Raw genomic sequence first — 144,179 nt, forward strand, 5'->3', positions numbered from 1 at the left:
ACTGCTCCCCATGGTTGCTTTGGAGCGTTGTAGAACTGATATCACGTGTTCATGTGATACTTCACCACAGAAATAAATGAGTGGTGAGTAGGTCCCAGTCGGTTTTATGGAATTAGTCCAATGACATGTATGACGTGGAGATGTGACAGAATGGTAGAAAGAAGCAATCGTGTTTGGACGTGCCCATGGCGACATCGAATTTGTTGGTGTACTAAGGCGAACTGCCAACAGTATCTGCAACGACGGCTGTATCACTCACAGTTTTGTGATGACATTGGCTGCGCAGAGATACTGAACTGCAGGGACCAGAGGCTAGTGTCACACCTAGTCAATAACAACTGGTTTCAAACCTGGGAGAAGTGCTGCTTTCAGTGAATGCATGTTCATCTTAACAAGTTTCCGAGGCGAGAATGCGAAGCGAACTGCAAGGAACGGGCATTTAGAGAAGAACACCTCGCGAAAAGTACACTGTTGACAGCTGCTCATAAAGCTACACGTTGTTCAAATGGTTCAAATGGCTCTGAGCACTATGGGACTTAACTGCTGAGGTCATCAGTCCCGTAGAACTTAGAACTACTTAAACCTAGCTAACCTACGGACATCACACACATCCATGCAGAAGGCAAGATTCGAACCTGCAACCGTAGCGGTCTCGCGGTTCCAGACTGTAGCGCCTAAAACCGCACGGCCACTCCGGCCGGCGTTACACGTTGTCATAGCGATGGACAACTCATTATAAGCCGGACAGTAGTTTACTGGTGGCGTGTAGCGTGGTCACAAGAGCGCTATTTTATCTCTTTTCAAACGATGCAAGACGCCGATTGCGACTCCGTACCAACGAGGTATTTAAGAAGCAGTGTACGAAAGGTGTAATCGATATCGCCTGTGGCTGTGTAGTGGTTTGTGTGGGTTTATCGTATGGTGACCTGAAACCACAGAGTATCTGGCATTGCCCGTGTATGTATTTATTGCACTTCTATTAGTCAATCTTCTTCGCCTCTCGTCCCCACCTGTCTCTGCCATCTGCTTCACCCCCATTCCCGGTTCACCGCCTCATGACCTCCTCTCTGTCCATTTGATCCTACCCCTACCGCCTTGCTCTCTCTTACTGCCACAGAATTTTTTTTCAGATAATAAGTAACACGTCTATGGCCACATACGAACTCTGTAAGCCACCGTACTTTGCGCGTTTCGGGGTACCCTTTACCACAAGTCATTTCCATTCCCGTTCCACTCGGAAATAGAGCGAGGAAAAAACGATTGTCTACATGTCTCCGAATGAGCCCGTATTTCTCCTATCCTATCTTCTTCGCTCTTAACGAAACAGATGTTGGCAGGAGTAGAATCACTTCACAGTAACCTTCGAATGTCTGTTCTCTAAATTTTCTGAACAGTGTTACTCAAAAAGAACGTCGCTCTACCTCCAGAGGTTCTTTTGAGTTCCCGAGGTGTGTGTTGTTTGAAGTCACCAGCAACAAATCTAGCAGCCTTCCTCTAAATTACTTCCGTGTCTTCCTTTAATCCGACCTGGTGTGGACCCTGAACACTAGAGAATTGCTCAAGAATAGGTTGCAATGGTGTTCTATATGGGGTCACCTTTACAGATGGACCACACTTTCCCAAAATTCTCTAAATATACTGAAGTCTACCGCTCGCCTTCCCTATCACAGTTCTCACATGGTCATTCCATTTCATTTCATCTCATCTCTCTTTTTAAAGTTACGCTCGGACAATTATAATTAAACGACGTGATTGTGTCAAGCAGAACGCCACTAATGTTGTATCCGAACGTAAAGCTTTTGTTTTTCCTACTCATCCGCATTAATTTATATTATTCTACATTTAGAGCTAGCTGCCGTTTATAACAACAAGTAGCAATTTTTTCTAAGTCATCTTGTATCCTCTTACAGTCACTCAACTTCGGCACCTTTCCGTACACCAGAGCATCGTCAGCAAGCAACAGCAGACTGCTGCCCACCCAGCCCGCCAGTAAATTTACGTAAATAGTAAATAACAGAGGTCCTATCACACTTCACTTGCGATAAGCTTGTCTCTCTTGTCACTGTTTGTGCGTCGTCATCTACGCATCTTTTTCACTCCAAGCCACCACCTCCTTGAAAGGTAGGTGTTTCGTACCACAGTATAACGTTTCTGGTACATCCAGTGGTTCTTCCCAGACAGTAAGTGATAATTGTATGAAATTAGCTGAAAATCAATTCAGCGCTACAGCAGGGTATGTGGGACACACATACATACATACGTTTAGAGGTATGTATAGCTTCTCGGTGACCGTGAGTTCCGCTTTCTTTTACATCTTGATGGTGAACTGTTCTGTGGATACTCCCATCTTTAAAAATGACAACAGGCGTTCCTAACTGGACGAACATTCAAGTACTCTGTTGCGTAGCGGCCTGTGTGCTAAATCACCAGAAGTTAATCATATAGAAAATATCCGCAAGTATTTTGACCCGCAGGTGAAACGCACCACTCAACATTCCAACAATATGGTAGCTCAACGTGTTCTTATCATCAAGGAGTGGCTTAGACTGAGTAAAACAAGATTCTTTTGCAGAATGAACAGTATTGAATTGTATATTAATTCCTACAAAAAATGAGGAAAAAAGTTGTTTTTTTAATGAAGTCAAATAGCACCGTTGCCGGTTTCAAATCGACGATTCAACACGAGAGGACGGTTGACATTCATAATTTCATTTAGAAGGGGTAAACAAAAAGATTACGCTCAAAGGCAGTACAGTCCATAATCGGTATGTCAATCAGGGAAAATTGCCGTTAGCAATAAGCGAATCTTCCCACCGACGCACCCCTTGAAGATACTCGTTTGGTAAACCCTTCAAGGCCTTTTGCAAGGACGGGAAGGCGTCATAAACGCATGGGGGTGAGGTCGGGACTGCAGGGCGGGTGCTCGATTGTCTCCCACTTGAGGTGGCATAACTTCTACATTACGACATTTGCAATATGGGGACGTGGGTTTTGTCAGAAATGCTGTCCCGTGAACATTATTCATTGTCCGATGAAAATTGGAAATTTGTGGTAAGTTCTATGGGACCAAACTACTGAGGTTGTTGGCTTGTTTAGGAAAGGAGACCAGACAGCGAGGTCATCGGTCTCATCGGATTAGGGAAGGACAGGGAAGGATGTCGGCCGTGCCCTTTCGACGGAACCATCCCGGCATTTGCCTGGAGCGATTTAGGAAAATCACGGAAAACCTACATCACGATGGCCGAACGCGGGATTGAACCGTCGTCCTCCCGAATGCGAAAACTACTGAGGTCATCGGTCCCTAGGCTTACACACTACTTAATGTAACTTACACTAAGGACAACAGACACACACACACACCGATGCCCAAGGGAGGACTCGAACCTCCGACGGGGACAGTCGCGCGAACCGTGGCAAGGCGCCCCAGACCACACGGCTACCCCGAGCAACCATTCTCCGATGAACGCCTACCGGTGTCTGTTCTTCGGCAGCAAGAAAATCATAACACCTTGTTCGTCCTGTTTGAACGCATTTAGTGATAACGCCGCTATTGTTGAGGTTTCCGAATTTACCGCACGCACGTCAGAAAGAGGCGAATGCGACTCTAAACCATTGGCTCCATAATGGTGCTTATGCAGTGTCCAAAGAACACAGGCGACCTTAGGGACAGTTTCCGTACATCAAGACAAGGAAAAAGAAAAATAGTAAACATGGGCTCTAAATTATATATCTTATGAACTATTATCACTTGTTCAGTAGAAGATGAACAAGCGCTCATAGCTCTTAAGGTATTCATTTCAGACACCATGTTTACGGGTAGTTTTTTCTTGTTTTGGTGCAAGGAATATGTCCATAAGGCTTTCGGTGTTTTATTTTCCTTATTACGTATGCACAGATCGCTTTCGCACTACGTTTCATATACGCTATACCTATGCTCTCACACAAACTTTTTGATCACATTTACTGCTTACACCGGCACTTCTTGGCGTGATGGTGTTCCATAGAAAGTCAAATTTTTCGGAGTGTGGACCATAGCTTAGTCGTGACATGGTGCGCAGTGAGCGCGTGCAGATGCCGCCCTACCCAGGCAGAGTGCCCGCCTGTGACGTGTGGCCCGCACCGGCAGCACTTCCCTGCGGAAGCAGCAGCGCATCTGGCGTGCAGCCAGTTCTGCGGGGCTCGTGCTGTGTGGAGCAGCTGCTCCTAACTGACCCATCAGCGAAAGCGCCGCTGTTCGATTCCCACTGCGGCCTCCTACATAGTGATGAGCACGTACTCCTTGTGCCGTTCAGTCCAGGGGCGGACGGTGCATGCCTGAACATGCTGCAGTTGCTGCATCCAGCGATTCGAATATCGAAACGTGCGATCGAGTTTACATGGTCCCACCACCAGCGGATAGGAAAGCACCGCGGTTACACACCGAGTGGCGCTAACAGCGGGACCGCGCCTACACATCACGATATCGTCCTGACTTATGATACATCCACGGCTTAGCCAGAAATGAAATTGACAGAAGTGTGAGCTGCAGATGGGCAAGCCTTCATGAAAGAATAACAATTTCGGCATGGATCAGACGAGGCATCAGCCATTCACATTAGTTTACGTTACAGTCAGCACTTTATGGGGCGGAAAGAGTGCAGAATGGTAATTCGTGCATTGGAACACCGAAGCAGGAGCTTCTTTTTATTCACAATTTTTTCGTTATTCACGCTGCGAATAAACAAAGGTAGTGTTCATTATGTTTTGTTTTATGTGGAAGCTCATAGGCAAGAGCACAAACTTCTTTTGTAAAGTGAGTCGTAGAAGGTGGGCGAACAAATCCAGAATTATATGACGAGATTTTTGAAGATGAAGTATTTGCCATTATCCAGCTTTATGGTCATTACCTCCAAGTTACACACAGCATGTGCTACCCTAGGATATACACTACTGGCCATTAAAATTGCAACACCAAGAAGAAATGCAGATGATAAACGGGTATTCATTGGACAAATATATTATACTAGAACTGACATGTGTTTACATTTTCACGGAATTTGGGTGCATAGATCCGGAGAAATCAGTACCCAGAACATCCACCTCTGGCCGTAATAACGGCCTTGATACGCCTGGGCATTGACTCAAACACAGTTTGGATGGCGTGTACAGGTACACCTGCCCATGCAGCTTCAACATGATACCACAGTTCATCAAGAGTAGTGACTGACCCATTGTGACGAGCCAGTTGCTCGGCCACCATTGACCAGACGTTTTCAACTGGTGAGAGATCTGGAGAATATGCTGGCCAGGGTAACAGTCGAACATTTTCTGTATCTAGAAAGGCCCGTACAGGACCTGCGACATGCGGTCGTGCATTATCCTGCTGCAATGTAGAGTTTCGCAGGGATCGAATGAAGGGTAGAGCCACGGGTCGTAACACATCTGGAATGTAACGTCCACTGTTCAAAGTGCGGGCAATACGAACAAGAGGTGACCGAGACGTGTAATCAATGGCACCCCATACCATCACGCCGGGTGATACGCCAGTATGGCGATGACGAATACACGCTTCCAATGTGCGTTCACCGCGATGTCGCTACACACGGATGCGACCATCGTGATGCTGTAAACAGAACCTGGATTCATCCGAAAAAATGACGGGCACCCAGGTTCGTTGTTGAGTACGTCATCGCAGGCGCTCCTGTGTATAATGCAGCGTCAAGGGTAACCGCAGCCATGTCTCCAAGCTGATAGTCCATGCTGCTGCAAACGTCGTCGAACTGTTCGTGCAGATGGTTGTTGTCTTGCAAACGTCCCCATTTGTTGACTAAGGGATCGAGACGTGGTTGCAGGATCCGTTACAGCCATGCGGATAAGATGCCTGTCATCTTGACTGCTAGTGATACGAGGCCTTTGGGATCCAGCAGGGCGTTCCGTATTACCCTCCTGAACCCACCGATTCCATATTCTGCTAACAGTCGTCGGATCTCGACCAACACGAGCTGCAATTTCGCGATAAGGTAAACCGCACTCGCGATAGGTCGGAAACGTGATGGCACTCATTTCTCCTCCTTACACGAGGCAACACAACAACGTTTCACCAGGCAACGCCTGTGCACTGCTGTTTGTGTATGAGAAATGGGTTGGAAACTTTCCCGATGTCAGCAAGTTGTAGGTGTCGCCACCGGCGCCAACCTTGTGTGAATGCCCTGAAAAGCTAATCATTTGCGTATCACAGCATCTTCTTCCTGTCGGTTAAATTTCGCGTCTGTAGCACGTCATCTTCGTGGTGTAGCAATTTTAATGGCCAGTAGTGTATATTTTATCGTCAGCTGAAGAATTGAGTTAAAAAGGTTCAAAACTGCTCTTATCTCGTCGAAAGCGCAAAAGAAATCACATATCGAGAAATTGCATCAATATACAGTCCACTGTACAGCATAAGCCATGATCACGAATATTTCGCGAATTGATATGTTAAGCGTGGTTTACTGTCAGACTATGCGTTGCGAGAGTATCTTTTATTAATGTACACCAAATTTGCCTTTTTTTAATAGAAACATTAAAACAGTAATGGAACTGTACAAGTTCGGCGTTTATTTGTGTGTGCAAGATGCCGAGTAAATTGATGCCTCGCCTGTTTTCACGATGAGTAATACACCAGCAGAACTGAATCATCTGTAAAATAATAAATGTGTCTAATTATGAATGGTAAGTTCTCCTGCACACCTAAAATATCTTCTACGAAATTTTCAATCCCAAATTTTTCTTTGTCTTTCTTTTTCATTTCTTTTATAAAGAAAATGTAAGTAAATACAGCATACTGAGCATTATTTCGTTTTTCTTTTCAATGTACGTAACGTAAAACCTGAAAATAAAATAAGGTTCCCACACAGTGACTCGAATCAACGACCTTCGGATTACCATTCAGAATTCTTTTTCTTTTTTTGTTCTTTCATATGTAACATGGACGAAATAATATGACCTAGTGTTGAATAAACGACTGGGGCCCTCGTTTTTCGCTTTTTCCAGTGGAACCTTCCCGGCACACAAAGGGAGCGGCTAGGACAAAGTGCGCAGGGATCACAACAAAAGGCTTCCCACCATGCCCCATTCCCTCCCCCAGGGGTGAAGGAGAGCGTACGGAACGAAGAGTAATAGACACACAAACCATATAAATGAGACGACGGTTTATGTCCAGACATCACAAGCGACACACATTGGGGTGACTGGAAGGTGAATCCCGTGATGGCGTGACTGGCATGCTTGTTGTCATTGACAATAAGGTACCATGCAGACTGGACGTCAGTGGCAAGATAAGGAGCATACACCGATCTCCAGACGGCACACCCTCAATCACATTTGGTGTCCTGTTCTGCTGAAGAAAGCCATTCATCACCTTCGTTGAAGTTAAGTGCGTTTGCAGTACTACGTTACTGACATAGCTCAGTTGTACGGGGGGAGGGGGGGGGGGAGGGGAATGGGGAAGTAAAACAAGAGCGGTGGGGGCATATGAAAACTGGACAGGGGCTGAGAGAGAGCGTGGAGTAAGGGTCTCCAGCAACAGGCTGATGAGGCTCGTGGAACCATGATGCCAAAGTGTAATCTGACACTTGATGAAAAGGACTACCGCTCTGTCAGGCACATCATACAGGCCTAAACACCTCCCCACCCCCCCTGCAGCGTGAGAGGGTAAGGACTGGGTAACGTAACGTACTAATCCAGTGGCGCTAGTATGTGGCAAGTCATGGGTGGCAGATTAGGGAGTGTGTGTTCCACGTGGAGGATATATGATGCCACGCCTACATTAACATATTGCGTCCGTTGCAAAAGATCGAGGGCTTGTAAACGATGATCAAGGGGCCCATGTCGTAATTGGGACACTAGAACACTATAAGGGCAGCTGGTTTTGTATTACTGTGAGGTAGGGGAGGGAGTGCAAAGGATATGATACACGAACAGGGGTGGCATTCTTTAGAACAAATTCGTTTCTCGGGAAAGACCTCCTAATGAGATTCCGAACACCAGCTACTTCTTCGGAGCGTGAAAATATTTTATTGGCGCCATCTACATGGGGAGAAATAATCATAGTTATAGAAAAGGAAAATCACACCTCACACGGAAAGGTTTAAGTGTTCGTTTTTCCCGCACGCTGTTCAAGAGTGGGACGGTAGAGGAGTGGCTTAAAAGGTGGTTCGATGAACCCTCTGCCAGGCACTTTATTCGGAACTGCAAAGTAATCTTGTAGATGTATGGAATCTACGAGTTTTGATGCTCTACAGAACGCTTACCGTTAACCAAACATTGCACTAGAAAATTGGGGACCACTAAGTCAGATTGACACATAAAATAAGACTCAAAAATACCTTGATTCTTAATAACAACAAATCTACGTGTGCCGTTTAAACTGCACATACCATGATACATACACTGTCGAATCACATTAATGTGATCATCTGTCGAGAGTCGGAAAGTGCAGGAAGAAGCTCAGTGATGTCCTGAAAGGTACCGAAAGTGATGCTGATCCACGGCGACTTAATTTCCGTGGCTAGCTGGGCTTGGCTTCCAGGCCGAGGATTCATGGCGCGAACATCCCGGTCAAGGTGAACCCACAGATTCTCGATGGGAATGTGGCGACCAGGGCCCTACGGTAGACTCACCCTGGTGCGCGTCGAACCACGCACGCACACAGTGAGCTGTGCGACACGTTGCATTGTCCTGCTGGTAGATGCCGTTGCGCGAACGAAACACAAACTTCATGGAGGTGTGGACATGGTTCCCAAGCATATATGTGTCGATCCACTGTCACTTCCAGACTAACGAGACTACCCAAGGAATTCCACGATAACGTCCCCAAACCTTAACGCTACCTCTTCGCTTTCAGACACAGCCATCTTTACGACGCAATATAAAAAGTCAGTCATCTCAATGGGACACCTGTCGCTACAAGGTGGGACTACAGTTGCGGTATTGATGCGCAATTCAAACCTTCATCGCCAATGAACAGCAGTCAGCATAAATGCATATGCATGAAACAAGCGCCTACTGCTGAAGCCCCTCCTCAGCGACGTCCGCTGGAACGGTCGTCAAGGAAACACTGTTGGTAGCCACTTGGTTCATCTGGGCGGTCGGTTGCTCACCAGTTGCACGTCTGTTCGCCCATACAGCTCTCCGCTGCCATCGTTCAACCCTGCCATCTGTACCCCTTGGAGCAACACATTTGCCTAGGCGCCAGTTTGGGATAGTACAGGGTGTCCGAAAAGACTTTCCCTGATTACATAAATTGATGACTCAGGCTAGAAGTAAGATACAAATATGAAACTTGTGTCGAATTGTTTAAAACTATCAAAGTTTGTTTCTGTTTTAGATTCACAGTACGTAAGTAGTGGATGAGGTGCAGTGCCCAAGAAGCCATGGTAACCAATCAGGAGAAGGCACAGTTTGTCCTGTGGTACCATGAAACACGATCACCAACCACAGTGCAGAGACCCTTCCAGACAACATTCGGAAGGAATCCACCTGACGTCAAGAGCATTAAAGCCTGGTATGAGAAGTTCAAGAACACAGGATCCGTTGCTGACCTTCCGCGGTCTGGTCGACCAAGAACCTCAGCAGACAGGGTGGAAGCTGCAAGGCAGTCTTTTCTGTGAAGTCCGATGAAATCGGTGCGCAGGGCCACACGTGAATTACAGATGCCAAAAAGCTCTCTCCATGGTATTTTATACAAACGTTTATTGTTTCGTGCATACAAAGTGCAAATCGTTAAGGCCTTGTTACCCAATGACAGTACACGTCGATATGACTTTGCAGTCGAAATGCTGTCATGTATTGAGGACGATGATGGCTATCTCAGACGAATTGTCTTTTCCGACGAAGCGACGGTTTTTGCAGTGGAGTAGTTAATCGCCATTATGTGCGCATTTGGGGTTCACAAACCCCTGGCGAGGTCATGGAATGCACCAGAGGCAGTCCAAAGGTGAACGTTTGGTGCGCGCTATTGCACGATCGAATTATCGGGCCGTTCTTCTTCGCTGACGCTACCACCACATCTGCAGTGTATCTGGACACGTTGCAACTGTATGCTGTTTCTCAGCTGCTTCAGTATCACCCCAATGTCTTGTTTCAGCAAGACGGTGCACCGCCTCATTGGGGTTTGTACGTCTGTGCCTATCTCGATATGACCTTTCCTGGGCGATGGATTGGTCGTGATGGGCCAACGGTTTGGCCTCCACGCTCTCCTGACATAACCCCATTAGACTTCTTTTTATGGGGTTATGTCAAGGACGAGGTCTACCGAACACGTGTACCATATCTTGAAACCCTGCGGCAACGGATAACCACAGTAGTTGAATCGATCCCTCCAGTGATGTTGGCTAATGTGCGGACGGAAATTGAATACCGCCTAGATGTGCTACGTGATACCAAGGGTGGTCATGTGGAAGTTTACTGATGTGTGAAAAAACTTTGATAGTTTGTAAACAGTTAGACACCAGTTTCATATTTGTATCTTACTCCTAGCCTGAGTTATCAACTTATGTAATCAGGGAAAGACTTTTCGGACACCCTGTACAATTTTCCTATGCATGGTATAATTTAACCCCGGTGGCTGGCGAACTGTTTACAAATTTCGCCATTTCCCTAAAGCTTCTACCCTTGGCCCAGAAGTCAATGATCATGATCTTTCAGACGTCAGATTAATCACTTCGTTTCCGTATTGCGACTACTGCACTGTTTTCCGCGTCCCTCGGACACTCAGTACCTATGCCCCACTGATAGTGCGGCCTGTCACCTGCTGTCTGTGAGTTGTCACTGCATATTCACGTCGAAGATAGGCGGTGGTCACATTAATGTCACTGAACCATGTATAGTTGGTAGTATTTGTGTGGTAGGAGTTCACTTATACAATGCAAAAACGAAGTTGGAAATACCTGTCGAAATATCAGAGAAAATGCGCCTCACGACTCTTAAAAGAGACAACCTGTACTATGCAGGGAGTTTCATAATTAATAGCGAAAATTGATACTGCTAAAATTATATATTATACAGGACGCGTAAAACAAAAATGGGCTGGAAAATATTTATGAGACATGACACGGAACAGATCCCTGCTAATTAACAGGAGAACTGACTATCACAGAAATGCTGGAAACCATGATTTCGATGCATAACAATCGGTTGCTGTCACATTTATATGTGTACACATCTCCCACATGCTCTGTCCCAAGTATTGCCCTATGTCATTACGTTTGAGTAAGAGGAAAATAAGGGATTACTGACCAGTTGAAAGGGACAAAAAATGATGCTCGTGATAAAACACCTCGTGTCATTGTCGAGCGTTAGGCGAAGCACTATTCCCGGAAAACGCGTGCAAAACTTTTTGCTCAAATGGTTCAAATAACTAAGCACTATGGGACTTAACATCTGAAGTCATCAGTCCCCTAGACTTGGAACTACTTAAACCTAACTAACCTACGGACATCACACACAACCATGCCCGAGGCAGGATTCGAACCTGCGACCGTAGTAACAGCGCGGTTCCCGACTTAAGCGCTTACAACAGCTCGGTCACAGCGGACGGCTAACTTTTTGCACATGGTTTTAATATTTGATGTGTGTCTGCAAAACCTCCAGCAAAGTCTGCAATGGAAAACTTCGTGACAAAATGGTGTGAAACGGGCTGTACAGTAAATTAAAAACTAAACTATGTGAAACGACTTCGATCATCATAAAGCATTGCTCGAGCGCGGGAAACGCTTGTAACCAAGCCGGACGAAACGCCGTTTATCTGTGGTACTGGGAATTAAGAGACCAGCATGTCAAAACATTACCAAAAACAACTTGCATGTCTACCTTTGCAATTGCGCGTGAGTTATAGTGTCCAGACGAACTTTCCTGTCCTGAATTGTGCTGTTCGGTTCAGAGTGAAGTGGAATCAGAACTTTTGGATCCTTAGTTCTTTATTTCTTCATATAATGCATGACCAACCTGTAAGGGTATAGATCTCATGGAATATGCGCCCTTATGTGTCAGCAAATCTCCATCACTACTTTGAAGAGCGGTTGCATAATGCCTAGGCTCCTCTCTCTCTCTGAACTATTAATACTAAACAATACGTCCAGGAAATAAAAATGGTGGCTCGTAACCAAACATCTGCATTTATCGCGCAAACGGCGTGATTGCAGGGCCATGGTTAATCGAATGAATTTTCTTCTTTTATCTCATATTTCATTCGTGTAACTTCACCTTGTAAATACAGGACGTTTAGATAAAGTAGCACGTATCATCACAGGAGGCATTATTGGGCAAAATTAAAGCAAAAGTTGCGGTAATGATGTTCGGAAAGTAGTAAGTGTTGGGATGCGGGGCAGTATGTCCTCATATTCCCTTCTGTCTGTTACGGAGAATTACAGCTTAGGCAGCGCCGCATGTGGTTACCACGCATGCTGACACATCCGTCAGTCTTCCTTCGCACTCTTTCAAATACGTCTGGCTCCATTTCGAATGCGTCACATGCATTGGCAACGCGTTGGTCGTGGGTTGGGCATACACTGACGCCTCTAAATCTCCTCACAGTCACAAACCAGACGGATGCAGTGAACGTGGAAACTATGCTACCGTACATCCTCGATCGATTCTTCGCTCTTGTAACGTTGTGCTGAGGTACACTTACACAATCCGTAGAAAACAGAATGCATCATTCACAACCGTTGTCTTTCTGCAAGGGTGAGGTTCCCCAGTTGCGCTAGTACCTCTTCGTGTATGTATCTGTGATTCAAACAAATGCTAATCTGTTTGGTAAAGCCTTTGGCCCTGTGAGTCTATCATCGACAATTCCTGCCCACTTATTGATACAGAACTGATCCTTATGTCTCACCGCGAAGATTGCTCGACGAATTGCATCTGCCCACACGTCCGTATTGTGATGATTTACAATGCAGTATCTTGTTAATCCTTATCCGTAAGTAAAATGCAGGTTGTGAACTCCGGATCTTCAACGGCCAACTTCACAAAATATATTGGTTTCCGGACTATGATTATATGAATTTTCTTCTAGTTTTGACCAATACTACGTCTTGTAGGACTATGTGACACTTTTTTCTAAATACCCTGTACATACTTTGTGTGTGTGTGTGTGTGTGTGTGTGTGTGTGTGTGTGTGAGAGAGAGAGAGAGAGAGAGAGAGAGAGAGAGAGAGAGAGAGAGAGAGAGAGAGAGAAAGATTGATATTTCACAAACAGGATTGAAGAAAGGTGCAGCTAAGATACATACGAATAGACAGCAAACACTGCCGTAAGTTGCAGAGGCCTAACACATACCGTTGAAGCAACAGATTCACTGCGCGGGACTCCAGCACCAAGCAGCACCAGTTCACGACACGATCAGGGGTAATTCTTCATTCGTTATAGGCTGTTGAGCAGTTTATTCCTCCTTTCTAAGTCGCGAGACATTTGCCGATCGAACGCGTATAGGATGCAGTCACCGGGCAACTGACCTCTCATTGTTGAGCATTTCGCACCAAAGATGTAAGAAGCAACTTGTGGTGACAAAGACTCTAGAACAAAAACGATATTTCACAACAACTTCTCTGGATTCTATCCTCTCTAACTTCAGAGTGAGCATGGTATTTATCGAAATACACTGCCTGACAAAAAAGAAAAGAAAAAAAAAAAGGCTGTAAAGCACCCAAAAGTAGATGAGGAAACGAAACTTCACGGGCTGAGAGTGTAATTATCTGATGTTATTCCAGATATTCCAAAAAGTAGTAAGACTCTACTCAGTATGGCAATCCACCCCGTTTGGCTTGAATGTATGTACAGATTCGTTTGGAAAGGGTGTTGTAAAGCTGTTGTATCCCCTCCTGAAGCAAGTTGGTCCGCACCTGTTGTAACTGTTTTTTGATCTTCTAGATAACCGCACTGAAATGGAGAATTGACGTCCGAGTTGGTGCCACCCATGTTCCATCGGGGACACATCTGGCGGTCTTGTTGCTCACGAAAATACCTCGACATCACGCAGACAGTTCGTAGTGCCACGTGCGAACGAGCAGTGTATTCTAAACACGAGGTTTATATGGGCGAACTCTTCACCAGAAAATTTATCCATATTGCTGTGTAGTACTGTTGTCGTACAAATAACAATGCAGAAAAAAAATCCCGAAGACAGAAGCGAGCGGTAATGAATACGTACTCGAAGACGGAAGTACTGTGGTCCTTACAGCTTTCAACAGCAAGCTCGGAGTGTATATGGAATAAGCTTGTTTCGGAAATAGACATACAGTGCATACTGTCGATGCAGTGCTGCCCATAAATTTTCGTTGCTATCCGGAAACAAAGATAATTGGAGGTAAGACGTTAAACGAAGTGCAATTAACACGTAACGCACCACTGGAGCCCTGAGTCCCTTATGCATGGTTACTTCTATACAATCCCTGAACAATTTCCGAAATTTGTCGGTGGAGGTGGGGTTCACACTGTATGTTAGACCCGTTACTTAGTTCACGCAGATCTACCGACCGTATTTTCAACATAACACATGAACTATGGGGATTAAGTCCACATATGTAGAGAGAAAGCTCCCGAATTAAGGTGGCACTGAATGGAGAAACTTTTGCTCTCCTCGTGGATCGTGAGAGGAAGTACTGACAAGAAGAAGAAAAGACATATGGCGCACAAGGAGCAATACATGAAAGCATTTTTCCACGTCCCTACTTTTTGTTGTGAGAGTGCACAGTGTCCCGAAACTGACCGTAGGTGCAGCTATGCGGTAAGTATGATATTGAAGCTAACGGAATGTTTTCTTTTTTTCTTCACGTGCAGAATAACACAGCAAAGCAGCAGCAATGGGAAGATAAAGGGGAAATACAAAGAAGTGGTTGATCCTCATAACACAGGCGAAACGATTTATCATCGTGAACTGATGTTACCTGAGAAGAGGTAAGAAAACGCGTATATTAGCGGTATGTCAGGGAGTAAAAACCATTCTCTGGGATACAGACTATGATTGTAATAGCGACTGGGAAGAGCCACTTGTCTCATTTCCATCTCCACTTAAGTAGCCCCCAGTCCTCCCAGGAAAACAATTTTATCTCTCCAATAGGCACTGGTTTCTGTTGAGACAGCGAAGGAAGCAAGTAACCAAATCGAAAACGTTGGAATGAATACTGAGTGGCTCTCGCCACGCCAAGAGAGAATTCACTTGCCTCAATGACGCTATCTGAGCGAGACGTGACTTCTTAACACAAAAGAGGTGTCGCGAAGCAGGTATTGTACTTTAAATGTAGCTGTGGCTTGTAACTATAGACCACCGAAAGTTAAGAGACCTACACAGACTGAATACAAAAAGATGTTCTCTGCGGAAACCTATTCGCTTCATTTCTTACTCATTCTACATAAAAGTCTAAGACTACATCTTTACTGCACAGCCAGTTAATTGTGTGCAGTGCAATCTACTTCCAGTACTCCTGTTATTTCTTTATTTATTCGCGAAAACTTTCACAAAGCGGAACGAAAGTAACACAAGTAATGAATTAACACAAGTAACACAGACGAGTTTTAAATTAGATCAATGACAGCAAGCATCGTACTCTCTGCTTCAAGTGCAAGAAGCTACTTCGCAAACCTATGATCTGGTCTGGTGGAATAGAGAGATGTGGCGACAAGGTCGGCTTCATCAGAATTTATCTAAGTACGTACTTACCTGTAGTATTACGATGGATGCTTTAAAATACCTACATAACATATACGGCCCAGTCAGATTAATGTGGCCACCACCTTTGTTCCACGTCAAAGTGCAATAGTCGTTGGCAGACGCAGATGGCGGCACTGGCAGTGGAGGGCATTTAAAGAATTCTAATGTGGAAACAGAGCGATTTATGTAGGGTCCAAAAGGGCATGATCATTGGCTTTTGAGCTGAGGTGGAAGCCTTTCCGAAACGGCTAAGTTTATAAACTGTTCTTCTGCCGCCGTGCTTGAAGTATATCGTGCACGGGGAAATAGCACTATCCGAAACTGGCGCGGCGGGAACTGTGGTGAACCACAGGCCATAGATGGCTAAGATGAACGACGGCTGCGAAGATGTGTACGAGCAAATAGACGTGCAACTGTTGAGCAACTGACCACCAACACGAATCGATGTGTTACCAACAGTGTCTCCTCAATGACTGATCTGTGAGCGTTGTTGCATAAGGACCCCCGCTGAAGCGCCTTCTTCATGCACCCATGCTGTTTGCTGTCCACCGGCGACGAAGGCTGCAATTTGCACGCCAGCACCGCAACTGGACGTCCATTGAGAGCCGATGGGTGTACTTTTCGGATGAATCACGTTTTATGCTCCATCCGACTCATAGCCGTTGCCGTGTAGGTATTTTTATGGTTTTAGGGCGCTAAACCGCTACGGTCATAGGTTCCCATTCTGTGGCTAAATCAGCAGCAATGGGAGCTAAACTCAAGGAGGAGGAAACTAAAAACGGAAGGAAATCTTAGAATACTGCTGTTGAACGGAGGTTGTTTTCCCCGAGAAGAGCTTCAAATAACCGATGTCATCTCACTAACACTCATAAATTCAAGGACGCTGAGGATGCTGGGCGTGTGCAGGTAGTGAATAAAGAAGAGAACATGCCGGAACAATCTTTAGCTTTCCTTCCTTTCGTTGGCAACACTTCACTTGAAATAGCAAGAATCCTCCGAAAATTTCAGGTAAAAGTGGCTTTCCGCCCACCATCGAAGATTGCGGACCTTGTGGGATCAGTTAAGGACAACCTGTTACTACGAAAGGCCGGAATTTACAAGGCACCGTGCCAATGTGGTATGGCTTACATAGGTCAAACCACACGCACCGTGAAAGAACGCTGCACTGAACATCAACGTCACACCCGCCTTTTGCAGCCAAGCAAGTCCGCTATTGCTGAACATTGTATTTCTACTGGACATTCAATGGAGAATGAGAAAACAATGATTTTGTCCACAGCAACGTCTTTCTGGGATTCCATTATTAAAGAATCCGTAGAAATACGACTGGTGGGAAATATGTTAAACCGTGACAGCGGCTACCAGCTGGACAGGGCATGGAATCCCATCATCTCCACGTTTTGCTCAAATCGAAGACGACTGAGTGCGTCGACGGCCGCGGCAAACAGCAACGCAGAGGGCGATTGAGTTCCGCCATTCCACCAGCGAGGGCGCTGCCGGCGGGAATTGTGGTTCATCTATCAAGTTTTTGACGCATGTGCAGAATAGCTACAGTACGCTATATATTTCGGAACGGAGGACGTTTTCACCAGTCTGCGACGGCTCACCGGAAGATGACTGGCAGGTGCCCAGTTGAAATATCGTGCGAAGTATTGAACGACGACCGGCTGCAAACCCGAAATTTGTTTGAACAGTCAATTCGCCGGGAAAATTTTAAAATTCACATGGGCGTGTGTCGTCTGCTAAAAGGGATGATATATCAGGCATCAGCCGTAAACGAGTGCGTAGTGGATTAAAATAAGGGCACTGTAGTAAACGGTGTCTCACCGTCCACGATAGAGAGCAGTGGGGACAAATCGGAGGAAGATCACCAATTAAAAGATGTCGATGGCTAAAAAGACAGTGCCCAATCCAGAATCTAGTTAAAATTACCTCCTCCCGACGACGAGGCCGGGAAGAAGAGGTCCAAGCGCAGCGTACAGGTTTTATGTCCCGAAATTTTTTTATCAGGAAGTGCAGACCAATGGGTGTACCATAAAAGAGCAACACGACGATATAAAACGCTCTGTAGATTGACAAAGGGAACTATGTGAACAATGGGTAGAGGAAAAGAGACTGCAGCCTTTGCCGCTATATCGGCTGCCTTGTTTCCGTGGATACCAACATGCCCTGGGATCCTGAGGAATGCCACAGAGATGCACCCCAAAAGAAGCACGTGAAGACAGTCCTGAATTTGGTGGACCAGAGGATGGACGGGATAAAGAGCTTGAAGGTTGAGAAGAGAGCTGAGCGAATCCGAGTATATAATGTACTATATCCGCTTATGGCGACGGATGTATTGGACAGCCTGGAGAACAAAGTAAGGCTCTGCAGTAAAAACCGAACCCTAGTCGGAAAGCCGAAATCTAATAGTGGTGCCGCCAACCATACAGGCACTCCGAACACCAAAGGTGGTCTCTGAGCCATCAGTGTAAATAAATGTGGCATCCTCCATTTGTGCGCATAGAGCTTCAAATTCCCGACAATTAACTATTGGGCGGGAAAGGGGGGCGGGGGGGGGTGGGACTATCCTTGGGAACCTGACAAAGGTCAAGGAGAATGCAGGTCTGGGGCAAAGCCAAGGTGGCACTGTATCCTCATTTGTCAATAAATGATTAGGAAACTGGAAGGAAAGGGAATATAGCAGTTGACAGAAGCGGACCTCAGGTGATAGTAGAGACGAAGGATGGCCTTCATACCCTGAATCCAAGAAGGTGTCAAGGAAAGGACATGGGTCGGATGAGCAGGGATGGAAGACAGGTGAATAGTGTAACGACTCAGAGGGACAGCTCGCCGAATGGACAGCGAAGGTTCAGCAGTCTCGGCGTAAAATCTCTCCCCGGGGCTGGTGTTAAAAGCTCCTGAATCCTTATCACAATCCACAGTGGTGGTCAGAATTTAGATAAAGAAGAATAGACGGCCATGCAGAGGAGTAAACTGTGCTTCCACAGTCCAACCTCAAGAGCACTAAGGCGCGGTATGAACGGAGGAAGACCACTCGGTCCGCTCCCCAAGTTTGATAGAAATCTATGCTGATCCTTCCACGTTTCATATCTTTCAGTTTGCTGTCTGCAATCCCTCAACACCCTCCGTGTTCTGAGAATTCTTCTCTTCTTTCATTTTCTTTATTCCTCCCTTTCTGTTTCTTTTCTCCCTGTGGGACCCATGCTTTCCCACGCCCCAGGTAGACAAGTAGGACATGTATGTACACCCTGGTGAAGGCCACGCCCAGGGAGGGTTGATTACCCAAGCCGGCACCTTCCGAACGTGCCGACTGGTCCCTCCTTCCGTTTCTAGTGAGGTAAAGAGAAGAATCAAAAAAAGGAGAAGGTCAAAGTAAAGACAGAGACTTTCCATTGTAGACATAAAAGAACGGAAAACCACATCTTACATTCACAAGTGTGTATCTCCAGACATGTGCACAAAACAAACACTCAAAAAGAGGGAGACGGGGAAGGGAGAGGGGGAGGGAGAGGGGGAGGGAAGGGAATAGGGGGGGAGGAACGATCAGGGACAAGGAGGGACGTGGAAAGGGAAGGTATATAGCCCAGAAAGGAAGGGGAAATGTACTAGCTCGGGGTCCCGTGTCCGCCATGCACAAAAGAGTTGTGGACCCCTGGAGGAGGCCATGCAAGGTGTCAAACGTCTGAAAGCAGTCAAGGACAGAGTGTAACTGTCTGGGGAATCTTTTCGTGGCATTCCTTGTGGACCATGTCCACCTCTACATGCATTTCGTTTTTTCTCGGCACAATGGCATCTACCAGCAGGACATTGCCACGCGTCACACTTCTAGCAGCGTCCATGAGTGTTTTGAAGAGCACCAGGATGGATTCCCTGTCCTTCCCTGACCATTGAACTCCCCAGACTTAAACCGAATCAACATACTGAGGGACCACTGCAGTCGGGCAATTGGCTTATGGATCTACAACCGACAAACCTATTGCAAATGACCACAGCACTAGCGTTGGCATCGTTCCACATCCCTGTCGTTATCTTCCAGAGCCTCACTGACCGTCTTCGTGCATGTCTTGTAGCTATTGAAGTGTAAATGATAGTTATTCACTGTTTTAACAGCTAGTTACATTAATGTGTCTTGACACTGAAACTGGGAACGCTGCTTGTAGCCCTGCATTAAATGCAAAGAAAGTTATGGGGCACGTGTCTATGAAGCACATCTTGAGCACCAATATGCAGAAGTTTTGAAATGTGGAACTCATGAACATAGTAAGATGCGTAAGATGATAATTTCGGGAAGGCCAAACGTATGAAAAATGCAAATTAATGATTTAAAGGGACAACATACAGGAGGTTATCCTTCATGGATAGATATAAATCATTAGATCAAATCGTTTAACATACCAGATATAATACCATTGTCATGGCACACAGTAATACAGGTTCCAATTTAAAAATAATTCCTGACATCGTGCGGAGGCGTCTTTCACCCGGAACTTCTACACCACAAAGAGAATTCAAAATTATGTTACACGTGAAATATGATCTTACGAGTGAGGGAACCGCTTTTTAAATCGAAACCACAGATGGTTTATGAAAAACGGATACTCGTCCCCTCGTGTTCTGATGAGTTCGAGAGAGAAATGAAGGAATAACAAACGCCACGCAAAGTTCGAATGCAAGATTCAACGCGGAAAGGAACCCTATTTTGCATCACAACTTTAAGCATACGTAAATTCCAACACTGGAAACACAACCCGGATACATGTATCTTGTTTCAGTCTCACCGTGTTCCTGATAGTTGACGGTAGACAGGGTCTACCTCGAAATCTTAAAGATAAGCTACTTCCATCCAGCAAGAGCAGGATCAGCAGATCAAGTCGCAGCGACAACAGAATGGTAAGGACAGACTGGCTGTGGCTGCACCAAACCTCACAAATACACGTGTCTAGCATTCTGAGTGGCCTGCTCTGATCAAAGCTTGCGTGTTTCCCTAATAGGTATCTGGTGATTCTTTTCAGTTGAATTACGTAGGGCGCAGGACTGCGCGCCATAAAACACGCCACGAGAAAGCTTTCGTGTTTCAATTTTTGAAACATTCTTGAGCCGCCTAAATGATCAATTGACGAAACATGCCGTTCTTCTATGGATCTTCTTTATCTCTTCTATTAAGCCAATTTGATACGGAACTAAGACAAAAGTGTAATACTCAATTATCAGTCATACAGGTGTTTTGTAACATTTTTAAATAAGTGTCACAAAGTATTATTTTCCTCCACACCCTCCAGGATATGCACATACCTGTTCTAATGCTTCAGCAGCCTTACCACATAGGCCTATGTCGTACTACAGGGTGTGGCGCTGAAATACGGACAAATTTCAGTTTGAATTTCCTGCAAAATCGTAGTTCCACCGGACGTCACGATTGGCGTTCTTGAAAGCCATAGGCATCTAGTAAACAGTGACAACCTCAAAATGGCTGAGATGTTATCGAAGAGTGCGCAGTACAGCCGAAGAGCCGCGATTACGAACCTATTTGCACCAGGCGTTCGTCCACTGAAATACTTCAATTGTTCGGGTACCCGAGATCAATAGTTCACTATGTTGTGGACAAGTATAATGTTTCGGAGAAGTCTGGGGTTCACACTCTATGTGATGTGTTCAGTGAGGGAGATATCAAGCCACCGAATCTCTTTGAAAAGGGACCAAATGTCACAAAATAAGTTTATCAGCAAAGTTGACGAATGTCGTGAAACTGTGGATGGTAACTGTGGCCTAGGGGGGACATTATATCTTTCAATAGGGTAGTGCACTGGCTCATATGAGCCATTTAGTCCAAAAATGGCTCTCAGATAATGTTGTGGCCCCCGAACAGCCCGGATCTGAACCACCTCGACTAATGTGTTTGGAGTGTAGTCGAAAGAGTTACCAATAAGACGAGGCACCCTAATGTCGCATGTCTACGCGCCACTATCGAAGCAGCATTCGCGAATATGGACAGCACTGTTTCGAAGTGTGCGCGCGATTGTTTCAGGACAAGATTTGAGGCGGTCATTGCGTCTGAAGAGGGTTACATCGAGTAATGTTGCTCTGAAAGATACCCCTACTCATATGCAAAAGGATTTTCATTTGTACTGTGTTTTAATAAATTTGCTGTAAAAGAATATTTTCATTTGACGGAATTGAAGCGCTGCATCCTGTTAGAATGTACTGGGCATGTACAAAGTAACTTAGTGAATCGAAGAACGTCGTGCTTTGTTGCGAGATAGTAAAAGATTTGGCGTTCTGCTACAAGGGAAAACTTGACTTCCAACGTAATACCAACTGCCTCCTTATCGTTACAGTGCAGTCTGAAAGGTAGCATGGAAAATGGCTCTTGGAGATGGGAGAGGGTGGGGAATGGGGGGGGGGGGGGGGCGCAAGAAGGAAGAGTGGCTGGGTGCTTGGTTTTTATATGAGATAGTAACGTAGGGTAGAAAATAATCTGGTTTAGCCCTGAGCGGCGGCCATTTATATAGCCATTCGAACATTGTCTTGCTGCAGTTATATCAACCAATGTTTGAACAATGACCCGGAGCTGGCCCCCAGGCAAATTGTGCGAATCGATTCAGTTCTCTTGCAAAAGATTTTAATTGGGCTGAAGTTAATGTCGAGCTGGTGGCAACATTTTTACGCGCACAGTTCGGATTTTAGTGCAACAATGGCCAACATTAAACAACTTCAGACGGGAGAGAGACTGATGGTTCAAATTTTATACACTGATGTCTCGGGCTTTGGTCTGGGGTAAGTGTTGACTTTTTGAAAAAATTTTGCTACGTTTGGTTTTTACGAGCAAAAAGTACGTTTTTCTGTGTGGCTTTTGAAGAGTGTTAATTCTGTATTTTGAACTTGTACGAATCAATTCAATCTTTGCAGGGCGGTAGATAATGGATAAAGTCAAAGAATATTGTTTTGGTCCACGTATTTTTATCCGTTGTCACCATACGATGCTTTAAGTCAAGCTAAACTTAAGATTCGTCCTTAAATGAACGGAATATAGTAAAATTGCTCAAAGTGAATGAAATAAACCAAAAAAACATTATTATAGTAAAATTGCTCAAAGTGAATGAAATAAACCAAAAAAACATTATTACGATAAATTTGAAAACTCGCTTTGAAAAGTCTAGCTGCATGCCCATGTTACGTCCAAAAAATACATTTTATGAGTTTTTTTTACGCACACCATTTCTGTGCTTTAGACCTGTACGAGTCAGTTCAAAGTTTGTAAGAAGGTAGACGAATACAAGTAATTTATGGTCGTCCTGTTTTGTGAAAGCTTTATCCGTTACCACGATATAAGCAACCTTGTTCCAAAGACAATAAAAATACTATACCGGATTAGTCGTCTCCTAGTCAAAGAAGAAACTGCAACGGTTGCCAGGCTATGGCGGTCTAATGTTAGAATTATGGTGGAGTGGAAGTTGGGAACGAGAATGAAAAGTGTTCGTATCGTAGCACATAAAAAGGCAAATATATCCAGCGCAGAATTAGTGATGTAAAAGAAAGGAACTAGCTTTCCTATTGATCCGGCAGCTTCAAGATATTTAAATCAAAACATCTTATTACACTGGCGCTTGTTTATACGATTTCACCCTACTTCCACAGTGCAGTGAGCTCTCATAGACCCAGTCCCTGTTACATGTACTGTGAGGGGTGTAAGAACAAATAGAAACAAATTTATGAGCATCTAGAGAGAGTGATGTATCTACAATAGGAAGTATCCGACAGTGGGGATCCATATATAACAGGAAGTATCCCAGAATAGGAATGCATCTACAGTAGAAAGTATCGGAGAGTAGGGATGCATCTATAATAGGAAGTATCCCAGAATGGGGATGTGTGCATCCTAAACTTTAATGAGACGATTTGTTACTTTGCATGATATGACAAATGCCAAGATAGATGACACGACAGCCCGTGTCATGTTATACGACATGACATATATCATGTTACTTTACTTGACACGATGCATTATATTACATGACATGGGTACTGCTACTACTAACAACTAAAAATGAGTGAATGCATCAGAATGTTTTGATGTAAGTGTGGTTGAAGCTGCCAGGTAGGTTGAAAAGCTAGATAACTTCTTTTACATTACTAACTTTGTCCTGGACGCAAACGCTTTTTTTTCTGATATGACAGGAGCATTTTTCATTTTGGTAAACACTGTTCCAGAAACGGGACATGTTGGCAACTGTCAGGTCTCATCACCTGCCAGGATTGGGGCAGTACTCACCTCGGTCAAGGATGATGTGGGTCTTAGGAAGCCATGCAAATACAAAATTCCGTATCGCTGTGGGAAGGTTTACGTTAGCACAGTTCAGGACAGGTGTTATAATATAAAATGAAACGAAAGAAATGTGACTTTTCAAAGCTTAATGTTTAAGTGGTGGACGCATCATACATACGATTAAAAAGAAGCAGTAATTTGCTGCAAACCTCAATGCTATGGCGTAAGCTTGTCTTTAGTGCCATATATCTGCTTTTCTCATTGTAACATTATAATTCTCTAAGCTATGGTTTGTAGCTGGAAAGTAATAAACTTAGTGACGCCTGATCGTGTAACTGTGACGGTTGGGGCAAAAAAAAAAAAAAAAATCAGCTTTTGCATGAAGATAATGAGTGTAATCGAACTTCGATAAATTTAGAGACTGCAGGGTTTAATTATGTATGTAGTAATTTGGAAATGGTAACAGGCTAATGGCGTGTGATGGTCACATCATCAGACTGACATCTTCCAACAGGCTTAACACGCTGAAATCATATATACTATTTTTTAATTAGTACAACAGGATATTAATTATTGTTCTACTAAATAAAACATAAAGGAATTTTCAATATGTTAAAATTAATCCATTATCAGATACGGTAATGATTAGTACGTGACCTTCTGGAGGCCATCAGGGGGGGGGGGGGAGAAAGAGGGGGGGAGGGGGGAGGGAGAGGGAGGGAGAGAGAGGGAGAGAGGGGGGGAGAGAGAGAGAGAGGGAGAGAGAGGGAGAGAGGGGGGGAGAGAGAGAGAGAGGGAGAGAGGGGGGGGGAGAGAGGGAGAGAGAGAGAGAGAGAGAGAGAGAGAGAGAGAGAGAGAGAGAGAGAGAGAGAGAAAGCGTTCCAGACGGGTATGGAGACAAGATTTGAAACAAGAATGAGCCGTACATCAGTTTTTAAAACAGTTGTTTCACCAGTCACACAGATCCTACTACATGCAGTAGAGACCTATTCCTTGCAAGGATGAGTACGTGTTTGGCTTTAAAATATGCTGTTATGATTTCCTACTGTGTGTGCGAAGTCGCCGATACACGAGGCTACAACAGCCTCAAAAATCAGGAACAGTGGACCACCATTCAAACGGCATGAAATTTGATGATAGAGTGAAACCCAGGAATGTTTCAGTGTCAGAGACATTGGGGACAATACTTGTAGTGAAGAGCGCAGTTTGTGCAGAAGATCTTTAACTTATTGTTTCCAAGAAATCTTTTATCATCACTCAGTACTAATAATTTCAAATGGTCCCCTTCACTGACTCACCACCCTGGGCCAACAATATTTCGTGTTTACTAAAGTTCCATGTCAGAAGCTCTATGAACTGCGTTTTGTTACAGTTGAGCGTCAATCAGTTCTCGGAAGGTCATATTTCACTCAGTGTCTCAACAACGCTTATGTCATCTGCAAAGAGAACAATTGTTGTGTCGCCTGCCTTGTTCAGTGGCAGCCCATTGATATATACCACTGTGCAAAACTGAAGGACGAAACAGATAAAGTCGCAGAAGATATCAACTAATTAAAGTCCGCGAACGTGTTGTGACAGGTATCCGAGTCGTGCACAGAAAGATGGACCTCACATGGCGTGAGGCCAGTGTGAGTCTGGAGCCAAAAGTAGTTGGCTGGTTGGTTGTGGAAGCGGACCAAACTGGGTGGCCGTCGGCCCCATCGGATGAGGAAAGGAAATGGGCAGTGTCTTTTCAAAGGAACCATTCCGGCGTTTTCCTGAAGCGATTTAGGGAAATTACGGAAAACTTAAATCAGGATGGCGGGACGCCGGTTTTAACCGTCATATGAGCAGCATTCCATAGGATAAGCACTGCTGCCCGAAGAAGAGGAGGTGGTCGACCACAGTCAACTACAGCACCAGCTTACCCTCTACTTTGTCCAACAGATAACAAAGGACCCACGTTAAGTAGCGGGTGCAATTGCAACCACATTTCACAGGACTGCAAGGCACGCCATCTTCCGCTCCACAGTAGCACGGTGACTGCATAGGGGTGGCCTCTTTGTCCGACATGCAGTACGTTGTCCTCTGTTGACACTTGTACATCGGCGCCACTGTTTGAGGTGGTGGCAGGAGCATAGGGACCGAAACAACGAGCAGTGGGATCGCGTGCTCTTCTCGGATGAGAGTAGATTCGTTCTGAGTAGTGATTTTGGAAGTACCCTCCTACAGCTAGATCTGAGAACACGTAATGCACCCATGACCGTTTTAGCGGTCCAGGTATTATGGTTTGGGAAACATATTGTTTCTTCCAGACCGCGTGTTCTGCTCTAAATTTCATTTTTATGCATGACGTGAGTGACTTCATCATACAGCCCACGTGGAGGAGCCCTTTGAACGAGAGGATATTCCACGAATGTACTGGTGTGTCCGTTTCTCCGACTTAAGTCCCGTCGAACACCTATGGCATGGGATCGGGAGCCGTAAAGCAGCACGTCCACATGCATCAACGAGCACTGGGCAGTTGTCAATCGCGTTGGTGAAATACTGGAACACCCTGCCATAACAACTCCTTACCAACCATGTGGTTAGCATGGGAGATCGTTTCAAGGCATGGAGTGTTGTCCGTGGTGATCACACACGCAGTTAAGGATCATCACTAATCGCGGTGACTTCAGTGTAATTATTGCCGTTGAAATAAAAGTGTCAGTCCTGTTTGTCACATTGAATATTTATTTCAAATGTACTGTACCAGTTCTTTCTATGTATGGTCCATGTTTCACAGAACTGTGTAGTTGCCAGTGACACATCATGAGAAAGGTATTTCCTCCTCAAGTTTTGCACATCAGTGTAAAACACCGATGCTAACGGTACATTATTGTCAAAGATCTGGCCAACAAAAATGCAGCAATCTGTGGCTGTTTCCTGGTGATGCTGTGGCGAAAGGGAAGGTGTCGTCGTTCAGTGGGCTGTATGATGGGGTCACTCACGTCATGCATAAAAATGAAATTTAGAGCAGAACACGCGGTCTGGAAGAAACATCGTCTGGAGAATGATTTCGTGGCATTCTCTGGGTGATCGCATCATTCTGGAAGTCACAATGGATCAGCACAAATACACCCCTATAACAGTTCATTTTTCCTCGGCACGATGCCATCTACCAGCAGGCCAATGCAACGTGTGACATAGCTCGCAGTTTAACTGGGCGATTCGAAAAACATCAGTATACGTTTACTGTACTCCCTTGACCACCAGACCAGCCGGATTAAAAGCCAACCGAGAATCTCTGGAGCCACCTCGATCGGGCTGTAACTGCCGTAGATCCTTAACCGAGCTGGCCACGGCGGTGGAATCAGCATGGCTCCACATCCCTGTCGTTACCTTCCACAACCTCACTACGACACGTATTGCACGTCTCGCAGCGGACCGCGCTGCAAAAGGTGGTTATTCAGCCTTTTTACAGGTGGTCACAGTAATGTGGCAAGACACAGCATATTTCCGGAAGTCTTCTCCTGACCCCCAGGAGTCGTAATGGATAACCGTGCAGACACTGGGAAGGACGCCAATAGATCGTCAAAAATTTTCAGTAAATTCTAAACAACACTTTTCAATGTGGTAACGTGTAAGCGCTTACTAGCGCTGCAGAGGAAGTGATCGTTAGAGCGACAGAGACAAGAGAAAACAAATAAAGACCTATCTTAATGGCGTGTATGCTGTTATTTATTTAACCCCATCTTCTAACAGAAACACGAATAAACGTTAATGGAATTGTGTTATATAGCTAAACTCAACGATTTGAGGTCATAACATTAACACTGTAGTGACGAAGTTTATGTAAAGCTGCGTTCGTTTCTAAGCTGATATAGAGCTATAGCCTACTGAACTCTGCTCTTAGAAAGTAAATCACAAAAGTTAATACAAATAACTCTTCGAAGTTATTCATCCCTACGAAAATTCAAATAATTAACACCACTCGAAATCAAATCCAGCAAATTCCGTGGTCGCCTTCACTGCACTGTTAAACTTCGTTTGCACGACAGAGTAATTCTGTGGTAAACGGGAAGGAAGTTTATGGTTTCACCACCTGACAACGACGGTGTCATTACAAACGGAGTACAACTTATAAATGCGAATGAAAATCTGCGTTGTCGTTTAGGAGCAACCATCTGGGCATTTATCTTAAACTGTTTAGGGAAAACGTGTGAAACCCAAATTTGAAATACCGGACGGGGGTTTGAAGCAACGCCCTCCAGAATTTGAGTATAGTACCTTACCACGGTGCTCTGTAGTTTCAACGTATTTTAGTTAGGGTTGTTTTATGAACATTTGCAACCATTGATTTGTCTTTTGTGTTCACGTCTTCATTTTTGCCATCGCTAGTCATTCATCCTGAAATACAGAAGTGTAAAGTCCAACGAACTAGTGATGTTGCCGCACAACTTTACACGGATCAGAGAATGTTGCTTTAGCGTTCAGGACTCTTCACGTGAGTAACTACACTTTTATTACAAAAGAATTATCGTATCAACACAAAATCTATTTGTTCCCTCCAGAATATCAAACCGAACTGCAAAGAGCCTTCTAGACGAATACCACTCACCTTTCCGTAAACGTTGCAGCACAATATCTGTCTCAATCAAGGTAACATATGACATGACGCTTGCCATGGGAACACAAGAGGCGAGTGTCATGTGCTTTTAGACTTCAGCAAAGCCTCCGACACTGTCAATTCGACATTTTACTTGCCAAACGTAGCAGTCTAAATTTCTCGTAAAGTCAAGTGCAGTAACTTCCCTCATATCTGACGCCTCGCCAGCAATTCGTCATGTCCGCCACCATTAAGTCACAATGGAAGCAGGTAGTATCAGTCTTCCCCTACGGTTCGGTGTTAGGTCCTATCCTCTCTTCACTGCACGGCAGTGTTGTATCATCAGTTTTGTCCTCCTGCAAATTCCCCATGTACGCTGATTACTTCTAGTAGCATCAAGGTGCAAAACTAGTAAACCTGAAGAGAGCTATATAGAATCTCCTTACCGATCTGTGTGCACTATCGAAATGGGCACAGATTACAGGGTCAGAGCCCAGCCAATCACAATACCCAAGCGGTACTGCTTGGACATTCTAGGCTCATTAGCCAGAAATATCTGGAATTCCAAACACCAACTTCTCTTCCTCAACAAAGAATCTATGAATAATAACAGATGAAATTCTAAATTGGACAGGCCATGTAACTGCAATTTCCAAGAAGGCATCAACACTCTCCATGCTCTCAAAAACATGAATAACTGTTCCCTCTCGACCTCAGAAAGAAACTCGTACCATCACCTATACTTCAAATTAGTGATTACAGCGATGTTATCCTGTAAGGTCTTTCTCAGAAAAGCTCACTGCTCCTGGAACTAGTTACGGATGCCTATGATCATTGTATCTGTGATCTTCAACTGTTAGGTCATATTTCACTACCATATGCACAGCTATCCTGGTTGGGTGCAGACAAGCCCAGAGATTTGCATACCCTCTCTCTTCTCTACTGTCATATTGAAACTGTGGAACACTTGTCCGATGTAAGAGAGGATCTCATGGTCCTAATCAGACCAAATTAAATAAGCAAATAACCAAAATAATAATAAATATTGCATTGATGTTTATAGAAATTTTTACTACGAAATAGTCCACAAATACGTTTCCTGAAATATTTACTATCTGTTCTGAAACATAGGAACGGTGCGAGAGGAATTATCTTCCACCACCCACCTTTTAGCCAAACGAAGAGAACAGACGCAGGACACACAATGCAACGACTTCAATTTTTGTACAGTAGGCAGAAATCAACGGTTCCCGGCTGTATGAATGTCAGAGGGAGGCACCGACAAATCACGAGACATCTTTGCCTCAGATGCGCAAAGGTCTGGAACATGTGGGGATCCTCGCTTTCGAAGTTTAATCGGAGATTTGACATTCAGCTCTGCATCGCCTGTGATTGGTCGGCCTAATTGGATTATTGCTTACGTCGGGCTTTCAGATGCCGCTGCCTGCAGTCTGCTCCTTCAAAGTGCCGAGAGACTTGAGCTACCCAGGCGAGACAGCGCATTCAAATAGCTTGCTGGGACGCGCTGTCATGGATAACGCAGCAGTGTATGTTTTAACGCTACAAACTACTACAGCCACGTTGGAAATATACTTTGTTCTGTGTGTGATCGTATTTCAACTGTTAGTGTATCGTATTCTCTGAGGTGGAATTTAGCCGACAGCTGCCTTAACGAGCCTAACTAACGGCCTAATGAGGCTGGCCAGTGTACCAGTCCACGGTCGTCATTCCGACGCACGGACCCGATCTAATTGTGGTTCGCCTCCCTGTCTCGTACACTATACGAACATGTCGGAATCTATACACCTATACACCCATACTATAAAAGGTATAATTATAAACTTCACAAATCTACTCCTAAACCACGGGATCGATTTCAGCCCAACTCCGTACGCATATCACTTACTGAATGTAAAGAAGCGCTGTCCATGCGGTGGGCGTTGGGGATAAAAAGGAAAAGTAGTCTACGGCGCGCGAATACCAAGGCTTTATTCATTCAGTATTTGAGAATGAAAGCACTTAGCTACTTGCAATATACTTAAGATATTTTAAACCTTCACGAAACTTCTGCTCGCTAACGAACTCTACGAAATAATGAAAGGAAAAACATTTATCGCTTACTACAATTTCATTGTTCATGCAGTCAAACTGCCACATATTACTTATTATAAGGGAAGAAGTGCTCTGCGATGAGAACGACCAACTACTGGGGTGGGGGTTGAAGTAGAGAGAGACAGGGGAAGGAGGATATGCAGTGACAGAGAGGAGGAGATGGACAGAGGAGGGGGAAGAAAAGGTTGGTTGGTTGGTTTGGGGAAGGAGACCAGACAGCGTGGTCATCGGTCTCATCGGATTAGGGAAGGATGGGGAAGGAAGTCGGCCGTGCCCTTTCAGAGGAACCATCCCGGCATTTGCCCTGAGTGATTTAGGGAAATCACGGAAAACCTAAATCAGGATGGCCGGACGCGGGATTGAACCGTCGTCCTTCCGAATGCGAGTCCAGTGTGTAACCACTGCGCCACCTCGCTCGGTGGAAGAAAAGGAGATGGGCATAGACAGGGAGACCAAGATGGGCAGAGAGAGGGAAAGGAAGGAGATGGACAGAGAGAGGGTACGACGTGATGGACAGGAAGATGGATAGGAAGAGACGGAGAGATGCAGGAGGAGATGGACAGACACATGAGGGGCATATAAAGGTGAGAGGAGGTAAAAGAGGAGGAGGAAGAGGAGGAGGAGGAAGAGGAGGAAGAGGAAGAGGAGGAAGAGGAAGAGGAGGAAGAGGAGGAAGAGGAAGAGGAGGAAGAGGAGGAAGAGGAAGAGGAGGAAGAGGAAGAGGAGGAAGAGGAGGAAGAGGAGGAAGAGGAAGAGGAGGAAGAGGAGGAGGAAGAGGAGGAAGAGGAGGAAGAGGAGGAAGAGGAGGAAGAGGAGGAAGAGGAGGAAGAGGAGGAAGAGGAGGAAGAGGAGGAAGAGGAGGAAGAGGAGGAAGAGGAGGAAGAGGAGGAAGAGGAGGAAGAGGAGGAAGAGGAAGAGGAGGAAGAGGAGGAAGAGGGAGGAAGAGGAGGAAGAGGGAGGAAGAGGAAGAGGAGGAAGAGGAAGAGGAGGAAGAGGAAGAGGAGGAAGAGGAAGAGGAGGAAGAGGAAGAGGAGGAAGAGGAAGAGGAGGAAGAGGAAGAGGAGGAAGAGGAAGAGGAGGAAGAGGAAGAGGAGGAAGAGGAAGAGGAGGAAGAGGAAGAGCAGGAGGAGGAAGAGGAGGAAGAGGAAGAGCAGGAGGAGGAAGAGGAAGAGGAAGAGGAGGAAGAGGAAGAAGAGATGGATTGTTTGGTTGGTTCGTTTAAAAGAGAGGGGAGGGACCAACCTGCTAGGTCATCCGTCCCTCGTTCCGATTAAAATAATTCCACAAGGGAAGGAATAAAATAACCAAGACATATGGAACACGGCTGGACGGAAGGAGAAAACTAGAAGGACGACAGAAGGGCAACAAACACCAAAGTGGACAAAATCGGACAAGAGAAACACAGAGAGACGCAAGACACATGTAGAGGAGATCAAAACAAGAGAGCAGATTACCATGGCTGGCTGACCATGAGAAGCCAGCCACTCTGCAACACATCAAAACCTCCACCCTAAAATCACTAGGGTGGAGGACACAGAGGCAGAAAGGACATGCGCTAAAACTTTGATCAAATGATAAAACCAACCCTCAGGAACAAAACAGAAAAAACGTAAAATAGAGCTGCTGTTGAGGCATTGTCGCCCAACAAAGAAGGTAGGGTGCTGGGAAAGTTAAAAGTCCTCCGCAGAGCGGCTAAAAGTGGGCACCCCAGCAAAAGGTGGACGACTATCTTTTGCGAGCCACAGCTACACAGCACTGGGTACTCACGACAGAGGAGATAACCATGCGTTAGCCACATGTGGCCAATGTGGAACTAGCAGACGTCAACTAATTCTCTGTGAGAGGACCGCATGGAAGACTTCCACACATCCGTTGTCTCCTTGATGACACGCCGTTTGTAGAGATTACTGTTATACCATTTCGTCTCCCCAAGCCGAAAAACCCTGCAGCGTAAGACACAACGCAGGTCAGTTTCGCAGATGCCCATCTCCAGAAGCAGTTTCCATATAGCCTGTTTGGCCAACCTGTAGCTAAGTTCGTTGCCTGGAATTTCGAAGTGTCCTAGGGGTCCAAACCAACACCACTGAACGACAGGACCGTTCCAGGACTTAAATGGACTCCTGAATGGACGCTACCGAAGGATGGAGAAGGTAGCACTGGTCAATAGCTTCTAGGCTGCTCAAAGAGTCCGTACACAGGAGAAATGAGTCGCCAAGGCATGAGTGGAAGTGTTCAAGAGCACGAGATATGGCCGCCGCCGCCTCTGCAGTGAAAACACTGCAGTCATCTGGAAAGGAGTGCTGTTCAATATGTCCATGAACATACGCAAAGCCTATGTGACCATCAGCCATCGAGCCACCAGTGTAAACCACTTCATGGCCCCAGTACATGTCGAGAATCGAGAGGACGTGATAGCGGTGAGCCACAGGGTTAATGGAGTCCTTAGAGCCATGCGAAAGGTTAGCAAGAATATGCGGCATAGTGATGTACGTGAAAGGACCTTGAGTGGAGGTGGCAACGGAAAGGACTCCAGACAGAAGGGACCGGACACCAACAGCAATCCTAAGCCCTGACCTGGGCCGCCGAGACGGGGGATAACCACCGTGGTTGGGTAAAAAAGTCGGTAATTCGGATGCTCAGGAGAACTACGAACGTGTGCAACGTAACTGGCGTGCAATTGTGAACGCCTAACCTTAAATGGAGGGACTCCGTTCCTCCACAAGGACACTGCTCACTTGACTCGTCCTGAAGCTCCTGTCGCTAGACAAACGCCACAGTTGTGAACTGCGTCGAGTAAACACAACGCTGAGGGCGCCGCCGAACCACACACCAGACTCCCATAGTCAAGGCGGGGCTGAACAAGGGCTCTGTAGAGCTGCAGCAGAGTAGAGTGATCTGTACCCCAATTGGTGTTGTTCAGGCAGCGGAGGGCACTAAGGTGGTGCCAGCACTTCCATTTAAACTAACGAAGGTGAGGTAGCCAAGTCAATAGGGCGTCGAAAACCAGTCCTAAGAATCGGTATGTCTCCACTACAGTGAGTGTATCGTCATTAAGGTGAAGTTATCGTTCTGGATAAACTGTGTGACGCCGACAGAAACGCATGACATACGACTTCGCGGATGAACACTAAGTCATGGGCTAGGGCCCATGACTGCTCGTTGCGAATGGCTCCCTGTAGGCGCCGCTCAGCAACACCAGCCCTGAAGGAGCAGTACAAAATGTCGAAGTCATTCGCATAAAGAGAAAGTGAGACCGACGGCCATACAGCTACTGCTAGACGGTTAATAGCCACTAAACATAGAGACGCTGAATACAGATCCCTGCAGAAGGCCATATATAAGAACTATGGGAGGCACCGACTTTAACACGGAAACTACAAAGCGACATGAAATTTTGGAAAAAAATCGGGAGAGGGCCCCGGAGACCCATCTCTTACCAAGTGTCAAGAATATGATGTCGCCAGGTCGTGTCGTATGCTTTACGTAAGTCAAAAAACACGGTAACCATATGTTGGCGTCTGGAAATGCTGTTCAGATGGCAGACTCGAGGGACGCAAGATTTTCAGTGGTATAGCGACCCTGGCGGAATCCGCCCTGGCATGGAGCCAGTAGGTCACGTGACACCAGGACCCATCTTAACCACTGTCACACCTTACGTTCCAGCAGCTTACAAAGAAAGTTGGTGAGGCTGATGGGCCGGTGGCTATCAACATCAAGTGGGTTTTCATCAGGTTTGAGCATCGGAATGGTGGTGCTCTCCCACCATTGCGATAGAAAGACGCCATCGCACCAGATCTGGTTGAACATGAGGAAGAGATGTGGCTTGCGGTCAGACAAGGGATGTTTATTCATCTGACTGTAGATCCGATCCGGCCCAGAAGCTGTGTCGGGGCAATGTGCAAGGGCGCTGAGGAGCTCCCACTCTGTAAATGGTGAGTTATAGGGTTCACTGTGGCGCGTGGTGGTCGAGAGGACTTTCCCTTCCAGGCGCCGTTTGAGAGTGTGAAAGGCTGGGGGTAGTTCTCCAATGCAGAGGCACGAGCACAATGCTCACCTAAGTGCTCGGCAACTGCGCTTGCGTCTGTAGATTATGCGCCACTTATGTTAACGCCAGGGACACCTGTTGGGGTCTGGTACCCAAAAAGACGTCTGATCATCGTCCAGACTTGGGAAGGTGACGTATGGCACCCAATAGTCGACACAGACCTCTCCCAACACTCCTGTTTCCGTCGCTTTACAAGCTGGCGAACGAGGGGCAAAGCCACTTAAAGGCTTCTAGGTGCTCTAGAGAAATGTGCCGCTTATTCCGCTGTAGAGCTCGCCGACGCTCTGTAATTGTCCCACGGATTTCTGGTGACCACCCAGGGTCTGTCTTTCACTGGGGGCACACTAAAATACGAGGGATCGCGTTTTCCGCCGCAGAAACGATTGTTATAGTGACAACATCGATGGCACTATGTGAGGTAGATACAGTGGCGACAGCAGAGGTAAAGGATTCCCTGTCTGCCATTTTTAAAGCCCATGTGGATAGGCGTCCGTGGGCATGACGATGGGGGAGTATCAGGAGGATGCTGAAGTGGTCACTACCACACAGATATATGTTCTCTAGTGGATAGATGGGAGAAGGCCAGGACTGCAAACCGAGAGATCAATGGCCGAATATGTGCCATGTGCCACAGTGAAATGTGTGGGGGCACCTGTATTTAAGAGGCAGAGGTCGAGCTGTGACAGTAAATTTTCGACCTCCCTACCTCGGCCTGTAAGCATGGCGCCACCCCACAAGGGGTTATGGGCGATAAAATCTCCCAAAAGAAAGAAAGGTTTCAGCAGTTGATCGATCAGTGCAGGCAATATGTTCAGGGGTACTGCACCATCAGGAGGAAGATATACATTGCCAAAAGTTATTTCCTGCGTCGTCCTTATCCTGACAGCCACAGCTTCAAGAGGAGTTTCAAGGGGCACAGTTTCTCCACCAGACACTCTATTATAATCGCTATGGTTCCTGTAATACCCATATAGCCGCAGAGGCCAAGGTTCCACATTGTCGCGAACCAGGTTTCCTGGATGGCAATTCAGAAAGCAGGTGTGAAGCTTAACAGTTGCCATAGCTCTGTCAGGTGGTGGAAAAAAGTGTCGCAATTCCCCTGGAGGATTACGTGATCGTGAGACTGGGAAGGCATGAAACATTAGATGAGTCAATCTACGCATCAGTGTCACCTGCTGACACCAAATGAGTACCTGTGCGATCGACATTCATTGTGCCCGAGAGCCCAGCGAGATCTAGGTCCTCAGCGGATGCCGGAATCTCCACCTCATCCTCAGACACAGAGCTAGTCGGTAGTCGTGGCGTGGGTGCCACTGCAATGCCTTGGTTCTTGGGGATCTTTTTCTTTTTATGTTTCTCTCGCTGCTCCTTAGGTTTGTCGGTAGGGAGGGCTACATCGATTCAGTCTCAGGGACACAGGAGGACTATGAAGCTCTATGACCAGCTACCTGTGGTTGCTTCAGCCACAGGTGGGTTTCAGCTTTGCCACTGGTAGGAACCTATGAAGGGAGTGACAAAGGGATCCCTTCCTGGTGAGAGGAGCCAAGGAAGACTTACGCTTCTGCGGCTGAGAAGTGGGGACTGATGTCCTGGATGGTTTGGGGGGGGGGGGCGGTTGCTCCTGAAGTAGGCTGTGCAAGATCAATAGGGAGGGAAGTGCCCCCCCACCACCAAGGGAGCAGGTGGAGTCTGATAGCTCTGAGAGCCAACTGTACATGGCGAAACAGATGATGGTAGAAACGTTTTCGTAGCGGCGGTGTAGGTTGACATCACATGCACAAGATGTAGCATCTCACATCTCTCTGTCTCAATGTAGGTCAGGCTGTCCAGGGTCTTATTCCAATATTTTTGTTTCTTTCTGGAGAATCGTGCAGTCTGGCGAGCAAGGCAGTTGACACAGATTGGAGGCGGGTCACACAGAGTATTGGAATGTGAATGACGTCAACAATCCCGACAGGTGACGCTGGAAGTACAGCGGGAAGACATATGGGCGAACTTTCAGCACTTAAAGCAGCACATTGGGGGAGGGATATATGGCTTGCCGTCACAGCAGTTGACCATCACCTTGAACTTCTCGGGTAATGTGTCGCCCTCGAAGGCCAAAGTGAAGGCACCAGTGGCAACCTGATTATCCCTCGGACCCAGTGGACGCAACAGACGAAATGGACATCTCGCCGCTCTAAATCGGCGCGCAGCTAATCGTCAGACTGCAAAAGAAGTTCTCTCTGAAATATGATACCCTGGCCCATATTGAAGCTCTTATGATGTGTGATAGAAACACCCCTCAGCTTGTCACAGCCGAGTATTGCCTGTGACTGGGCAGAGAATGCTGTTTTGATCAAGACCGACCCTGATCGCATTTTGGAAAAGCCTTCCAGCTCCCCAAACTAGTCCTCTAAACGCTCCACAAAATACCTCAGGTTTCGTTGACAAGAAAGATTCCCCATCAACTCTCGTAAATACAAGCTACTGTGCTGAATAATCTATGCTGACATCCTTAGCTTGGCGTTCCTCCCATGGCATGGCCAGAGAGGGGAACGATTTGGTGTCGTATTTCTTAGCACTGAAGTTAGACCTAGACCACTTAGAGACTGCTAGTGTTTGACCACCAGAAAGAGATGACGTACTACACTTCATGGTGTGGCTGCCATCTGCCCTGACGCCACCCTCTCCGGCAAGTCCCCTCCCCTCCTCCCACTATGGGCGCCACCCACTCACAGCAAAGGCCACCTGGCAGGCTTGCCATTGCTGAGAGTCTCGATGCCCCAGGGTGACAGGCATCTACTCCTTGGCATATGTGGGGAGTTAACGGCGCAAGCATCAACAGAGCTGTCCCTTTGTGGTCAGGGGGCTACAACCAACAGGGTACAAGATGCCCCACCACCGTGCTGTATATCAGGCGCAAACGAGCTAAGAAGTCCATTATCGTCGACAGCACAGAAAGCGATACTGCACAGAGGATGGAGGAAAACGCACCAAGGAGCGTGACCACGCCCAACAGCTGGAGGATGAGTGGAAGTGCGGATGCACGTTGTCGAGGGATGCAGGAGATCTCAGCGCATGATGGACACTATGCCCTATGTAAGGCGCCCTTCCCCAATTGGCTCGCTCTTCGGGAAAATTTTGAAAACTGGAGGTCAAACCCTACAGTGGACCATCACATAAAGGCCGAAACCTGTGAGACTCCTTTCAGTTGCCTCTTACGACAGGCAGGAATACCTCGGGCAGGGGGGGAGGGGCGGGAAGGGGGGAAGGAGATGGACAAAGTGGGGTGGGGGAAGGAGACTGGCAAACAGAAGACTGGAATAAATACATACGCGACTAACACTGGTTACTCAGCTAGTGACAACATAAAACTAATGCACGAAGACCGAAAGCCAGATTCCGGTTCATCGAAGGAAGTGTTTCATTAATCATATGTTCGTTCGATTCTTGCAGTTGTTTTGGACCCTTGTTGGATTAATGGAAAAAAGAGAAAAATCCAACTTTAAGTAGCTAGTTTCATTATGAAATTGTTCGAGAGACTTACCAAGATGCTCAATGACACGCAGTTATAGACGCTGCAAGAAAGGCGTTGTGCTTCACAGACAAGTTTACTGCTAAACCTCCGAGAGCTTACTTCCCAATGGTCAATACACCAACATACGTCTCGGGAAATGACCACTAGGAGAAAATTTTAAGAATTAGTACTCATACGATGGTTTGCCGATAGTCATTATTCCTACACGCCATTCACTAACGGTGCAGGTGGTATACATACTAGTAATGTAAGTACTCCGGTCCCTTAGACCGCCGCACTCCGTAAGTAAACTCTTACCACCCTTACATAATCCTCAGTATTGATAGATGCAGATGTGCATCATTCTTCTGCTGATCGCATTAGTTTACAGCCTCGCTACCTTCTCCGGCAAGGAGCACTTCCCACTAGCCCAAAGGGAGCGGAGCAGTCGCTTGGTAAGTGGCAGAATCAGGGGAAACGTTTTGGAAATGTGAGACGGCCTGTGGTTTGCTACAGCAACGCTGACTGAAACCAGGGAAGGCAGCGGAGTTGTGAAGGGCAGACGTCAGCAGTCGGTCCCTGCGGGTAAGTGCCTTCATCAGGGCGGCGCTGCGTCCCACCTTCAGGGGGCTTCCTGGGGGCAGCTCCGCAGCCGCCTGGCCCGTCGCCTACCACAGCTACCTTTCCGACGGCGTTTCCTTCTGACTCATGTCTGGTATGGCCGGACTCGCTATATTCCAACAAAGTTATTTATCCAGCTCTATGTAACACATGACGCTTATAGAAAACAGCAGGCACGTGTTTCCGTGTGTAGGCCGTCTGTACCGCTACTTGTTAGTAATACTACGACAATTACAACGTGAGACACAGGTTCCATTAGGCAGACCTCACTACAAAACTCGAAATTCCCGGAGTGACGAATGTTATAGGTAATCGAGTTTCCACTAGTGGTATTACACGAAAATATAGTTAGCAACTAAAGAACATGCAGTGAATGCAAGTATGTACTCGTATATATTTGCATGCTAATTTAATCCATTACTTATTTTAGCCAGTTCGCACAACAAAATACAGATAACAGACCAGTATTAGAGTACTGGTTTTATGTAATAGCACCTATTCCAAGATAGGAGTAAGGAGGATCAATCTGGCCATAAATAAAACATTTCGAATACAATCGACTTATTGAGCATAAAAGTATCTCAGTGAATGAAAGTTCAAACATTGCAATTCACTCGCCACGTAACGCCCTTAGATGAAGGATTTCTTATCATCCACACATCTTTTCAAAAAGTTGACAATCCTCCGACTCAGTTAATAAAAGTCTAATTTACTTATTAATATTAACAACAATAATTCCACCACTTGAAGTGGTGAACGAAATAATGCAAAAATCAACTCTTATTACGAAATTAAGTTCAACATCGAGGGCACAACGTAGAATTGCGCTTACTCCGTGAATAGACCTCACGTAACAAATAATACGGATTAATTATAACACAGCGAGGAAGGCCTATACATGGAACGAGAATGAACCAGTCAGCTGGCCTCACACCAGTATGATGCGGCGACAACAAAGAAGACATCTGAATAAATACTCCGTAAGTCAGAAATGCTTCTCAGAATTCGTATATAGCCACTCAGACCACCAGCTTCAAAACCATCAATAGCTCCTTATTTTATTTAGTGCCAACAGAATTGTCAGACCATTACTGCGTTATTGCTGCTTCTTCCGGAACAACATGCCCGGCACGCAGCAACAGGCACCGAAATACATCTGACATGCCGCTAGGCACACATATTACTGTGCACTCCGTCGTGTTTACCACCACAGCCTCGTTCACACTGCTTCACCTGGAAGACAACTTGTTACGAAGCACGTACTGCTCACCGCTCGACACCAACTGCTGTGCTCTTCAGAACACACTTCCCCACATTCGTGCTCCATCCTCCTCCTCCCCCCCCCCCCCCTCCTCCCCCGCCCAATCCCATGGCGATTGGCTGGAGGAAAAACTACACAGAGATCGTGTAACATATACTGACAAACGTACAAAGGAGCACGAGTTAACGGCACATGCCAAAAATTAGACCTCGTCCTCTCAATGGAAGGGCGACTGAAACAGCAGGCACCACTAATTTGAAAGTTTGGATATAGTTTTATTTTTGTTGCGGTCTTCAGTCCGAAGACTAGTTTGGCTCAGCTCTCCACGCTAGACTCTCCTACGTAAGCTTTTTCATCTCAACCTAGAAGTATATTCACTCGACACTGCGTATTTTATTCAATCCTATGTCTCCCACTACAGTTTCCACACCCTCAGGCCACCCAATATAACCATATGATGGTTTCTTCTTGGCTCGAGTAGCGCCCCATATCCTGATTCCGTATTTTAGTACAGTTATGCCGTGAATTTATTTTCTCTCCAATTCGACTAAATACGCCCCTCCACATCAGTTGCCCGTTCTACCCATCTGATCTTCAGCATTCTTCTGTAGCATTTCATCTCAGAGCCACCTATTCTCTTCCCGTGTAAACCGTTTATCGTCTACTTTTCACATCCGAACGAAGTTACACTCCTTAAAAATACCCTCAGAAAAGGCTTTTAGAACTAAAATTCGTATTAGGTGAAACAGTTTTTGTTTTCAGAAACTCATTTCTTATTATTGGCCTTCTGGCCTTCTACATTATCAAGTTTGTTTCACGATTCTGCATCTACTTCTACATAGATTCTCGGCAAGCAAGCCACCCATCATACGGTGCGTGGCGGAGGGTACCTTGTACCAATAAGTCCTGTTCCACTCGCAAATAGATCGAGGGAAAAACGACTATCTATATGCCTCCGTAGGAGCCATAATATCTTTGTGGTCATTACGCGCAGTGTGTTTTGGCGGCAGTAGAATCGTTTGGCAGTCAACTTCAAATGCCGGTTCACTAAATTCTCTCAATAGTGCTTCTCGAAAATAACGTCGCCGTCCCTCCAGGGATTCCCAATGGGATTCACGAACCACCTCCGTAATACGTATTGTTCAAATCCACCGGGAACAAATCTAGCAGCTCGCCTCTGAAATGCTTCGATGTCTCCCTTCAGTCCCACTTTGTACGGATCCCAGATACGCAAGCAGTATTAAAAAACAGATCGCACCAGCATCCTACATGAGGTCTCCTTTACAAGTGAACCACTCTTTCCTAAAATTCTCCCAATAAATGTGAGTCGACCATTTTCCTTCACCACCATAGTTCTCTCGTGTTCATTCCATTCCATATCGCTTTGCAGCGTTACGCCCAGATATTTAAAAGACTTGACTGTGTCAAGCAGGACACTAGTAATATCCGAACATTACAGATTTGTTCTTCCTACTCATTCGCGTTAACTTACATTTTTCCACATTTAGAGTTAGCTGTCATTTATCATACCAACCACAAACTATGTATAAGTCATATCTTCCTACAGTCACTCAACTTTGACACCTTACCGTACGCCACATCATCATCAGCAGACAACCGCAGATTGTTTATGTATACAGATGTTTATGTACGATACTCTCGTATACAAGAACTACAGCGGTCCTGTCACACTCCGAATCCTACAGGGGCTGTAGAGGGGCTTAGTAGATATATTGTAGATTTGACAAGGAATACGTGTCCGGAAATGTAAATTTGGTTATAAAATGAGTATGAAGGTCGGATCATTTTGAAACATCCCACTTCACGCTAGTAGCCAAACTTAGAAAATGGCTCTGTAGTCAGTCCCTGTAGTAATTATGACGTTACACGCTATTTTCGTTTGACTACAATAACGCCCTCGAGAAATTAGAATGTTAACAACTAGTAAGGTGGTGCTCCGCAAACGCGCCACGCTCTCGAATTTGAAGAGGATATTCTTCGTCACCTAGAATAGTAGACAACGACGAGTACTCGAAAGACTCCTCATGCCATAGGAATCTGTTGAGCATACAGGTAAGAGCTCATTGTTTCCAATAAATGCGCATGATTTGAAAGTGACCTAACGTCCAGACTTTTCTTACCACATAATGGTTTGTTTCCGGACATACATTCCACATCAGAACTTTATGTACTAAGACGCCTCTGCAATCCCCAAGAAGCGTGTGATTGTGGAACACCACATACATCATCTCTGGTTCGGCGGTCGCTAGTTGTTTTGTTGCCAGCATAGCAAAACCCTCAAATTACTTTCAGCGCTTTATTTCCTAACCTATTCCTCACCATTGCGGCAGGGTGGGGTCGGTCGTCTTCTTTTTTGTTAACGCTATCGTTCAGTCCACCTACCTCGATAGGCTGCTTGGCGATGTCCCTTCACTCTGTGGTAGCAGATACGTGCTAGGCAGTGTAAAGCAGTGTTGTTGAAACCACCACCTAATACTCACCACCTAGAAGCCGCGTATCTCTAGTTGAAAGTCAGTTCCTGACAGTTCATGATTAAAAATTCGGGCGTTCGGGATCTTCAGTGTACTTGCAGAAAAGCGCTTGAAGTTTGATCAACTCTGCTTTTATATTCATACTGAAACACTAAATGGCTATCAAGTCCGTATTTAATATGGTCAAACGTTATCATTCGAAGTTCAATGTCTGTCTACCGAATATTCACTCGAAAAGCAGCCAGAATTTTGTAAGTCCGTCCCGACTAATTTTCACGTTCTACTGGTCACAGACCCACAGCTACTCGCGAGTTAAACATTCAGTCTTTCATCGGCCTTCTTCGTAAGAGGTGCTCGCCAAAATATTCTGTACAGAGCACGCAACACGACACACTGAGTCGTTGCTACGACCATAAAATTCACACGCTCATATCTCTCAAATTATTTAATTTAGAAACACCAAACTTTCATTAAAATGTTCGTAACTCCAGTCGCTTCAGTCACGATATGGTCGAACCGAAATTAGCTCACTGTTTGCCGAGTATTTTTAAGGAGCGAACCGTAGACCGGCTAGCAAGCGACTCCTCTCGAGGAACTATCCTACATGCCCACTCCTCTCTTCGCGTGGGAACAGCTTAATTCTTACTGGCTGTTGATCTAAACGACCAATCAGAACGTTTCTTCTAGATAATTCTCGCAGCAAATCTTGCTTTATCCAATCACTAATTTGATAGCAATTAATGTCAGCCAAAATTCAAATTATTTTATTTTGTTTAATCAAAATAAACGAAGTGCTAAATATTCTTAAAATAGATAAATAAATTTATTCCGCCTCTAATTTCCATTCTGGCTGCTTTTATACAAAAGCGAGCACACACCAAAGTACGTCACCTGAATCGTGGTTGCGACGTAACTTTCCCACGGTTCGTTTGTACAAGGTTTTACGTAAAATGAAATATTAAATATTAATGTGTGTCCCACATACACTCTCTCAATCATTCTCATGCACTCATACGTCAAAATTTAACCAAATAATAATTTTGACCGATTTTTGTATTACGTAATGCACAGTGAATAAAGTTTTAAAAATCAAATTCTAATTAATTGGTTTTTATGCACTGACAACTTTGGAATAGTTTCAAATGATAATGAAATTCAATCTGTTATTGTTCCTAATTTCGTTTTAAAAAAAGCGTAGGTTTTCAAAAAGGCGTAGGTTTGAGGAGTTTTAGGTAATTATCTTTATCTCCAAAACTATAATATATAAAAATCTAAAATTCTGAGAGCATCATTCCATTAATAACAAAAGGCTGTGTACCAAATTTCAACAAAATCCCGGATAATAACTAATACGGATTATTTAGTTTCGTAGAGGGTATGAATCTTCGCGTCGACCGAACGATACGCTATGCAGTTCTCGCGGCAGGCAGCGTCAGCTGTGCGTGAGCAAAGCGGAAAAAAAAAAAAAGCCATCCTGCAGCCACCCTACTAAACTGCGGCGTGCCTTACTGCAACGAATGTCATCTCGTAATAACTTACTGTGTTACAGCATCACACTGTTTAATCGACTATACACTAATAGCTTAGTAGCTTAGTCTTACTTTTGTTAATATACAACTTGCAATCTCTTTTGAATACGTTATCCATTCCATTTAACCGACATTCCATTGGCGTCTGCGATGGAATTACTACATACACAAACTGCAAAGTTATTGTCGGTTCTCTTTAAACATTAATACCCCTTCCTAATTTGTTCTTGTTTGCACTATTGCTCACTAAGTGCACAGATTCAAAAGCACCGAGTATAGGCGATAACCCTATCTCACTCCTTCCTTAAAAACTACCCCTCTTAGAAATTCCCTGAACTCCTTAAGTGCAGCTCGGGTTCCTCTACAATTCGTGAACAACCTTTCGCTCCCTATATTTTATCCCCGCTACCCTGAAAGTGTCAAGGGGTACATTCCAATCAACAAAGCCAACAGATGTCTCTAAAGCTACAAATGCTGCAAAAGTAAGCTCGCCTTTCTTCAGTGTATCTTCTAAGAAAAATTGCAAGGTCAGTAGAGTCTTGCGTGTTCATACAGTTCTCCTGAACCTAAAATGAAGTTCACTTAGGCCAGCTCCTACCAGTTTTCAGATCCTTTGTAAATAGTTCGCGCCGATATTTAGCAGCTACTACTCATTGAAATGATCGCAATGTAATAATTCTGAATACACTGCCAGCACCATTTGCACTTCTCTTCTTATTTTACCAACCACGACCGGTTTCGGCCCTCATGGCCGTTATCCAGTGGTATTTACACAGTTCCAAGCGAGGAAACACGTCAGAATTTATAAAATGCAGAATAATGTAGCAGAACATATCAGCAACTGCATATGTAATACAGGATGTCAAAACAACTCCTACACACACTTCATACAAGCAACAAACTAAAAAATAATGTAGTGTGAACCAGATTTATATTAAAACATATGTTACATACACTAAATGGTGTTATAAAACAACCTGTCAATAAACATCACAAAAACACTGTAATAACATATATACTGTATGAAGTCGCTTACAGGCTAGAAAATCGACGTATGTCACATGAACCTACATGTCAGGCGTCCTGAGATAACACAAAACAACCGCTGAGAGGTTACAGGAGGTGGCACTTAAATAGGGGAGAGTTAAACTACGAGGAGAGCCTTTAGTGTGTTTGTAGGTAAGCAGGCAAAGGCAAGTGATGAGAAACAAGTTGAATGCTTTAAAAGAACTGAATGTTATTTAAATGACTGATACTTATGAATAATGGGAAGACGATTAAAAAATATTATTCCAAAAAGAGAAATTGTGGGGTCCTCCCCACTCGTCTAGTATAGGATGCTTAAAGTTTGCTGCGCTCTCGGAATGCTATACAATAATTCAAGCAAAATCAAATTAGTAGTTTGAATGACAATACTTAACTTGTATTTACAACAAGTGGTCGCAAGCGATGGGCGACATTTAAATAAATGTCCTTTGCTATACACAATGTCCATGCAAACAATTGATATGGATCACACGTCACTGCTATCGTAGCCTTCCCTGCTAGGCCGTGCTAATACTCCCGAATACTGAGCGGCCTTGGCAAGCAGGAGCGGCGTTTATGATGTTCTCTTGTAGAGGCGGCCCTAATCAGGGCACCATTGGCCGACGTCGTTTCACCGCCTTCTCTTCTCTTGCGTTCTGAATCTTCGTTCAGGCGCTTGTGGTTACGCCAGAAAAGAAAGGACAACAGACGACCTCGAAACCCTATTATGAACGAGAAGTCGATCTAGGAAGCCAACGATGGCAAACAGATCGAAGCAGCAAACAGTTTCTCTGCAGAGAAACATGGTGTTAATGCGGCTAGCAACCATGAGGAACTGAGCAAGGTCTGTGGTTCACAATAAAAGCGTATTGCACAATATCCAATAAAACATTGAAATTTACAACCACGTGCACCAAAATAAGTATGATATTCTTAATGGAAAAAAGAATATCAAAAAGATTGTTGTCCTGGTTCTATCAGAAAGTGTTTGATGTGCTGTAATGTGATTAATTTAGCGGTTCTATGTTTTATTGCATGCCCATACAAATATCTTTCTCTACTTTATGTATAACGGTGCGGTTATTGGCAATATCAGTGACAATATGTCATTTAGATACTATGTGGGAAGCAAATATGTCTGTTTTCTCCGTTCTTCCTTCCTACTTCTGTATGCCCCCTGAATTTAGTTCTGAAGTTTCTTCCTGTCTGACCAACATAAAAGGCTTCGCAATCAATGCAGCTGATTTTATAAATGTCAGCAGTTGTAGATTTCTTTTTTTTTAAGTTTTAATATTGTATAATAATCACACCTGCCAGCAGCTGGGTTCTCTGGGATTTGAATTATTACATCCGTCTTGATGCACCAGGCTATTCAATATGTGTAAAATATTTTGCATACCACTTGCAAATTATGATGGTAAAAGATCTGTTGTACGTTCCTGTTATTGCGTCAGTCATCAACGATAATGTAGGCTTCATGCATTCTTTCATTCATCCTGTTGCAGCTATCCTCTCTTTCAGCATATGGCTACATTCCAAATCATCGACGAACTACCTCGTATGCTCCTGTTTAGGTCTGCCCTTGTGATTCTTTACTTCCACCATCCATTCAAACTGGAGCTTTAAATTACGACTAATGTGCACTGGACCATTGCATCTCTTCCATTCGTATTCTTTCGTTTTAAGTATTATTTCGTTGAGTCCCTTGAAGTATGCATTCGTTGCTTACTTGATTAATTCATCTGATATTTAACAATCTCATGTAACAGCACAAACCGAAGGATTCATATCGTTTCATTTCTCTCTTCACCACTGCCCATGTTTCCTAATAATATTTATCTAATCCCAAGTCATATATTTTTGAATAGTACCCTATTGTGATACAACTGCATAATCGATTATAGAAGTAAATTCAATTGCGACACCTAGCACAAAACTCTGATCCAAACCTAAATTTATGTTACGTGTATTCCACTTTTTCTGACATATTTATAACAACAAACCACTGCTTATTGTGTGCTGATTCCATACATAACATACAACTCTTCTGAACCTGTTTTAGGATTCCTGTAAGAAATACGAGTTTAGAATGTTGAAACCACCTAAATCCATCACTTCATATTTTGTTACCATTTATTGAGGCTCTGTAAGATGTGAAGACCATAACAGGATAATAGTTTTAATGGGAGACACGCTCGTTTGGCTAAGTCGAAAATTGCATCACGCATTTGCAAGGGAAGATGTGGTGCAACAGTAAAATTCAACTGAATGGCCGTTTTGAAAAGTAGCGTTCATTCAAATGATCCTGGGAGCCAAAGGATCGTAACAACTGTAACCCAAACGCATCAGCTTAATTAATATTACTAAAAAGCTAACCATAATACTCGTATTACGTACTCTACAACTGTGAAAATATTACAGACTCGAGAAGACCAGTTTTAGAATCAGCACAAAAAATTCCTTTAAATGACACGCTTTACGCAACAACTCTCAATCGTTTCAAATTTCATAAAAATTGTACTTTTATTTTTTAAGATGACAGAAATGGTTGTGGAAATAATAGCGGCCTGAAGTATGGTTACTACCCCATTCGTATTCATTCAAACTAATTTAGCATACAGAGGGAAACGTATATTAATTAAAAACTAATATAAATTAAAATAGCTCTAGTCTTCAGGCAGTGTAATCCTGTTCTTAAATTAACGTTTATCCTTCGTTTTTGTGACCTCAAATGCCTTAAACCGGTGGGTAAACAGCTCCCTATAAACAAATTTTCGGGAAACGCCAAAAGCTAGTTCAGAGCGACTTGATAAAGCGGTAGGTCGTGGTAGAACTGCACTATTTTGTTATGTGTAGAAACGTATCAGATATTTGTTATTCCTGTCAAATTCTTGTTTACTGTGAGCTCCGGAATCAGAAACTTGGATTTGACAGCAGCTAGTTTCAGTCACAACATATCGTTGATGAAATCCACGAAGTGGATTTCGAGTATCATTGAAGAGGGCACAGTCCTCAGTCCGAAGACTTGTTTGATGCAGCTCTGCTTGCTAATCTGTCCTGTGCAAGTCTCTTCATCAATGCCTAGCTCCTGCCAGCTACATCTATTTCAACTTGGTTGCTGTATTCGTGCCTTGGTCTCTCCTCATTTCTTATCCTTTCACACTTCCCTCCATTACCAAATGATGCGCTCCATTAACCGATCTCTTCTTTCTTCAGTCAAATTGTGCCACAAATTTCTTTTTTCTCCAGTTCGATTCAGTGCCTCCTCAATAATTACGTGATCTACCATCTAATCTTCAACATTCTTCAGTAGCACCACATTTCAAAACCTTTTTTTCTCTTCTTCTCTGAACTGCTTATCGTCCACATTTCATTTCACTAATGCACAAGGATACACTCCGGACAAGTACTCTGAAAAACAGTTCCTAACGCTTAAATTTATATTACACGTTAGCGAATTTCTCTTTTTCAGAAATTCGTTTCGTACTATAGCCACTGTGCATTTTATCTCCGTTCTACCTCGGCCATCATCATTGCTGCCCAAACACCAAAACTCATCTAATCATTTCCTAATCTAATTCCTTATCATCGCTTCATTGTTTTTACTACACGCCATTTTCGTTCGATTAGTTTTACTATCGTAAAATTCTTACAAAGTCTTTTTAGGATGCTGTAGAATCCGTTCAACTTCTGTTCAAAGTCCTAAACTGTCTCTGGCAGGATTACAGTGTTATCGGTAAAGGGGAATTCTTTTATTTCTTCTTCCTCAACTTTAATTTCCTTTCGAAATTTCTTATTTTTTTCCGTTCATCAGTGTACAGATTAAATGAACTTGTGATAGACTACAATCTTTCTCTCTCTCTTTCTCGACTAGTGCTTCTCTTTTTATGGCCTTTGACATAGCTGCAGACTTTTTTCTGTACAGTTTATAAATAAACTTTCGCTCCCTTCGTTTTATCCCCACTTCCTTCAGAATTTCAGTGTGTATTCCAGTAAACAACGTCAAAAACCGTCTCTAAATGTAGGAATGCTATGAAGATAAGTTTGCCTATCAAGACATTTCTTCTAGGGTAAGTCGTAGGACCAATATTGCCCTGGATGTTCCTACATTTCTCCGGAACCAAATGTGATCATCCCCGACGTCGACTTCTACCAGTTTTTTCTTTCATCTATACGTAACTCGTTTCAGTATTTTGCAACTAAGGCCTGTTAAACTGACGCTTCCCTGGCATTCACACTGTCAACACTAGCTTTCTTTGGAACAGGAATTATTGTGCGAAGAAATAAGCATTACAGATTGCAGGTTGAGCATTCCCATTCCGAACTACTGCTGCTTGCAGGCGGAGCCCTAACTCAGTAGAAGTTCTGTACTAGAGTTCACTGAGAACAGCGCTCGTTCGTCCTGTTTCTGCGACCGCAAAATTGGCAGCGAGGGCAACGAGATCTGGAGACCACTCGCGAGTGGCTATACGCCTGCAGGAGGCGAATCGCGGCCCAGCCGTGCCTGAAATTCCATATTCCTCCGCTTCGCTCGGGGTCACTCTTCAGGGGCTTTCTGCTGACTAGTGAGCGCTGGCGCTCACCCTTCTCCGGATTGCCAAGCAGCCTTTATAGCCCATGCAGCAGTTTATGGCTGCATAAAGGAGGCGCGCGTTAGACTCCCAGCAGTCCACTGAAACGTGTCTCTATGTCCTGGAGTAACGTGTGACCAGCCTCTTAACGAAGGAGAACTGAAAAAAAAAACTCCTTATATATGCAGAAATTAAGTGCTGCAAGACAAGAGTTTACTCAGAATCTACGTAGTAGCAACAAAGATCACTTTATGATCGGTAAAAGGAATTAAAGAAATCGACAATTATAAAGGTCTAGAGTATCTTTTACTTTTTATTTATTGTTTATTTAGCCTGGCCAGATTAGGGATAAGGCCCTCACTTACATTTGACCAAGAACAACACATAACAAAGATATTAGAATAATATTAACAGGAATAATACTAATATTAATAATAATAATTATAATAATAATATCTGAATCTAATAATGGAAACAACACTTGACACTAATAATAATAATAATAATAATAATAATAATAATAATAATAATAATAATAATAATAATAATTATTATTATTATTATTATTATGAAAATAATAATTGACACATAATAATAATAATAATAATAATAATAATAATAATAAAGGTAATAATACAAAAGGACATTAAGAATGGTATACACCATTCAGTACATTTGACTACATGTTGTTCAGTATTATAGAAAGGTAAGGGTCAAACAAAGAGGAGAAAATTAAAATGAGAATGACAGTGGCTCTAATTCAAGAACAGAATTTAAATAAAGAACTCTGTCAATATGGGTGAGGATAAAGTTGTGGTGAAGAGGTACTGACTAGAGTGAGCTGCAGGCTAGTATATGCGATAGATGACTATTGGTGTAGAAAGTGGACCATTAACTGTCTTTTGCAGCTTGGAAGGAATTTTGTGGGAAAGACTGTTTCGAAGTCGGGTTCTCGATATGTAACTGATTTAGAGAACGTCGTAGTACTATGTGAGGGTACAGAGAGGATATTACTTTGTTGAAAACTTTTAGTTCTGCTGCGCTGTTCAGATAGTAATGCAAGAGTTGAAGATAACTAAGAAAGAGTGCAATTATTGAAAAGACGATAGAGCAAACATAGTTTATGAGTGTATCTACAATTATCGGCACGAAGCCATGGTTGGTTGGTTGGTTGGTTGGTTGGTTGGTTGTGTCGGGGAAAGAGACCAGACAGCGAGGTCATCGGTCTCATCGGATTAGGGAAGGATGGGGAAGGAAGTCGGCCGTGCCCTTTGAAATGAACCAAAATGAACCATCCCGGCATTTGCCTGGAGCGATTTGGGGAAATCACGGAAAACCTAAATCAGGATGGCCGGACGCGGGATTGAACCGTCGTCCTCCCGAATGCGAGTCCAGTGTCTAACCACTGCACCACCTCGCTCGGTCACGTAGCCATGATAACTGTTCGTAGGCAGAAGTGATATAGTCGAAATGGCGTATGTGACAAATACAGCGCACACAAACATTCTTCGCCAGTTCCAACCTGCGTGAGCTTTCGTACGGAAGTCCTTTGAGAATAGTGTTACCACAGTTCAGTGTGGGGTGTATTAGTGACACAAGAAAATTCTCTCTAAGCTCGAAAGGAAATACTTTTTTTAGTATTTTTGTGGTGAGGGAAGTGATGCTGATACCTTCTTACAGACTGCAATTGTGTGCTCAATCCAATCTAAATGACCTACCCCATAGCTCTCTGCAGAGGAGGAAATGTTTATTTCTGTGCCGTTTAGAATTAAGGGAGGAAGAGATTCTCTGAACTGAGTGGTTGCCAGTCTTTTATGGGCGAGTAAGACTGCTTGCGTTTTAGATGGGTTAAGTTTCAAACCTCTTTTCTACGCCCACTCAGATATGTATATAAGCATTTACATGTTGGACGACTCCACACAAGTTTGTTGGTCTTGCGCTTAGGTATAACTCAACGTCGTCAGCGTATAGAAGACATTTGCAATGGGAGAGAATAGTTGAAATACCATTAACATATAATGAGAAAAATAGTGGGCTCAATACTGATCCTTGTGGGACTCCTGATACTACATCCTTCCATTGTGACCTTGTGGTTTTAATCATGACATGCTCTTAGCGCTACACAAGGTAAGAATGACACTGTTGCACAGAACCTGTTGAAAAATTTTCATTTCTGAATTTAGCAAGTAGAATGTCAAAGTGACCAGTGGCGAAACCTTTGCTAAAATCCAAAAAGCACATACAAAAAATTGCCTTTTTTGACCATAGCTTGTTTCAGTTCGTAGGTCACTTTTATACAAGAGCTCGTCGTGCTACAAGTTTGCCGTAAGTCCGACTGGTATTCGTCTGAAAGGTTATCTGACTTCAAATAATTGGTAAGCTTGATATGGGTTAGGTATTCTAAATGCTTGAATAATGCTTGAATAATGCTCTTATAATGTAAATAGGTGGAAGATTGTTTGGCAGATACCTACTTGGGTAAGGGTTTTACGGGTTCCTGTTTCCAGGATGTTGCGAAGATGCTGGATGTGAGACAATGGTTGAACATGTCCGTTATGTTGGGCAGTAGTGGACGGACGAGGAAACTGATCATTTGCACTATTATATTATCGCTTACTGCAGCTGCCGAAAGAATGCACGCAATGGACTTCTTAGTCGTATTGGGACTTATCGGGTGCAGAAAAAAGTTTTCTGCTTGTGCCCTTGATCGTTCGTCAAATAAAGATGTCGGCGTGGCGAAATAGTGATTTAGGTCCTCTATAGAAACTAGGCGCTTCAAATATGTTGTTTCTTCTGCACGTATGGTAAGTTTCAAACAATTCCGACAGAATGAACAATGAAAATGTCGTCTACTCAAAACACTGATTACAAGCAACGTGACGCAACTGAATTCTTAGTTGCGAGAAAAATGAACAGCGATACAACCACATACGTTTGTGCGCAGTGTATGATTATGACTGGACTGCGACAAAATGGTTCAAATGGCTCTGAGCACTATGGGACTCAACTTCTGAGGTCATCAGTCCCCTAGAACTTAGAACTACTTAAACCTAACTATCCTAAGGACATCACACACACCCATGCCCGAGGCAGGATTCAAACCTGCGACCGTAGCGGTCGCGCGGTTCCAGACTGTAGCGCCTAGAACCGCTCGGCCACCCCGACCGGCACTGGACTGCAGCCCCTCCAGTTAAAACCTACTCTTTTTCCTCAGTTCCTAGTTTCAAATGGACTTATACTTACACATTCAACGACTGATTATTCTCGAAGTCATTAATTTTATGCAATTTTGTCGTATGATATGTTGTAGACCGTAGCTGTTGTTTGGAGACAAATGTTGATAGTGGTAGGACAGCAACCAGCCACAAATTTACTTTGAGTTCCTTTATTCAAAGGAAACCGTTACCGGTTTCGAATCGTTGCGATTCATCATCAGACGGTTTACACGCTTTCTTTTTCTTGAAAGCATGTATATTTCTCATTACCTGGTGAGGTAATCTTAAGGCAAGTAAATTTGTGGCTGGTTGCTGTCCTGACACCATCAACATTAATTTTATAGTATCTGAAATAACCTATTCCGACGGTAACACGTATTCTGTAATATTCGTAGCATTAAACTCTTAAAATGTACCGATATCTTTCTAACATAAATTCTTATATTTTCAGAAGATTAGAAGAAGAAGAAGAAGAAGAAGAAGGAAAAAAAAAAGAAACCTGAAGCTCGTAGAATCTAGGCCAACTGACTGTTTGTGCAGAGAGAGATACTCGTAGGCCCTGAACTGACCTATGATGAAAAAGTAAAAGAACAAAAAGAACATCACGTCTTTCCTTTGTTACATATAGGCTCTCACTGTAGGAAACCGAGGACATTGTCGAATTTCTGTTATCCACCTGCCAAACTAAACTACGTACGTAGTATATCGATAGACGTATAAAAGTGTAACACATACATTGCTTAATACCTTTATTGAATAGTTCAACAGAAAGAACATGAAAAAAAAAAACATTTAATTCAGAGCCTAATAGTATGTACTGTAACTGCCAGAGTTTCCGCACAATAAAATAGGCAGAAAATTTATATTCCGCTAAGAATGCAGCAAAAAAGTTATTTGGTATGTTTTCATATTTCTTAGTTTTCCTGACATTTCTGAATTACCAACTACTTCTAACACTTTAAAATACAAGAGCATCTGTGAAACAGATTATTATGCACATAGTGTTCAAAATTTTGCTAAGAGACGCAGGGACTACATTATTACTTTTATTATAATTTTTGAGTTGCTGAGCTCAATTTTGATATAAAGAAAAAGTAAGCAAAGTGAAAATGTCATACCTACAGGAATAAAGATTAGTTTTAAGTTTCGGGTAGCAATAAAAATCTGTTCAATGGTAGGACTGCTGGAAAACTAAAACTGCTGAACTTTATCTTAGGCCTTTCATTAATTTTTTTTATTATTCTGCTAAAATTAAATATCGGTCTCACTGAGAAATACTTTTTGTACACACTCCAACTTAGCATCTCGTTTTTTTTTCTGCGTTAGGTTTCGAGTCATAAAAAGTCCCACTTAACTCCAGCACACTGATGAAACGATACATAAAAAGGCAAATGTTGAGCGAAAATTCAATTCCAAGCAAACACTTTTAACAAAGAAATCTAATGAATACACCAAAAAGAATCCATTATACAGTGACTTGTGCCACGCTGTAGTGGCAGAAATCTTCCTTTTTCTGGAATCAGAAAATCCAATTTTCAAAGGTTTTCTTGTGAAGTACTGGCATGTCTGTACCTGCAGAGGCAACGTTGCGTGAATATTGTGTGTATTAAACTTACACTGATACATTGCTCAGATCCCGAGAACATATTGGAGAATCTTCCATATGGATTTCTGCTGATGAAGCTAATGACAGCCTTAGCCGTTACATTGAAAACCTGATTATTGGCAAGTTGGACCCAGATCCGCCATCCAGAGCTTATTTAATTTGTTCAAAAAAGCTTCCAAAGACTATCCAGCTAACAAATGCACGCTCAACCAAGAATGGCCTGAAGGTGCAATATCTGGAAGGTTCTTCCGACGTTCAGTAATGCTGCTGCATATGTGGTCGCAAAGATTCAATTTCTTGAAGTATTCCATCCTTTGACGGTGAATGAAACTTGAGTAGCACATGGTATCAACTGTATAACAGAGCAAGCAAGTTTGTGTTAACAGATCATTAGGGATATAAGCCTTCAAAGAACAATTCCCAGATGTCCCCTTACCAGCCGAACTTGTCGTGCCCCGCATGAGCTCCTGGTGGGCAGCAGTGAAGTACTACAATAAATACCTCGCACAAGTCCAAAGGGTATCTGAAAATCTACCGCAGGACGTCGCCGCTGTAACTTCAGGAAAACAATTACTCAAAGATCCTTCCATTCAATAAGACCTGACTTACATTAGAGCCAACACACATTTATAGCGAGAATTATTTTCGAATTAGAATACTGAGGAAGACTATCTACGAGAAAATTTCTTTACCGGTGAAAATTAAAAAAGAAATTAATGAAGTGGGACTTGAGGTGGGAGAAAAAGTATGGTCAAAATGGTGAAGTATTGCAGAAGAACAGCAGCCTCAAGGAACTGTGCGCAGCAGCACACACACTTAGCGGGAAAACCCAACTCCCCAGATCGCAGCATTCCTGTCCAAAACGTGCCGAAGGTGAAGTACGTCCCTGTCACGTTCGTGGATGCAGAGCGTTCTTTTTCGGCATATGGATTAATACTGACAGAGAAGCACCGTAGCTTTTCTCTGAGGGAACCGCAAAAGGTTTGAGTTATTTGACGTGAGGCCAACTATGGTCTGAATGCTTGAAACTACTGGTTTATCTGACATATATTAAATTACATAATACACGTATTTGAGCACTAGTCTATTACGTTTTATACTGTATTTTTATCTCTGAAAAACTTTGAAGATTAATGTTTGCTGTGTTGTGTATCTGTGCTTCTTTCCGTTTTCCTTTATTTTAATTTCTTATGCCAGTACTGTGTATTTTGCCCGCCCGGTTGGCCGTGCGGTCTAACGCACGGCTTTCCGTGAGAGAAGGAGCGCCTGGTGCCTGGCTCGAATCCGCCCGGCGGATTTATGTCGAGGTCCGGTGAACCGACCAGCCTGTGGATAGTTTTTAGGCAGTGTTCCATCTGCCTCAGCGAATGCGGGCTGGTTTCCCTTATTCTGTCTCAGTTACACTATGTCGGCGATAGCTGCGCAAACAAGTCGTCCACGTACGCGTACACCACTATTACTCTACCACGCAAACATAGCGGTTACACTCGTTTGGTGAGAGACGTTCCCTGGGGGGGGGGGGGGGGGGGTCCACCGGGGGCATAATAACCCTGGTTTCGGTGTGGGGCGGCGGAGGAATGAAGTGGACTGCGGTAGTCGTCGTGGGGCTGTGGAACACTGCGGCTGCGGCGGGGACGGAGCCTCTCCGTCGTTTCTAGGTCCCCCGTTAACATACAATACAATACAATACAATACAATACTGTGTATTTTGCATTATGTTTAGTTTTTCTGCATAATGCTTTTTAGGGGCTGTTATGTTTCATATAGCCTAATGAGCTACCAAGCGAGCCTATTTTAGGCGCTTAAAATGCACTTTTTACGACCTAGAAATCCGCGGTCTTGTAAAGAGGCAGTTGGGAAGAACACTGCTGGCCACGGGTAAAGGGCGTTAAAATGTCAGAAAGTGTGAACCGAGCTTCACGATCGGCCACGCTCCGGACGTCCTGTCGCTGCCACTGCTCCTGACGTGTTGAGTCTCGAGGGTGATACCATTCGCGGAGACCGGCGACTCACAAGGCGACTGTTGGCTCTATAGGTGTCGATAAGCATTGAAGTGCGAGTGCTGTGGTCGACTCTTGTATATTAAAACGTATGTCCAAGATGGATTCCACGAATTTTCATTGCATAGCACTGGATTCGAAGAAGAGCTATTTCATCTCCACTAACAGAGTAATTTGTGGCCAATGGAGAGGCTTTTCTGCCACGGATCGCTACAGGTGACGGGACGTGATGAAATGGCACCATCCACACTCATCAAAAAAGGAGGAATTCAAAGCAGCTCCTTCTGCTGCCGAAGTTGCGTTGGCACATTTTTGGATAGTGATTGTATCTTCATAGTGGGTGTGTTGCGAAAAGGATCAAACATTAAATTAGAGGCATATCTGAAGACGCTGCACAAACTAAAGAGCGGTTTCCGACATGTTCCGTCTGACAAGAGTAGAAACGAAACATTTCTTCAACACTAGAATACACGCTTGCACACAAATGTTCGAAACGTGGGACCACATCGCGAAACTGGGCTGGATGTCATTTCCTCGTCCACCCTGTAGTTCAGATCTGGCGCCCTCGGACTTTCATCTGTTTGGACGGGTTAAGGATTCTCTACGCGGGACATGAAGATGAAAGTGCAATTCATGCAGTAAAAACATAGCTATGAGGACAGGACAAGAGCTTTTATTACCAGGGTAAATGCTCTCAAACAACGCTGGCGTAAGGCTATAGAACGCGATGGAGACTGTGTAGAAAAATAGTACACGTAAAAGAAATGATGACTGATGATGTCATCAAATGTTCTGAGAAAAAAAATTATGGAGTATTTTTTATAGAACACCATCGCATTTGCAGTAATGTATCAGTTCCTCCTTGTAACGGGACATCCTCCTCTAGCATTACTTTACCTCAACAATCATTGTCGGTACCAGTATTGTTCTTTTTCCAATTTTGGACAGGTCAGTGTTATTTCAGTTGCTTTTCTGAAAACTTTCATTTAAATTTATACGCATTATGTTATATTTCAAGCTGAAATTTACGAAAAGGAATTACTTTAAAAAATATTTTAGTTTCGATGTTATAATCGACAAGTACCATTCTGACTGCACAGTTAATTTTTTTTTAGAAACATTTTAAATTACGAATTATTTGCACACTTAAAATTTCTATTATTAATTACGTAATCCCGTGTTGTTTGCTGTGTTTATTTCTGCATTCATTTATGAAACCCAAAATCAATAACGTAACGAAAACAGGTAGGACTTCATTTGTTAAGAAAAATTATAAACCCTTTGGAATATTGTTATTTTCGCAGAGTCTGAGGGTCGAAAGCTTTCCTCTGACGTGATCGGACGTATTTTTGTATAATAGGTGCGAACAATGTAATTTCAGCTTTGTTAATTTGAAAAATCAAAATACTGTTTGATATATTAAAATGTGAGAAAATGAGTGAAAATTATATTTACTTAAAAAATTCTGCAAAAAAATTTTCCAATTTATTTAGCTCAAACCAACTGACGACGACCTGATGTAAGTTTTTCAGCTTCAAGTATCAGACCTGTACACAAGAAGAACTGGAGCTATCTCAACATGACAAGCTAAGTAAACTTTAAAGTTTATTGTAATCTTTGCTCGTCTCAAATCTCCATAATCGACTTTGCTTCTTAATTACTTGGACTGGGCATTGTTTAATGTAGAATAGATGGAAGTCCGGCCGTTGTGACCCAGAGGTTCTAGGCGCTTCAGTCCTGAACCGCGCGACTGCTACGGTTGCAGGTTCGAATCCTTCTACATCTACATCTACATTTACATTTATACTGCGCAAGCCACCCAACGGTGTGTGGCGGAGGGCACTTTACGTGCCACTGTCATTACCTCCCTTTCCTGTTCTAGTCGCGTATGGTTCGCGGGAAGAACGACTGTCTGAAAGCCTCCGTGCGCGCTCTAATCTCTCTAATTTTACATTCGTGATCTCCTCGGGAGGTATAAGTAGGGGGAAGCAATATATTCGTTACCTCATCCAGAAACGCACCCTCTCGAAACCTGGCGAGCAATGTACACCGCGATGCAGAGCGCCTCTCTTGCAGAGTCTGCCACTTGAGTTTATTAAACATCTCCGTAACGCTATCACAGTTACCAAATAACCCTGTGACGAAACGCGCCGCTCTTCTTTGGATCTTCTCTATCTCCTCCGTCAAACCGATCTGGTACGGATCCCACACTGATGAGCAATACTCAAGTATAGGTCGAACGAGTGTTTTGTAAGCCACCTCCTTTGTTGATGGACTACATTTTCTAAGCACTCTCCCAATGAATCTCAACCTGGTACCCGCCTTACCAACAATTAATTTTATATGATCATTCCACTTCAAATCGTTCCGCACGCATACTCCCAGATATTTTACAGAAGTAACTGCTACCAGTGTTTGTTCCGCTATCATATAATCGTACAATAATGGATCCTTCTTTCTATGTATTCGCAATACGTTACATTTGTCTATATTAAGGGACAGTTGCCACTCCCTGCACCAAGTACCTATCCGCTGCAGATCTTCCTGCATTTCGCTATAATTTTCTAATGCTGCAACTTCTCTGTATACTACAGCATCATCCGCGAAAAGCCGCATGGAACTTCCGACACTGTCTACTAAGTCATTTATATATATTGTGAAAAGCAATGGACCCGTAACACTCCCCTGTGGCACGCCAGAGGTTACTTTAACGTCTGTAGACGTCTCTCCATTGATAACAACATGCTGTGTTCTGTTTGCTAAAAACTCTTCAATCCAGCCACACAGCTGGTCTGATATTCCATAGGCTCTTACTTTGTTTATCAGGCGACAGTGCGGAACTGTATCGAACGCCTTCCGGAAGTCAAGAAAAATAGCATCTACCTGGGAGCCTGTATCTAATATTTTCTGGGTCTCATGAACAAATAAAGCGAGTTGGGTCTCTCACGATCGCTGTTTCCGGAATCCATGTTGATTCCTACATAGTAGATTCTGGGTTTCCAAAAACGACATGATACGCGAGCAAAAAACATGTTCTAAAATTCTACAAGAGATCGACGTAAGAGATATAGGTCTATAGTTTTGCGCATCTGCTCGACGACCCTTCTTGAAGACTGGGACTATCTGTGCTCTTTTCCAATCATTTGGAACCCTCCGTTCCTCTAGAGACTTGCGGTACACGGCTGTTAGAAGGTGGGCAAGTTCTTTCGCGTACTCTGTGTAGAATCGAATTGGTATCCCATCAGGTCCAGTGGACTTTCCTCTATTGAGTGATTCCAGTTGCTTTTCTATTCCTTGGACACTTATTTCGATGTCAGCCATTTTTTCGTTTGTGTGAGGATTTAGAGAAGGAACTGCAGTGCGGTCTTCCTCTGTGAAACAGCTTTGGAAAAAGGTGTTTAGTATTTCAGCTTTACGCGTGTCATCCTCTGTTTCAATGCAATCATCATCCCGGAGTGTCTGGATATGCTGTTTTGAGCCACTTACTGATTTAACGTAAGACCAGAACCTCCTAGGATTTTCTGTCAAGTCGGTACATAGAATTTTACTTTCGAATTCACTGAACGCTTCACGCATAGCCCTCCTTACGCTAACTTTGACATCGTTTAGCTTCTGTTTGTCTGAGAGGTTTTGGCTGCATTTAAACTTGGAGTGAAGCTCCTTCCTCGGGCATGGATGTGTGTGATGTCCTTAGGTTCGTTAGGTTTAAGTAGTTCTAAGTTCTAGGGGACTGATGACCTCAGATGTTAAGTCCCATAGTACTCAGAGCCATTTGAATACATGGAAGGAGGGGGAGATTACATCCTTCAATTATGTTTATTAAGTAGGTAACAACAAATATCACTCAGGTTATGCAACTAAATGTTTGTTATGAATTCAATCAAACTTTCTCACTTTTTTATGTTAGTCATCATAAATGCTCTATCAGATAAAAGTAAATATTCAGCCATATACTGTATATAGAGTATCTTTGTATGTAGAGATTCTTTCCATACTATTTAAAATTATACAGTTGTGGTTTTTTACTTACTGTTATGTTTATTATTCTTTCGTACGTCCAATTGTTTTCAATTGACCGCAAGTCATAATTATGCATTTCACTGTATGTGACCTTTGTTACCGTACACTGTGTAGGACCTCGCTGTAGGGGTGACTAAGGGATCGTGGGAGCTGCTTACTGTGGTCTTAGAGTTGTGTCACTGGTGGTGGTGGAGAGGGGGGGGGGTGGCAGTCGGTGCAGGGTAACGAGTCCGACTGGGATGTAAAGGAAGCGTGTGTGTGTGTGTGTGTGTGTGTGTGTGTGTGTGTGTGTGTGTGTGTGTGTGTGACGACTATTCTAAAGACATTAAGCAAGGAAAAGAAATGGTTCAAATGGCTCTGAGCACTATGGGACTTAATTTCTGAGGTCATCAGTCCCCTAGAACTTAGAACTACTTAAACCTAACTAACCTAAGGACATCACACACATCCATGCCCGAGGCAGGATTCGAACCTGCGACCGTAGCGGTCACGCGGTTCAAGACTGTAGCGCGTAGAACCGCTCGGCCACCCAGGCCGGCAAAGGAAAAGAAAGAACAGAACATAACATCCCGTATCCTTCCTAAGAAAACATCCTGGAAATCGTCTTACGCGATTTAGGGAAAATCATGGAAAACCTTAATCTGAATGGTCGGACTTGGTCTGAACCTTTCTCCTCCCAAATGCGAGTCCAGTGTGCTGACCAGTGCACCACCTCGATCGGTACATCACACGGCAGAATACCTCTAGAAATTTCTAAATTAATTGGGGATTCAGAAGTACACAACTGTGTAGATCATTACAAATGAATAATTTGGTAGCTGGTCGTCGTATAATTTATGAACGTCACATTGAAACCATTTATCTTGACAGTCACCTTCTAGTACTCGCAGAGGTAATGTTCTAAAAGTAGGCTATGGTGTGATAATGGACAGTTACAAGCTATCGCACTGGAAGGTGCTGAAGCTTGATGCGGGTAGCACGAAACCGTACCTGTGAAACACAGCTGAGAAGTCATAGCCAGTTGAGGAAGCCTTTGAATCTGGATGTGTGCCATATTGTGTTTTTGGATGGAGAAAATTACTGCAGTGACGCTTAGTTCACTTTTTATTAGACATCTGTGTTAGTAATGGACATTATTTAATAAGTACGTCATTATTAACACCTGGGGTTTTCCTCAGCATGCGTTACTGACCGAATATCTTTTTTAAAGCTGGCACACCTTTACGCATCATTGTGTTTTGGCTTCAATCTGTGCTATACATTGGTGTTTGGATATTTGATATCTCAAATTATTTACAGTTTTTTTCATTTATTGTAAGTAAGTGCAGAAATGGATATCGGTGTGTCAAATACTTATCCGTGTGCATTCGTCACGCATTGTAAGTGTAACTGAGGTGTGTCTATTCTTCTCCGCCACTCTTTCGCCAAGTTTGAATTACATTTTGAGATTACCTATACCGTTTGTTCCAAAATGATTTTCACAACTTTGATCACTTGTATTTCAGAAATGGGTGTAGATAGATAGTTGTGGTTTGTGGCATAATGATCGCACATACCTAACATTTTAATAGGCTTTTAATAAGTTCAATGTATGCACTACCTTTAACACTCAGCATATCTAAGCAATTTTCCAGTTCCACCCATGTCCTACCTAGCATGTCCTCATTAACGTGTGCAATTGATTCTCTAATGCGAGCTCGCAGTTCCCGCAGGTCCCAATGTTAGTCCGGTGGACACCATACTTCACAAAAGCCCAAACAAAACAAAAAATGTACTGGGGTTATACCTGAGGACCTCAGGCACCAGTAAATGGGTTCTCCGCTTCTATACATAAATTTATTTGGGTCCACTTCTAATTTTCGACAGAATGTGATGTAGATCGTGAAATATAAGTGGGAGCGTATTTTTAGCCCGCCTTCACTCCCTGGTGTCGACAATTAAGTTTGTAATTCGTTATTTTTTCCAGCGGCGTAAGAGAAAAAAGTTGTGCGACATTGTTGGCTGGGTGATCAGAAAGCGCAGTTTAAGCAACCTAAAGAAAAAAAATTTCTGTATGCTGTGGTCTTCGGTGTACGTAACTGTAATAGATACGTTTAATGGAACATCGTGTCGGTGTTGTGTCATATTCTGAGAAATGCGAGGCAACTGAAGGTCGTCGTGCGATCTCTGAAACTTATAATATTTACATGACTATGATGCCGCCTGTCTATCACGGAATGTTTTGCACCAGCTAGGGCCGCTGATGAGTATAATAATATTCTTGATAGTGGGATGCAAGAGAAATCGAAGTTGATGACTTAAATCAATGATGCATATTCAACTGTAAGAATGGGAAAAACCGACTGGTTAAAAGCGATACAGTTATTTTTGTTCTGAATAATCGGAATTTTTCGGTATTTGTTTGGTATTTTTTTACTGTTTGCTAATAACCGAGAAAAAACTGAAATATCAATTAGCCTTGGCAGCGGTGCTAACTTTTTTGTTTTTAAATAACCCTTTTTCAAAAGAGGAGTAATTTTTATTCATAATATTTCAAATATTGCGTTATTATACAAAATGGGATAAGCGGTCAATGTTGTTATAGTAACAATCCCGACAGAAATGAACAACGGGCACACGGTGTACGAATCGCCACAGCATTTCTCGGACATTAATGTCCTCCTTACCGTGTGTCGTGGCTTAACGTATGGTTGTACGTACAGTGTGCAAGGCTTGCACCCACCTGGTTTAAACAACAGCTTCTTGCTGTCGTAGGCGGACATCCGCTGTATTGCACAATGGTATCAACGCTAGGCTGGAAAATTTATGCGAAGTGTCGTAGAAATGAGCTACAATACTTCATTTGATTTCGAAGATTAAAGATTTGTCTGCCGTTTCTATGAGATAATAAAAGAGGAAGGTAATAATGGTAACAGTAAAAAATTCAAAACATAATAATTCGTAGTATACAATAAAAATAGGAAGTAGTTGATATCTACGTGATATGCCTTTATCTATTTACAACCCTTGAAAATTAACAGGTTAATACGAAAAACAGTTCTCTGATATGAGATTTCACCCTTTAACACTCACTATTCGTAAGGCCCGAATAGTGGTATGATCCCCGATTACGTGATTTTTGAGCAGAGTTTCAAGAAATTTAAATCAGTGGGATAACGTCGGTGATTTTTTGTATTAATCAACCTCTTATTACTTTTCGATAAGAGCGGCGAACGTTGGATGGACTAAGATTTCTTTTAATTAAATATTTAATTTAATATAATATTGGTTCTGTGTGTCTCGAAACTGAGTCGAAATTTTTCAACCTCTGTTCGAATAGGAATAAGAAAGCGAAAATCGGTTGTTTCAGAAACCTGTTATTGTTATCGGTTTTAACAATCACATTAAACTGGCCTGGGAAAAACCGATATAATCAAAAACCTGTTGTTTCAGGGATAACCGGGGACACTCCACTGTGAGAGGCGAGTAGTCAGGAACCGTCAGGTTTTCACCACTGGCGGCGTGAGTGACTAAATGGATTGCAATTAGGAAGCCTATGGCCACAGGAACGCAATTACTGGCGCTGCCGCAAAGTCAAGCAGCCCGGTCACAGTACGGTGCGGTGCGGTGCGGTGCGGCGCGTAATGGCTCCGGAAGGCGGTCAGTTGCAGCAATCAAGCCGTGGTCCCTAGCAGGTCGCCTACAGCTATATGCGTGGTGGGCTCCCTCACTGCAGGTTTGCTCATTATGAAGTGACTATTTACCCGGGTTCTGTGTAACTTTCCCTGTATATGCTTTTCCCCGGACTGCATTGTTTTCTACATTGTTTATTTTGGAAACTGAAGTTTCACAGCTGTCAGCCTGCAAACCGAATGAAGATCTTGCCAGGTGGTAGCACCGTCGTGTTTACGTTCGAGAAACAAGGAGAGCAGGCAGTAATAGATACACTCCAGTACTCTTACAGGTGGAACGCTGGTCTCAGCACACGAATGTACGTCAGTGCCCTCCACAGCACAACAAATACATCTAGATGGTCACTGTTTTTTGACAATATTGTTCCAGCGATTTCACTTTACCACCATTTATTTGCCGAGAAATGCGATGTCTGACTGGAAGCATCCGGAGTCCTACTAGGGGACAGTAGCGTGCGGTGTGTCCACACCTAGCCTTTATGGCGCCGTGAACTCTGCTTGGAACACTTTCAGTGAGGTGTCTGAATGTTTGTAGAGGAATGGCAGCCCGTTATTTCTGAAGAGCCGAAATCAGATTAGAGGCTGGGGGCTGGAGAGAACTGTTCCACTGGTTCAGGTCGGGACTCTGGGGATGCAGTCCAGTTCAGGAACGTTACTGCTGCTTTGTGACAGGATGCACCGTTTTGCTCATACAAACAGGCATCATCTCTGAACTCTCCCTCTAGCGCAAGCAGTACTCAATGTCCATATCCCTCCGCGCTTAGCGTTTTCTCAGGGCGAAATACGGGGCCCACACCACGAGAAACAGCGCAGTACCTTAAAACTACCTCGTCTCTATGTGCTTCGTTACTTAATTACACATTATAATATGTAACAATCTCTAGATGTTCGCCAAACCCAAAGCCCTCCAGCAGGGTGACTCTCAGTATTGATTCATCACTCCAAATCACTCCATTAACTGCGCTGTTTACACCATCTCCTGCGTCACAGATGCGATGCTTACGAAGAGGTGCTGCATCTTTGTACCACATTCTAGTCGTCTCACTGCGCTCAGCCATTTTGGGCTACCTGGATTGCTTGTAGCAGTTTCAACTCACTAATCATTCCTTCCGTTAATTTCATGCAATTTTTTTCGACCACCATCTGCAGTGCTCGACTGCCTATATCCGTCAGTACATGATGTCTGGCTGCTATTCGTTTAGCTATAGTTGTTCGTAAACGTTTTCACTTCGCAGTTACCTCACAAACAGTGGACTTGAGCAGCTTTAGAAGGGGTGAAATGTCTCTGACGGATTTGTTACTCAGGTGACATCCTGTTACTGGTCCGCCTTCGTAGTCACTGAGCTCCCCCAACGGAACCATTCCGCTGTTCCAAGACAAGGCTTCCCGCCACCTTTTGTACTAGTGGGCCCGCCTTTTGTGACATCTAGTGATCAGTTCCGCCTTAGATACGGAAGTCTGGACACAACCAGATGATGTATGTATGAATCCACGTTTCCTCTAAATTAACCACTCCGCGCTTTAATTCTTATGCTTCACAGTGGCGTTAAAAATTAATGGAGGTTGCCATTTTGATGCTGTAACGTTTGGTTCGTTCATGATAACTCGTTTACTGACACAGAATTTAAAAGCTACTTCATAGAGACATCATCATTCCCTCACAGGTGGAGGAGGCGGGTAGGGAGGTGATTGGTAGGTTAAGATTCCAGCTAACCCACAGTAAGGTCGTGACTTGATGCAGGAGCTTCATCCTCAGTAAGCGGACGAGATCAGTTGACCTACCATGCATTATAACAGTAATCATAGGCATAAAGGTCAGATAGTCATCTGTGTATAGCACCGGACTGACGCGATGCATGTTGTAGGTTCCATACAAAATATTTGTTGTTGTCGTAGTGTGATGTGTATATGACCGAATGTAAGGATGATCACCTATGAATTTAAGATAAACACTGGTTCAAGGCTGTAAAATTGATATATGGAGACCAACATCGCAAAACGTTAATGGTGTGTTTTTATTGAAAATTAAGTGTCATTGTGACAAGTTGTACTGCATTCAATGCGCATAATGCGAAAACAATTGATCTTACTGATGTCTGAATCATGGCTATCACTCTAAAATCATAAACGGCAACAGTACAATTTTCTACGCACCGTCTGCGAATTTAATACATATTAAACAGTATTTTATCTCTGCGTCATCCGTTTCGTACCCAACGCAAAGAAGGCTGTTATCAACTGTCAGCAAACGTGAATTAGAGCAAGAATAAACAAACAGAGAAAGTCTATATGCACAAAGAGTAGTCCAACTAGAAGGAAACACATGGATAAAGTAGGTAAATTATTTGTTACTTGAATTGTAATCACCATAACTGTAACTTCATTTATCTCACTGTGAGACAAGACGGTTAATACCTTCACGGAACAATATTTGCGGTTGAATATGGAACCATGAAACTATCGAGGCGTGCGTCTCCATATTTCCTTTTTTCGCGACAAGGTTTTCTGTCTAACTGTGAACAGTGATGATGCCAGACTCCAGCTCTACCGCTTGAATTTGCGCTTGAGAATGGGGCAGCGATGCAGAAAACAATCGACAAGAACTGAAACACTAATGAATAAAATAGGTGCAGAAGTTGTGTTTTTCGAAATAAATACTTTATCAGAATTCTCTTCCGAAAATAAAGAAGAAGATTGTGTTTTCTACAGTCTTCACCATAATTTTAACCACAGCATATTTTGTCAGGTTGAGAAAGAAAGTTGGAGCGACAGTTTTCGGATGCATTTTGACTGTGCACTGTAAGACGTCGTGGTCTCCTGACCTTCATTACTTACATATTCCGCCCTCACAATCATATTCCGCACATCAAGATGCTTCATTCGAACCCAAACTCGATAAAATAAAGTCAATATTGTATGAATTCATGCAAACGATATGCAAATAACTAATAAATCGCAAGTGCGCACCGTGGTTGAAATACTCGAGGCTGGCGTATACACACACTTTCCAGACACGATGGTCGCAGGAGCTTTCAGTTCGAGAGAGGCAACTGCACACCAGGAGGCCGGTCCCAACCCATCTACGTTGGCCGGTGACCGCCCGTAGAGCAGACAGCGTTTGCCCGAGTGAAAGGACGAACCCATTTTCGGCTTAAAAGAAAATTCCGCTAGATTGTGTGGGAGCGGCCAGCCTACGCATTCTTCGCAAATATAGCACGCAGTTTCAGAGATCTTCACAGGGAGACACCAAACGCCAAATGCTGATACTACAGATTTCCGGATTGGTCGCCTTAAACGAAACGTCATTCTCCCGTTTTAGATGAGCAATGCTGATTGGCAGACGATATTTCTAACGCCTTGAGCTGAAGGAGTAATGGAAGAGCCGGCCGTGCGGTTCTAGGCGCTTCAGTCCAGAACCGCGTGACTGCTACAGTCACATGTTAGAATCCTGCCTCAGGAATGGATGTGTGTGATGTGCTTAGGTTTGTTATGTTTAAGCAGTTTTAAGTTCTAGGGGACTGATGAACTAAGATGTTAAGTCCGATAGTGCTCAGAGCCATTTGAACGATTTTGAAGTAATGGAAGAGACCGAAAAATATACCCCTTCACGTCTGGCATGGAGAGGGAATGGTTCAAATGGCTCTGAGCACTATGGGACTCAACTGCTGAGGTCATTAGTCCCCTAGAACTTAGAACTAGTTAAACCTAACTAACCTAAGGACATCACAAACATCCATGCCCGAGGCAGGATTCGAACCTGCGACCGTAGCGGTCTTGCGGTTCCAGACTGCAGCGCCTTTAACCGCACGGCCACTTCGGCCGGCGGCATGGAGAGGGGCCGTTCCGTTGTCGCTCTTGGAGCGAGAACACGTAACGAGAGCGTGTGCGCTCGTACGTGTACTCAACAAGCGAGGAACAAGTCTCTCCTCAGTACTTCACTGGCAGAGTACCTCTGTCGAGAGCGAATCGAAGTGTGACTCTATATTGTATCCTTGCGATTAAGCGTTGTTCACTGTGTTGGCCGCCACACTTGTGCGGTGTGAACGGACAGAGTTATAGTTAAACGCCTGCGAGCGTATTTTTGAGTGGCATCGCGGTGGACTGGTTATCTGACCGGTGTACCACGCCAACAGACGAGGGGCGAATAGGAGTCCTTGACTTCATCAAGGCGTAGGGAGTGATTGGCGAAGGTCAATCCAGATAGAACGAGAGTTATCTTATTTGTCAGCAGGGAGCGGCGCAGACAGCAGTCATCGCAGCTTACGGTATTGTGCGCTACAGCTCTTGCGAGCCCCATATTTCCTCCACAACAGTACACTTCACTGCATTTCACACGCGACAGTTTCGACCGTACTTAGCAACATTCTAACGGATAATAATTCAAGTTGAGTAGGCATGGCTCTCGGCCATTCTGCCAAGTCAATAATAATCTCAGACTTTGTACAGAAATTTCATTAGCGAATCCTATCCTTAAGAGGTAACTTCACATTCCGAGAAGAACCAGGAAATAACGTGTTAAGTTCACAACTAAAAGTGCCATTGTGATTTCTCAGAATTTTTGGAAAAAGGAATTTCGTTAGTTTCACGTTTTTCTTACACTAACTAGCACTACTCCAGTACCCAAGTATCCCACTAGTTACGTAAGAAATATTGTGAATTTTTGTGTCATTTCCTTACAGGGGACGACTCCAGAAGGTATTTATTGCCGCAAGTTTTTCAGGTATTTCTCTTTAGAATGTTAGGAGCGTCTGTCTGATTTCTGTAGTAGTGTGGGGGTGAAAATTGCATCTTGCAGGAGCCACAGGGTAAAGGGTACATCTCAGATTAATCCCACGCTCTCAGCATTGCTATAAAAATGGACGAAGCGAACTGCTTGGAGGTGTAATTTAAAACCAGTATTATGAAGAACGCAAATTGTGTATATAAGATGCTAAATCATGTATCAGTATCATCCTTCAGGCATCCAAGTTGCCAACCGAATTGCGAGTTTCCGTCAGACGCCAACAGAGGTGTGGCATCTGGCGGACCCAACGGTGTACGCATCCAGCGGCTCTGTACCACCAGCGCCCTCTGCCACCGCAATATAGCACGACCGGCAGCAGCCAGGCAGCCCACTCGTACTCCGAGCCTCATCATTATATGACGCTACAAAGACGCTGTCACGCCAGTGATACCATCGTTCATCTGTTAGTTCAGAGTGCATCATCTTTGTTGTTATTGTATCAGCTGGACTCTTTCTTGCAGCGTGGTTTGTATTGAGTCCCCATGCGGTTGGAGAAATATAAGTAAATCTTCTATTTACTGTGTTAACGTGTTCACTAATCATTTCTGCTGTTGTCCAGCTTCCCTGCGATGACAACTGCCACACTGGTCTGTAGCCCATCTCACCTTACCATTGTGTACAAAGCTGTACACAACAGAAACTTCAGGACAGGGGGAAAATAGAGCGCGAGGAAGATATGATGGCATGGTTCACACAAAATGTGAGTGATAATAGCAACTGGAGATGCACCGTGTCATGACATATAGCAAATTGTTTGCTAGTTTATGAATTCCTACATCTGCTGCAGCTAAATTGTTGAAGGCTACGTAAGATACCTTGATGCAGCGAGAAGTGGAAACACGTAACGCACCCAGGAACACTGTTGAAGATGATAGTTTTGATGATGCAAATGTCATGATGACGGGAGGCGTATGTTGCTTGGGCGTACTCATCTCTAAGTCTCTGAACACGGTACAATCACTCGTCAACGCTACTGTGAGATCGTTTTTCTTCCCGTGTACCTCTTTCCAACAGTGAATTGAGCCCTGACTTAATTTTTATGGATGGCAATGCGCGACCTCTTCGAATAGCGGAGAAGGAAGAATGAGTCGCCCTACCACAAAAACCCGTTACCAGCCATGTTCCCAGCATTTGAACATGTTGCAAGCATGCATTGCCTCAGTGGTGATCTCACACACGTTTAATAACCATGTACCGCCTTTAGCAACGTCCAGGGGACAATCATATTCCAGTTACTGCAATGCAGTTTTTGTCTGTGAATAAAAGTGTCTTTTGTTCTGCTATTGAGTATTTCTTTCAGTTACCTTCTGCAATATACAGCACCAAGTCTTTATATGCATTATCCAAGATTCATCGAGCTATGTTTCTTGGTAATGTCACATCATACCATAGTTAATTTCTTGCATAAGGTTTGCATGACAATCTGTGTTCGTTGGGTTGCCTGCCTGCAGTCGTGAACTGAATCGATGGAACAATACGGAGCGAATGATGCGTCTAAATGTTTAAAGCAAGTAGCGACATCCTTTGATGTCTGGATAGCCAACAATTGAGCACTGACATACCGAAGTATTACATGTAAGTGGGAGAAGCAGTCTGAATATTGGTTATCATAGTGTGTAACTCCTCACGAACAGGCTATGAAGGCTCAAAGGTGCCGACTGGCCGCAGTGTCATCTTCAGAACACAGGCGTCACTAGATGCGGATGCGGAGGGGCATGTGGTCAGCACAACGCTCTCCCGGCCGTATGTCAGTTTCCGAGACCAAAGCAGTTACTTCTCAATCAAGTAGCTCCTCGGTTTGCCTTGCAAGGGCATTTCAAGTAACGAGTGCACCGCGCTTGCCATCAGCGCTCGGCAGACCAGATGGTCACCCATCCAAGTGCTTGCCCAGCCCGACAGCGCTTAACTTCGGTGATCTGACGGGAACTGGTGTTACCACTAGGGCAAGGCCGTTGGCATCATAGTGTAGGGGTGTGTGAAAAATAAGGACTCATTTTACGTGCATTAAATTAGATCCTAAGAAAACGTATCAAATTTTCTGTGCTGAAGAATGCCGCTGGGTTGTGCAATAAACTCTTATTCGAAGGCAGAACGTGGTAGTAGCCATTTCACAATTCCCTAAGGCGAATGGCGCCCATAAAGATACAAAATAGGGCTGCATCGAATTCGCATTTGCTAGACCATGTGATGTAAACAAATTATTCGCTCATTGTGGATTGCTTGACAATGATTACAACATTATTTAGCAATCAGAGAACGCGTTCCCTTCTAGCATAATTGGTGGAGTGCTGAATATCATATGCGTTACTCACCATGTAGATATTCAGTGAGAGCAACTTTTTCTTCTTCCTGCTCTCTTCGCTTGATATTAGTCTCTTGTCAGATTTACATTTTAATTTCTATTGTCATTTCTTAGCTTCTTTCTACGTCTGATAAATTTGAGATGAATCGCAAGCATGGTGTTAAGGAAAAATAGTTCATGACTAATCTAGTTCATATTCTGAAGAATCTGAGAAACCATTTAACTATTTCCGATCACATTATTCTTCCCAAATACGTCGCTGGATACTATAATTTGTCAATTCCTGTCCTAATCATCAAGATTGTTGCATAATCGTATGATTCTGAGAAAAAAACGTCACCTGGGACCTATGAGAGAAGGTAATAAGACCAGGGCATTACTATAAAATGAAAGTTAATTCTACTCATGCTCTTTTAAATCACAATGCTTCAGCAACAATTAGGAATGCAGAAGAACGGATGACACTTCAAGCTTCAGCTGCTTCGGCTGAATATTTTATATATACAATTTTCAATTGGTTTAAATCAATGAGCAAGAGGAACAGAAATACTGCAGTGTATAATGCTGCATAATAAGACAAATACGATGGCGCTGTGCAGTTTCTCATGCTCTGGGAAATCTGGTCCGAGCAAATAATCCAGTTCTGTATTAGTCCAGTTTTAAGTCAATTCTGCGGCTCATTGCCGTGTCACAGACTGTTAACGGAAGCAGCGTTTACCATTATTCAAATGGCAGAAGTAGTTTTACATGTCAAAGAGAAACGAATTTGGAAATAAAAGTTGTCGCTTTAAGTTCTGGGCGGGGATGCATATGAAGCGACCAACGAACTCAGTCTTGTCACACAGTCACAGAGAAAACTGTGCATGTATTTTTGGCCTAAGATTGCATTTTTTTAAGGAAATATAGCCACGAGGCAGCGATTGACTCCATGACAAAATGTGGCAGTAAATATATACACATGAGAAGTGCCTATTTGTCTATTTTCAGAGGGACCCAACAGGGAGGCAATTTATTTCGTATATTTTTGGTTAATTGACTTAGTAGTTATGCAAGCGTAGAGACCGAGAATCTGGACAACGAACTCCAACATGAAAGGCGTTAACATGTAAACAGAAATATGCATTTATGTTTCAGTATCGTCTGCACTCGCCAAACGTGTCTCCCAGACAAACTGAATGGGCATCATCAGCTCACGGAACAAAAATTATTCTCCACAGTGCACGTGAATCCGCTACAGATGGAATAGCGGTCGAGTCCCGTGCTCAAACACGCACGTACTGCCTCTGCGTGAGCATAACCAGTACCTGTCAATGAGACATTTATCTTTCAAGTTGAGATTTTACCTAAATATTGGAAATGTAAGGACACGGCAGAATGGCAAAAAGGGGCATTTCGGTTTGGCAGTTACCATGGCCATACCGTATATGTAGTTGCTCTACTACTTGGTATTTCGCGGCGGACTTTCCAACGTTTCTACAAACAGTGGTGCAGCACACGTGGCCAAGAGACGCGTCAGAATATTGGTGGTCGGAAAAAGATCCCAACCGAGAGCGACTGGCGAAGCGTTTAACGGCTTGTGAATTAAAATCCCTTCCAATCCCGACAGGAAATGCTGCAGGCAGTGAGTGCGTGAAGGTCGCTCCCAGCCTGTTACCGAGTGAACATTGCGGCATGAACAGCAAACAATGAAGATTTGGAGTATGTCACGTCGCAAGAGGCCACTGCTCACACAGACATGTTAGCAACGTTCATCGGGGTGGAAAAATATGTGAACGGCTTTCTGAAGACTCGCCCACCCTATTGCGTTTCGACTGGCCCTCAAAGTCGACTGACTAACCCCATAGAAAACTTGTGGGACATGTTGTAACAGTGGGTAAAACGCAGTCATATTTAAAACGACAGCATAAAAAATTTTAGTTCATTGTTCACTTAACGCGCTAGGATGTCAAATGCGTACGTAATCCTGTTCTCTTCTTCATTAATTACAATTTAACAGTTCTGCCCAGAGCGCTCCTACAGCCATTCTGGCCCAAAATTGGGGTACTTTCCTCATTCAGGGCTTTATTTATGCTGGCACTCCTGTCTCTATTGTTGTGTGCTGCATAGAGGCCATGGCGCATATTACGAATTAAATGTTAGAGAGCTGCTCTGTCCACTGATACGTGTCACATTTGCACACGTCTTGTACAAATATTGTGCTTCATCCTTTCACAATGACTGGAAAAGAATTACACAAGCTGCAATATTAAAATACTGTGGCGACACAGATCAATAGAAGAAATGACGTACATTGAATGAAATAAGTTTTAAATACTCCCCTTGTCAGAAAAGTTCCAGGAGAGATGTTTTTAAATGTAAAGATCGAAGTTCCTAACTATGTAGTCCCTTTTGTAACTATACACGGCTGCCAACGATTCCGGAGGTGTTGGAAGCGAGCAGGGATACTATTAAGCTCATTTGTCGCAGCCCATTGCATAACTGCTATAGCTTAATGAAGGTTTCCTTTCAGTCGTCTTTTCTGTCACAAACAACAAAATGTTACAAGGCGCGAGGTTCTACGAATGAGGCGGATGTGGGATGGCAATACAGATTGCCTGGCCAGATACTCTGTAGCAGACAGAGCAGCATGGGCCCCTTAACTGTCATGCAGTAATAACTAGTCCTGAGAATACCACAAACTAGGGTGGTGACGTCGAATTGCTTGTTGCCAACGTTTCAAGAGTGCGATGTAAAGAGTTTGGCCTGTAGGAACATGGTCGTGGTAAACTAATCCTTAACTATTAAAGAATGTGATCAATATTGTCTTTGTTCTGGAAGTTATCATTTGACCTTTTTCGAAACTGGTGATCTAGTAAACCGCCACTCAGCACTTTGACCCTCCGCTTGAGGGTAATTTTGGTAGCACCAAATTTCATCCCCAGCAGCCGAGATGACTGGGTGTTTGTGTTGTCCTCATCACTTCATCATCATTCATGAAAGTGGCGAATTTAGACTGAGCAAAGGTTGGGAATGTGTACGGGAGCTGATAAACGCGCAGTTTAGGGCCCCACAAAGCTATCATCATCTCCCCCAGCAGTAATCTTTGACAGAAATGTGGGATCACGTCTGGCTCTATCCAGTAGTTCAGCAGAAATTCTTCGCCTTGCCTCTTTCTGTTCGTCTGTTAGTGTGTGAGCGATGAGTTTTACTTCAAGTTTTCGTTTCTCTAAATCTTCGCGAAAAATTTTATGTCACACTTCACGATTCAAATTAAGTTGTCCAGATATTGCAAGCACATTTACATGGCCGTCTTCTTGTAGTGACTGCCTTACACGCTTCACGTTTGCATTGGTGTGTCCTGTGGACGGGTGACCAGCTCTGGGATCGTCTAGCACTGAATCTCTACCTTCAGGAATCCTCTTGCACCATTCGAAAACATGATTTCTTCAAAGTGCCTCGCCTGCATATCCTTGTTCAAGCACTGTCCACGTTTTACTAGCAGTTTTCCCGAGCTTAACGCAGAGCTTAATGTTCACTCTTTGCTCACAATCGGCATCCATTTCGTCATCATAATTAATGAGCCAAGAACCCAAACAGTGTGTTGCTAAGCACAGTGATGCCACCTATTAAGTCTACGCGTTAACACGGCCAAGGTCATTTCAACGACACACACACACGCATCAGGTAACATAAAAACAACATTTGTTCTTTTTTATCATTGCAACCTCAGAAAAGAAAATACATGTTGTTTAACTTTTTCTGATAGAGAGAGTACATACTTTGTAACTATTTCTGCAGTGATCTTACATTCACGAAGAACAGGTTCCAACATCCCTTCCACTAACCCGTATTTACCTTTTCTGTATTATCGTTAAACCTCTAAGGCAAACGTCTGGATGGTCCCTTTGAAAAGGGCGTCATCATTTTTGAGTCCCATGCTAGTCCATTCCGATCTTAGGCTGCGTCATCTTACTTCTTTCCTTTACTAATCTTTTCTTAACTAATCATAGCAACCGTGTATGGATAACTTCCAAAGAATACTGTGTGCTACAAGAAAGTTGACAAAAAGGAACTTATTTACAGAGAACGAAGTTTACCTGATTCACGAACTCGTGGTGGACACAGCTTTATTTATATAAAGTTCTGTCGATTTGGCTAGAATGGCACCTACCAACAGAATAAAAACAGTATTCTGTAATATGTATGAGAACTTTAAAAAGCTGATATGGTGAGTAGCGTGGTGGTGTTATATTGTTTCGGTATAAGCAATATGACCTCCCGCCGCAATTAGTGTGTGTATCAAACTGCTGCACATTGAAATTTGTGGCTTATAATCCGCCGAACTTCACGGAACACAGAGCATCGGCTTACGCGTGTTAAACGCTGGCCGGATATTACTTGCTGGCACTATTAATGAAACGCTGCCTAGATCGGCTTACTACCTGTTGATACCAACATTTAAGTTCAGCTGGTGATGTGCGGTTTTAATAACAGCCTCAACACTCTGCGTCCCAGAAATCAAGGTTCTCACACTCTGCTCGTATGTTTAATGAATTTACGCAGATTTATTCACCGAAACCAGAGTACAGTTTCTTCAGTCTGGAACGTTGATAGCAATGGCCCATGTTTGCTGGGACATACGAACTTGCTTATTCGTTTATTATTATTTTCGATTATACCAATTTAAGAGAGCGTTTGAACTTGAATTCCTTTATGATGATTGTTTATGTTTTTTCTGAGCCCAAATTTTCTTCATGTGTTCACTGTGTTGTTTCTTTCGCTCCGCTGTCCATTTGCATCCTGGTCTCTTCTGTGTTGTGGTGTCAAATTTATGTTTTTTGTTTATGTTCCTGAATTCAGTTCAATTTTCTGCATCGTTTACTGTTATGTGTGCTTGTCTGAGGTCCTCTTCAACTTCTTTTATCCATTTAGTTTTTCCCCTGCCTGAGTTGATGACCTTAAGAATTCGCTTTGAAATTCTGTTTTCATTCATCCTGTGGATATGTCCGTAGAACTGCATTCTTCTTTTCCTTATTGTATCCGTAATCTTGTCTGTGTATTTATATAATTCTGATGTTGGTCTCTTCTTCCAGATTCCTTGCTCTTGTATCGGGCCAAAAATTTGCTTATTCGTTTATAATAGTAATTTTTTATTATTATTATTTTATGAAACGCGACGTCACCTTGTTCCATCATTCAGGCGTTTAAAGACATACGTTAAATATTCACAAATTAGTCTCCTTCGGCATCTGATCTGTCTCTCGTAAGCTTAACAAATCATAGCAACCAAGTATAGATAACTTCCAAAGAATACTGTTTTCATTCTGTAGGTAGGTGCCATTCTATCAAATCGACAGAACTTTGTATAAATAAAGCTGTGTCCGCCACAAGTTTGTGAATCAGGTAAACTTTGTTCTGTGTGTTCACATCAACTGTTTGTGTACTAGGTTTGTGTAGCGTAGATAAGGTATCACGGCGTGATTTAGCAACATACAAAAACCTCCAGAAACCCTGACACTTTGATCAATGTGCCAATAACTTTGTTGATAATCCAAATTGTGGGTTCGATACAGACCTGACTATCCTCCCGCCACTCTTTCCGCTCGCCGCCCAAGCAGCATCGTAGAGTATACGAGTAGTTCCAAATTAATTCCATAAATTTTGAAATGTGACTACAGAACTATCAAAATACGCCACTTGATTAACCATGACATAGTATCATTTGTTCCATTACATGGTAAAAGAAGTGACGTTTCCCCTCTGTAACCGTGCTAGTTTAATGATAGCGACACCATCACACAACTGCTCACGGTATTTTTGTGGGAGAATCCTTGGGACAGATGTTGCCTCATATATAAAAATTTGCTCTCCATGATCGACAACATCTGTTCGAAAACGAATCAAGAAGTATATTGTGGCCTGATAAATGAATCTATCTTAACAATGTTGACGGCGAAATTACCAAAAATGGATTTACCATTACAATTTTTGTCGCCCACGCAATTCATGAATCAGTGAGAGAGAGAGAGAGAGAGAGAGAGAGAGAGAGAGAGAGAGAGAGAGAGAGAGAGAGAGAGAGAGAGACTGATACCTTGTGTATTACCAGTCATTTTAATTGGTGAAATGAAGAGTACGCATGTACTATCAAGTTCCAAAGTATCTGAACGAGATGAACTGCGTTCCGCCTGGTTTGCATGCAGCTTAAAGAACCTAACTTTCTTGCAAGTCACCTAATAACTTCTCGAAATTGACATTTGGCTATACAAAATGGTTACAAGTGACTCCTAGAGGACACAGCTGTGTGTGGCAGTCAGTCCAGGTGTAATGTAATACGATGATACTGCATTTACCAGGAAACATGTCACTGGAGATGAGACAGTCCTTAACTAGTGTAAGCTCAAATTTGTTACTAGTGACGTTTCAAAAACGTCACGACTCTAATTACCAGTATCTGAGGCAACTAATACTCGGAGCTCTGTCACATGAATCATTCAGTAATCCCTAGTCGAAGCTAATTTCATTTGTCAATTGTAGATTTTGCAACAATATGTGGACATACTGAGTTCTACGACAGAGAGAGGTTAGCACACTGGACTAGCATCCTGGATGACGACGGCTCTAACCCACGACCAACCATCCTGATTCAGGCTCTCAGTGATTTTCCTAAATCGCTACAGGCAAAAGTCGGGGTGGTTCCTGTGAATAGGCCTGGCCGATTTCCTTCCCTGTCCTTCCCTAATCCGAGCATGTGCTGTTTCTAATGACCTGGTTGTCGACGGAACGATTAACACTAATCTACTCCTCCTCCGAAGTTCTACAATAATGCCAAGTAGTCTTGTTCTCTGAAAGGTTTCCCAATCATCGGTAAGTGGTTTTGCATAAACTAGCTAATGAATTAATCGCTCAGCGAAAACGTGATTGACAACGTCAAGGTGCGCTATGGAAATCTCAGCGTTAACAGCGTTGGAACTCTATGTCGTTCAAATAACGTTAACTTTACGTACATGTGTTTACTTTACCCTCACTGTAGCCCGCACACTGAAGCAGACGTAGATGATCGCCAGAGCCCGTTTGCTTACCTGAAAGAAGTAAAAAACAGCATGATGTACGAGCAAGCAAGAAACAACCATGAAAAAAATTTGAGAAGGATGTTGTTATAAAAATCTTTCAGTCCCTGTGGTATTCGACGGCAACAACAAATTACAAGTGACCGACATTAATTTTTCAGATAGATGCCAGCTATGAACTATTAAATACGAATAAAATATAACAAAGCAAGACAGTGATAGGAACTGAAGATGTTCTATATAAACGGCGGAATATAGACCAAGAAACTGAATTTGACGGCGTATAGTGGATGAATGGACAGTAACAGATTTCCAAATATTTTTCCATCGTATAAACCGATACTATGGCAAACTGTAGGACGATCGCTTACCATATACAAGGATAATTTCGTTTGAAGGAGGAACAGGCTCACAGACCTAGAATAATAATAACAGGCAGAAGAAGGGGAAGGAGAACAGGAACATTATTATTATTGTTATTATTATTATGATTGTGATGGTGGTGATTATGATGATGTTGGATTTATTCGTGGACTGAAACACAGGACAGGATAAAAATTTAGGCAACGTGACGGAATATTGACGAATAAGTGGCAACTTCTTTTCCATGTCCAGCAAAAGAGACCACAACTCTCATAAAACAATTAACTCCGAGCTCAAATTAAAGACCACACTTGAAATAAAACGTAAAATACAACATTTGTGTATGATTTTAATGGAAAGTTATGATAGCAGAAAGCAGGGACAACTGATTGTACACATCGCTTTCGCTAGACGTTTGTCGAATAAAACACACACAGTCGATGCAGATGTGGTTTCCACACAAGAAAGCTGAAGTTAAAATTTCAGCACTAAATTTCACTCTGTAATCGACAGATAGGATCGACAAACAGTAGAATTCCAACATAATTATTTAGGTAAACAGCATCAAAAGCAGTCGCGTTCTGCTAACTCCTCTTCAAACATAAACAGCTGTATCACTTAGGACCAAACATCTTAGAATTTCAGCAATACATACTTTCGTAATTGCAGCAATGGAACACTAACACAATAAACATTAGTATGTGTAAGGGATAGATATTGATGAAAACTTTAAGTGGATGAACTATGTAGAATACATGCCAAGGAAACTGGATTCAGTAACTTCTGCCATAAAAAATATCTGCCAGACTTAGAGAGACATAAACCGGTAAGCTAATATGTATTACACCTTTCCATACATTTCTGTAGTACGTGATATTTGAAGGTTACTCATCAGTTATGCTAAATTTATTCATTTAATAAAACAAAGTAGTCAAAATGCTGATTCTGATTCATATACGTACATCTTTAAAGTAACTGGTTAAACAATTGGGAACATTAATCAACCTCAGGAAACGTTACCTTTATTTGGTGATAAAATATACTTGCCACCTACACCTTGCAATCTAACCGTAACAGGTATATAAAAGCAGTGTTAGGAAGAAAAATAAAATTGATTACCCTCTAGTTAATCTAACATTGTCACAGAAATGAGCGAAATACGTAAACACAAGACTAATAATTTACCACGTAAAATATGTTGTTATTTGCGAGACTCTTCTTTTTTTTTGCATTAGCTCCTTCTATAGCGTACAGAACTTCTTGAACAAAAGTAGGAAGTCAATTATTAAATGTTGCCATATTATAATGATTTCTTTTTGGCAATGAGTACGAAATTTTTCTTCAATGGACACATTCCAAATGGCAACGTTAATCGTAAATATCGAAGGATCGATGAAACACACAGAACACTGAATAAAACTAAGTTTGTGTTCCCGTTAGTATGTATCATTCTCCAAAACAGAGTTATGATAGTGTATTCTGATTCAAGGGAAGAGTGTGGTAAGATTCATGCAAACTGGAGCGCACTGTTCGATTATCCGAGGAAACATCATACACTGTTAAGTTAGTTTCGAAGGATAGTTAGATAAAGATCAATATAATGGATAAAGTAAGATCCTGTGTCTAATTTTTACCATCGGTAAATCCTCACCAGCCTCAGATATTGTACTGATCCTCGAATAATTGGCCATAGCATGTTTTTAACAAGATGAGGCATGTGCTGCTATATACATGACTTCGTATTGTGTATCTTAAATACTGTTCAAGTATCTACGTTACTTACATTGTGCCACTGAAGACAAGCATGTGACTAGGTAACGGTCTGGCAATATAAAGACTGTTAAAAATATATATAAGCAGCCAGTGCCGAATCTTAGTCGTCGTCGTCAGCAAAGATCCACACTGAGTACCATGCTTTGCTTCCACTGTCCTATGCCAGTTTGTAAATTAGCCTTCACCGAACCTAAAAATTTACGGATGCAGTTCACTGTTCTGCAGGATATATTTTGTGAGCAGTGGAGGAAAGCACAAGCGAGGCGGAAAAACAGGAAACAGATCATTACTTTGACCCAGTGAAAAGTATATACACAGGGTAAGTTAATTCAAGTTTCATAGGAAAATACGAGGGCTGTCCAGAAAGTAAGTTACGATCGGTCGCGAAATGGAAACGACTATGAAAATCCGATAAAGCTTTGCAAAGATGTGTTGGGCAGTGTCTCTAGTATGACTCTAGGTAGGATTATGTCGCTCTTTTCATTCCTGAGCTCTTAGTGAGCGCGTAAAGATGTTATAGAAAATAGTGTCTCCCGCCAAGTACGAGGGCCTGGTGAGAATTTTCCCCCGAAGCTATACAACCAACATTACATAACTGTCGTGCGGTTTGTTCTTCAAGACAATTCTCAGCCTCATTCTGCACGGGCAATGAAGATGTTCCTGCATCGTTTCAATTGGAAATGTTTGGTTACCCACAATACAGCCCGTAATTGTCTCCCACTGAGTTTCATCTCTGCTCAAACGAACCGCTGGCTATGAAGACAACATTTTGGCACAGACAACGAGCTTTAGGCCAGCGTAGAGAATTGGCGGAAAGCACTGGCGGCTGCCTTCTATGATGAGGGTATTGGAAAGTTAGTACAACGCTACGACGAATGTCTGAGTCAGAACGGCGTCTACGTAGAGAAGTAGCTGAAAGGTGTAGCTAACTGTTACAAATGGAACATTTCTGATTTTCACTGTGATTTTCACTTCGCGATCAATCGTAACTTACTTTCTGGACAGCCCTCGTAGTATATTGAACCAGAGTAGGTCAAATGTAGTATCGATTGTGTTGTAGCGTCGCTGCTCAACACCGATCGCTGATTCAAGGTGGTGTGGGCAATGTGTTAGAGCAAGTTTAGGTCGAGAAATGTATGGAGGTTTAAAGTTATTGACATTTTACATTCTCGCAGCTGAATTATATTTACATTCTCGAACTGAAGAAAGTTCAGTACAGGGCAAAGCGCGTAAGTGACGAGATAAAATACACGTTCACCCGCCATTGTCATTCTAACAGTTGTGCCACATTACAGTCAGTTACGTAATTTCAATCATTTTTCAAACGTACATGTTCTGCTTGGCGACAACTTTGTGCAGGTCGAAATTCTTTTTGGAAGCTTTTGAAATAATACAGACGGGGATACGTTCTGCTCTTTGTTACTTAATAAGTGTAGTTATTCCTAACAGGTCAACGACAAACTTCTCTTTATTTCTTGTCTATTTATTTGTTCTTTGCGCATCATGCCGCGTAAAGCGATTAACAGTAGTACGCGTAGCTCAGTCATGGACAATGCCGAAAACTCGCATTTGCAAAATAACTCTGTTGTAATGAATACCAATTCCGACAATACTGCAATGGAGACAGTGCATCACTCGATAGCCAATGAAAGTGCATCTTCAGTGCCAAACACTCAGACTATCTTGAATTTTGCTTTACCTACCAATGTCGCAATCTGTCAGCACATGCCACAAATGGGGAAGCCGCTGAAACACATACTTCCCATGTGCGAAATTTGCACTCTGATAATTTACCTTTAGAATACAATCAAAACTACAATACCCAAACCTCAACAGACATGTCATATGCTGACACTGTTTAACAGTTTATGCAAAGTACTTTAAACACTTATGTTTTCTGTGGTTTAGCTGGGTCCACGATGAGCCATGTCAGACAGAAAGACTGGAACCCCCTAGGATTTCCAGCTTACCTTGCAGAGGAGAAGAAGGCGAGGGAGACAAAGTCCCTACTTGCAGCAGGTACAATTCCACAGCCAAAGAATTATTTTGCCCGGGCGCCTAGTAGTTTTTCGCTTAATACACTCTGTGCAATAAAGGGTCCAGGCTCCGAGCCAAAGAAATCTCACTATGTGCTGCGACGAGCGCCTACGCTGTAGCAAAATCATGGTTTATTTAAGCTGTGACGTGAGGTCAAAGCAGATTTCGGAAGAACTTTGTTTTTCGCCGACGCGTGGCTTCCCTGGAACGTTGTGGAGGTGGAAATTCACCACCGATACAAATCTCTACATTCTGCGAGGTACGACGCAGCTGCATTATGTTCAAGAATTCTTTTTTGTCTTATTAAAGCATTGGGCCGACTTTCTGGCGATACTTTACTTGTGGAGAACACCCTCTTGTCACCCTCTTGTCTAAAAATAAAATTAACAGGGCTCCCATTTTTTAATCTTAAAAAAAAGAGGAGAAGGAGAATTTAGGACACCAGTTTCTTGGAAATTCAGACGTGGAGACTAATGTACTGACTGGTGTTCTTAACTGAAGAGTTCGAGTGCAACATGGAACTGTTTAACAACTTTTTGCTTGGGAATTAAACGACTGGTTTATACTGGAAAACTTTTTCTTCTTGGGGAATTATTATTTTTTTAAATATAAATACACTATTGGCCATTAAAATTGCTACACCAAGAAGAAATGCAGATGATAAACGAGTATTCATTGGACAAATATATTATACTAGAACTGACATGTCGTTACATTTTCACGCAATTTGGGTGCGTAGATCCTGAGAAATCAGTACCCAGAACAACCACCTCTGGCCGTAATAACGGCCTTGATACGCCTGGGCATTGAGTCAAACGGAGCTTGGATGGCATGTACAGGTACAGCTGCCCATGCAGCTTCAACACGATACCACAGTTCATCAAGAGTTGTGACTGGCGTATCGTGACGCCGCCATTGACCACACGTTTTGAATTGGTGAGAGATCTGGAGAATGTGCTGGCCAGGGCAGCAGTCGAACATTTTCTGTATCCAGAAAGGCCCTTAAAGGACCTGCAACATGCGGTGGTGCATTATCCTGCTGAAACGTAAGCTTTCGCAGGGATCGAATGAAGGGTAGGGCAACGGGTCGTAACACATCTGAAATGTAACGTCCATTGTTCAAAGTGCCGTCAATGCGAACAACAGGTGACCGAGACGTGTAACCAATAGCACCCCATACCATCACGCCGGATGATACGCCCGTATGGCGATGACTAGTACACGCTTCCAATGTCAGTTCACCGCGATGTCACCAAACACGGATGCGACCATCATGATGCTGTAAACAGAACCTGGATTCTTCCGAAAAAAAAAAAAATGACGTTTTGCCATTCGTGCACCCAGGTTCGCCGTTGAGTACACCATCGCAGGCGCTCCTGCCTGTGATGGAGCGTCAAGGGTAACCGCAGCCATGGTCTCCGAGCTGATAGTCCATGCTGCTGCAAACGTCGTCGAACTGTTCTTGCAAACGTCCCCATCTGTTGACTCAGGGATCGAGACGTGGCTGCACGATCCGTTAGCCATGCGGATAAGATGCCTGTCATCTCGACTGCTAGTGATCGAGGCCGTTGGGATCCAGCACGGCGATCCGTATTACCCTCCTGAACCCACCGATTCCATATTATGCTAACAGTCATTGGATTTCGACCAACACGAGCAGCAATGTCGCGATACGATAAACCGCAATCGCGTTAGGCTGCAATCCGGCCTTTATCAAAGTCGGAAACGTGATGGTACGCATTTCTCGTCCTCACACGAGGCATCACAACAACGTTTCACCAGGAAACGCCGGCCAACTGCTGTTTGTGTATGAGAAATCGGTTGGAAACTTTCCTCATGTCAGCACGTTGTGGGCGTCGCCACCGGCGCCAACCTTGCGTGAATGCTCTGAAAAGCTAATGATTTGCACATCAAAGCATCTTCTACCTGTCGGTTAAATTTCGCGTCTGTAGCACGTCGTCTTCGTGGTGTAGCAATTTTAATGGTCAGTAGTGTATCATTGGCCAGCACTTGGCAAAGCCTTTCTCACTGGCACACGAGAATTGTGGGGACTTACAGAGAGGAAACAGTAGTCAGCTTAGGTAGAGAGCACTTCTGCTGCAGGTTTTGAAGAGGGCACCTGGTCTGTAGAGTAGGGAGAGAGAGAGAGAGAGAGAGAGAGAGAGAGAGAGAGAGAGAGCGGATCTTCCCAGAGTCGGTAGCTAATGTACTACAAAGGATCACAGCGCTCACAGCTTACTTGAATGCTGAATACGATGGTGGATCACAGCTCATCGGGCAGCGTATGAGACTTGCTCAGCGTCTGTAGACGCATTATTAGGATCAGATAGGTTCAACGACTCTGATGTTTTTCCCAAGTAACTGAGGCCCATTAATGACTTGATTGAAGATCTCATTCTCATATTGTCGTTTTTCATTCGTCTGGTGCAATCTAGCAATCACTGTGCGCCCATCGCGGATTTGGTTTCCCGTCACTCATTTGTAAAATAATGTTTTGTCACATTTACCTAAACATCCCGTCTTTGCTAGGTTATGTAAGGTTAGGTTAGAAACATTCCTTGTTAGTAATTGTCAGTTTTCGTGTCTCCTGCATTTTTCAACATCGTGTCTAGCCTACGATTATTTCTTGTTCATGTACATGTCAGTAGGGGAACTTCATAATGAATGGGGGTCAATCTGGGCCAGTGTTCCACTTCATAATCAGATGATCCCCCTATTTATCTTGTGTGACTTGGAACACCCATCATTGCTAGGGCCACCACTGTCCTATTAGTTATCCATTGTGCTACAGTCTTGTTAATGCTCATGAACCTGTGCGGAGTGAACTGAGTATCGGCCACTCCAACAGATGCCTATCATTCTGACATCCACAGAGGCTTGTCAGGATCTCAGATGACCCCTACACAATACTCCTCAGACACTACCAATCTGCCATCATTTACTCTTTAAGATAATTCGTATGAATCTACTTTTCATCAAAATAAGGGAGAAGGTTGGACCCAATGTGGGGAGGGGGGGGGAGGGGGATGGCCGTTCTCAGCCATTAGAATTTGAGAGCCATATAGCACCATAACCGTGTGGCAATTGCAGGAAGGTGTCACCCAGAACCTCTCAGGTAAACATAGGAATCTCGATATTGCGTTTTCTCGCAATCTCGTTTTGTATGGTTTCGAGACCCTCTGATTTAAGAGAAGTCCTCACCTCGTGTAATTATTACATATTTGCAAAACAAATTGTGTTGAAAGAGTGGTTACTTAACGACAGGTTCCTTCGTTGATGACTGATTTCTGGGAGACCGTTGTCAAATCACAACTACTTTTACGAGATTGCTTCCTCGCGGGCACAATAGCCAGTCCTTATGCCCACCGCTGTTGCAACTAACACTTCTCCGTGTTTTTTTATTAAAAATGTTGAATACAACTGAAATAAACAATGAATCATGATTTTAAAAAAAACGCCATTTATAATCAGTACTCAGTATTATTATTATTATAAATTATTATTATTATAAATTATTATTATTATTATAATTATTACTATTATAATAATTATTATTATAATAATAATTATTATTATAATAATTATTATTATAATAATAATAATTATTATTATAATAATAATAATAATTATTATTATTATAGTATCTTCCTGTTTTTATTTTTTCTTGCGGTTTTGTCCCGCAACGGCTCAGGGTCGGTCACTAAAGGATTGGTTATTTTTATTTTAGGAGGTGACCAGATGCCGTTTCTGTTGCCACCCCTTTATTCCAGCTGCGAAAGCATGTGTACCTCAGCTTTCTGCGTGTAGTGTTTTTCAAGTGAGAGAGTGAGAAATTTTTCTGTATCTTTCGGGGCGCAACAGTTTCACATTCAGCAAACCAGTCGCTTTGAGTCCTATCCTACTTTCTACTTCCCAAATGCTCTAATAGCTGCTCGCATAATACTTTCTTCATTTAAATGCCACATATTTTCGGTGCTGTGTGCAGTTATCAATTGCCCAAGATTCAGTTTGATTCCAATATCTTCTCTGTACCTCATATGTATCGCATCACTGTGATATCTACGGGAGTTAATGACACGACGTTGGTTGGTTGGTTGGTTGGTTTGGGGTGTAAAGAGATCAGATTACAGGGTCGTCAGTCCCTTTTTCCTGACGCAAGCAAGGCTCAAGGTGCAAAAACACCCAACACCACACCTAAAAAGAAAACGAATAGAATGAACAAAAAATGGGGAAGACGTACACCACTAGGAAAAGCGGAATAAGGTACTACAACCATAGAGCAGATGGTGTGGGCTCGCTGATCACAATAATAAAAGAGGATGAGCCAGCCACTCAGCAACACATTAAAATGTCCACCCCAAAAGGACAAGCCGAGATGAACACATGTAGGGAATAGACGACCACCAAGACAAACAAATGCAAAGAAAGTGCGACAGCGTTAAAATGGAGTGAGTGTGGCGACCTCAGAGAGAAGTCTAAATGCTCACCCCTCACGGATAAAACGTAGAACTAAATTTGCTGTTGAAGCATTGTCGCCCAACACTGAAGGTAGGATGCTCTGAAGGTTAAAAGTCCGCCACAGAGCGGCTAAAAGTGGGCAGTCCAGCAAGATATGGAGTACAGTCATATGTGAGCACAGTGAGACCCAGATGGGTCCTCACGACGGAGGTGGTAGCCATGTGTTAGCCACGTATGGCCAATGCGGACCCGGCAGAGAACCACAGAGTCCGTGCGAGAAGCCCACATGGATGTGTACCAAACATTCGTAGTCTCCTTAAGGGCACGCAGTTTGTTGTGTGTACTGAGATGATGTAATTCCGTCTCTCAAAGCCGAAAAACCTTGCGGCGTAATAATGATTGCAGGCCAGTTACAGGGATGCCAGAAGAGGTTTCAGTGCAGCCTGTCGGCAAGTTCATTTCCTGGGATTCCGACGTGGCCTGGGGTCTACACCTACACTGGACCGTTCCAGGGCATCGATTGACTCCTAGTGGTTGCTACCGAAGGATGGTGGGTGTAGCATTGATCGATAGCTTGTAGGCTGCTCAAGGAGTCAGTACAGAGAAGCAACGACTCGCCATCGCATGAGCAGATGCGCGTAAGAGCACGGGAAACGGCCGCCAGCTCTGCGGTGAACACGCTGCACACATCTGGCAAGGAATGCTGCTCGATATGCACTCCATGAACACACGCAAAGCCAAAGTGACCATCAGCCATCGATCGGTGTAAACCACTTCATGGTCCCAGTACATGTCGAGAATCGAGAGGAAGTGGCAGCAGAGAGCCGTGGGGTTAATTGAGTCCTTAAGACCATGTGAAAGGTGCAGTCGAAGCTTCGGCCTAGGTGTACACCATGGAGGTGTACGTGAATATACGTGGGAAAGGCAAGGACTCTAGACAGAAGAGATCGGATGCGAACCGCACTCGTAAGCCCTGACCTTCTGCCTCCGATGCGGGAGATAAACCGCCGTGCGTGGGAAAAGGAGTCGGTAATTCGGATGCTCACGAGAACTACGAATGTGTGCAACGTAACTCGCGAACAACCTTCAAAAGAGGGACTCCGGCCTTAACCAGTACGCTAGTCATCAGGCTCGTCCTAGAAGCTGCTGTTGCCAGACGAACACCACAAAAGTGCACTGGGTCGAGTAAACGCAACGCTGAGGGCGCCACCGAACCATAAATTAGACGCCCATAGTCAAGGTGGGACTGAACAAGGGCTCTGTAGAGCTGCTGCAGTGTAGATTGGTCTGCACCTCAGTTGGTGTTGCTCAGGCAGCGGAGGGCATTGAGGTGCTGCCAGCACTTCCGCTTCAGTTGACGAAGATGAGGAAGCCACGACAATCGCACGTCGAAAACCAGTACTAAGAATCGATATGTCTCCACTACCGTCAGTGGATCGTCATTAAAGTAAATTTCTGGTTCTGGATGAACCGTACGACGCCGACAGAAGTGCGTGACACACGACTTTGCGGCTGAAAAGTGGAAACCGTGGGATGGAGTCCATGACTGCGACTTGTGGATGGCTCCTTGTAGGCGCCGCTCGCCAAGACCAGTACTGGAGGAGCAGTAGGAAATGCAGAAGTCCTCTGCATACAGAGAAGGCGAGACCGACGGCCCGACAGCTGCTTTTAGACCGTTAATGACCACTAAAAATAGAGATACACTCAATACAGAACCCTGCCTGACCTCATTCTCCCGCATATGGGAAGAACTATGGGAGGCACCAACTTGGACATGGAAAGTTGGGAGCGACAGGAAGTTTTGGATAAAAATCGGGAGCGGGCTCCGGAGACCCCAGTCATATAATGTGGGAAGGGTAAGATGTCGCCAGATCGCGTCTTAAGCTTTCCGTAAATCAAAAAAGACGGCAACCAGGTGTTGGCATCTTCGAAAGGCTGTTCGGATAGCACACTCCAGGGAAACTAGGTTATCAGTGATAGAGCGACTCTGGCGGAATCCGCCCTGGCATGGATCCAGTAGGCCACGTAATTACAGGACCCAACACAACCGCCGCCTTACCATACGTTCGAAAAGCTTACAAATAACGTTAGTGAGGCTGATGAGCCGATAGCTAGCCACATCAAGCAGCTTTTTCCGGGTTTGAGCAGTGGAATGATAGTGCACTCCAGCCATTCCGATGGAAAGATACCATCGCACCAGATCCGGTTGAAGATGACAAGGAAACGTCGCTTGTAGTCGGACGAGAGATGTTTGATAATTTGACTGCGGATCTGATCTGGCCCAGGAGCTGTGTCAGGGCAATGTGCAAGAACGCTGAGGAAATCCCACTCTGAAAGTGGAGCATTGTAGGGTTCACTGTGACGTTCAGTGATTGAGAGGGCTTTCCTTTCCATACGCTATTTGAGGGTGCGAAATGCTGGGTGACAATTCTCTGACGCGGAGGCTAGAGCATAGTGCTCAGCACAGTGCCCAGCAATTGCTTTTGCTTCGGTAGATAACACGCCACTGATGTTAATGCCAGTAACACCTGTCTGGGTCTGGTACCCACAAACACGTATGGCACCCAATGGTCGAGACGTACCTCCCTGAACACTCCTGTTTCCATTATTTTATAAGCTAGCGAAGAATGCCACTTATGTCGCTGTAGAGCTCGCCGACGCTCTTTAATGGCATCAGCGATTTCCAGAGACCACCAAGGTACTGAATTTCGCCGGGGGAGGGGGGGAGGGGGGGAGGGAGGTCACACTAAAGAACAAGGGGTCGTGATTTCCGCCACAGGAACGATCGTTCTAGTGACCTGCTCAACTACTACATCGATGGTACCATGTAGGGGAGATTCAACGGTGACGGCAGAGGTCACAAGGTCCCAGTATGCCGATCTTGCTGGGGGAGTGACAGCAAGATGGGATAGTGGTCACTACCACACAAGTCTTCGTGGGCTCTCCAGTGGACAGATGGGACAAGTCCTGGGCTGCAGAGGGATAAATCAATGACCGAGTAAGTGCCATGAGCCACAATGAACTGTGTGGAAGCCCCAGTATTTAAGAGGCAGAGGTCGAGTTGAGAAAGGAAAGTTTCGACTCTCTACCTCGGCCAGTAAGCACAGTGCCACCCCACAAGGGGGTTATGAGTATTAAAGTCTCTCAAAAGTAGGAAAGGTTTGGGGAGTTGATGAATCAGTGTAGCCAATGCGTTGAGGGTTACTGCACCATCTGGAGAAAGATATACGTTGCAGACAGTTATTTCCTGCATCGTTCTTATCCTTACAGCCGCAGCTTCAAGAGGGGTTTGAAGCGGCACAGGTTTACTGCACACTGAGTTCAGGACATAGACACAAACTCCACCTGACACACTATTATAGTTGCTACGGATCTTGTAATATCCACTATAGCCGCAAAGGACAGGGTTCATCATTACCAGGAACCAGTTTTCGTGGAGGGCAATGCAGGAAGCAAGAGTAAAGCGTAATAGTTGGCACAGCTCAGCCCAGTGGTGGAAAAAACCGCCACAATTCCACTGGAGGATGACGTTATCGTGAGGCTGGGAAGGCATGAAGCATCCAAGGAGGCAGATTACGCCTCAGGGTCACCGACTGCCACTGATTGAGTATTTTTATCCATTCCTATAATGGATGAGACATCAGTGAGAGCCAGGTCTTCAGGGGATGCTTCATCCACAGGTGCAGAACTGGTATGGAGTGGTGGTGTTGGGGCAACCAGAGGGTCCTTTTTCTTAGCAGACTTCTTTGTTTGCTTGCCCTCTCGCTTCTCTTTATGGGCTTGCTGGGAGGACTTATCTGAAGTAGCTTCTGGCATGGAGGAATACCATGAAGCTCTTCGTCCACCAGCTTTTGGCTCCTTTAGCCACTGGCGAGTGTCTGCTGCGGCAGAAGTGGAGACCTTGGGAGAGAGGGCCCCAAGGGACCCATTCCCCACTAGAGGAGCCAGAGGAGGCTGTTGCTTCCCTGGCTGGAGGGAGGGGGTGTCCCATTTTTGGAGGCCTTGCTCCTGAAGTAGGTAGTTTGGGAGCAACAGAAGGAGATTTCCCCCCTACCACGAAGGGCGCAAATGTATTCGTAGCACTGAGTGTGGTATTACTGTTACTTGTGATAGTGATGATAATGTAGCTGCAGCATATGTGAACGTCAACCGAATGGGATGTAATCGTTCAAATTTACGTTTAGCCTCTTGGTAAGTCAACTGATCCAGGGTCTTGTACTCCATGATTTTGCGCTCCTTTTGGAGTACTGTGCAGTCTGGCGGGAATGGGGAGTACTGCTCTCCACAGTTGATACAGGTGGGAGGAGGCGCACAGAGAGTATCTGGATGTCGCGGACGTCCGCAGTCTCGACATGTGGCGTTAGAAGTGCAGCGCGAAGACATGCCCGAATTTCTAGCACTTAAAGCACCACATAGGGGGAGAGACGTATGGTTTAACGTCAAGTCTGTAAACCATCACCTTGACTTTTCAGGCAATGAATCACCCTCAAAGGCCAAGATGAAGGCATTGGTAGCAACCCTGTTGTCTTTGGGTCCCCTGTAGATGTCCCAGACGAAATGAACACCCTGCCGTTTTAGACTGGCGCGGAGCTAATTGTCAGATTGCAAGAGGCGGTCGTGATGGAAAATACCCCTGCACCATGGGGAGTGACAGAAACAGGAATATCACCCAGCCAATCACAACTGAGTAACAGCCGGAATTGGGCTGGGGATGCTGTCGAAATCAAGACTTCACTACTTCTCGTCTTGGACAGTGCTGTCACTTCCCCAAACTTATCCTCAAGATGTTCAAAAAGATTGAGGCTTCGAACGTAGAAACGAGTACCTGTCCATTCTGCTGTCAACTAAATACTGAGGTGAATATGGCTCTCTTCTTTCTGTAGCCCTATGTTCCTGTCATGGAATAGCGAGGGAGGGAAAGGATTTAGGGTCATATCTGTCAGCATTTTATTTGATCTTTCCCTTCTTAGAGACTGCTCTGCCGTACAGTCACCAGCAAGAAAAGACTTAGTCCACTTCATTGCGGGTCATCCGCCCTAAAACCACCCACTCTGACCAAGGGTTCTCCCCATGGGTGCCATCCATTCACAGCAAAGGCCACCTGACATGATGGCCATTGACACGAGTCCTGATTCCCCAGGAAGACAGGCATCTACTACTTGGTATACGTGGGAAGTTTGCAGCTCAGGCATCAGCATTGCGGTACTTGTGTTGTCAGGGGGCTACCACCAAATGGGTGCATGACAGCCCCACCACAACGGACTGGTTACCGTGCTGGATATTGGGTGCAGAGAAATCCAAGACTGTCATAGGGGTGGAGGAGGACAGGAGACAATGGAAGAAGATGACACGCCCCGGAAAGTGTCCTCACCCAAATAGCTGAATTGCAGGTGGAGATGCAAAGCCATGACAAGAGGGTCAGGAGATCAATCTAAGGGCACTATGGATAACTCGTGGACCACGTAGGGCGTCCTTCCTCATATGGCCCGCACGTCTGTAGAATTTTGAAAGTGGCAAGTCAAACCATAAAATGCGACCTGAACTTATAGGGCCAAGAAGTGAGAGACTCCTTTTAGTCGCCTCTTACGACAGGCAGGGATACCTCGAACCTATTCTAGCCCCAGACACGCAGGGGGTGACACTACATAAGTCACATCTTCTAGTTATGGAGAAGTCGACCTGATGCCAATGGCCTGAACGTAAGTGTTTCTATACGGCTCTGTTCCGGAAGTGTCTGTGACGCAATGAGAAAGCGATGTGCAAAGTTCCACGTACTCCCAATCCTGGAACTGAAGTCTCGCATTAACATGAATTTATCTGATCTGAGTTTATCTGATCGACGAACATTCTCCAAGCAATTCTGCAGATCTTCGTAAGACTTGTCTTTGATTTCAGGTGGCGCTTTCATAGTGGGAGCATATGGTGAGATCTCTGTGATGGGGCCTGATTTTTTCCTTCATCTCAAAGTTGTTAATCGTTCAGAACTAGATTTTGGTTGTTTGCGGAAGCTAAGAAGACGGTTTCGTACTGCAGAGACAACTCCATGTTCACGTCTTTCTCCAACATCTCCCCATTTCCAGAAAACCGTGTAATTATCTTCATGCAGAGACGCAGGGTGCCTTCCCCTGAGAGACAAGTTCTGTAATGCAGCCACATCAATGCAAAGACGCAGCTGTTCTCTGTTGATTATGGCTGTTGTTCTGACTACAGGGGCAGCATCTGTGTATCATGTCAAGTCTGGGTAACATAGTTCTGACATTCCAGGTGGCAGATAGTGTTACTGAATTGTCGGTTTTGTTCGTATGAGCTACCTTATGGTTGTTTTTCCAGGTGCCTCAGTAACCCATCTTTTATCACGCATTACGAGATTCTTGTTGCTCCATACCCCATAGAAGCACATGGTGGGGGACGGACTAGTGCGTTACTGACTGGGGGCTGCCCAGCTTCAGGCGGGCGATAACCAGTCAATTAGCCGTCAATTAGCCACTGACGAGAGTGACCCCTGACGCCCACAAACACATCCCTCAGCGCAGGGCTTAAACCCGGTAATTGCGACTCTACGACTCCCCGCGATGTTATCTGCATCTTTGCATGCACAGGCGGAGTGTCCTCTCCACAGGTACGCCATCGCCTGGGACATATTTCAAAGCCACTAACTAGCCCAGCATTCATGGCTTTCTCTCGATCCAAACAACTCTTTCCACAGGAGTGACGGGTCACTACGTGTGTTGAATGGGTTGCAGGAGTTGCCGACTTGTTCAGGTTGAACCTTACTGTTGCCTACGGTACTCTGGATGCGCTGCCCCTTCTGCCAAGCGTATGCGCCGTACCGAAGCCCCCCCTCCTCCGCCGCAGCTGCCGTTGGGGATTCCACCTATAATCTTGGGCTAGGGTCCTGCATCAAACCCCGCAGCCCTGGGGTGAGAGAGATAGTAAACTGAAAGACATTCTCGGGCCTCGAACTCTAATACCGTTAGGGTCGGGAAAACAAGAGCCGGCTGTGATTTACTATTTTCTTTAAGAATACGACAACTTCCACATCCACATATCTTTATATTACAGAGAATAGCATCACTTCAATACGTGTTGTGGCATTTTTTAAAATTTTTTTTAGCCGATGCAGGAATACAGGGTGGTCACGAAGTTTTACTTTACGCCTATTCTGATGGCTCTTTGTGTATGCAAGGTCTATGAAGTCGAATTTTTGTTGCGTTTTTGTTTATATTACTATAAACATGTATTGTAATGAGTGAAACAGTCAATTTTATGCGAGAATTTATTTTTGTACTTCAAATGCGATGCATCTCACTATATATTATGGTAAGCCATTTTTGCTGAGATATCAATCGTATCCTGACATTGCCTTCGCAGATGTCACGTCTCTTATTGTGACCCTCTTTTGCCGTGTTTTTATGAGCTGTGCATATTGTATTGTCTAAGCAATATTTTTGCTGGTTAGAAATACCTTATTCTTTCCTGTCTTTCCTAATAAATCCTCATATATATATATATATATATATATATATATATATATATATATATATATATATATATATATATATATATGTGGGGGGGGGGGGGGGGGCGGGTTGTGTAGTTTGAAGAAATACATCTACAGACATATATGATATATGGAATGCCCACTTTACGTATTTAAAACGTGAACAGCGCTGCTGACTTTTTTTTAATGCTATGGGTAATCATTCCTTCTGACTGAAAACTGCATTTGTTTACAAGGCTTTCGGTAGGTCTGTGTCATTCGTAATAATAGCAATAATTGCCAATGAATAGCTTCGTTTACAATTTTTGTAATTAATAACAGAAGACTTTATCTATGTCTCTCCTGAACTGGAGCTTGAGTTCTTTTATAATACTGGAATACGTACTCGAGTGTGTATTAACCTCAACTGACGTAAACATCGTGCGTTTTTCATTTCCTGGGAAATATCTCATTTGAGTTTGCGCCTAGTAAGTTACATAGCGTTTGTGTTTTTTTTTGTGATGCTATTCCATTTGCCTGCGTAACTAACGCGTACTTTTCTGAAGGTACAGACCTGGTCAGACTAATTTTACAGGATCGAATTTTATCTTACACAATTTCAAATGTTGAAATTGACCATATCCTATACTCTGTAGTTTACGCCAGCCGCCAATGGCCATTTGAAAGGTTATGGGCAATGGTTAGTTCGTGAACAGTAGTTAGCTGTATGAGAACAGCCGAAGGATTTTGCAAGTGAGATGGCACTGTATAGAAACTACTGCACGTAGTATTATCATGACGTATTTTTATCACGTAGAATCCGTATAGGGGAAAATGAATGGAAAACTTAGATTTTCTAAAGAGTTCTGCAAAAACGCAATGCATATTTCAAGTTGGTTGCATGCAAGGCACTAGTACGACCAGTTCCACACAGCTATTCCAATGTCTCGAGTCCTTATTGAACAGGTGTAACGGACGACATGAAACAAATCCCAAGACGCTCTGCTGGGATCATAAAAACTCCACAGAGCGCGTGAGAAAATGTAATGGAATTGCTTCCGGAGCTAAAATGAGAATCCTTGGCAGAAAGACGACGTAATTGTCGGAAAACGCTGCTACGTAAATGCAGGGAATCCGTATTCGAAGAAGACTGACCATTATGCAGCTACCAACGTGTTTTCCCTTGACGGTCATTTTCTCTCCCACAATAAGCGAATGGAACAGGAAATAATGAGGAAAAGTAACGCTTCCAAATTTTGTTATGTGAAAAGTCTTAAAGATGAACCAAACACTATTCACTTCTTTCTTTATCATGTCTACATAGCACTTTGCCGCTAGAGGACTCCGAATTGTATCCTGTAACATGGCGGTGTGCAACTCTATGTCGGAACGTGAGAAACAACGTTTCTCACGAGTTTCGTAAGGGACACATATTAAGTGAAATGGCAAATTCTTAGGAATAAGCAGAATCCTGGCTACAAAGTGTCGCTAGCCTGCGCCCCTTCCCATCAGAACTTCCGCTTCTGTTATGTTACTTTGTAGAGAAGTAAGGCGCTGAAGAGCGATATAATGCATGATACTCTCGATCACAGTTAAGTCACACTTCGCTTTCATAAGGAGTTACCCGTGAGTGAGTTAGAGCCTGATGTTCTTGAGCCGCAGCTAGTCTCATCTCAGGATATTCAATGGATCCTCTTGACCACACAGTCCGCAGTCTTTTAGTTCATATGGTGTATTTAGCAAGTCTCGTCCATTTTCTAAGCAGTCTTATTCGTAAGCAATCGATATCAAAATTTAATGGGTAAGCAAGCTATTGAAATCAAAATTTAATGATTAAACACGCAAAATACAAAGCAGACTTAATAAATTCGTTTTTCCTAGCGAAGGATATAAATCAAACCTATCTAAATAAGAAAAGCAATGCCGTTAAGACTTTGACAGAAAAACAAAAATTAGTAAAATCTTACATTCGAGCGAAGTAAATTCGCTATTCCTTTGCAGTCAGATACACATGACATTTTTATGTAAAACTTTAAGTCGTTTTTTTTTCCTTCGAGCGGTTTCTGTTTTAATGAAATAAAGCCTATTCGTTGCCCCAAGCTTAGTTAATTAATAGTGAAAACCCCATGAAAAGTCGTCTAGTAATTTTGTAGATTAGCATGCTCAGATAAACACAAACAACGGTTTTACACTTTCATTAACAGTGTAGACTGTCAATTAGCGTTAGTCATTCAGACAGTTACAAACGGTTATTCAATATCACACAGGGTGAGAAAAATGAAACTAGCCCGCAAAATATTTCATGCACAGGCAACCCAACTTACATCATCTGCACCAGGAACAGATGAAGTCAGTTGAGATGCCTGTCTTAGGTTGCACGAAATATTTTGCAGGCCGTTTTTATTTTGCCCACCCAATATGTAAATAGAGGTTTTAAATTACACTGCTATAGCCTAACAGAATTAAACTTCAGGGTATACTTTGCGTGAGTGAAAGCTACTGTTTCATTGCTGCACTTGGAATATTACAATTGGATTAGGGAGTAAACGTTTTCAGGTTCTGTGGACAATCTGTATACACAGCATATGGATATCTTAAAGACCCATATAGAATGCACGAATAGGTGACTGCTCTTACAATGACATCGAGAGTGTACTTCGCCATCGTCCGCCTTGACATCATCTGCACAGTTATTTCAATTGCTAACATTTACACCAGTTCTCACTGAAAAGTTGCACATTTCACTTCGGCTACTTTCTTAGTATGTTACAATGTATACCACTAAATAGATATAAACTAGAACTTTCAAAACGACAATTTTTAAGTCATCGTAGTTGCATTACAAAACTGAAATAACAGGCAGTCACAAACTCGTAAATACACTACTACAAATTAAAATTTTGTGAAATTGAAGAAGTATGTTGGATGTATTCTGCTTGGGCACAAAATTCATAATTCTTTCATATAATAGCAGCCAAAGGAAAATAAATGTGAAATGTAGTCACATGATAGTATAAAGGGGCTATCAAAAAACTTACCTTTTGAGGGCATTGCTGGGCTTGTATGCAATGTAATGTGACTCCGGCGTAGGTATATAAGCACCAATATGTAGGTAAGAGATTAGTATGGCACGCACGTCTCTCTGACGACCGGCGGTAAACGCGGAAACTTCTGCTATGAGGATGTTATTATCGAATGCATCCAAAAGGGACAAACGTGTTATTTTTTCTAGGCTGCCGAAGGCCACACACAGGTAGCCATCCATCAGAGAACGAAGAATGTGTAAGGGGTAGCACGTCTGTCGGAAACCACCATTTTAGAACGGTGCTCCAGGTTCCATGCAAGGACTACAGCTGCTTTATGATAACACACGTCCCCACATTGCAAATGTTGCAGTGCGTATGCTATACCAACTGAACTGGGAGACTCTTGAGCATCCGGCCTATAGTCCAGATCTCTCATCATGCGATTATCACGGCTTTCGACCCTTAAGAAAGGCCTAGAAGGGTCGACGATTCCTCTCGGGCGAGGATGTGGAACAGTCGGTTAAGGACTTCTTCACACAACAGGACTCAGTGTTTCACCCAACAGGCATCGTTGGGATCATTGGCTCAATGCTCACAGTTCAAATGGTTCAAGTGGCTCTAAACACTATGGGACGTATCATTTGAGGTCATCAGTCCCCTAGAACTTAGAACTACTTAAACCTAACTAACCCAAGGACATCACACACACCCATGCGCCAGGCAGGATTCGAACCTGCGACCGTAGCAGCAGCGCTGTTATAGACTGAAGCGCCTAGAACGGCTCGGCCACAACGGCGACAATGCTGACAGTGAATTTTTGTGATTGACATGCCGATTCTGGACTTAACGGCGTCCAACGTGAACTTTTTGATCACTCATTGCAACATAAACATTACGATCCAGGGCATCACGTGAAAGGGTCCTGTAGCCACCTTTCATTAGTCCGGTAGCCCATTTTCACTAGCATTTCACCTTTTCCTTGTTTCTCTTTCCTCATAACTCTCATAGTGGTGTAATTGAATGATTGTTGCTGTGTGTCACGTTACTAAACGGTGGCGTAGTCTGCTGCAGAAAGTCTGCGATAGTGGTGCAGATTCAGCATCAGTTGTACAGAATAGCAAACTCTGGTAGTGGTCAAGTAGGCAAAGAGGTTTTCGCTACTTGTGAGAGATCCACCTACGTTAGGTTGGTGGCGGAAATGGCATCTTTGGGTTTTCCGGGCCACGCAGAGCGTGGAAGAGGCTGGAGAAGAAAAAGGGAGGCAGTCTGCCGCCGGTAGGGGAAGCGTCCACAGCTGTGCTCCAGTCATGGAAGGGTGAGCTAGACACCGCGTGGCGCGTTGTTACTTGGCGAGGGGAGATCTGTTAGCTTGTGGTTTCGCTTTTCAGCTCTGAAAGATTGCTTTGCCTTGTCGCAGCAAGGAATGCAAAACTTCGGCAGATTTTTCTTTTAGTAAATTTCTATAGCAGACTTGGATCCACTGGAAGAGCGCCACACAAAGGTGTCGATAAGAAATGAGCAGTCGCTTCTGTATGAATGTCTGTGTGCCTTCAGCTGTGCCTGTATAAGCTTTCATCTTTCTAAATATTTATGGCTTCGCCTTCTCGTAAATGTTTCTTGCTTTATGTGTCTTTCGTCCGTGGGGTGCCAACCACGTGGTAGAACATTATAGTTTGTTGGGCTACCGGCATCACTAACTGTCCGATCTCATGTTTGTTTTAAATAATGTTAACTGTTCATGATCGTGTGATGCGATATTGTTGCAATTTGGGTACTATAACTAGAAATTGCGTCTCCACAAACCACGTGGTCACGCAGGTGTACTGCGAAACGTGTGCCGTTTCACGAGTTATTGCGATTAGTTATCAGGCAACAGCAGTCGTATGAATGATTCACACCAATGCTTTTAGGTGTAGATTACAACGGTGAACGTATCGACGCGTTTCTTCAATGTCTTAGGAATTCATGTTATCAGGAATTGTGTACATGACTCACATCCATGTCTTACAAATAAATGATTTTATCCACAATATTCTCTTGTATTCCGAGGTTACGTTTTTGCACCTAAGCCACTCACCTCGTAGCTTTCCTGTTAGCACATCCAATGCGTTTCCTTACGCACAGGTCCAGTGATTAGTTTCCCTTTTATTTTAAAACAAATGCCTTGGATTATGTCTTATTTTCAGGTGTGTTGCTGGGAGCTGATCTTCTGCACAGTGTTCTTGCATGTGCTATTTTATTTTAAATGGTTGATTCTCGTGAACAGTGCACGGGAAATACTATTAATTACGTCGCATCCCCTATTAGCGGTATCACGACGTACGTATTTTTATGAGTTTTTGGTCTGTGATCAAATTAATATATTTTCCGACTCAGCCAAACCTCTGATCAGTTTTATGGTTAGAGTCGGTGGCGACCCTAATCTTCTCACGTTAATTTCACGATCAGTAAGCGTTTCCATTCCCACTCTTAACGTAATAACCTGTAGAAACAGGTTAGTTACACACGTTCTACCTTTAGCACATGTATCATGTAGTATAAAAAGTCGGTGTCGGTCTGTTAGTTACATCTTTCTCGTCGCGAACACCCTAATATCACGTGATGCTTGGAGAGAGTGGGCCGCAAAGCGTGGGCAGTGGAGGGAGGCAGCTCGGGAACACACGGCAGGTGTCCAGGCGAGACACGGCCCCGGACCGCCAGCCGGCCGCTCCGCACCCCTTTGAAGTGGTGCAGCGGGGCGGAGCGCGTGTTATCCGCGGCTGACAGGTCCGCGGCCAGCTGTGAGCGGGGCCGGCCTCGCCTCGGACCGCCCGTCCGCCGGCGCGGCGTCGCGTTACCCACTCGCTGTGGCCCTCCTCCAGCACACACCGTGGGTCGCGTTTCTTTGTCCGGTGCGTACTGCTGTAGTCTGTCCGGCGTTCTGAAGTGCGACTACCCGAGACTCCACTCTCCTGGCCCGAGCACGTCACAAGATACAGGATCAGGCCGTTACAGAGTCAGGCTATACCGTCCGAAGCTGTCTTACAGCCCGGCGAGAACATGATACAAAAAGAGTAGAACAAGGATGTGAAGGGTCACGAAGACCAGTTTTTCCTTCATATTGTTTAAGTATTTACTGCTACTTTACAACAGAGGATGGGAAGTAAACTTACAAATTAAGCTGCACAACAGAATTAAAGGCTCTTTTCTCCAAAACCCCTTTATTGTCTCCTTCCACTTCCATGCAGAAGTTTGAAATTTGGCTGAAAGGTGCGTGGAAATCTCCTCTGTAATGACGTCACTCTCGGGCCCGGAAACACTTCCAAAAGCAAGGTGTCGACACATGTGAGAAAAAGGAAGGAGCTCAGAAATTCATGTGAAATGTAAGGTGGGTAAGTGATGTCACGTTTTCACCAAATTTCACCACAGTTCTTTTCAGTACCATGTGGATCTGACTCATGATGGAAACGTCGTCCCACCTCCTCTCAGCCACATTCATCTCTCCTTTTGATAGCTCAGATGGTTACAATCGCGAAACCAGCGTCGAAATCACGTGGTTTCTTGTGAGAGGCAAAGGAAAACATTCCAGATACACCACTGGTACAGTTTGCACATAAAGCCCACAGGGGGGTGGAACAAATGCCGTCAATGGAATTTTCCCTTTCCCTGGAGCGTTGATTACCAGACACTTCGCGATCGAAGATGACAGTTCACAGTGCGATGAACAACACGAAGGCAACCATTGTTGATATTCTCGGACGTTTCAATCCATCTCTAAGGACACTATGGCACTGCATTCTGATTAAGCGTGATCTGAGCCCTTCAGAGGGCAGCAAGACTAATTTCTGCTCTCGTGTTCAGCCTATAACCACTGTGGACCGTTCAGAAACATTCGAAGAAATTTGAACGTGATCTGTGACAGGCAATGGTACTTCTGCATTTTCCTCCCTCGTTTTTCGCGCCCTCCTATGGGCACAAGCGGTGCAACATTAAGATGTGCACGAATAAAACGGGAAACGGCCCCTCTAAGAACATTCTGTTCGGCGACATCCTGGGTACACCCGCCCACTTTAAATGAGCACGTTACGAATGTGCTTGTCTGAAACTTCGACACACACACACACACACACACACACGCACACACACACACACACACACACAGCTGCTCTAGCGCCTGAGAGTTAGGCAGCCCCTTCAACACCCCTCAGTCAGTGCTTGCTTTCCCTCAGACGCTAGAGCAGCTTTGTAGGGAATCAACGGCCAAGGGAGAGGTATAATACCTTGACGCTCTTACTGGCGCCCCCTAAAGCCTTTTCGTACCGATTCCGAGAGGCAGGGTGCCTGGAATATTTTCCTCGGCCACTCATACGAAAACTAAGTGACTTCAAATCTGGGCATCGCAGCTACGGCCTCCATTTTAGGGGTGTCAAAAGGAAGGGCTCTGACGACCTTTCCTTCATGTGGCGCGTCCATTGTGGAACTGGAAATAATTTTGGTGAAGTTTGGTGCCAATGTGACATCATTAACCCACCTTACACATCATATGAACTTTTGAGTTATGGTCTTTTTTTCCTCATGTGCCAACACTTTCCTGTTTGAAGCGTTATCGAGACCGACAATGACGTCGCAGGAGCCTGTACTTTTGCGCCATTAGATAGAACTATTGTACGCACCTTTTAGACAAATTTCGAACTTCTGTGTTGCAATGGGAGATAATTATGTGGTTTCGAAAATGTGATCTTTTAATTCTGTTGCGCAGTGTAGATATTAACCAAAGGAAATTCATAAAGGAAACACCATTACGCACACGAACGTTTAATTTTTTCAGTTGTACTGAAGTCTAAAAAAATTATCTCAAGCAGGACTTTGATAGATACTTTTAAAAGTCAGCAATAACTCTCGTTGTTATCAGTAATTTGGATGTTCTAGTGTTTATGAGACAGATCTTCTTCAATCACAAACACTGTTACGGATCAGGCTCATAAGCTACTAGCCACCTCTCAGCGTAGCACATTAATGACAGAACGGAAGAATGTGTTATGGACAAATGTACTTACAACAGCCTTCGCAAACCAGAGCTGTCTTACGAGGTCTGGCAGCTTAGCCTTACGCTTGGGACTCTGTTACTCGATTTCTGTGAAGACTCAACTGAATTATCTAATTCTCGTATAAAAAGTGCTCGATAGTTGAGCTACTGCTTTTAGGGCACTCAGATGTTGACTGACGAGTGTAAGGTCTAGTGTTTTACTAAAATTACTATACATGTGAGTCTCACTGTTATTTCGTCGGTAAATAATATCAGCGTTTATGCCTGCCATATTTGATATTACACTGAACACTGCCTTATGCATTTGTTTTTAAATTTCGGCTTACGTTGTTCCGAGTGATTCTTCGTAACGTTTAGAAACGCCCGAAGTGACGTAGAGAACGCTAAGATAAGTAATTTGATATAAGGCACATGGGGTTGCCAATGTCGGAAAATACCCCAAAAATAGATGAGAAATGTTCAACACGGATGTCATCAGATGACGTACCTCGTCGCACGTAAAGCAGTTGGTCTTGGGCGTGAAGGGATGACTAAGCGATGCAATACTTGGATTCGAGCAAACAGTGCAAATTTCCAACACCTTTTGTGAATGTAGTCTCTTGTAAACGTAGAAGCCACAAGATTGTCGTAGCTGCAGCCAAGTAAAAGCTGTTCTTGTTTTGTGTTTCTTTGCTTCTACCCCTTCTTTTACCGTTTACAGACATTATTTAGTAAAGAAAGCGTAGGTCATTTACTGATAACGACGCAGTTTAGGAGTTTAACCCCATTTACTTGTGGTGCAATACGGTAGGTTTTTGTTGTAGGATACTGTACTTTGTAATTAACTAGAGGACACCACGAGACTGTTAAATAAAATAATAAACCTATTTGTCTAACATAGTGAAACAAATACTGCCCGGCAGAAGGAATACTCGAACCCTACAACTCATGCATAGACGTCCCGCATGCGATCCGAGATCCACAACGACGTGAACGCTTGAGCCGGGACGGGATGATCAGGAGTGACCGACCGATAGCCTCAAACGCCCAACTTGCGGCGAGGTACGTCAAGTGATGCCGTCACATGTTCAACATTTGTCATCTAGTTTTGCTGTATTTCCCGACATTTCCCTGTGTTTTATATTAAATTACTTGTCTCAGCGTCATCTGCGGAGGTTTTTGAACGTTAGTAAGACTCAGCCTGTATGTCGTACACACTTCATCTGCAACGTCTGCACAATCTTTCGTTACCTCTCTCTTACTTTTGTCTCGAATCAATTTGAGCAATGTGGTGAAGACTAGACACGAGAAAAATGACTGTTATTCTTTGTTACATGAGATAGGAGTATAATATCCTTTCGGAAACCAAACTTGGTTTTCCAAAATTCCGGAGGAACATTTCTCTTGCACTTACGGGCTATTTACATAGAAATCGGCTTCCGTTCCTTGGTCGATGTGACACTAGTTCATAGCTCGTGAACGGATTATCGAAATTCATATTAAGGCCGGTTTTGAAATAGGCTGCACCAGACGATTCAACACATTAAGTGGTTTATTGCTCATCAAAAATAATTCCGTGGTATATTTCTAGTTTCAAGACACGAAAGCTCCTCACGGTGACCAAAGCTGATGTTTCTATGCCGTCTTTGACCGATTTTGATGGTATATTTTGCCTGAATTTGCAACTACCTCTGAATGCAAGCAACACATCTACAGCTGTATATTGTCCTAGAACACAGGCTTGTTTGGAGTTTTGAATGAATATTTCAAATATCTGACGTACCGTCGAAACGAAGACAGCTTCCAATAAAATTAAAATACTGCCGTGTTATTGTTAACCGAAATATTTTAACACCTGTTCTGTCTGAATCCCAAAGGTCAACTGCGTTATAGCTCCCAGACTGGTAAAGTTCAGCAATGTAAAAGAAGCGCATGTAAGCTTTCAATTCTCTCATGATCATTTCATTTACGAAATAGTGGTTTACAACCAGTTCACAAGTTCCTTTCCTTTCTGCAGTTTGCAAAGTTGGGGGGAGGGGGGGGGGGGGCTTTAAGCACTATGAGACTTAACGTCGTAGGTCATCAGTCCCCTAGACTTAGAACTACTTGAACTTAACTAACCTCAGGACATCACACATATCCATGCCCGAGACAGGATTCGAGCCTGCGACCGTAGCAGCAGCGCGGTTCCGGACTGAAGCGCCTAGAACCGCTCGGCCACAATGTGTGCAGTTTGCTGGTCTGTCTATCTCAAGATAACGTAAACCGCATTTTCATTGCTAAATATTGTAAAACAGACCCCAACATTCAGACACTATGCCAGTCTTGCTACCAAGCTTATTCGAAGTACCAGTCTGACGATATTTTTAGAACTGGTCCGAACTACTTGTTGCGGCGGATTTTCGTACCACTTAATTCCATCTTTACCAAAATAAAAGTAACTGGATACATGACTACCCCATGACTTCACTATTTCTGTTATAATTGGATACTTTGTAGTGTTTTGCAACTCATACAGTGGTATTTTGTTTCCCTGTCATTGCCATCACTTGCATCTTGCTCGGTATCACTACCATGATCCTTTCCGCTGCTGTTTGCCAAAGTCGTCTTCACTGACTGATGTCTCCGCCACGCAAAGACGCATGCGCACAGTATCCTGTTCCTCGTCGTCCATTTTGACCAAATACTTCTAAAAACACAAAATATTCATTAAAAGCGGTAAACCTAAAAATGTCACAAAAGCACTGCACGCTGTTGTGGAAGGTTCATAATTACCTCTTACCGTTCAAGCACGTCTATCGCCTTGTGGGGCCTAATGGTATCGCGCGGAGTGGAGAGGAGAGGAGTTCAGTAGCTCCAGCCACTGGGAAGTTTGACAGCGTAGAGCTGTGGAACAAAAAGCTGAGAGCAGAACAAAATGAGCAGATTCAAACTGACCCCACCACATCCTCATCGGATGAAGTAAGGGGCAACGTAATGTGCACAGAGCCGGCCACGGTGGCCGTGCGGTTCTGGCGCTGCAGTCCGGAACCGCGGGATTGCTACGGTCGCAGGTTCGAATCCTGCCTCGGGCATGGGTGTGTGTGATGTCCTTAGGTTAGTTAGGTGTAAGTAGTTCTAGGTTCTAGGGGACTTATGACCTAACATGTTGAGTCCCATAGTGCTCAGAGCCATTTGAACCATTTGAATGTGCACAGATCGGGCCGCATTTATTTTGCATTAAACGTGTCAACTGTATACGTCGTCATTATCAGACACTAAAGGTAAAACCTCGCTTTCTTTTTTTATTTTATTTCTAGCTTTCGGACGTGATCGACTAGAGTAGTCCTTGATGCACAATACGCTACAAATTAAATGACGGGCACACACATAATAATGGGTGTCTCACTCATAAAGGGCCCTGAGAATCTTTATGCAAGAGGATGTCAACCCAAATTTGCACATGACAAAACTTTGTGGTTCAGAAAAGAAAGTTCATTACAAGAAAGTTGGAAGTGACCTCCTCTCATCTGTACACGCAATTCAGCATGACGCTGCATCTTCGTGAACGTTTCTCCCATAGTGTCAGTTCATGGCAGCTGTTATCTTGTAAGGAAGAGAGAGACCTGCATTTTAGCAGTCCTTTGACATGTGTCACCCGGTAGTCCTGATTCCTGAGGTAAACGGCGAAAATACTTTGTGGACGAAATCAGCAATAGTGTCTTGGGTTCAGGCGCACTTTCTCCCGAAACAGCGAAAGCACATCGCCGTGCAGATCTTAAAATGTTCATTTGACTCGAGCTTCGTTTCAAGCCTCGTATGCCATGATCAGATGCTTTACGCCGACCACCGAATCGTTCTAAAACCAGTCGCTTGCGTGTCATAAAGGAACGACTTATCGAATAATGTTTCACAAGAAACACACTCTCTCCCACACCATACAGATACGTTGTGATAATCAAACAGCATCGATAGAATCAAGTCTCACAGTATACCTCGAACAATAAGCCACGCTACACTGAAACACGAGACCACCCCCCGCCCACACACTACACACACACACACACACACACACACACACACACACACACACACACACGTCGTGGACTTCACTGTCGCCACATTTCACAGGTGCTGCCACGTCGACGAGTTACATGAGAACTTCCACCGCGAAATACAATACTCTGACAGTAACAGTCGCGAACATGAAGGGCGGTGTTGAAATGTGTACACAGGTGGAGGGAAATCACGTCCAAAACCTACCGTAATGTACAAATGAATCCTCGTTTTTCAAACATGAAGGTATTACAGGGATGAATTTGGTTTCATATCCATTTTTACTGAGATTGTTATAAAGATTTTCCCTGGGTCCCATACGAGTGGGACACCCATCATCATGATGTGTTCAGTCGGTAAGAAGTTGTATGTTCCGGGTGCCCCTCGTAAGAGTCTTCATGCGCATCTTTTGAGGTTTCGACACATATTTGCAACTTCGTTTTTGCAATATGAGCTGGAGTCAGTCCAAACAAATAACGCTCATCACTTCTTTCATGCGAGGCCCAGTTTCCATTTTGAGACTAAATGATTTCAAATAGGAATTTTATGTGACCACTCGATAACCCATCATCGTGATGTGTTCAGCCTGTCAAGTATATACGAGATGTCTCTTGTAAGACTCCTCACGTGCAGTGCCAAATTAGTCTAATGTGATATTTGTCTTGTCTATATGTGTTAACAGGTGCAGTAAAATACGAAGGATAACGAGTACTCCAGCAGCCACTGAGCAGCGCTGCTCCAAGACGTTAGCAGTCAGCGCGGATCAGGACGGTGCTGTAGCTTCTGGAGTACTAATTACCACCACCTCGCCGGATCTACATTGTTTGCATTGCACTTTCTATGTATAAATAAAACAAATAAGGAGACAGAGAGGACAGCCTTGTGGGACACCTTTCCTTATTCTACAGTCTCTCTTAAAGCCATTCACATTTGTGTTATGTCTGTTGCACTTTTATTCGGTTTCACGAACCGTGTCTTCCACTCTGTCGAAAGCCTTCTGTATTTTTCACGTCACTAAATGCGATGTTCGTTTTCCTGATCTCGGTTGTTCTCTCAAAGCTCATTCGAAGTGCCCTTGCACGAGGGGACTTCAAAAAATCAGTTACACATTACAATGGCAGGCCAAGAAACTTATGTTCCTCCTCGATTGAACGGACGCTGTGGTCGGTGTCGACGGTCTTCCTTCTGGTTCTTTTACAGTTCAGTCTTAAGAAATTAACTGTCCTTCTCATGTAGTGATCATATTCCCTAAAGAAATACACATCACTAAACAAACACCGTCCGAGCAGGCCTTGAAAGCCCAACGGTACCGACCGGGCGCCGTGTCATCCGTGTCATCCTCAACTGTTAGGCGTCACCCGATGCGGATTCGGATACGAAGGTATGTGGTCAGCACACCGCTCTACCAGGCGTTGCAAATTTTCGTGGCAGTTGCCGCTACTTACCCCGCTTGCCGACAGCACTCGGCAGACCTGAACGGTCACCACCCATGTGCTAGCCAAGCCGAAAGTACACAACAAGAGGTTGGCGACATTTTGTTGACTTCCGTGTGTTTTTAATCATATTATATTGATATTTTCGCAACACCGAAGTTCCTCTCTTAGACCTTGAATAGGTTGGTTGGTTGGTTTTGGGGTTTGATGGGTGCTAAACATCGAGGTCATCAGTCCCCTGTTCCAGACAGACATACTTGTAAAAGGCCTATACAGTAAAGCGTAACCTCTGAACCCAAAGGGAGGAAACACAAAGGGGTACAGAGCTAAAATGAACACCGCAATAGCAAAAAATAGAGGACACTTAACATTGAACAGGTGGTAACACGCGCAATTTTTACATGCGAATGGTCCAGTCCACTGTTTTTAAGACGAGCGATTTATAAAAAATAAGCACCTTTTCGTACAGTTCGGAAGTTTAGAGGTCTCCCACTTCCCTTAGTACGTTGTGGGGGATGGCACCTTGGTTACTTGTCAAAGGGAAATCTTTGCAGTCAGGTACATGGTTTTGGACGCTGTGGGGAGTCGTAATTTCAGAACCGTGGTGCCAAATCTTTTTGCGGATTGTGTTTGATATCCTGAACAGCTGTGTAACCCAGTAGCCATTAGATTAGTGGGGACCCACTAACTTCACGTAATAAACAGAATTCCTATATATTTCCGGACTTCGGCTAAGTCTTGAAAGGCGGTTCTGCGTACCGTGCTGCTCAGGATAGTAAGCTAGCCAGCTAGGTTGCATATATTTTCGGCACCAAACACAATACGAGGTTTTGACACCTCTGTTCTCAAACTTCCGCGCTCCACAGCTCATTTTTATACAGGGGTTCCCTCTTGAAAAACGAGGAGTTTCCTGTTGTGCACAAAATTCTCAGCATCGTTGCTGTTTTGATATTCATATAACCGCACGCTGTTAAAATCGAGATTCGCTGGATGAGACACGCACGATGTAACACTCCATTTAATTTCGCGTAATGTTCCAGACATCGAACAAGGTTTTCAGCAAATGCTAGTAAGCTAAGTGGCAGATACTTCTGTTATGTGATAAAGAGTCTTAACTATAGTGTTGGCAGAGATCTTAAAGTAAGTGTGGTTATTTAAATAGAATGATATACTTTTTCAACGGCATCCGAAAGACCTTGAAAAGACGAGTACAGTGATATGATGTTTGTTAATTTTGAGGTTGAAATTCTCCGCAGAAGAATCCGAGATACACTATTTCAAAACTGAAAAGTCAAGTTGCCCGAAGTTGGCTGTTGTGTTGGAAACACGCTAATGCCAGGCTACGTCGTTGAATCAAGACATTAGACTGTTTACTTGTTTCCACCGCAGAACTAACGGCAGGAGCTGTGTCGTCTATCGGCAGTTCATTTCTGCTTCAAAATTCTTTGCGTGCTGATACGTACACTACTGAGGAAAGCAATTCTGTCGGCATAATACGGCGATATGGCGATGTCTATCCAGATATTCGCTGTCCGTCCCGCCAGACACTTGAGCAAATTATCAGGCTACTGGAGGGAAGCGGCAACTTCAACGTCAAGCAGAGGATGAACACTGCAACTGATGGAACAGGTGAAGAAGCTGTTCTCGCTACGACGCTTATCAGTCCGCATTGTGGCACGAGATGTACTGACAAGAAATGTGGGATCGTTGAAACGAGTTTCATTCGCATCCTCCATCGACGTAAATTCCACCCGTATCAGCTGTCAGTACACCAAGCACTTTGAGGACGTGTTTTCGGACGTAGTATAAAAATTTGTCGGTTTTCTCTGCAGCTCCTGGACGACAACACTAGGTTTTTCCAACGCTTGCTCTTCACCGACGGAGAAACATTTACGATCCACGATAATGTAAGTTTACGTAACATACACTACTGTGAAGATGAAAATCCATGCTAGCTTGGTCACGTACAACATCTACGATGGAGGAACTTAAACGTATGACATGGCATCATAGGAAATTCCGTTTTGGGACCTTACTTGATCCCATGGGTGTTAAATGGAAATACGTATGCACAGATTTTTACGAAAATCATACTTGTTCCTCTATAAGAGGTATCACTGAATAAGCGACAGTGTATATGGTTCCAAAACGACAGCTGCCCAATTCTCTCTTCCCGTGTTGCACCTCAACTGCAGAATGAGAAGTTTTCTCACGGTTGGCTAGGACGAAACGCTGCAGCATACTGGCCGGTCAGGTCCCCTTGATTTCTTTCTATGGAGAGCACTGAAAGATATAGTCTATCAAGAAACCCCAACTACGCTAGGCGATTTGGGCCGCGCAAGAGCAACAGTGTGCAGCGGAGAATCATCCAATGTATTCTTATCTCCTCACGTGTCTCTCAAACGGCCATTGTAAATGTGCTTAGCAGCATGCAATTTGAGCACATTCTGAAGTGAAAAAAAAATTTATTACGAAAAGTTTTTACTCTGATAGATGTCGACAGTCATTCTGAATAAAATTTTGAGTTAATTTTAAGTGCATTCCATCTAATTACTATTTCGAATTGAATCATTACGCACATTTTATCGACAGGAAGATTTTCCCTTTAAAAAGCATTCACACTTCATCAGGAAAAGAAGGGTTAGTTTTTTTTCAAATCTAAGAAAGTTAACACAGTATACCTGAAGAGCTGAAAACTAGCGCATATATGGACCGATCAACATGAGAATGAAACAAAATGTCCTCCCTGGTCTCATCATCATCATTAAGCCATTACGGTCTGCGTTTTAGGAACAAATAACGTTTCGTTAGCATCCTCCAACATTCCTCACGTTGGTTGAATAGTATTCGCATAGAATGATTAAACAAAAAGAAGAACGTTTTCAGCACTTGCACGCAAAGCTCTGCTCGAGAATACGAGAATACAAGGATTTTGACTTTTTTATTGCAATGTTGGCCAGACAATGGTGCGTGTTTCTGCAAGTGTGGCTAACATCCATGACCTTTCTTTTCATCGTAGCCCTAGTCACTAGTTGTTCTTGGTAACGGTGGAATTTTGAATGTAAGGACTGTTATTTCTGGCGTCTTGAAGTCGCAGTCAAACTCCTTTCACAAGATCTTGTAAGGCTGCCCCTCTTTATTGAACTGTAACATGGATGTACATATGAGATTGTGATCATCGCTTTATGCCCTGAAATGTTATACCTTCATACCAAATTTGTAAACCCAATTTGACTGTGATGTTAAAGTTTGGGTGCGAAGGTAATTTCGTATAATGCAACGGAAGAAAGGGGTTAACGAGAGTTAAACAAGACAAAACTGAAATTAGAATTGTCACTGGAGACCTCATGCATCTGCTGAACATATGTAAATTGTATCTTCCATTTTTGCAAGACAAATGTTTTTGCCGTCTTTGTCCCTCCCTCCCTCCCCCCCCCCCCCCCCCCACCGCCACCCCCCGCCTAGTAATCTGAAGAACACAACCTGAGTTTCAGCTGAAATTAATTCAATGACTCCGTCTCCAACAGCGCGCATGTCGAAGTTCCACGTCGACGTACACTTAGCTACATAGTGTCCGGGTCATACAATTTGATATAACAATACAAAATATAATAACTTGAGACGTAATTAAGACATTTGTTGGCGCCTTGCTCCGGAAGTGTGTTAACTGATTTTTTTTCTTTTTTTGGTTGCGGCAGTTGATACCGTGTGCGCACACACGTAACTGAAACTCCTTACATCATGTAGATGAGAGCAGTGGTTAATTTAGGCTGCGTAACCCCAGGTTCAAATACAGTAAGTCCGAATGGGATACGTTTTGAGAACGTAGTAGTTGTGTGAAGACATGTAGAGGTCTCAAATAATTGGAAATACTCATTAAACAAAAATCAGGGAGGAAGATCATAAATTTTTGAAACCCCAATTTAACTCAAGTTTATACACAGGGCAGCATACTTCATAGGTAAACTCAGTTCAAGAGACGGTGTGTTTCAGTTCATCACTGGATGTGACAGATAAAAGATTACAAAATATTGTTATTAATTTGCGAAGCTTTTGTAGTAAGCTTTTGAGCTTGTTAAGATTTAATTACATGAGAGACTTTTTTTGTGGTTTTAGGGCGCACAACTTCAACGGTCATTAGCGCCTAGACTACGTTAGGAATGCACCGCGAATCACAAGTTTAAAATAGCAATGAAACGGAAAACACGATAAAAGACAGACTGACAGGCATAGGATTAAAAAAAAACAGCATAATCAAATGTCCTTAGAGAGGGTTGTCAAGTTGATAAAATGAAAAACGCGAGCAGCTGCTCGTGGGTCATTCGCTAAAATGGCATCTAGAGTACATGGCAGGCCAAGATCAAGACGCAGTGTGTCAAAATCCGCACAGGACGTTCAAATGTGGCGGACCGTCAGCAATTGCCCACATGGGCAGAACGGCGCCGGCGCAGCCGTCAGCAGATGGCGGTGGCTGAACCGGCAGTGTCCAATTCGTCACCGGGCCAAAACTACCTCCTCCCGCCGAGAAGGGCGTGAGGAGGACGTCCAAGACGCGGGAAGAGGTTTCAAGGCCTGAAGCTTGTTGTCTGTAAGTGCAGCCCAATCGGCATGCCACAACGATAAAATGCGCCGACAAATGACCCTGCTACAATCTGACGAAGGGACACAACAAGAAGCTGTCCGAGGCTGGAGGACCGCAGCCTTGGCCGCGGCATCTGCAGCTTCGTTCCCAGGGATACCGACATGGCCAGGAACCCACATAAAGCTAACCGGAGAACCAACGTCCACCAGCTGCTGAAGAGAGCGTTGGATCCGGTGCACGAAAGGGTGAACCGGGTACGGATCACTGAGGCTCTGGATGGCGCTCAGGGAATCGGAGCAGATGACATATGCAGAATGTCGGTGGCGGCAGATGTAAAGAACAGCCTGGTAGAGGGCAATGAGCTCAGCTGTCAAGACCGAACAATGGCCATGGAGCCGGTATTTGAAACTGTGCCCCGACAATAAAAGAACACCCGACCCCGTCATTGGTCTTAGAGCCATCTGTATAAATGAAAGTCATATTAATGAACTTCGAACGAAGTTCGACAAAACGGGAGTGGTAGACTGAACCAGGTGTAACCTCCTTTGAGAGCAAGCAGAGGTCAAGGTGGACGCGTACCTGAGCCTGGAGCCAAGGTGGCGTGTGGCTCTCGCCCACTCGAAAGGTTGCAGGGAGTGAAAAATTAAGGTGTTGAAGGAGGCGACGAAAGCGAACTCCAGGGGGTAGCAGGGCAGAGACATACAACCCGTATTGACGGTCGAAAGAGTCATCAAAAAAGGAACGATAAGACGGGTGGTCGGGCATTGACAGTAGCCGACAGGCATACCGACAAAGCAGTATATCGCGCCGGTAGGTCAGTGGCAATTCACCAGCGTCAGCATGAAGACTCTCGACGGGACTAGTATAAAACGCTCCGATCGCAAGTCGTAAACCCCGATGTTGTATGGAGTTGAGGCGGCGTAAGATGGATGGCCGTGCAGAGGAGTTTACGAAGCTCCCATAATCCAGCTTGGAGCGGACGATCGACCGATATAGGCGAAGTAGGACGGTTCGATCCGCTCCCCACGACATACCACTGAGAACACTGAGGAAATTTAGAGAATGGGTACAACGGGCAGCCAAATACGACACATGTGGAGACCAGCTAAGTTTCCTGTCAAATGTAAGACCTACAAATTTTGTTGTCTCCACGAATGGGAGAGCAACGGGACCGAGTCGTAAGGACGGTGGGAGAAACTCTTTGTAGCGCCAGAAGTTAATACAGACCGTCTTCTCGGCAGAAAAACGGAAGCCATTGGCGACACTCCAGGAGTAAAGACGGTCAAGAGAACGCTGCAGACAGCGCTCCAGGAAACACGCACGCTGCGCGCTGCGATAGATGGTAAAATCGTCCACGAAAAGGGAGCCTGATACATCAGCTGGGAGGCAATCCATTATTGGATTGATCGCTATGGCGAAGAGAGCGACGCTCAAAACTGAGCCATGTGGCACCCCATTCTCCTGGTGAAGGGTGTCTGACGGGACAGAACCCACACGTACCCTGAACTGTCGATCCATTAAAAAGGAACGAATAAAAAGAGGGAGGCGACCGCGAAGGCCCCATATATGCATGGTGCGGAGAATGCCCGCCCTCCAACAGGTGTCGTAAGCCTTCTCCAAATCAAAGAACACAGCCGCGGTCGGGCGCTTCCGCAAGAAGTTATTCATAATGAAGGTCGACAAGGTAACCAGATGGTCAACAGCAGAGCGACGCCTACGAAATCCACATTGTACATTGGTAAGTACGCGTCGAGACTCGAGCAGCCAAACCAAACGGGAGTTAACCATTCGCTCCATCACTTTACAGATACAGCTGGTAAGCGAGATGGGTCGATAACTGGAAGGCAAGTGCTTGTCCTTCCTCGGCTTAGGGATCGGGACAACAATAGACTCGCGCCAGTATGCGGGAACATGTCCCTCAATCCAGATGCGATTGTAAGTACGAAGAAGAAAACCTTTACCCGCAGGAGAAAGGTTCTTCAGCATCTGAATATGAATAGAATCAGGCCCTGGAGCGGAGGTCCGTGATCGGCCAAGTGCGTTTTCGAGTTCCCGCATGGTGAATGGGGCATTATAACTTCCACGATTCGAGGAGCGGAAGTTAGGTGGCCTAGCCTCTTCTGCCTGTTTGCGGGGGAGGAAGGCAGGGTGGTAATGAGCGGAGCTCGAAACCACGGCGAAAAAGCGGCCGAAGGCATTGGAGACAGCCTCAGGGGCCACAAGGACGTCATTCGCGACCGTCAAGCCAGAAACTAGTGAGTGGACCTTAGTGCCAGATAGCGGGCGCAGGCTACCCCAGACAACAGAAGAAGGAGTAAAACTGTTGAAGGTGCTTGTGAAAGCACCCCAGCTGGCTTTCTTGCTTTCTTTAATAATACGACGACACTGTGCACGTAATCGTTTATAATTGATACAATTCGCCACAGTAGGGTGGCGTTTGAAGGTGCGTAAAGCACGTCGACGAGCACGTAAAGCGTCTCTACATGCTGCGGTCCACCAGGGGACCGGTACGCGACGTGGAGAAGAAGTAGGGTGAGGGATGGAATATTCAGCAGCAGTGAGAATGACTTCTGTGAGGTGTGCGACCTGACGATCGCAGCTTGTGAAGGTTTGATCCTGAAAGGTCGCCCTGGAAGAGAAGAGCCCCCAGTCTGCTTTGGAGATGGTCCAACTAGATGAGCACGGAGAGGGGGTATGCTGCAGGAGATGTATAACACACGGGAAGTGGTCGCTCGAATATGTATCAGAAAGTGCATACCACTCAAACCGGCGTGCAAGTTGGGTAGTTTATATAGAGAGGTCTAAATGGGAATAGGTGTGAGATGTGTCCGAAAGAAAAGTAGGGGCGCCAGTATTGAGGCAGACAAGATTGAGCTGGTTGAAAAGGTCTGCTAACAGGGAGCCCCTCGGGCAGGATGCTGGGGAGTCCCAAAGGGGATGGTGGGCATTGAAGTCTCCAGTTAACAAAAATGGTGCAGGTAGCTGAGCAATAATTTGCATCATGTCTGCCCTGGTAACGGCAGACGACGATGGAGTGTAAACGGTACAAATGGAAAATGTAAAAGTGGGGAGAGTAATGCGGATGGCAACTGCCTGCAGGCCGGTGTGATACCTACCACAGGGGGTGGGTCAAAACGCACAGAGGTGTAGTGTGCCAAGGCAATTTGATCGCATGGGCGTAGCTTCGTTTCCTGGAGGGCTACGACGAGCGGACGGTGCAAGCGGAGCAGCAACTTCAAGTCCTCTCGGTTGGAGCGAATGCTGCAAATATTCCAGTGAATAAGTGCCATCGTAAGAAGAAAAGGAAGATGAAAGAAGGGGTCACCTCGAAGGCCGCTGAGGGCCTGGCTTCGAGCGAGCACTGCCGCCGCTATCAGTAGGCGGACAGTCATCGTCCATTGGGTCTATAGGTTCATCGGCCATCTTGGGAAGATGGCCGGGCGGGGGAGCTTCCTCCGCTGGTGAACGGCCAGATATTCGGCTACCAGCGGTGCGGCGAGGCGAAACGGATGACGGCCTGGGACGGCAACCGCTGTGTGGCGCAGTAGAAGAAATGCGCCGTGGCGGAGAAGGAGAACTGTGAGCCTTCCTGGAAGGTCGTTTGGTGGAAGTACCGGTAGATGGCTGGGAAGTCGAGGTACGTTGGAAGTCTGCACGGGACGGTTCCTTCTTGAAGGCCCGTGCATCCGACTTCTGGGTCTTCGTCTTAGCAGAAGCTGATGAAGGGGCTGGTGTCTGTGGGGTGATGGGAGGAAGAGGAGACGTCGACCGCGCGATCTTAGCACTGGCCGAACGGACGACCGTGGTGCTGAAGGTCAGATCGCATGTCTGGGTTGCCACCTCCCTGGTAGTCCGAGGAGAGGCGAGGACAGTACTGTATTTCCCCGCTGGGAGCAGCGTGGGCTTCCTACTAGCCAATAGCTTGCTAGCAGCCAAGGTGGACACTTTCTCTTTGACCCGAATTTCTTGGATACAGCGTTCTTCCTTATAGACGGGACAGTCGCGGGAGGATGCGGCATGGTCACCCTGACGGTTCACACAACGAGGAGACGGAGGTGGTCAGTCACCCTCATGGGCATCCCTGCCACAAGTGACACATTTAGCCGCATTGGAACAAGACTGTCGAGTGTGATTGAACCGCTGAACCGGTAGCAGCGCGTAGGTGTCGGGACATAGGGGCGAACAGAAATAACCTCGTAGCCCGCCTTGATGCGCGATGGCAGCTGAACACTATCGAAGGTCAAGAAAAGTGTCCGGGTCGGTACAAGGTCATTGTTGACCTTTTTCATGACCCTATGGACAGCCGTCACGCCCTGCTCAGCGAGGAAAGATTGAACCTCCTCGTCAGTCAACCCGTTGAGGGATCTAGTATAGACCACACCACGAGACGAATTTTAAAGTTCGGTGTGCCTCCACCCGGACAGGGAACGTGTACAGGAGTGTGGCCCAAAGCAGTTTTTGTGCCTGAAAGGCGGTCTTAGTTTCTAGTATCAAGGTACCATTACGCAACCTGGTACACGACTTGACAGATCCGGCTATGGCATCCACGCGCTTCTGGATAACGAAAGGGTTGACAGAGGAAAAATCCTTGCCGTCCTCAGATCGAGAAACTACGAGGAATTGTGGGGCAGGCGGTAGTACTTTTGTCACTGGTGGCTGGTGAAGTTGCCGTTTATGGGCAGAAGTCTAGAGAGAAAAAGAAGAAATCCATTGCGGAGGAGTCCTCCATGATTGCCAGCGTCTCCGATGGCGCGCTCCTTCCTTGTGGGGACCCTCTCAGAGGGCACTCCCGCCTTAGGTGATTGTTTACACCTCCGGTCACACCTCCCGAGAAACAGACGGAGGGACCAATCGGCATGGTCAGAAGGTATCAGAGCTCAGGCAATCACCCCTCCCTGGGCCTGGCCTTTACCAGGGGGTACGTGCGTGCCTTACTTGTCTACCCAGGGCGGGGAATTACGCGTTACCCCGTCACCGGCTACGCGTGCGAACGCGTGGGTCGGCCTTCAGGCGCGCACAGGGAGTAAGGAAGAAGAAGAAAAAAAGAGAGAGGGAGGGAGAGGACAGACTGTCTCAAATGCCGAGGCGGAGACCAGAGAAGGCAAGGAGAAGAAGGCAAGGAGAAGAAGGCAAGGACAAGAAGGCAAGGACAAGAAGGCAAGGAGAAGAAGGCAAGGAGAAGAAGGCAAGGAGAAGAAGGCAAGGAGAAGAAGGCAAGGAGAAGAAGGCAAGGAGAAGAAGGCAAGGAGAAGAAGGCAAGGAGAAGAAGGCAAGGAGAAGAAGGCAAGGAGAAGAAGGCAAGGAGAAGAAGGCAAGGAGAAGAAGGCAAGGAGAAGAAGGCAAGGAGAAGAAGGCAAGGAGAAGAAGGCAAGGAGAAGAAGGCAAGGAGAAGAAGGCAAGGAGAAGAAGGCAAGGAGAAGAAGGCAAGGAGAAGAAGGCAAGGAGAAGAAGGCAATGAGAAGGCAAGGAGAAGAAGGCAAGGAGAAGAAGGCAAGGAGAAGAAGGCAAGGAGAAGAAGGCAAGGAGAAGAAGGCAAGGAGAAGAAGGCAAGGAGAAGAAGGCAAGGAGAAGAAGGCAAGGAGAAGAAGGCAAGGAGAAGAAGGCAAGGAGAAGAAGGCAAGGAGAAGAAGGCAAGGGAAAGAGTAAGGAATACCATGAGTTGGAGAAGAACAAAGAAAGGAACCAATCAAAGAAGGAAGAAACGAGAAATGAAAAACCAAAAAGACCACAAATATAGGTCGTGGGAGCGTCCGTCTCCGGACGCAGGCGCTAACTACCCCCTTGAGGGGGATGGACTCCTTTTAGTCGCCTCTTACGACAGGCAGGAAGACCTCGGGCCTATTCTAACCCCCGGACCCGCAGGGGGGACATGAGAGAGGAGTCTGTTCTTTATTGTGTAGTACAAATCGACGCCATTGCGAGGTTATGATGGAAATTTGAACATACACCTGTATATATGGCTTGAGAATAATTCCGACGGGAGGGCTCAGTTCAAATTAAATAATTTGATGCTTTCTTCGGAAAACAAGTGATTTCACGGATTTTTTTTTTTGCCACCAATGTTTCTAAGAACTCAAGGCAAATTTGATTGTTATGGAACAGAGCTCCCTCGAATATTTCTCCGCAACTTTGATTAACACTTTCAGCTTCAATACGGCATCTGCAACAACTGGAGCAGACCGTCATAACAACTGAAGCGTATAGTGTGAAAGCAGTTTCACCCATCGGCCTGTGTGCCCACCAACGGTGCATGTATTCACTACAACAGAACAAACACACAGACAATCACTCACACATATAAAGCAACAACACAAGGTGGTGTGGGGAAACATCTCAGTATAAAAGGCTCGGTATAGGCAAAATACAAATAAGAGTAAGTAAAGATAGTTGAGTGATTTTTAACTGTCTACCATTAGACAGGACTCGATCCTGATACAACAGCACTAAAAAGGAACTAGAACCTGCAATGACACATCAATTGATGACAGACACGACACTAACAGTCAAACATATTTGTGATTACTAATAACTGTAACATACTCTGTAACAGATACAGTTCGTATCTTTAGGGAAATTAATTATCTCATTAATTAATTAATGTATCCTTGATGTGCATCTACCTACAGCTCGAAAATATAGCTACATTATGGTTCTTTGTATGTTTCATGCTAACTGAACTTGCGGGAGTATCTTGTGAAGAGAACGTGTACGCCGTCCTAGCAGCCAGGCTGAAACTTCAAAAAGGCCAGACATTGGAATTACCAGCTTTCTGGAGCATTTATGCATTGTAATGACCTTTTACTTATTTACTTTTAAGCATTTATGCATTGTAATGACCTTTTACTTATTTACTTTTAAGCATCAATGAGTAGTTTCTCCAAAACATTGATTAGAATTTCACGATTTTAGTAGATAAACTAACACAGTATTTTATGTGTTTTCTACGTAATGTGTGGGTGTTACTGTAAAGTGAACATCAACAGCATTTCGACATTAACATTTTTGCGTGTGTGGCGCTTAATATAGACTCTTGTGAGAAGACTTAGTAGAGAAACTGTCTGTCGCTTATTTATATGGTGATAACTAGATCTATGCTTAAAGCCAATAACCAAGCACGTAATATCACAATGGCACAAGATCAAGTAATGTAATTACATTGTCAAATAGAGCCACAGAATTTCAACCAGGCATAGTTAGCGAAGTAACGGTTATGGCTGAGCAACCTGCAGTAATTTCTGCGCTCACGTCGGTGACACAAACGGTTGCAATTTCCGACTTTCACATGTCAGGTGAAATCCAATGACATACACAGCAATCAAATAATAACATGAATATGACCTCTGATACAGAAGCTCTTGCTAGGGGAGAATTGCCCACAACTACGCGTGAAACCTAAGTAACTGTGCCGAAAATTGTGTCGATATAATCTTCAATAAACCTTGTGCGAACCTCAATTGCTGAGAATACTGATTTGTTATCCCAGCTGATGCTGTATTTGACCGTCATGTCACAAGGGATTAACGTAAAAGCGAGTAACGTCCAAGCATTGGAAACTGCGCAAATTAATTTTGCAACAGCACAATCCACTTTAGCAAATGATATAAAAACTATGCAAACTAATTTTGCTACCCCACAGTCCACTTTCACTCAGGAGCAATCCGAAAAACTAAAAGCAATAAAAGAATTTTTCTGAAAAATTCCAAAATTTAGAAGCAAAACAGTCACTTGATGGCCAGTCAAGCACAGCTCATCGTCACACAAAAACTGCAATACAAAGAATTAACAACCAAATACGACGATATCTTATATCGGTAAGATAAACTAAATAATCAAGTGCCAGAAGTTATCCATGTGCAGAACACCATTACACAGGACGTAACTACAACCAAACACGAAAACGAGCAAGGAATCATTCATCTTACTCTGAGGATAGACACTCTTAGTCTCGAAGGTGAGAAACAAATAGAGAAACTTTTCAACGAACATGGAGTTCTCTTTTTCTAAAGACATAGAGGAGCGGACAAAAGTGCAAACTGAGACGGTGCGAAATTATGTGGATCAAACCTTGGCAGAAACGGTTGCTAACGTACAAGTTATCAACTAAACTGCACAAGGACACCTAAAATCAGAAATTCAAGAGATTAAACAAATATAGGAGAAGAATTTCCTGCTTGGAAGACAAAGATTGAAATCGAACTCAAAGCATGCCAGCAAGGTTTAGTTAATATTAGAGGGGCACCTATTACAGGCAGTTTATCAAAAGCAGACATTATTCCTGACGAAATCAGTGAAACTGAATCAGTGCAACAATATCCATGTATTGATACGTATTTACGTAACAACAGGAACCAAATTATCAGGAATATCATCCACCACGAAATAGTCACCAGAATACACCAGTGACTATGAATGAAGAAAAAATGCTTAAATATCGTCAGCTGCAGACATTTAACCCCGAAAGAAAGTCGATCAATCCCGTAGGCTTTATCAAAAAATTTAGAGGGATATTGACAGGAATATGACTGAGCAACAAAAAAATATGTACGTTGTCGGATTCATACACGTGGATCGATGTGGGTGTCAGAAGTATCCGAATGGTGTCAAGAATATCAGCAGTTTGAAAACGCTTTCTTGCACAAATACTGGAATAAGGGAGTGCAAGAAAGACTACGCAAGGAAGTTTTTGACCCACAGCCATTTTCCTTCAAACACGAAACTTAAAGGAACTATTTCGAGAAATACATAGGTAAAAGCAAATACTGGAATGAACCAATCCCGACACAAGATATTATTCGAATATTAAAGGCCAAACTTCCACTAGAAGTAAAAGAAAAACCTCTCCATGTGCCTGAACAACATGTGGAAGGTTTTTTAGCTACACTGGATTCCAGAGACGTCCTATTCGAAGAATCACATGTGCGCTTTACCCAACCAAGTTACCAACTTAAGAAATACAATAGTAACAACAAAACGTACGCAACCAAACCTTTTGCACACAATTCACCAAACCATAGGTGATGTAATTCCAGAAAACCGTGAAATCTTGTAACGAAAATCCAGACCTACGTAATCAAAACCAACAAGGTGAACAACCATATGAACGGAAATGGAGGAAAAATAATGAGAAGAGGAAAGGATATTATCAGGAGAGGAATTAGCAGCCAAAACGCCGATATAAGCAACAAACCCAAGATTTATCACAACCAATCACAACCTTCAGTTTGGGAACCAAACGTCAATGCAAATGAATGGCGAAACCAACCAACACTAATAACTGACATAACGGAGCAAACATCTAACAGTAATGGACAATCGTTAAACTAGACTTGACTGTCAGAAGCCCCGACGGCGCAGTCGAGGAACTTTGGAGGCGTGAATATTCAAGCATCAATTTTTTGAGGTACAAAGATGACAGATTATTAATAGAAGAACTTCAGCAAGATATGATGCCTAGTCAAGAGGAACATACTACTGAACCTGTTGCGAAAATTCAAGCGGAAATTGAAGGCATTACTGTGCAGGTTACTTTAGACACGGGAGCAGCATTAAATGTTGTATCTGAGAAGTTATTTCAAAAAATACTTCAGAAAGTAAATCCACCGATTTTCCCTGATCAGTGTTGTAGGATTGTGGGCGCAACTAGTCATAAGTCTTCTCAGGTTAAAGTACAGACTCAACTACAGTTAAATATCGGAGACATAGCTATAAATTGCATATTCCTTGTAATAGAAAAATTGGAGGGGGACTGTATCCTGGGAACTGATGAATTTATAGACAGGAACTGGCATATCGATTTCTCTCTGGAGCGTGCCAGTTTTACTATAATGGATCAGAGACATCAGGTGAATCTTCTCAGGGAACATAGTGGTCATGGAAAATATTGTCATGGACGACAACTGCAAATCAAGGGGACACATTGTGAACCTGCACAGGAACACCAAATTAATTATTTGCAACCAGTCTTAAAAACTGAAGATGTGTTGTACGAAGAAGTACAAGAACCTGAATATTTGCAACACCATCGAAGAAAGCAATTGTACGATCTTATACAGGAATATCGTGAAGTCTTTACAGAAAAGCGAAGCCAGGTGTAATCTAGGGATACACGTGTCATTTAGATGGGATTCCACACCAAGTTTTCTGCCGTACTTTTTATCCATTACAGTGGTATCTACGAAAGGCAATTGATATAGAAATCCAACATATGCTTGAATGGGAGCTGATCGAACCTTCAACGAGTACATATTTTAGCCCCATTCATATTGTCCCGAAAAAGGAAGGAAGAGTTCGTCTCGTGCTAGACGTACGGCAAATAAATAAGATTACTGCGCCCGTGCGAACTCATCCGGAAAATATCGATGACTTAATTCGTAAGTTCGAAGGATTAAAATACTCATCGGATATTGATCTCAGGAGTTCATTTTGGCAGGTGGCGCTAGACGAACAATCAAAAAAGTACACCGCGTTTGTACACGCAGTTAGAAGCTACCAATTTAAGGTTGTACCTTTCGCGCTGAACGTGAGCTCGGGAGTTTTTATAAATGCTCTAGATTACGCACTGCACTTTCTTGGTGGACGACATGTTCATTGCTACGACCATATGGAAGGAACACGTCGATTTAGTGAGGAGAGAGTTGCAACGTTTCAAGGAAGCAGGCATAACCGCAAATCTGCAGAAGTCCTATTTTGCTCGGGATAAAATTAAATTTCTAGGTCATCTTATAAATGGAAAAGGAATATTACCGGACTAAGAGAAATTAAAGGCAATGAAAAACTTTTCAGTTCCAACAACTAAAAAGCTATTAGATTCCTCGGAGTTGCTTCGTTTTTCAGGCGCTTCATTTATGACCACTATATTAATGCAGAACCGTTATACAGCTTATTGCGAAAAAATACTCCGTGGATGGGGACACAACAATGCGAGCATGCATTTGAAGCAATAAACATGCCTTAGTTAATTCACAAATATTATATCATCCAGATATGAACCAAGAACTCTGTTTAATGGCGGATGCTTCGGAAACTGGAACTGGTTCCTGTCTCTTCCAAGTAAAAATAATAGATGGAAAAATAACTTTCTGTCCCATAGCTTTCGCTAGCAGACTCTTAACTGCTTGAGAACGAGCGCATAGAACTACCCAAAAGGAAGTATTGGCCGAAGTCTGGTCATTTAAAAAGGTTCACTATTACTTACACGGAGCAAAGGTAACAGCATACTGTGATCACAAAGCCTGAAGCTTTTTGCAAACGTGTAAGTTATTACATCCAAGATTAGCAAGATGAATGCTCTCACTCCAAGAGTTTCAATTTAAACTTAAATAGATAAGTGGACAGGATAATTTCATCGCCGATGTACTGTCAAGAACACCAGACGGTGATGTGTCAACAATTAACATCATGGACAATCCGACTGAGCTCAAAATTCTGTTAATGACTAACAAAAAATATAGAAAACATTTTCGAACAACGTGTAAACACATGGGAAAACTACAAAATGAAGATCCTCGTTGGCTTTCAATAAATGAAGCTTTAGGAAAACCTGGAAATGAAGATTTGAAGCGACTGTACAAAGTTAAGGACGACTTCTTATTTTTCAGAGGACACATTGATTCAGATAACTGGGGAGAGAGGATTGCCGAGAAGAATGAGGATGACAATTTTGTACACGCACATCACTTGGGGACATTTTGGAATATTAAAATGTGCCCAAATTAGTTAAGCATATTGCTACTTCCCAAATATTCGCAGGAAAGTACACCGACAGTTAAGGAAATGTAAAATTTGTCAACTAGCCAAACCAGGAAATTTTTGTGTAATGGATTTCCTACATCCTATTATCCCTACTTACTACTGTCGATCGTTTCGGTCGACCTCTGTGGTCCTCTGCCGTCATCAAGAGGAGGATGCAAGTATATTGTGGCTCTTCTAGATCTATCCGTTAAAATCAGCTACCGGTTCATTCATAGCCAATAAACTGGTCAAAGATTATATAAGTAATGTAGGCAAACCAGAGGCTATTCTTTCTTACAATGGGTCAACGTTCACTGGATTTCGTTGGAGACAAACACTAAGTAACTGTGGTATAAAACGGATTGTAACATCAGTGTACCACCTTTCGGCAAATCCTGTGGAACGTATCTTTTGGGAATTAAACCGGTTCATGAGAATATTTGCCTCAACCAGGAAACGAAATGGATCTATTATCTTAAGGATTTTCAGGACATTGTGAACAACATGACACATACTACGACAGAGTACACCCTGTACGAACTGGTGTTTGGACAACAGGAGTAGAATGACTGGATCGACAAATTCCTAAGAGTGAAATTGACAGAATATATGAAGATAGTAACTGTTATCGAAAGAACAGATACCATTGATGACGGCGCAGCTCCTCTAGAATAAATAAAACACTTTCAGCTGTCCCCATCAAGGTATATTAATGACACCTGTCGGCAGCTGAGGGTTTCAATCAATTATAAATTGACAGAATGTCACTAAAAAATGAACACCATTCCTTACTCAATATAATGGACAAGGCAAAGAAAAGAAAAATCTATTTTGACAATTGACTAGGAAGAATAAAAAACATATCAAGTGAAAGACCAAGTTTTAATAAAAATTATACCGATGGCTTCACTTATGCAGTCGTTGTTGTTGTGGTCTCCAGTCCTGGGGCTGGTTTGATGCAGCTCTCCATGCTACTCTATCCTGTGCATCTTCATCTCCCAGTACTTACTGCAACCAACATCCTTCTGAATCTGCTCAGTGGATTCATCTCTTGGTCTCCCTCTACGATTTTTACTCTACACGGTGCCCTCCAATACTAAATTGGTGATCCCCTGATGCCTCAGAACATGTACTACCAACCGATCCCTTCTTCTTGTCAAATTGTGCCACAAATTCTCTTCTCCCCAATTCTATTCAATACCTCCTGATTAGTTACATGATCGACCCATATAATCTTCAGCATTCATCTGTAGCACCACATTTCGAAAGCTTCTATTCTTTTCTTGTCCAAACTATTTATCTTCCATGTTTCACATCCATGCATCGCTCCACTCCATACAAATACTTTCAGAAACGACTTCCTGACACTTAAATCTATACTCGATATTTACAAATTTCTCTTCTTCAGAAATGCTTTCCTTGCCATTGCCAGTCTACATTTTATATCCTCTCTACTTCGGTCATCATCAGTTATTTTCCTCCCCAAATAGCACAACTCCTTTACTACTTTGCCTCATTTCCTAACCTAATTCCCTCAGCATCACCCGACTTAATTCAATTCCATTCCATTCCATTATCCTCGTTGTGCTTTTGTTGATTTCCATCTTGTATCTTCCTTTCAAGACACTTTCCATTCCGTTCAACTGCTCCTCCGAATCCTTTGCTGTCTCTGACAGAACTACAATTTCATCATGAACCCCAAATTTTTTATTTCTTCTCCACGGATTTTAATACCTACTCCGAATTTTTCTTTTATTTCCTTTACTAATTGCTCAATATACAGATTGAATAACATCGGGGAGAGACTACAACCCTGTCTCACTCCCTTCCCAACCACTGCTTCCCTTTCATGCCCCTCAACTCTTATAGCTGCAGTCTGGTTTCTGTACAAATTGTAAATAGCCTTTCGCTCCCTGTATTTTACCCCTGCCACCTTCATAATTTGAAAGAGAGTATTCCAGTCGACCTTGTCAAAAGCTTTCTCTAAGTCAACAAATGCTAGAAACGTAAGTTTGCTTTTCTGTAATCTATTTTCTGAGGTAAGTCGTAGGGTCAGTATTGCCTCCCGTGTTCCAACATTTCTACGGAATCCCAACTGATCTTCCCCGAGGTCCGCTTCGACCAGTTTTTCCATTCGTCTGTAAATACTTCGCGTTATAATTTTGCAGGTGTGACTTATGAAACTGATAGTTCGGTAATTTTCACATCTGTCAACACCTTCTACCTTTGCGATTGGAATTATTATATTATCCTTGAAGTTTGAGGGTATTTTGCCTGTCTCATACATCTTGCCCACCAGATGGTAGAGTTTTGTCATGACTGGCTCTCCCGAGGCCATCAGTAGTTCTAATGGAATGTTGTCTACTCCCGGGGCCTTGTCTCGACTCAGGTCTTTCAGTGCTCTGTAAAACTCTTCACGCAGTATCGTATCTCCCATTTCATCTTCATCTACATCCTCTTCCATTTCCATAATATTGTCCTCAAGTACATAACCCTTGCATTTACTCCTTCCACCTTTCTGCTTTCCGTTCTTTACTTGGAACTTGGTTTCCATTTGATCTCTTGATATTCATACAAGTGGTTCTCTTTTCTCCAAAGGTCTCTTTAATTTTCCTGTACGCAGTATCTATCTTATCCCTAGTGAGATAAGCCTCTACATCCTTACATTTGTCCTCTAGCCATGCCTGCTTAGCCATTTTGCATTTCCTGCCGATCTTATTTTTGAGACGTTTGTATTCCCTTTTGCCTGCTTCATTTACTGTGTTTTTATATTTTCTCCTTTCATCAATTAAATTCAATATTTCTTCTGTTACGCACGGATTTCTATTAGCCCTCGTCTTTTTACGTACTTGATCGTCTGCTGCCTTCACTACTTCATCCCTCAGAGCTACCCATTCTTCTTCTACTGTATTTCTTTCCCCCATTCCTGTCAAATGTTCCCTTACGCTCTCCCTGAAACTCTCTACAACCTCTGGTTCTTTCAGTTTATTCACGTCCCATCTCCTTAAATTCCCACCTTTTTGCAGTTTCTTCAGTTTCAATCTGCAGTTCATAACCAATAGATTGTGGTCAGAATCCACATCTGCCCCTGGAAATGTCTTACAATTTAAAACCTGGTTCCTAAATCTCTGTCTTACCATTATATAATCTATCTGATGCCTTTTAGTATCTCCAGGATTCTTCCAGGTATACAACATTCTTTTATGATTCTTGAACCAAGTGTTAGCTATGATTAAGTTATTCTCTGTGCAAAATTCTACAAGGCGGCTTCCTCTTTCATTTCTTCCCCCCAATCCATATTCACCTACTATGTTTCCTTCTCTCCCTTTTCCTACTGACGAATTCCAGTCACCCATGACTATTAAATTTTCGTCTCCCTTCACTACCTGAATAATTTCTTTTATCTCGTCATACATTTCATCAATTTCTTCATCATCTGCAGAGTTAATTGGCATATAAACTTGTACTACTGTAGTAGGCATGGGCTTTGTGTCTATCTTGGCCACAATAATGCGTTCACTATGCTGTTTGTAGTAGCTCACCCGCACTCCTATTTTTTTATTCATTATTAAACCTACTCCTGCATTACCCCTATTTGATTTTGTATTTATAACCCTGTACTCACATGACCAAATGTCTTCGTCCTCCTGACACCGAACTTCTCTAATTCCCACCATATCAAACTTTAACCTATCCATTTCCCTTTTTAAATTTTCTAACCTACCTGCCCGATTAAGGGAGCTGACATTCCACGCTCGGATCCGTAGAACGCCAGTTTTCTTTCTCCTGATAACGACGTCCTCTTGAGTAGTCCCCGCCCGGAGATACGAATGGGGGACTATTTTACCTCCGGAATGTTTTACCCAAGAGAACGCCATCATCATTTAATCATACAGTAAAGCTGCATGCCCTCGGGAAAAATTACGGCTGTAGTTTCCCCTTGCTTTCAGCCATTCGCAGTACCAGCACAGAAAGGCCGATTTGGTTAGTGTTACAAGGCCAGATCAGTCAATCATCCAGACAGTTGCCCCTGCATCTACTGCAGGGGCTGCTGCCCCTCCACCACACGTTTGTCTGGCCTCTCAACAGATAGCCCTCGGTTGTGGTTGCACCTACAGTACGGCCATCTGGTATCGCTGAGGCACGCAGGCCTCCCCACCAACGGCAAGGTACATGGGTCATGGTAGGGCACTTATACAGGGGAGGACAAAGAATGGCAATTATTGTATGATGGACCTGGTCCACAGGGGCATATATAATGTGTCACATAATGAGATTGCTATGCGTTAATATGATAGTGCGACAGCGGGAAATTAAAATTAATTTGATTAATCTGTGGCGTAGTGCGTGTATATATAATAGAGACTCGCTTATTCACGAGCGAGAAGAATTACAATCACACTAAGGTCAATAAATCGTCGTTCATTTCAAAAAGGTACGTGTTGTTTCCACAAACGACGTTTACTCAAGTGTGATCTATTAATGAATACCAGCTCTAGAACAATTCCGACGGGAGCGTTCAGTTCTAATTAAACAATTTGATGGTTTCTTCGGAAAAGAAGTGATTTCAAGGATCATTTTTTGCCACCAATGCTTCTAAGAACTGAAGGCAAATTTGATTGTTATGGAACAGAGCCCCCACGAATATTTCTCTGCACCTTCGATTAACACTTTCAGCTTCAATACGGCATCTGCAGCAGCTGGAGCAGATCGCCATAACAACGGAAGCGTATAGTGTGAAAGCAGTTTCACCCATCGCCTTGTGTCCCACCAACGGTGTATGTATTCACTACAACAGGACGGAGACACACACACACACACACACACACACACACACACACACACACACACACACACACACACACACACACAAGGTGGCGTGCGAACATTTCAGTATAAAGGGCTCAGTATAGGCAAAATACAAATAACAGTAAGTGAAGATAGCTGACTGATTTTATAAAGCATCGGCATGGGAAGTTTGGACGTAAGACACATCAATGCCTGGGGTATACATTCGGAGTCCATCAGTGGGCGCTCAGATCCGTGGCTTTATTTTATAAGTTCATCTTACACACAATCAGGCACTGTTAGCAATTAATAGTGGAAACAACCATTCTGTATTGTGTTAGAACAAGCGAGCTGTTTATGCCGTCCCACTCTTCGAACTTCGCCATGCAGTAGCTTCCGGAGAAACTTTATGTGCAAAAGTTATATATGTTGTGATTCATCAATATTCTACAACTTTTGATTTACGGTAGTGAGTAATTTCCACATCATTTGCAGTAAATTCATACTAAGAACTGTGATTCCACACCCAATGTTTCACTTCTATGCCCCGACCTTCTTGGTAGGTTAAATCCATTGTGCACATTTCACCAGCATTAGATATTAAAGTTGGGCCAGGATTAGGAATTTTTTTTTGGTGGGGTTTAAGGGCGCTCAACTACTGAGGTCATTAGCGCCCAGTCACCGTTGTTAGAGCACATGGAATCTAGTAAAACTCAAGGGGAGGGGAGGACAACAGAAAGACCTCACAAAGATGCAGATAAAATAAGTAAAAAGGTTAGATGTCTTTGGACAAGCCAGTTAAAGTTATAAAACGCAGAACACGAGCAGCTGCTCGAGCGTCATCAGCTAAAATATCCGGTAAAGTAGATGGCAGGGACAGGACAACACGAGATTGACTAAAGCGGGGACACGACAATAAAACATGGTGCACTGTTAATGCCTGACCACAAGGACACTGCGGGGCTGGGTCACCGGAGAGCAGGTAGCGGTGGCTAAACCGGCAATGCCCAATCCGCAACCTGGTCAGAAGGACCTCCTCTAGCCGAGATGGTCGGGAGGAGGTTGTCCAAGCAGTTGGGAGCGGTTTAACTGCCCAGAGCTTGTTTCCTTGGAGGGATGACCAAGCATCCCACCACAACGACACAAGCCTCTTACAAACCTCCCCACGAACGTCAGATGATGGGACACAATGGGAGGCTGGCCGAGGCAGGAGGACTGCAGCCTTGACTGCAGCATCCGCAGCCTCATTCCCAGGCACTCCTAAGTGTCCGGGAACCCACAGAAAGCTGACAGGAGAACCAATATCAGCGAAAGAATGGAGAGACTGCTGTATCCGTTGAACCAAGGAATGGACCGGATAGGAAGCTCCAAGGCTCTGAAGAGCACTGAGTGAGTCAGAGCAGAGTACATACGATGAATGGCGGTGGCGGCGGGCATGCTGAACGGCCTGATGGAGAGCAAAAAGCTCGGCCATAAAGCTCGAACATTGGTCGAGGAGCCGGTATTTAAAGGTGGCGGCCCCGACGACAAAGGCACAGCCAACACCATCGTCAGTTTTGGAGCCATCGGCGTAAATAAAGGTGTGACCGGCAAGTCGAGCACGAAGTTCGACAAACCGTGAGCACTACACTGCAGCCGGAGTACCCTCCTTTGGGAGTGAGCTGAGGTCGAGATAAATATGGCCCAGAGGCTGGAGCCAAGGTGGTGTCGGGCTCTCACCCTCTCTGAAGGTGGTAGGGAGGGCAAAACCCAATTGTCGAAGCAGGCAACGGAAGCGGACTCCGGGGGGCAGCAGGGCAGAAGCATACAACCCGTACTGATGGTCGAGAGAATCGGCAAGGAAGGACTGGTAAGAGGGGTGGTCAGGCATAGACAACAGCCGGCAGGCATACCGACACAGCAGTACGTCGCGCCGGTAGGTCAATGGTAATTCGGCAGCCTCAGCATTAAGACTCTCGACAGGACTAGTGTAGAAGGCATGGTCGCAAAACGTAACCCCCCATGGTGGATGGAGTTGAGACAGCGTAAGAGGGATGGCCGAGCAGACGAGTAGACGAAGCTCCCATAATCCAGCTTTGATCGGACACTGGACCGATACAAGCGAAGCAGGACAGTGCGATCCGCTCCCCAAGATGAACCGCTAAGAACTCTGAGGACATTAAGGGAACGTGTACAACGGGCAGCCAAATAAGAGACATGTGGAGACCAACACAGTTTCCTGTCCAACGTGAGCCCTGAGGCACTCCGTTCTCCTGGAGGAAGACGTGGGACAATACGGAACCCACACGTACCCTAAACATTCGACCTGTTGAAAAAGGAATCAATAAAAAGGGGCAGGCGACCGCGTAGACCCCACCTGTGCATAGTGCGGAGGATACCTCGTCTCCAACAGGTATCATAAGCCTTCTCCAAATCGAAGAACACGGCTACCGTTTGGCGCCTTCGCAAAAAGTTGTTCATGATGAATGTCGACAAGGTCACAAGGTGGTCAACAGCGGAGCGGCGGCGACGAAAGCTGCATTGGACATTGGTAAGTAGCCGTCGAGATTCAAGAATCCAGACTATCCAAGCATTAACCATGTGCTCCATCACCTTACAGACACAGCTTGTAAGAGAAATGTGGCGGTAACTAGAAGGAAGGTTTCTATCCTTCCCGGGTTTGGGTATAAGAACAACGACAGCGTCACGCCAATGCATGGGGACCTGACCTTCGGTCCAGGCGCGATTGTAGGTACGAAGAAGGAAGGTTTTGCCCGCCAGAGAAAGGTGTGCCAGCATCTGAACGTGAATGACATCTGGCCCCAGAGCAGAGGACCGAGACTGTGCAAGCGCACGTTCGAGTTGCCGCATAGTAAAGGCGGCATTATAAGTTTCCAGATTCAGCGATTGGAACGAAGGTCGCCGAGCCTCTTCTGCCTCTTTCCTGGGAAGGAAGGCAGGGTGGTAATGGGCGGAGCTTGAAACCTCCGTGAAAAACCGGCCGAAGGCGTTGGAGACAGCCACAGGATCAACGAGGACCTCATTACCTGAGGTCAGGCCAGGTACCGAGGAGTGGGCCTTAATGCCCGACAGCCGGCGCAGGCCACCCCAAACGACGGAAGAGGGAGTAAAACTGTTAAAGGAGCTGGTGAAAGAGGCCCAACAAGCTTTTTTGCTGTCGTTGATGACTCTACGGCATTGCGCTCGGAGTCGTTTGTATTCAATACAATTCGCCAACGTAGGATGGCGGCGAAAGGTGCGTAAAGCACGTCGTCGAGCACAGATTGCGTCTCTACAAGCCTCGTTCCACCAGGGGACGGAAACGCGACGTGCAGAAGAGGTAGTATGAGGAATGGAACTTACAGCAGCATTGATGATAACAGCCGTGAGGTATTCGACCTGACTGTCACAACTGAGAAAATCGTGGTCCGAAAAGGTCGCCAGGGAGGAGTAAAGTCCCCAGTCAGCTTTCGGTATGTTCCAGCTTGAAGGACTTGGGATGGAGTGTGGTGCAGGAGACGAACGACACAGGGGAAGTGGTCGCTCGAATAGGTGTCAGAAAGGACATACCACTCGAACCGACGGGCAAGAGTGGTAGAACAGATCGAGAGGTCCAAGTGGGAGTAGGTATGAGTAGAGTCTGAGAGGAAAGTCGGGGCGCCGGTATTGAGGCAGACAAGATTGAGATGGTTGAAGACATCCGCCAAAAGTGAGCCTCTTTGACAGGATGCAGGAGAGCCCCAAAGGGGATGATGGGCATTGAAGTCGCCAAACAATAAAAACGGCGGGGGAAGCTGAACGATCAGGTGCATCATTTCAGCCCGACTAACAGCAGATGATGATGGAGAGTAGATGGTACAAACTGAAAAAGTAAAAGCAGAAAGAGTAATATGGACAGCTATTGCTTGGAGTGGGGTGGTCAATGGAATGGGATGGTAATAGACTTCATCCCGAACGAGCAACATGACCCCACCATGAGCTGGGATAACGTCCACAGGGGTGAGGTCATACCGCTCCGAGGTATAGTGGGTAAAGGCAGTACGGTCAGTCGGGCGCAACTTGGTTTCGTGGAGACGAAGGACGAGCGGACAGTGCAGGTGGAGGAGCAGTTGTAATTCCTCCAGATTAGATCGAATACCTCTTATGTTCCAATGTAACAAGGCCATCGCTAGTCAAAAAAGTGGGGGAACGAGACGAGGGAAGAGCTGGTCACCTCGACGGCCGCGGAGGGTCAGGTTTCGAGGGAACAATGCTGCAACCGGCGGGAGGCGGATCCTGTTCCATCGAGTCGTCACCAGCTGCGGCCGTTGTCGCTGGTTGTGTAGGAGGGGCAGCATCATTTGCCGACGAGAGGCCAGCTGAGCGCCTGGCAGCAGAGCGTCCCGGCGAAACTGAGGACGGCCGGGAGCAGCGACTCACGGATGGAGCGTCAGACGAAACGCGCCGGGGTGGAGAGGGGGATAGAGACTTCTACTTTGAGGCCTTCTTGGAAGTCCGAGGAGGCACAGGGATGGTGGGCTGGACCCGAAGAAGGTCCTCACGCGCGGGGTCCGTTTTGGAACGCCGGACCTCGGAAGCTGGGGTCCGGAACGTTTCCCCGATGGACGCCTGAGAAGAGGATCACTTCTCAGGTGGTGGGGGGAGAGGAGGAGGAGGAGGAACGGTGGCCCCTGGGGCAGAGGGGGCGGGGGCCACGGGGGATGAGGATTTGGAAGGGAGGGATTTGGGAGGCGGAGGCAGAGCCCCCTGATGGGTGGAGGAGGCGGAGGGGGACAGGATAGGGGTGAGGATACCGCAGAAGGAGTGGACACAACTGAGGCAAACGAAGTGGTCAACGTCACGGGATGGAGGCGGTCATACTTCTTCCTGGCCTCAGAATAAGAGAGCCGATCCAAAGTTTTGAGTTCCTGTATCTTCTTCTCCTTCTGATATGCGGGGCAGTCAGAGGATCTAGGCGAGTGGAGGCCAGGGCAATTAATGCACAGAGGTGGTGGGGTGCATGTATGTTCCTCATGAAGAGGACGTCCGCAATCGCCACAAAGGGGCTCAGCCTCACACCGTGACGACATGTGCCCAAAGCGCAGACACCGAAAACAGCGCATAGGAGGCAGGACGTAAGGTCGCACATCGCACCGGTAGCACATCACCTTTACCTCCTCCGGGAGACCATCCCCCTCGAAGACGAGAATAAAGGCCCCGGTGTCGATGCGACGGTCTTTGGGGCCGCGCTGGACTCGCCGGACGAAGTGCACGCCTCGGCGCTCCAGGTTGGCCCTGAGCTCCTCATCAGATTGCAGCAGGAGGTCACGATGAAAAATAACCCCCTGCGTCCTATTTAGTGCCAGATGCGGGACAATGGACACTGGGATGTCCCCTAGGCTGTCGCACGCCTGGAGCGCCGACGACTGTGTGGCGGAGGTGGTCTTGATAAGAACGGACCCTGAACGCCTCTTACTGAGAGCCTCGATTTCCCCGAAAATGTCCTCAATGTGCTGAACAAAGAACATGGGCTTGGAGGTGGCGAACGTCCCCACATCGGTTCGAGAACAGACCAAATAGCGGGGGAAATACTTCGCCCCAAACCGGCGGGCCTGTCCCTCCTCCCAGGGAGTGGCCAAGGGGGAAAGGGCAGGAGAACCATAACTAGAAACAGTACCTTTCCTTTTGAAAGACTCGGCCGCGGAGCAACCTGATACGTGTTGACGTTTCATCTGCGAAACGTCCGTCCCGATACCACCCACTCCAACAAGGGGCTCTCCCCACGGACGCCACCCAGCCTCAGTAAGGGCCACCTGGCAGGATGACCGTTGCCGAGAGTCCTGATGCTCCAAGGAAACGGGCATCTACTCCTTGGCCGACGTGGGGAGGGTGCAGCTCAGGTATCAGCAGTACGATCCCTGTGTTGTCAGGGGGCTACAACCTAGAGGGTACATGACGACCCCACCACAATGGGCTGGCTACCGTGCTGGATTTCTGGTGCCATGGAAAGTCTATCATGATCGTAGGTGCAGATGGGGACGCACTATGGGCGTAGCTTGTACAACCCATCAGGCGTTTAGGCCCAATTTGAGGAATAGTGGGTATGCGACAACGCCGGTACAATGCTGAGCGCCAAGGTCTTAGTGCACTTAGGACCAGTGGTACACCACGTAAGGTGTCCTTCCCCAAAAGGCTTGTACTTCTGTAGAATTTTGAAAAATGGAGGTCAAACACCAAGGGGGACCATCACATGGAAGGCCGAAACGGTTGAAACTCCTTTTAGTTGCCTCTTACGACAGGCAGGAATACCTCGGGCCTATTCTTACCCCTGACCCGCAGGGGGGGGATTAAGAACATGTCCGATGCAGTCAACCATACGAACATACGCATTAGAGTTCGCTATATCAACAACAAATCTGATTTATTTTCGCTCCATAAATTTCTCCGTTGATAATCGCCCTTTTAAAAATTGAATACGTCATAAACTAATTTTTAAAATCCATTTCCTTGATCATTTCATGTACAATCAATGTCTGTATGTTTGTGTTGTTTTAACTGAAGAGTACATCTGAATCCCACAACCATGCCTATGGTGGGACTCTAGCCAGTGACACCAACTTGTCGATATTCGCTTTGAGAACGACTGCAGCAGAGCGCGAAAATCGCCACTAATGGTAGAGGAGTGCTTTGGAGTCTAGTTGTGCCACTTGGCGATCTTTTCACGGCTCGCCTAATCGCAGAGACAGAGATCGAAGCTCGGTGGGCTGAACGCCACCACCTCCAGCGTTCTTCGTTAGTCTGAGAGAGGCTGGAGGGGACGATAGGCAGAGGAGCGCTACGAGATGTCGGTAATGTAGTGGCCAGTAGCGGCAGAGGCCTCGTGATGCCCGTTTTATTACACTGGCCTCCTGGCGGCAGTCGCAGAGAAGGCAGTATACAGGGTGTTACAAAAAGGTACGGCCAAACTTTCAGGAAACATTCCTCATACACAAAGAAAGAAAATACGTTATGTGGACATGTGTCCGGAAACGCTTACTTTCCATGTTAGAGCTCATTTTATTACTTCTCTTCAAATCACATTAATCATGGAATGGAAACACACAGCAACAGAACGTACCAGCGTGACTTCTAACACTTTGTTACAGGAAATGTTCAAAATGTCCTCAGTTAGCGAGGATACATGCATCCACCTTCCGTCGCATGGAATCCCTTATGTGCTGATGCAGCCCTGGAGAATGGCGTATTGTATCACAGCCGTCCACAATACGAGCACGAAGCGTCTCTACATTTGGTACCGGGGTTGTGCAGACAAGAGCTTTCAAATGCCCCCATAAATGAAAGTCAAGAGGGTTGAGGTCAGGAGAGCGTGGAGGCCATGGAATTGGTCCGCCTCTACCAATCCATCGATCACCGAATCTGTTGTTGAGAAGCGTACGAACACTTCGACTGAAATGTGCAGGAGCTCCATCGTGCATGAACCACATGTTGTGTCGTAATTGTAAAGGCACATGTTCTAGCAACACAGGTAGAGTATCCCGTATGAAATCGTGATAACGTGCTCCATTGAGCGTAGGTGGAAGAACATGGGGCCCAATGGAGACATCACCAACAATTCCTGCCCAAAAGTTCACAGAAAATCTGTGTTGATGACGTGATTGCACAATTGCGTCCGGATTCTCGTCAGCCCACACATGTTGATTGTGAAAATTTACAATTTGATCACGTTGAAATGAAGCCTCGTCCGTAAAGAGAACATTTGCACGGAAATGAGGATTGACACATTGTTGCATGAACCATTCGCAGAAGTGTATCCGTGGAGGCCAATCAGCTGCTGATAGTGCCTGCACACGCTGTACATGGTACGGAAATAACTGGTTCTCCCGTAGCACTCTCCATACAGTGACGTGGTCAACGTTACCTTGTACAGCAGAAACTTCTCTGACGCTGACATTAGGGTTATCGTCAACTGCACGAAGAATTGCCTCGTCCATTGCAGGTGTCCTCGTCGTTCTACGTCTTCCCCAGTCGTGAGTCATAGGCTGGAATGTTCCGTGCTCCCTAAGACGCCGATCAATTGCTTCGAACGTCTTCCTGCTGTCGGGACACCTTCGTTCTGGAAATCTGTCTCGATACAAACGTACCGCGCCACGGCTATTGCCCCGTGCTAATCCATACATCAAATGGGCATCTGCCAACTCCGCATTTATAAACATTGCACTGACTGCAAAGCCACGTTCGTGATGAACACTAACCTGTTGATGCTACGTACTTTATTTATTTCGAGTCAAAAACATTACAACAATATTTACAATATATACAATATAACAAATCAGGTCAAATCATAAAAGAACAAACTAAACGGTATTAGCCCAAAATTGTGCAACGGCAGCAGCATTGTCTGAAACATCAACAAGCTCTTGTGTGGAACATGATACAGGACATCTAGGACAGTTAATTAAATGTTTGGTTGTCTGTTCTTCTCCGCAGTCACACAAGGTGGAAGATTCCTTCATGAAGCCCCATTTAAACAGATTGTCCTTAGTTCGTCCGACGCCACTCCTGAGCCGATTTAGAGACTTCCACACTGTCCAGACTTGATTTCCACCAGGAGGAAGGGTCTCAGAAGGAGTCATCCAATCGTTACTGTCAGATTTTGCTGTCCACTGAGATAGTCTGGCTGCTCCAGTCCGACCGGTGAGGGGTGTAGTAGTTCTCATGAAGCTCCTCCTAGATTTGAGTCTACTAATTGGTAGCTGGTATCCATGTAGCAGGTGATCGGTGTTATGATCTGCTTTATGTCTCTCAAGTTTGGCTACGTACTGATGTGCTTGTTGCTAGTACTGTAGAGCAATGAGTCGCATGTCAACACAAGCACCGAAGTCAACATTTCCTTCCTTCAATTGGGCCAACTGGCGGTGAGCGAGGAAGTACAGTACATACTGACGAAACTAAAATGAGCTCTAACATGGAAATTAAGCGTTTCCGGACACATGTCCACATAACATCTTTTCTTTATTTGTGTGTGAGGAATGTTTCCTGAAAGTTTGGCCGTACCTTTTTGTAAAACCCTGTAGATAAGTAGCTCGCCTAGGTTGATTGTGAGTTCCTGGACTTACGGAAGCTGTTCGAAACAGTTCCCCACTGTCTCTTTGTGAACAGATAGTGTCCCCAAGGTGCTGAAAACGCTGTTTTCAGCCGAACCTGCGGCTCAACATCTATCTGGTGATAATCACTCTTCAGATCTATTGCTGAAAATTATTTGCATTGCTTCAATGTTCCAAGGTGTCCGATTTTTGGCAAACGGTAGGCGTCCATTACGGTTTTCGCATTTAGATGCCTGTAATCGCAACAAAACCTATATTTTCTTGTTCCATCCGCTGATTGTTTTGGCAGGACGACTATTCCTGCCCCCATGCACTATTACTTTCTTCAGTTATTCTACCTTTTAGCTGCTGACTGATAAATTCCTCCAAAATTTGCTGTAAGTGCCTAGGCATTCTCTGTAGTTTGCATTAGACCGGTATGCGGTGCTTTGTAATATGCGTAGCTGGTGTTTGCCCTTTTGAAAAAAATAAATTCTTTAGTTTCAAAAGTAATTTTTCCATCCGTTCCTTGTTTCTTCCTTCTAGGTGCTTCACTTTTCCTTATAACGCAGTTTCAATGGCGTACGGCGCTTTACCATGGCTGGCAACCCCCGTGTCACACTCTTCTTCCTCCAGGATATCAATGTTAGCGAGTAACAACCCCTTTATTAGTCATATGTCCTTTGCGCTAATATTATTTACTGAAACAGTTGTCTTCTTTTCACCTAAACAACACTCTTGATCAAATACTTTATTCCCTTCTAACGGTTCCAACAGACACGAAATTCCTACAGACAAGACAGACTGAATACTGACCCAAAGTGATTTCCCAGAATCACTAAGTATGCGATGGTGGAAATCAGTTCTTAGTGTCATCGCTCACGGTTTAATCGGTTCGCCTTTCACCACAGACTCACTGGCAATGACTTCACCTAACTAAAACATTTTTCCGTCAATTTCCACCCTACGTTGCCGAAGATCAGTTATGGCACATACTCCGAGGCTGACGACACCGCCTCCTTACTTGCCCCGTTCGTCCACACTCGAAATATTTTTTATTAGCTGCAAACACTATCCGTTCAGCTTACAGTCCACTTAAAAAATAGATCTCCTTACCCTCTACAGCTAATAGCACTGATGTACGCAAATCTGTCAGATCCCCTGTCCACACATATCTTGAAATTTTCGCATTCATCCCTCTTAAATAAAGGCATCAAGCCCTCTCTGCTCAGTTTCTCGTAAAATAATTTTACTGACTGCAGATCCTGAGATAATTCATAGGTACATCCATTAATTTTCCGAGGGTGGCTCGTGTTCACGCCGTTTATTACTTATCTTGTTTTTTGGGTACTGCCACCTCCTTTTTGTATTTTATTTGAATTACTGGCGTCCCTAAGTTGCTGCCTTACCTGCCCTTGAGTGGCAGCAGCAGCAGCGCTTATCGGTAACAGCACTGTCGTATTATCTTTGCTGCGACGGATAGAATTTCTGGGTCGTCATATCTCGGGAGTTCAGTCGGGGCGCAGCAGCAGTGAGGTCTGGACAGCCATGTTTCGCTCGACCGTTGCCTACACACATGACTTGCTTGGCCATTCGGTCGGTCGTCTGATCAGACAAGTACTTGGTCGCCAACCTCCTACCGGTATGTCCAGTGGGGAGTTATTGTAATGCTGTCTGTGTACTGCAGTCGGTCGGTTTGAGCAGAGCAGCGAGGGTTACGAAGTTCGTCGCCCACCGATCCTGGACACTAAAGTTGAGTGCTCACTTAACCGACTATCAAGCCTCGACTGCTATCTGATCTCTTCGTTTGATCCTGGTTGTTTTCTGGGAGATTCCTGCGAGCAACAATGTGGGTGCATTGAAGTCGGCTAGACTTGCAGCCGTCTTCCTGTGTGGTGCTTAACTTAATTCATTCCTTCATTAATGAAGCGTACCAGTGGCATCTTTTGCCTTGTAGCCGTTGACTTTCCGGTGACCTGCCCTAGTCGTTGACGTAGTTTGTGGCAGTGCGTTTTCCTCGCTGTGCTGATGCTGTCCAGCACGGCGTGTAGTTCAACAGCTGAGGTGTTGGTAGTTTTGGGCATTTATTTCGACTTGTCTGGATTGGGCATCAGTATCCAAAACGTTATGCTATCGACATCTTGTTGTCGTTCTGCTGGTCGGGTGAAGCAGAACTGATCTTGTTGGTTGGTTTGTCGGCTGGCTGTCAGTTGGGTTGCCTTCCGATTAAGGGATTGTCAGTCTGGCTGCCTGTCTCATCTAAACGTGTGTCAGTGTTACTTTTCCAGGCCAATCCTTGGAACCTTCTGAGCACCGCTCTTTGTTTTACATAGTGATTTCCTGTTTAGTCTTAAGTACTGTGTGTGGCCTTCAGCCGAGGTTCAGCTTATTAAAATTGCAAGGCTTCTCTTCTTAGGCATCAAGCCGTTAGAAAATCGCTTCTAGTTTTTATGTGGCCTTCAGCCGAATTTTCCAGCTTAAGTTAAAACTCGAAATTTCCTTATCTGTGCTTTAAGCCGTGAGATTGTTTGGGATTCGTATGTGGCCTTCAGCCGAGAGTTGTGTGAAGCATTTTAGGATAAAGCCTTCAGGCTATTTTAGATGAAATTTAGAAGCTCTTCCCTCTAGGTCTGAAGCTGTAAAATTGTTTTCTGCATGATGTGTGGCCCTCAGCCGAGTTTTAATCTCTCTTAAATTAAAAATTCAAAACCCTTGTCTTGCCATTAAGTCATAAGGTTGTTATTCTTTAGTATGAGGCCTTCAGCTGAGTTTTACACGAAATATTTTAAGGTAAGTCCTTCAGCCATTTCAATTTGAAGGCTCTTCTTCCTATGCCTTAAGTCGTTAAATTGTTTTGTTGATATGCGGTCTTCAGCAGAGTTTTCAGCCTATTTAGATTAAACTTTGGAAATCTTTGTCTCAGCCTTTAGCTTTAACACTCTTCTTGATTAATGTGAGGCCTTCAGCATAGTACTATGGAAAAGAAATTTAAGCTAAGGCTTTCATCCTATTTATATTGAAGATAAAAAAAAAAATTCTAAAGAACTGAAACCTCCCGAACAACTCTTGTACCTACATTCCTTGCTTAGGCCTTGTGCCTTGGATTTTTAATGTGGCCTTTAGCCGATCTAAATTAAATCAAAGGAGGTCTTTCGTTAAAACTTTGAGAGTTTTGATTCTTGCTTGTGTGATTGTGTGTTCTAAGAAATGAAGTTTATATGTTGAGGCAACTGACAGTAACATTTTTGCCCCCTTTCCACAAATATAACCGCATCCGCTCTGTTCTGCTAGCCCAGGGATTTCAGAACTAACACCCACAAGGCGAGAAAACAAAATTCGTTAACTTAATTCTTGCATCTAATCATGAGCAATCTCAACTCCTGGCACTGACTAGCAATGTGTCCCCAACGATTACATGCATATCATTTTATCATAACTGACTCCTTACATGGCGCTGAGTGATCCTCAAGGTTACAGTGTGCATATCTAAGAAACATAACCAATAGTGACTTCTGTTACTTCCAAAACTAGACAAATACACTGGTTCTTTACTCCCAAGAAGGTCTACCTTACAAAATGGACGACAGTCAAACATTTTCTCCGTAAAGAAATACAAAGAAATTTTTTTCGTCTCAACATACGGTAAGCTGTAGGTTCAGATGTTGCTCTAAAACAGTGATGTTAATGATCTGACATAAGTGTTAGATGACCCTTGGATTACCACCTTGGAGAATGGAGTGAGATGTCAGGACGACAGCGAATTTGCTTAATTAAATTTTTCATTTCAGTCCTTGCCCGTAATACACCAGGAACAGCTTGATGGAAGCATACAGTTGCCTTACGTGCGAAACAATAGACATCCAGCACTGCTGACAGCGCAGAGTGGAGAGTGGAGACGAGCATGGAGTCACTCGAATGCCTCTGTCAGCAGCGCTTCTGGCTGCGACTTTACTGACAGCACGGCAGCACATATGAAAATGCCATAGGGTGGGGAGGGGGGGAGACCCTCTCCCTCTGGCGATCTCACGGCTCTCTGGTCTGGCAGTGGCTCAGGGAAAGCTCACCTGTCCTGTGATCGTTCAGGAGACAGCCGTACTGCATTCAAGGATGCCTCTCCAGGTGTCACAGGCTGTTGGTGTAGATTGTGATAAGAGTATTTTAGTATACGAATGGCTGAGTACTTATATGCTCCAGACCATGTTCGCTTAGGGCTTAAGGCACATATTGTAAACACTTCCGTGGTGGCAAATGAGGAAAGGCTTCCGTCCTTAGGTTAGCGTATCGCAGCATCAGCTGTTGCTATACCACGTCCAGCTGGGTTCTGCTTTGCAACACCTGTCAGCTGTGTTTTGCTTCACAAAGCGTAACACACTCGGCTGCCTGCAGCTGACTGTGTTGTAACCCTCTTCTGCTTTGGCATACATTTTCACTGAATATGGTCGATACGCTGCATGTGTCAAATTTGGTTGAAATCGTTCCAGGGAGTTAGGATGAGCTTTTTACCAATACCTTCTCCCACATTCTCACACTCAAATATTTTTCACATACGTTTAACATATGTCACATGTATTTGTACACATGTTTCAACTATATCTAACGAATTTCGTTCTACAGTTTCATTGTCACACAGCTCGATGTTTATTACGTCGTATGCGCTGAACTATCTGCACCACAATGATTTAATTTTGGAGGTACATCCAGTGGTAGATTTGGCTACCGTCTGCGAATAGTATATAAAGTTTGTAGTGAAGAAGTAATAAAATAAAACGTCATTCATGCTGCAGCAGGTTCTCATGCATCTCAGTATTTCACATGTTGTCTCCTACTATGATATCTTTTGTAGATACATTCAGCGACATACGTGATTACTGTATGAAGGATGTGTTACCAATACAGTTCGTAGTACATAAAGAATCAATTTATCACCCCTCTCAGTGTTTATGGCGTCGTCTCTCCTGAAATGTGTCTTACATTGACGCAGTTTTTCTGGTACCATCGGTGATTTATATGAATACTGTCTCCACATGTGTAGTGAATACAGTCAGTAGTAATGAAGTAATAAATTCAAATGTTATGCTTCAAGCAGCAGTTTTACTGCATGAATAGCAAAAATGTAGATAGTAATATAGTTTTCCTTTTCGTCATGTACAGGATGGCGGGTATGGGCAGGCGGTGGGCGTTATGGGATAATAGAGTGATTTTTAGAGAAAGGCTATTTATTGGCTAAAGCATGTTGAACGGAGCTACATAGGCCTAGGGAGGTGAGGGTGAGCCAGAGCTTACAATTTGGCGAACATTGTTCGCGAAGCTACCGAAAGTTGTTGTCTGCCAAAACTAAGTCCATAGTGCCGCAGCACCGGGAGAAGCGGGAGATGTTCAATGCTACAGGGCGCGCATCCGACTCGCGGGTGAGCAAGAATACAAGAGAGGGGGCCCGGCGACGGGCGGCCGGGTATATTCGACGCACCACGCGGCTTCCTCCACCCTGATTGGTCAGGACCGAGCAAACCGTGCGGGCGGCATGGAACTTTCCAGAGCGTTGCCTGCTAAACGACGCCTGGGGCGGCGTTACCTCGTAAGCACGTGAGAGGCGCGTGATCAAGGTGCCCTTCGTCGGTGCTGACTTCCTGTTACTAGACCGTGGGATGAAAGAATTTACAGGCAGCTAACACTGCCGGCAGTGGCTTGGCCGTAATGGAAAAATGAAGTTACCGGTTTGAGGCTCATATAATAAAGTAAAATCCCCTATTGTCTGGCTCGTCCTTTACAGTCATTTTGTGGGTTCATCGGCGAGAAAAAGATTAGAAAAGCTTCGAAAGTATGTGTAAAGTTCCTTTCAAGTCTCTAAGTGCTCTCATTCTTAAATACTGGATGATTAGAATATGGATATTTTCGCGTCGTGGGCTAGACTGCTTTTTGACACCCACCACCACCCCTTTGATAGGTAGGTGGTCCTCCTTACCCCAACAGCGATTCTTTCCAGGCAGTAGGTGATGTGTGTACCAAGTTCGCTGAAATCGGAACTGTGGTTAAGCGTCCAAAAGCATCCCAAATGAATTCCATCGGGTTCAGATCACGCGAATTTCAAGCCCAGAAATCATTGTAGCACGTATCTGGCATTCTGAAACGGAAA

At 44.4% G+C, this 144,179-nt stretch overlaps 1 protein-coding gene and 1 pseudogene across 1 annotated transcript; one reads left to right on the plus strand and one right to left on the minus strand.

The window, feature by feature from the left end:
* Window positions 1-4,047: 4,047 nt before the first annotated feature.
* On the plus strand, window positions 4,048-118,945 carry LOC124620102 (vicilin-like seed storage protein At2g18540). Its single transcript, XM_047146770.1, has 5 exons — window positions 4,048-4,272; window positions 31,203-31,816; window positions 93,257-93,375; window positions 117,631-118,103; window positions 118,904-118,945. The coding sequence occupies exons 1-5, from the start codon at window positions 4,048-4,050 to the stop codon at window positions 118,943-118,945; spliced, it is 1,473 nt and encodes a 490-aa protein (XP_047002726.1).
* LOC124620791 lies at window positions 70,787-70,904 on the minus strand (annotated as a pseudogene).
* Window positions 118,946-144,179: the final 25,234 nt, after the last annotated feature.

The sequence above is a fragment of the Schistocerca americana genome, chromosome 6 (assembly GCF_021461395.2).
Source record: "Schistocerca americana isolate TAMUIC-IGC-003095 chromosome 6, iqSchAmer2.1, whole genome shotgun sequence".
In the NCBI taxonomy this organism is placed as follows: domain Eukaryota; kingdom Metazoa; phylum Arthropoda; class Insecta; order Orthoptera; family Acrididae; genus Schistocerca; species Schistocerca americana.

Excerpts from the sequence above, each read along its gene's own strand:
- LOC124620102 (XM_047146770.1), top strand. The coding sequence starts at position 4,048 with ATGGTGCGCAGTGAGCGCGTGCAGATGCCGCCCTACCCAGGCAGAGTG. Across the intron at positions 93,376-117,630 it reads TGGGGGCTGCCCAGCTTCAG|GCAAGGACAAGAAGGCAAGG; the intron begins GCGGGCGATAAC and ends AAGGACAAGAAG. Across the intron at positions 118,104-118,903 it reads AAGAAGGCAAGGAGAAGAAG|ACAGGACTCGATCCTGATAC; the intron begins GCAAGGAGAAGA and ends GTCTACCATTAG.